Here is a 144,179-nt window from a genome sequence, read left to right on the forward strand (position 1 = left end):
TAGTATTGTTGCATGGGGCATTTCATGTTATACAGTGAACAAAACCTCTAAAAAATATTATAGGCTTTATCCACACTTCCCTCTGCGTACACACAATTCCAGTCTTGTTTAATAGGTCAGTTTTAAATTTTTTTATTGCATCCTCTTATCTTAACCGCACATAAACAGGATTTTGATGAATATCTTTCTTTTAATAGTTATCATCATAAATTGCAAAAACTGGTAAATGGTCAGATATCATTAATCCACTGGCTTTTATATAATCTATTTTGTTTATAATAATATTGTCTATGAGTGTGGCACTATTTTCTGTAACTCTACTGGGCCGAGTTATAGTTGGAAATAGGCTCATAATGTACATCCTAATATATTTACAAATTCATCTGTTACTGTATGTTTATTAGGATTCATCAAATCAATGTTATAGTCACCACAAATTAATAGTGTTTTATTTATGTTTGAAAACAGTTTCTCTATCCATTCGGTTAATATTTAAGGGGAGGGGAAGGGAACAGGGAGGAGCGTTTCAAGGTAGAGAAATGGAAGGGTGGGGAAGAGTTGATTACTGTAAAGTGAGAGTGAGATGTGAAGTTGTAGGCATGAGGCTTAACTATAATGGTGGTGGCTGTGGACAGAGGGAAGGAGTGAGTGGTAATACCTGAAACAGGTATTTGGGATCAACGTGTCTAAAGTTAAGTCCACTACGAGTTTTATCCCACAGTCCAAGGCATGCTTGTGCATCGTAGACTGATGTATGTGCAAGAAACCGCCCCTGCAAACCCAACCCAACCGGCGCATTATCATCTTGGTACTCCCCCACAGGCCCGTGCAGAGACCTACAAAGGGACAGGTGCTCAAATCAAAGGTCACATATTACCGGTACATATCATGGCATCTTGGCCAGTATCAGACACTTTCATATACAGTGGTGTGCACAGGTAGACAACAAGTGGTGCTAAAGCACCTACCCTTTGTCCGCTGGATCGAGCAAGTGCCCTTTTGAAAGTCCTTTTTTTTTTGTGGCCCATGCTGATATGATATACCGTAAGTACCCAATCGATTAAAAGCGTGTGACAATAATGCGCCAATCAGTATTCCCTCCACCCCCACCCCACCCTCACACACCTTTGTCAACGTGAACGTGCAGAGCGGACACAAACGGAGGCACATTGTAGCAGCAGACAGAACACAGTTGCTGACCAAAACACACCTCCTCTCCTGCCCACCAGCCAGCCCAGGTAACACATAAATGAATCGAGTCTAGTGTGTTGTTTGCCCCCTAAGCCTCAGTTGCCAAGCTAGAATTTGCATTTATTTGTCTCTGTTGTGAACTAGCCTGTCTCAACGCCACACAGCTGGGCATAAACTAGCCGACTGCTCACCTGCTTAACAAGCTAGATGCTACCCAAAATCAATAATAGATACGATGTGATGATAACCACTGGTAGTTTGTCATTGGTATCCTACAGCGTGTGAATCTATCAGTATACTTACTTAAGATGAATATTTAGTAGGCTATTGTGTAGGTTTGCATTAAGCTACATAATTAACACTTGCAGTAATTTATTTGCTAAATGACAAACAGGCAATTCCCAATTACCTGCAGAAAAAGTAGCCCTGTACCTTGTTGAAATATAACCAAACAGTCTTATTCATATTGTTGGTCACTTTTTTATTTACCAATTGCAGTATAATACCTGGAAAGGAGAGGATAAGAGAGTTAAAGTTGAACTGTTCCTCTAATTTTACTGAAATATCTTAAAAGTGGTCCACATTTTATTTTAACTACACAAAGTGGTTTGGCTATACTAGTTGTTATGCTGCAAAGAAGTGGACAAACGGCCAGCAGAGCTGAAGTCAGAATCCAATGTGAACATTTTTAAATCAAAGTTAAAGTTTCTCTACTGCATATGATTGAGAGAGAGATTTTTGGTCATGTTGTTGATGTAAAGTGTTTGTTGATGATTTGAATTGATTTTACTGATGATTTTAAATGTTCTTAATGATTTTAAACAATTGAATGTTTGATCATGTAAAGCACATTGAGTTGCCTTGTGTATGAAAAGCGCTACACAAATAAATTTTCCTTGCCTTGCCTAAATTAGGCATTAAGCTATTTTAGAAAATTACATTAATTTGTACCAACAAGTTATTTCTATGTTACAAAACTTGCAGTAATCTTGTATTTACCTTAATTGTCTATATTCAACCTTAAAAAACAGGCTATTATTAAAACTATTGTTATTCTATTCTAGGTAGCTACAGCAGGGAAGCAGTAGGCCATCTACCAGCAAAGAAGTTGAAAATGACACTTTGTACACTTCTTTTGTTCTGACAGGGGGAAAAGAGTACATTAACGTATCGTTGTTGCTTGTAACTTGCTTAAAACCTCTCCATGTGCGTTAATTCCAAAGAAATAAAACAATAGTGATTGACTGATCAGTGCTAGTGTGAAACTGTACCAGTTCAAAGGTCAAGTCATTTTATTAAGATATTGACATAATTATGCAATTACAATCAACATGTGCCTGTAATGTTTATTTTTAAAGTCTTACACTGCTATAATAAGGCAGCCGTCAGTTCTACATGCCGCATAAAGTGCCCTTATTTTTCACTGAGCACCTGCCCCCCAAAATGTCTGTGCACTCCACTGTTCATATATATACCAAAAGTAGTAGCCATGGAAATTGAAAGAGATTTTATAAAACAAACAACTTGTAGCACATATTTTAACCAAAATGTTTTAATTCAAAATGAACTGAGAGCTCCTTTGATTCAAAGATTATTTATGGCTTAAGATCTTACTGGCGCTGCTCGGCTGAGGAGGAGATGAGGGAAACATTGGGGACTGGGGAGGGTCATGACAAGGAAAGAAAAAACAAAAGTACATGAGCGCACTGTTGGGATTTTAGTTTACTGTAATAAACCATTAATACCAAATGCTTTGCCAGACAAACAGTGCAGGACAGTAGTACGTTCTTAATTGGCACACTAGCAGCAAACTGGAACATAATTTTAAATACTTTTGTAAGAAACCCATGGCTTATGTTGTCTGTACTCATTAATGTACGCATTAAAATAAAAAATAAAAATCTAAATAAAACTTGCACACCTCCCCCGCTTCCAGCTCTGTCAAAACTGCTGCAGTCACAGCAAACAGCTGAGAGATAACATGTCAATCAGTCTACTCTGCTCACCATAGTAGCTGCCTGAAAACAGCCCTCTTTTGGATGAAACACTTTGTCAACAATGGTTGGAGTTTATCTATGGAAGTATAGCGGCCCTCGTCCCAAATAGATCTGCTATGTTTGTTCCAGTCACTTTACAGATGATTGCTTTAAAACAAGAGCTTATTTAAAAGTGGATGAATGCTTCCATTTCCTCCAGTTTCTTCTAGAGGGTTTGTATTTATGTGCAATTTAAATTGGTATAGACTAATTACCTATGAGTGAAAAACTTGAATTGGTGGTTTTAATAGTTTATGACATTTTGATTCTCTTAATTTATTTCAGTTATGGACAAATTCAGCTTTCAGTCTCAACTCTTCACAGAGGGTGTACTTATCTGATGAACACTCCCAAAATAATCATGAAAATGCTGTTATTTGCATTGACAAGCTCACATATGTCAGACCCTTTGATAAGCAATATTCTAATGAAAGTGAGAGCATGTACATTGTTCCACATTGTTACATGTTTTAGAAATTGTTTTCTAATTGTGATGCATGTTTTGAAATAAACATATCTCATAAAATCATTGCCTCTTAAATGTTTATTTCCCATGGAATTTCTAAAAGTTAAAAACAAAATGTATATCTTTTTTTAGTATTATTTACAAATAACTCTTATATAGTTTAAAAAAAAAAAAAAAAAAAAAAAAAAAAAAAACTCTTGGAGAGTTAATATTTAGACTCTAACACTGAGTTAGTGTTACTATTCTGCCTGTACTAGTGTGTGTGAACTAGCTTTACAGATAGTGAACAGTCTCCAATAAAGGACCAGGAAGCGTCTTGCTGTTTTGGTGTGTTTTACTGGATAGACTGTAAAACTGTAACATACAGAAACAAAGATAATGCATATTACAATCTTAATGGGCAAATATTCATTGCAACATAAAATAAGTAGCTTAGAATTAACAAAAACCCTCAAAAAACAGCAGCATTAACAAGCGATTAGCACAATGCTAATTTACATGGAAACTGCCATAGGGATGCTAATGGTATTAGCGCAGAATATTTTCTTACAAATTATGAACTGTAAACATGCTAAAATGACTAATGTTGGCTACTAATAGAAGCTAAGATTACTATCAGTCAAATACTTACAGACAGATATTTTTGTAGAGCCAAAATGGGATGTTACAGGCTTAAACACTGTGAAGTGTTACTTGCTGTGAGACTGTTAGGAGCATGACTGAACTACGGAAGCTCTATGTGGACAAAAACACAAGAACTATGGTAGCCCTGTGTGGACAAAACACAAGAAACTCAAAACGTAAATAACTCTTCCCACAAGGGGCAGTACAGTTACTAAGTATTAAATTATTAACTCCAGACAGATTTAGTATTTGACACTTAATTAGACTTAAGGAACCAACTCTCCAAAAAGAGTTAAATTAACACTCTCTGGTGTGGACCCATATAGACACTTTAAAAGTGTTAAAATCAAATATGACGGTGTTAATTTGTGCATGCTGGATTTGCTGTGGAACAAACGGGGTCAGATCATGCTCTGAGGCAAAAACAGCTCCAACAATCACATATATGGACTGACGAGAAATTCGAAACCCAACAGGTGGAGTCTAAGGCTTTAGCCTAAGACAAAGAAAATAAGCCACATACTCCCATATCTCAAACAAAGGAAGGACCAGCCTGGGAACAGGAAACTTTCAAGGTTCACAAGTCAATAGACATCCCAACAGCAGAGCTACAGAAATAACTGGCTAGGATTGCAAACCCCATATTTTTAAGGCCTATACTCAGCTTTTAAGTGAAAATATATAAATATATAGCATAAATTATTATCATAATTAATATCATATTAAGCAGTCAATACACCCCACATTCACAGCGTGTTGTTGGCTGCTTGACGGCACGTTGTAACGTTGTTAATAAAGACACGAGTTACCTGGTACACGCATGAGCGCCTCCCGTCACTTACAGACATGGCGTCAGAAGTAAAAGCTTGTTGAGTGAGTTATATCTCCCGTGCTGTCGGATAAAGCCCGGAAGAGCCCAGGATGGCAAAGTTCCATATCTATAAATCTATACATTATACTAAGAAATACAACAGTATACCCACCCGCTCAGAAATGTGCAAATTTTGGGGGTGTTGTGTGCAACTCAGAGCGGCGCGTTTTTGTGCCTCCTGAAGTTTTCTTAATGCTCCCCATTTAATACTGCCTGGCTTCGACTCTGGTCTCCCGTGTGCATCATCCTCCAGCAGTGCCCGATAAGCCACTGTGTGTCTTTACGCATTGTGTGTGCATTTCTTATGTAACAGCTACAGGTGTTGCAGCCAATTGATCAGCAGTTTTGTGCAATGTGATTCTAATTATAATTATTATTATTAATATAAAACTGTATTTGTAGGCGCGCACAAGTCACCCTGGGGCGTCAGTATAATTTTTTCTTCCTTAGGCTCATTTCACCTAGAATGTTTTATAGACTTTATATAAATAACTGTACGCATTTCTTGCTTTCAGATATGTTTTAATGGATGCTCTGACACATTGGATGTATTGACACAAGTACTTACCTCATCGAATTAACATCCTTGACATTTATTTTATTTATATTATCCAGGTGACCCACACCAATGTCTTGTTCTCATGCACGTTATTTTGAAATGGTGTTCTTTAATAATAATTAAAAAAATAACCTAGTTGTATGTTTATACAGGTCTATTTATTTTTCTATTGCATGGAAGAGATGCCCCCCCCGCCCAAAAAAAAAACAAAAACTAAGGAACGTTTACTTTTACTTTTACTCAAGTAGATTTTTACACCAGTAAATTTACATCTACTTAAGTAAAATGTAATCATAGTAACAGTACTTCTACTTAAGTAGATTTTTTCTGTACTCTTCCCACCCCGAATTATTGGCCTGTCTATGTCGAAAAACAACACAAAGAAGCAGCAGCAGCTGCCAAAACTGAAAATCCGAGGCACTCTTGAGGTGTAAAAATTCCTTATTTAATACAGGGATGTCTACGCATTGAGTCAACTCATAGTCTTCGTCGGGACATGATTAAAGCAAGTAAAAACAAGTGCAATATTGGAGATATTCTGAAGACCTAAGATGGTGGCGCCGGGTGTGGCAGGTATAGCTGCAGCGCTCTTTGCTTATGCACTGCTGTCAAACACCTTTTTTTACACAGATACTGGTCAAATTCTGGATGACTCTTATAGTTCCAATAGCATCATCAAACCTATATCTGGACTTCGTGACAATCAAAGTCACCAAACATCTTGGACTTGAAAGACAAGTCCTGGCTGCTACGCTCATTCTTCTACATCAGAAAGCACACCAAATCGGCACTAAAGCCGCAACAGAGCCTCGCACTAATAATAACCATCTGCCTTCTGCTGTCCGGGGACATTCACCAATGCCCCGGTCCGACAAATGGCCCAACATCAGATAGCCCCCATATCATCGCATCAAACCACAGCAACAGCAAGAGCGTTGCAGGAAACTTACAGGTACGCACTTTTACTACAAACTACACGTTTGAGCTAAGCACTTACCTCGATTCTTCCATCTCTCCGGCGAGCTCGGCGGGACCAGTGATCGACGCGGATATGGTTACCGGTTGGACGGATCCATCAGTTTACCGAGTTTACCGGCTGCGCAGCTCTGCCCTCTCCACCACACAGGAATGGGATGCCCCCGCCAAATGGATATTTGGACGAGGACGCTTTTCGGGATGGCCGTGGAGCGCTGTTGCACTGGGGATCATCGTGCTCATTGAACTGTGCCGTGGGCTCCTCATTGAAATCAGCGCGAGGGAGCGTTGTAAACAGTCCACAAACAGCTGGTAGGTGTGGCGGCGGCGATAGTACAGCAGGGACGGCATGGTTGAAAGCTGGTACGGATCTCACCGGAGGGGGCCGGCTCGCTAACCTCCAGCTGTCAGACTCTTTCTACAACGACAAGTAAAATCCGAGCCCCATCTTCTCTTTATCTTCCTTGTAAGTTTGAGAACCGTGCAACAGGTGACAGCACAGTAAACATAAAGCTACTTGCAAATAACGTCAACACTAGAAACAGGAAACCGACAAATCCCGCAATAATAAAACACTGGAAACTCGGGGTATTTCAGACAGTTAATAACTCTAAATTAATTTGGGACTCAACCACACTAAACCAAAAGGCATTTTATGTGTTATGTAAGTCAAAAAGTGATCAAGTCCGCCACCTACTTACTGACTCCGCAATAATATCTATACCCGGTTATAAAATGTTTCGTAAAGACAGACAGGGTTCAAAGGGAGGGGGGGTCATGATTTATGCCAAGGACACTTTTATCTGTAATGAAATTCATGTTGCAGATGAGAATGATTTGGAATTTCTTGGTTTAAATGTAACGTTGTCACAGAAATTGTCCTTCACTCTTGTGGTTACAGTATGTATAGACCTCCTTCTTCCAATGCAGATTTTTATGAAAAGCTAGACATTTTATTAAAACAACTCAACCTTGCAAAGGAACTTAATTTAATTGGGAAGTCAAACAAATCAGGAAAAACTTGAAAACGGTCATGGATAAAATGGATATGGCTCAGGTGATTAAAGGCCCCACAAGCATTACAAACTCTACGAGCACTCAAATTGACATAGCTTTTACAAACAGGCCAGAAAGGATTTTGAAATCTTACAATATGCTTACTGGATTGTCTGATCACAATCTCATCATGGTCAACAGAAAATTAAATAAAAAACATTTAAAATCTTTGCCAGCCACAGAATCCTTTAGGATACCAAAGCAGGAACAACAAACCTTCATGGACTCAATCAATGATGTAAATTGGGATGAATTACTCTCTGGCATAGACTTGGACAAGGATTGTTCTCAATTCTTCAACAAAATACAGCAAATTATTACACAATTTACACGGAAAATTAAATTAAGGGCTAAAAAAAATGGTCTTCCCTGGGTAAATCAATCTATTCTGAAACTGATGAAAGAACGAGATAATTCCTTCAATCAATCAATCAATCTTTTATTTGTATAGCGCCAAATCATAACCAATGGTATCTCAAGACACTTTACAGTAGAGCAGTCTTAAGGACGGACTCTTCATTTTATGGATACACACATATGCATATATACGTATATACACATACATATGTATCCCACACCCAACATGAATTCATCATGCAAGGAAAACCTTCTGTTAAGCAGCAGGAACCTCGTGTGGATCCCATTCCTATGATGAACAGCCATCCACGTTATGCTGTGTTGGGTGTGTGCAGAGGAAAGGGTGGAGACAGAGTTGTTGAGACTCTGTAACTCCACACTCAGGATCCCACAGACCTGCAAGACAAAAGCCAGAAGGAGTACAGGAGAAAACACACAAGGGAAGAAGCAGACATAGAGGGAGTGTTTGAGAGAGGAATGGGAGCCTCTCCGGTCCCTCTCTAACCTAAATGACCTCTCTCTTAACGCCCTCTCCAACCTCTCTCCAACCGGGCATGCCAGACCCCCCCACCGGCAGTCTATGCCTATTGCATCTTAACTATGAGCTGGTTCCTAACTAAAAGCTTTACCAAAGAGGAATGTTTTGAGCCTAACCTTAAAGGTAGAGAGGGTGTCTGCCCCCCAAACCGTGGTTGGTAGATGGTTCCAGAGAAGTGGGGCCTGATAACTGAAAGCTCTTCCTCCTATACTACTTTTAGAGACAAATGGAACAACGAGTAGTCCAGCATTTTGAGAGCGTAGTGTTCTGGGGGTATTGTATGGCACTACAAGCTCCTTGAGATAGACTGGTGCCTGTCCATTTCGGGCTTTGTAAGTGAGAAGAAGAATCTTGAATTCTATTCTATATTTTATGGGAAGCCAATGCAGAGAGGCTAATACAGGAGTAATGTGATCTCTTCTCCTAGTTTTAGTCAGTACACGTGCTGCAGCATTTTGAACCAGCTGAAGTGTCTTAAGCGACTTGCTCGGGCAGCCTGCTAAAAGAGAATTACAATAATCCAGTCGAGAGGTAACAAAAGCATGGACTAGCTTTTCGGCGTCGCCCTGAGACAGGATATATCTGATTTTAGCAATGTTATGCAGATGAAAGAAGGCAGTTCTTGAAGTTTGTTTTATGTGAGAGTTGAAGGATAAGTCCTGATCAAATAGAACCCCAAAGTTTCTAACAGTTGTGCTTCGTGCCAGAGTAATGCCATCTAGGGCAGTTAGGCTAGCATAGGTTTCTCTATGGTGTCGTGGGCCCAGTACAATGACCTCAGTCTTGTCTGAGTTAAGAAGAAGAACATTTTGGTCCATCCAGGCCCTATTGTCCTTTAGACAGGCCTCAAGTTTAGATAGCTGATATGTCTCACCTGGCTTCATTGATACATACAGTTGGGTATCATCAGCATAGCAGTGAAAGTTAACAGAGTATTTTCTCATAACATTACCAAGGGGGATCATATAGATACAGAAGAGGATTGGACCTAGCACAGAGCCCTGAGGAACCCCGTAGCTTACTTTAGTGTACACAGAAGACCTATTATTCACGTGTACAAACTGGTACCTATCAGATAGGTCGGACTTAAACCAGTTTAGGGCAGTCCCTGTGATTCCAAGTAATTCCTCTAATCTCTAGTAGAATATAGTGATCTATAGTGTCAAAAGCTGCACTAAGATCTAATAAAACCAGCACTGAGAGTCGTCCTTCATCTGAAGCCCAGAGTAGATCATTAGTTACTTTAACTAAAGCAGTCTCTGTGCTGTGTTAAGCTCTAAAACCTGACTGGAAGTCCTCAAACAGGTTGTTGTTTTGAAGGAAGTCACAGAGCTGAGCCGCCACAACTTTCTCAAGAATCTTTGAAATAAAAGGAAGATTAGATATAGGCCTGTAGTTTGCTAAAGTGCTGGAATCAAGAGTAGGTTTTTTGAGAAGGGGTTTGATTACAGCTACTTTACAGGACTGTGGCACGTAGCCTATTGATAGGGATATATTTATTGTCTCCAACAAAGATGGGCAGACCAGGGGAACAACTTCTTTAAACATCTTAGTTGGGATCGGATCTGAAAGGCAGGTCGATGGTTTGGAGGATGAAATAATAGAGTTAAGTTCCTGAAGTCCTATATGTGTGAAACAGTTTAGGTTAGGCCTATTTACATTTAATGGTACAGCAGGCCCAGGTGAAGACAGGGAGTGGCTAATTTTATCTCTAATCTTATGAATTTTATCGTTAAAAAAATGTCATAAAGTCCTCACAGCTGAGGGCTAGAGGAATCATGGGCTCAATAGAGCTCTGACTTTGTGTTAGCCTGGCTACAGTGCTGAAAAGGTACCTCGGATTATTTTTATTTTCTTCAATTAGTGAGGAATAGTATGTAGATCGACTATGTCGTAAGGCTGTCATGTATTTACTATGGCTTTCTTGCCAGAGTATTCGTGACTCCTCTGTTTTATTGGAGCGCCACATTCTCTCTAATTTACGGGTTGTTTGTTTGAGTGTGTGAGTTTCAGAGCTAAACCACGGAGCTTTCCTCTGACGTTTAATAGTTTTTTCCCTCAATGGTGCAATTGAGTCCAAGGTGGATTTTAGTAGACTAGCAGAGCTATCGACAAGCAGATCCAGTTGAGAGGGGTTATAATTAATATCATAGTTATTTATTGGATGGTGCACTGAGTTTAAGGCAGCAGGAATGGCCTCTTTAAATTTAGCCACAGCACTATTGGACAGATTTCTACTCGTAACTATTTTATTGCACAGTGCGAGATCCTCTAGGATAATGTTAAAAGATATTAAAAAGTGATCTGATAGCAGAGGATTTTCAGGGTAGACTTTTAATTCATTAATATCAAGGCCATATGTTAGAACAAGACCAAGAGTATGATTTAAACGATGAGTAGCTTCATTAATAGTTTGAAAAAAGCCAACTGAGTCTATTAGGGACATAAAGGCTGAGCTCAGGCTATCACTATCTTTGTCAACATGGATATTAAAATCTCCTACTATCAGTATTTTATCAGAACTGAGGACTAAGTTTGATATAAACTCTGAGAATTCTGATAGAAATTCAGAATAAGGGCCTGGAGGACGGTAATTCCTTGAAGTTGGCTGTAAAATCAGGATATCTTCCAGCCATTTCCAAAGTTGCAGAAAAATGGGTAGCTGAGCAGATTGTCCAGTACTTAAACAGTAGCTCCCCCTCTTTACATGCAGTTTGGCTTCAGATCCAAACACTCCACTTAAATGGCTACATGCCTTTTTATTGAGAAAATCAAATCTTCTCTTGACAAGGGTGGAGTAGTAGGGGCGGTATTCTTAGATCTCAGGAAAGCTTTAGACACAGTAAACCACTCTGTTCTACTTTCTAAGCTCTCACAATTTAATTTCTCTCGTGAGAGTGTGAGCTGGTTTGAATCATACCTGCATAAACGTACTCAATCTGTATTAATTAACAACAGCAAGTCTGAGTCTCTTAGGCTAACCACCGGGGTTCCTGAGGGCTCAATATTAGGGCCCCTCTTATTTAGCCTTTATATTAATGATTTGCCGACTGTCTGCTCTAAAGTTGAATGTTTGATGTATGCAGATGACACCGTTGTATTTGTTCACCGTCGCTTCAAGGACATTGTTGCAGATAAACTTACCAAAGCAATGACTCTTGTCACATCCTGGCTGCAGGAGAACTGCCTGCAGCTAAATACTTCAAAAACTGTAGGTATGTTTTTTAGTAAAACCAATAGAGCCTCATCTACTCCTGACATACTAGTTGCTGGAGAAAAATTACAAATTGTAAATCAATACACATTCCTTGGGTTAGTAATAGATTCTCACTTCTCTTTTAAAACCCATGTTGTCAAATTATGTAAAAATATCAAGTTTAATCTAGCAAATTTCCGCTCAATCCGACATGAAATGTCAACCAAAGCTGCAATAATTTTTCGACATTCCATGATTTTCAGCCACGTTAACTTCTGCCTAACAAGTTGGTCTCAGGCAAGTCAGAGTGCAAAAAGACCTTTGAAAACATTATACAAACAAGCCATTAAAGTCTTGGATAGAAAACCAAGGCACTATCATCACTGTGCCATCCTAAAAAAGTACAACCTTTTATATTAGGACAGTCTCCATAGATATGCAGATCTGAGTCTCATATACAAAGTAACAAATGATTTGGCCCCAGCTCCTCTGGCAGAGTTCGTCAGCCAAAGAAACAGCTCTGAGCGCGTCACTCGAGGCTCTGTAAAAGGCGATTGTGTCATCCCTCTGTGCAGGGATGACACAAGTGCTTTCAGTCGCTCGGCCTGGTCAGTTAGGGGCGCTGCTGAGTGGAACTCAATACCTGAGGAGGTTAAACAGCTAACCACTTACAAGGCCTTTACAAAAAAATTGAAAATTTGTCTTATTAACATGTACGTCTGCCAATATTAAAAGTCGAGCATGTTGCGCTGCATTGTATTGTATTAGATAACGTAGCCTTTTGAACACGTGTTTTTTGTGTGTTTTGATATTGCAACAGGATTTTTGCGTGTTTTAATATTGTAACAGGTACTGTTATTGTTGTTATTGACTTGTAAATGTATTGTCATGCTTGTATTTTAATGCCTTTTTACATCTTGGCCAAGGGACTACAGATGAAAAATAGCCTTCTGGCTAATTCTGGCTTTTTTTTATTAACCATGCTTGTTCATGTGTTATATGAAATTGCACTGTCCCCTTTCAAATAAATCAACCTAAAAAAAAAAAAAAAAAAGCTCAGAAGATCATGTGACAAAAAAGAACATTTAAAATCGTCAGTAAAATCAATTAATTTAATCAACAAACGCATTACATCAACCACATGACCAAAAATCTCTCTCTCAATCATATGCAGTAGAGAAAAAAACTGCCTTTAACTTTGAATTAAAAATGTACACATTAGATGCTGACTTCAGCTCTGCTGGCAGTTTGTTCCACTTCTTTGCAGCATAACAACTAAACGCAGCATCACCATGTTTACTGTGAGCTCTGGGCTCCACTATCTGACCTGTGTTCATAGATCTGAAAGACCTGCTGGGTTCATACCTGACTAACATGTCACTGATGTAGTCTGGACCAAACCCACCCCAGATTTAAACACCAGCAGCAGAACTTTAAAGTCTATTCTGAGGCTGACTGGGAGCCAGTGTAAAGACTTTAATATTGAAGTAATGTGCTCTGACCTCTTTGTTCTGGTTAAGACCTGCTGGTTCAGCGTTCTGAACCAGCTGTAGCCGTTTGATGCTCTTTTGGGGGATTCCTGTAAGAAGACCATTACAATAGTCCAGTCTGCTGGAGATAAAAGCATGGACCAGTTTCTCCTGATCTTTCTGAGTCATTAAACCTTTCACTCTGTGAAATATACCAGCACCAATATTATTTTGAAATCTTCATCACTATAGTTGAAATTTCCCTACCAACACTAACAAATTACTTCTAGTTTTGCATTTTCGGGCAAGTGTACGATAAAAGAACATTAACCATATTTGTGATGATTGGAGGTGGTGGGTGAATATCATGAGGTAGGGAATGAGCTAGTGTCATCTCCCAGGCATCCACAAGGTGAACATTCATGCCCTGAAACACCGCTTTGAGTGCCTTGTTGCACTGAAGTGAGTACCAGTCACTGTTGAAAATTGAGATCGATAATGACAGAGCTCTTGGGTTTCCACCTCTTATCACTACCAGAGTATCTGGAGCTCTTGTTAACAATCTCAGCACTGCCCTGCGGATGCTCAATAGTCGCCGGATGTAAATTTCCAAGGGAAAATTCCCAAAGTGTGCCCAGACGCTAAGAGCTACGACAGTGTTAGAACCTCCCATTATACTATCAAGTTCGTTGGCAATGTAATGTAACTGACTAGTTGCGATAGGTGTGTATTGAAGAGGAGGTCCATGGCAGTCGTATGTGACAAGGATTCTGTTTTTAAGGTCCAGGGACAACCTTGGACCGGTCGTCTTTTGAGTCTGAGGGTTAAACTCCTCGAGACCTAGAAGAAAAAACAAGAGTTAAATATAAATACTATATGGGCAGGATTTAGAAAGGTGTAATTACCTCCTATTTTTGTGAGGTAATCAAACCACTGCCTCACAGTAGAGTCTCCATACAGGTGGACCATCTTCCTTCTCAGACATTGAATGATGGATGCAGTGTCAAATTGGTAAATTTGTTTAGTGCCAAGGGATTCCCACACACCTTTGTAATAGAAGCCAGATGGTCTGAACATGCTGTTGCTGTCGTTTTCAGTTGGTTGATCTGGTAAAGGATTTATAAAAGAAGACTGAACATCAAACCACTAAGTTTGTATTCAATTTGGCCAGCAACCCAGACAGTCTACAAAAAAAAAGATCTGAGCAAAGTTTCTCTTTAGCCTTTGGCTAAAATTATGCTACGGCCCCCTTCTAGGAGGTCAGTCACAGGTTTGAAGGGCAAAGTCAAAACATTCTGATGGATAAAAACATGTTTACAAAAACAAAGTTCCTAAAAAGTAGCATCTGAAACAACTCAAAGAAACAAAAAGGGCCTGAGACCCTGGGGAAAAAGTTAACAAAGGTAGGAAGGACACTGGGCCAACTCCATACAGTAACGTTGCACCCAGCGTCCTAGGCAGGGCTAACAAGTGAGTAGTTCGTGGACCACCAATGGGACATTGAACCCATGATCACTGCACTGAGAGATAACTCTACTAGCAAATGCACCATCTAGTGTGGTGTAATATGATGGAAGACTTGAGTAGTTCATCTTTGGCTAATAAATATCAATTTATACTCTCATGCTACTAAGTGGCACCTCAGGTTTTAAAACATGAACACAAAAAATGTTGTTTTAAAAAAAATTGTCACTGAGTCTATTCTGCCACTAATACATTAAGAGTTAATACTGTATTTGTTGTACCTTTACTTTTTTGATACACAGTGACACTTGAAGATCCAGAAGACTGAACAGGAACTTTCAAGTTGATTTTTCTGTAACAAAACACGAAAAGACATTTGTTCCACACATCACAAGCACAAATTTGGTCGTAGCTTGAAAAATTTTAAGCATGTACACCTACACCATAAAAAGTTTATCCTCCTGTGTTTTGAGGGGGAGAAGGTAATCACCCTTGGAATGTTGGATCCTGGTATCACAGCTCAGATTTTTGGGCTTCAGACAGAACCAGGGCTCACCTGTGCGGACATCAGTGAAGTTGCACACTGGCTGCACTGTAGGTTGTAAGCATATGTTGCATACTGTACTTTCAGCAACTGAGCCTAAACGAAAGACACTTTTGAAGGAAACTCTGTCAGGATTCTCCCTATTCAGCCTTTTCAGCACTGTGACAGCCTCGCTGGAATGAACCAGAATCACCTTAAAAAAGAAATATTTTGATCTGAAACAGTTTACATGGTCCAGTTTAGTATAAGATTAAAAAATTGACATTGAAACTAATAGCAGATTACATAGATGTTAAAAGAATGTCTTACTTAAAGTTGCGTATGTAGAATTGTGAGACTTGTATAGACTCAACCACGCCCCCTCCCCTCCCTGTTTCAAATTCACCGGCATCATCGTGAACGCGCACAACTATGAGGCACTTAGGAACTTTTTTCTCAAGAGACTATTGACAAATGTAGGGACGTTACCTCGAGTTATTGGAGAGTTTTCTGATGCTCTAGACATGATGATAACTGACATGAAAACACGTATCTCTCTGTAGTCGCAGCGGCTGCTGCCGTGAGCCCCTCCCCCACAACATTCTCAGCTGCAGGTCAGAACAGACCCATTCTGCATCCAGACGGCAAATGAATTGTGCATGTTCTCTCAACCTTGAATATGCTTCTCATATGTTTACACAATTTATTATGTCTGTTACCACTCTCACTCTGACACTCGTATGTACTTTGAGTCTGCGCAAACCTCCGTGGAGTCCGATCTGCCGGAGTATGTTTGGGACTTTAAACTGTTGATTCACCACGTCAGTCTCGCTTTTTCAGTTTGCTTTGCTGTGTAACCATTGTGTCTTACGCTGAGATGTGGACTTTTCCTGCTGGGACGTTTGCCATTGCACTTTTACTAGAGATACAATGTGAACGCGCATCGACTTTAGTCGGCCAGTCAATAGCAACGCCCCAAAACAGCTCATCTGTTTGTAAAACGATCTCTGATTGGCTTAAAAGAAATGTTACGCTCCTGGATTTCTAAAGCTCCAACACAGAGCCAGGAGAAGGAGCAGAGGTCCAGTGTCCTCCCAGAAATATTTAAATTACAATATGTTAAAAGGTTATTATTGATTTTTGACCAAATAACGCTGAAATAAGTACATAATGTAGCTTTGAAATATTATAAAAAACATTTAGAGAAAAAGTTTGTCAATAAATTAATTTCTCTACAATATAAAATTCCTTTGCAAACATGCTCAGAATAAAACATATTGATCAAAGGCTCATTTCAACACAAACAGCACCACAGTTAGTGCAGTAACTGATTGTATTACCTCAACATCAGCTTGTCCTTCCCAGACTAAAATGAAGACAGCGGTGTAGCTGCCATTGAGATGATCAATCACCTGCCCGCTCACACCTGCTTGCAAATCTCGGTTCTTTAGCTTAGCGACTAAAAAGTCTCCTCCTGAGGTCTTGGGATGACAGTTGTAGTCCTTCATTATGATGCTGACCTCCAGCTGATCCCCTATGTACCACTGTCCTCCCCCCATCTTTGGGAGAATAGTGAACTTGCTGCATGTTGGATTACTGCTATTTTTCAAAGAGGTTATGGATGAAGTTTTTGGCCATGCAATAGATTTAAGAATGTTTTCTTCTTCAAGAGCCTCTTCAGGAGAGATTGGTTGAAATGCACAAAAGCTCTGGTGGACGGTGGGAGCTTGTGGGATGAAGGTGGGGTCAGCAGTCCTCTGAAACTGAAAGCAGAGGGACATTATAATGAAGATATGCATATTAGAAATTTAGAAATAGTCTTAATGAGAAATTTTACCATGACTTAATTCACACAAATCTTACAGTTTCAAATTTCAACAAAATATTTTCCCAAGTTTCATAGACATCAAATTAACTGTAAATAAATCGCTATTAGCGCCCTCGAAATGGAACAGCCAAAAGAAAAATTCAGTAGTGATACTGAGGTTTATTGACTGCTTCACATGATATTAATTTAATGCAATATGCATTTTTACCTAAATTTGAGTGTTTTCCCTTCTGCATGCTTGAACACATGTTTTCACAATTAAACCCAGCCAGCACAGTTGCAAGAGTGTTATATTGAGCCGGAAACCAAGGAGGTTCCATGGTCCCACACTTGCCACAGCTGTATTCCATAAAAGTATTCGATTTCGGCTCCGGTGCTTTGACAAATGAGATTTTTACCACCTTTAGGTCCACAGTAAACATTTGTTGCTTCCTCTCTTTGTTCCAAAACTAAAGCCTTATTTTGACACCACGCGTTGGTTTCAGGTTTCTCGTCAGATCATATATGTGTTTGCTTGACTTTTTTCCCTTTGAGTAGTGGTTTGGCTTTGCTGTTCTGAGACCTTACCATGTAGGGTCTAATTCGGACACTCATCTTCACTTTGTATTAATAAAGTGTTATGTTTATATCAAGAAGGTGTCTGCGGAGAACTCTTCACATCATCACATCAACATTTAGATAGAGGGAAACCCACCACAATAAAAATGATGATAAACCCACCCAGGGACCATAACTAAAATTATTACCATCCTCACTAATGCTGGGTAATTTTACCTGTTACAATATACCCCAAAAATCGTACTGGCCATTAAAATGTTGTACTTTTTATTGGGTATATTATATCAGGTACTCTATTTTTTTATGTATAGCCATTAACATTAAGTAAAAGTAAAAAAAAAAGCAAGACAGGTTTTAAATTACAGCGCAGGCCAGACTTTATTGTTCTATAGTGTTACCATATTTCACATATTGTGCAGACGTTTGGGGAAACAATTATAAAACAAGATTGCCAGCATTATTTTAACTTAAAGGTCTCATATCATGCATTTTTCACCCATCTCCATTAGTTCTAAGAACCCCAAAAACATAGTATTTGAGGTTCATTTTCCCAAACTCGCCTGTTTTGAAAAGTGACTTTAGGGGAAATGGGCTGTTTGGTGTCTGCTTATGCATATTCATGAGTGGTCGACTTCATGCCTCGCTGAGGGAGATCAGTGATTACCAAAGCGATTTTTCTCGTGCAATCCACACACTGTTGTTGTTTTCAGCCCAAAAACTGCACATTGCAGTAAAACACATGGCCATTGTGATTGTGAGTTTGTCTCAGCATTTCAGGGTCTCACAGCAGCAGCAGTCATTCAGCTGCTTCAGTCACCAGAGCGTTAAACTGCTAAGTCACTTTCTTCTACTCCTTTCTTCTTCTAACTACACAAAAAACTGCATTTTAGGTGATAATCACTTGTTTTGTCCAACCGCTGCGTCGCATTGTGTCACAAACACGTCAGATCACGTCAAAGGAGATACAAGGCGATAGAACAGGTACTAAAAATGTGTCTGCTCCCTGGGCGCTACACAGCGATGCTGCCTACTCCTCCTCAGGGAGGGGTTAAATGCAGAGAATACATTTGTAGCTTTACATATACACTATGACAAAAAAGTACAAGATATATTCCTTTTCACTAGAACGGCAGGTTACACATATAAATGCGCCAATACGTGAAACCACAAGATGTGCTGGAAACCACATGAGCGGAGTGCACCTCCGCATGAACAAATAGTGCATACACTACAGTGTATGTTCACTGTGGAGGCGCGGCTTCGGCAGCAGGCACTTCCTGGAGGGGGCGGTTCAGACGTTGTCAGTTCGGAACAAACCACTCTTTTTTTAGAAGAGGGCGGAGATGCCGCTGTAGGGGGTTATGAATAATGGGTTATATGAATGAGAATATTAATTATGATTATTAATATTACTTTAAAAAGCTCGGGTTCTCTCTCTTCGACAGAGGAAAATATGTCTAAGTTTTAGATTAAACCCAATAATATAAACCAGGGAGGCGGATTGTAACAGCCAACTCTACACCTTAATACGCACAGTTTTAATAATTCAAAGGAATCAAAGATTGCAAATCAACTTTTTTCATAATTCAATAATAAACAAAAGCAATGTGGTAATTCAATTGCGATAAAATGCAGTTCTAAGCTAATTAAGGTGAAGATTATACGTAATAAAATGAAATAATGACACTGATCGAGACTAAATATTGGATAAAAAGGTAGAATACATATTTGAATAAAGAGATTATATAAAATAAAGAGCTCATAACAAAAGACTAAAGGGGAAGACAGACACGGGGAACGTACAAAAACAGAAGACGGACAAACATGATTTGGTGAACGTGTGAGACATACTGGAGATGTGTGTGTTTGAGTGGCTATGCAAGTTTGTATTGTAGTTATGTAGGTTAGATCGGCTGATCCATGTTTGTTTAGTACCTTTAGAGATTGATTCTTCTCTACAATATTTAATATGTTTTTTTCTTTTTTTAAAGAGCAAATTCAGCCATTTTATTATACACACATTAAATAGGTCATAAATGTATTCCTTAAAATATGTAAAAAGCCATTCAACCATTTAAAATGTAATTGTGGAACTAGGCTTCACACTCTGTGTTTCAAATTTCTGTGTTCAGGATTTAATGGCGGGTCAGAAATCATAGACGCGTTATGTAATGGAACAATCATTAGCATAATCCCGACCCTGCTGCTGAAGCACACCAAACTTCCCCGGCCTCCAGCCGGTGCAATTTCAACTTGTAAATGCATCATGCAAACAAAAACTAGGTTATAAACAGTGTTGTTCTAGTTACTGAAAAAAAGTAACTAGTTACCGTTACTAGTTACTTCATTCACAAAGTAACTCAGTTACTATTTTGATTACTTACACCAAAAAGTAATGCGTTACTGGAAAAAGTAACTTTTGAGTTACTTAGAGTTAAAGAATGTATTATTTATTTTGGGTCATTTGTGTTCATACAGCTTCATATTAGTTCTGTAATAATATAATAATCCACTGTTGATCAACTGCTATAAAACAACCATAAATGATGTGCATATAAAGCACAAAACAGCTGCTCCAAAATTAAAACAGTGATTTTTCAGCCTTAGCACAGTCATGTAAAGTAAGCTGTGCATATTCCAGGTGCACATTCTGCTGTTGAAAATGCTTATAAAAATAAATGTGGAAAAACTAATTCACAGCATTTTTCTCAGCTACGCAATGCTCAACATATCAGGCTAATGAGCTGCTGTAAGCAGTGACTCAGCAGTAGCGACAGGCTGCATATTTACAACAACATACTGTGCAATAATTTGGCTGGTCTGTCCCTGGATAACAGTCACAGTCCGTTAAAATCCAGCCGCAGCGTTAGCTTAGCTTAGCTTCACTGAAGTATCTTTTGGAGACAAAAATAATGCGCGTATTTCCACTCTGAGAAGCTCGTCCTGCTCCCGCATTGACTCGCCATGATTGGCGCACGTGATGTAAACAGAAACATGTTGACAATGCTTCTTCTACTGTTTTACTGTGTTTGGCACGGCATCCCGCAAAAATATGTAGCGCCACTGTAAACAGGAAGTACACTGCAGCTAACAAAGTAACGGACAAACACGCCATAGTGTAACGGTAATGGCGTTATTTCTTTAGAAAAAAATTGCGTTACAGTACTAGTTACTGTCAAAAGTGACGTTGGGGCGGTAACGCGTTGCAAGTAACGCGTTACCGCCAAACACTGGTTATAAATACATCATGTTACAAAAGAGATAGAAGAAAAGCCACAATTACACTAATATAATGCACCAAAAGCCATTTTTTCTTTTCCTTTCGGGACATCACTGATATTGGTGTAATAGGCAGGGAAAATTGTTGGTTTGCAACCTCCCTAATGTCTATCTACTTATTAATGTGCAGTGTTGGGCATTTTATTCTTAAAAAGTCATTAGTTACTGTTACAAATTATTTCTCCCTAAAAGCAATCGAGTTGGCTCTCATTGGCTCGACCAACTCTCCGCCCACCCAACTTTTTAGCCAATCTTCACCACCCCTGCTCTCCCATGCGCTCTCCACTGTCCTGCTGCTGTATGCAGGATGAAAATAGCTGAGATGGGCTGCCCGCTGCCTAGATGCCTGACACTGTGGCGCTTCATTAAATCGAATTGTAACATGCCACTGTACTTTCCCAGTAACGATAACGGCATTGTAACAATGGGAGAGTAATTACATAGATTACTCCGTGACAGAAAAGGTAGCTTCGTTATTCCCAACACTGTTAATGTGCAGTTAGTTACAGCTACTACATCCTATTGTCTTTAGCTAGTGCTAGGCTATGGTCTTATGTTTCTTTACCAACCAAGTCCTCCATGATCTGGTCACATGGTTTCTTGAATAGCTTAGTAGACTTTGCACATTACATTTAAAACACATGATTAATATGAGCATGGTTCTTGTGAAGTGTAATGTCACCATCAGCACCAAGGGTGTTGTATTTACAATCGTCTTCTTTATTCTTCCTATTGATGGCACATGCAGAGTGAAACCCTTTGAAATGCAGGAAAAACACCTGCTTCATATTTATATCAATGCTGTTATAAAACTGTTAGGGTCGTGTACGTTTTTGGGCTCTCACCTGCAAATTGTTCATCCATGAAAGTATGTATAACATAACACATACAGTCAATAACAGGAGCATGAAGCCACGTCTTGGAAGAAAAAGACTGTTGACTTTTGGAGTGCTTCTTGATTGGTCGTTCATAGTGAGTGGGGTCTGACTGCAGTGTATTTCAACCAATTCAACTGGTGCAGGACTGAAGTACACCTAAAAAAAATGACAATTAAATCAATTCTCGTTCATTCAGTATTACAAGTGTTGCTCTGAGGAATTATAATCTAATAACTAACAAATTACAGTCATTAAAGAAGGAACAGGAAAAACAGAGTGGTTTATTATTGCCCAGGATGGTGTTTTTCCCATTATTAAGCAGCACTTAAATGATCTGAGCCCAGAGGTGGGAACAAGTCACTGATTCTCAAGTGTCCAGTAAGTCTTAAGTCACTAAAGTCCTAAATCAAGACAGTAAAGTCTCAAGTCAAGGTGGTTCAAGTCCAAGTCAAGTCAAAAGTTTCTAACTTTAACTTACAAGTCTTAACATGTCATGAGTACATAACGTACAACAGCGAAGCTAATCCCATTTTACAGAGTATATTCAAATGGTATAAACAATGACTTCAAAATCAGACAGCATGGACAGTATAATTAAAAACTAAGACTCAAGTGCAATCTGACCCAGGGTTGTGTTAGGTTGTATTTTATTCCATTCATTTGATTGCATGCTCTTTTTATTAGGGGTTCGAGACAGCTCTTCCATGCGTATATTATTAATCATCTTCGGCCAAAACTTTGGTCGGGAATTGTGTGCTATGACTTTTCTATGCGAGTGATGAATTTTTTGCAGAATAAATTGCAAAAAACTGCGAATAAAGTCCCATTGGAATGAATGGGGAATTAAACTTTTAGACTTAGAGCTTTTCAACTCATTTCAACTTCAACACGTTCATTTTCCTATCCACATTTTCAACATTTCAAACCTTTAACTTAGAACTTCAGCCGTTCCGCCATTCTTCAACTGATTTCAACCATGTTTACTTCCAGCACAGACTTTCAACTTTTTCAAGCTTTTTCCAACCGATTTCAAGTTTTTCCAACTTTTTCAACTAATTTAAACTTTTTAAAATTCCTCGCACTGTAGTCTCCAGTTCAGTAATCTTTTGGAGAAGACTGCTGTATTCTGTTGTGGAAAGAGCCATTCTTCTGCTAGTTAGCTTGCTACTTGTAGCTATCTAGCTTGCTACTTGTAGCTAGCTTGCTTGCTACTTAGCTTTCCAGTTGAGCCAGCAAATAAAAAAGCAGTAGATGATTACCTCAGAGCCAGAGTCAGATGGTAAATGATAGAGTTTGATGTTGAGGTATCGTATCATTTCTCAGAAGAAAAAGTTCATGTTTAGTAAATAAATTCCTCTGTGAGCTCCGCTCTGCTCTTTTGCTGCTGTCAGCTCAGCTGCCGGAAGGTTAGTGCTAATGCTAAGTGAATGCTAATGCTAAGTTAATGCCAATGCTAGGCTATTGTTAATGCTGGGCTAATGCTAATGCTAGGTGAATGGTAATGTTAGGCTTATGCGATTGCTTAGGCTATTGCGATTAGTATTAATTTATACTATTATTCTTCACTCTGTTTATTCTTTAAGGACTTAACTGGGAACTTGTGGATGTTATTTCATCCTGTTCATGCACATGAAAAATATATATACCTTTTATTTTTAAAGAAAAAAGTTAAAAAAAAAAAAAATTAATGTTGCTTATTTAAAAATTTTTTTAAAAAAAATCTTGTTTAATACCTATCTAATAGTTTATTTCTTCCTTTATTAATCTAGTTTTTAAGTGAAGGCACAACACGGTTTTTATTAAAGAAACATTTTTTTATTCACATTTTTCTATCATTACAAGGTTTCAAATAGTTCTAAATTACACTTTAGCCTTGAGGTGTGGAAATTTTATGTTCAATGAGAAAACACATTTCACACAAACATTTCAGTCATTGCACACACATTCCAGAATGGACCTTCTTTGCAAACGGTCATACAGAACCTAAAAATAGCAGATGTTATAGTCTGACACTGTCCGATACCAGGGGTCACCAACGCTGTGCCCACGGGCACATGGTTGCCCGAGAGGACCACTTGAGGCGCCCGCTAGGCATGTTCTAAACAGAGGCGTTGCAACAGGGTAGGCAACACAAGCAATTGCCTAGGGCCCCGAGCTGAAGGGGCCCCCGAGGGACAGCTGATTTCAATGACAAAATAATATAACTGCTTTGAGACGCTGCAGCGACAGCGCATCGAAAATCCCCTGCACGGGGCCCTTCCTGAGTAGTCACTGGGTAGTTGCGAGGAGGAGGCCCCGACAGACGGCAGATATCAGTGACACAATTTGAACGCCCCCCGGACACATTACAGTGTTACGTCGGGAACCTCCCTAATGGGTCCCTGCATCAATCTGCTGATGTTATCAAACACAGAAAAAATGAAGCGGACATATCAGGCTGCGTGCTGGTGACGTGCTGCGTGCTGGTGACGTGCTGACGTGGTGACGTATCGATCATTTCCTGTTTACGCTCTACCGCTGCTTGCAGCGCTCTACTACTGTGTTCTGCTAACTCTAATCAAACTTGTTGTCATTGATATTTTAGCCTTGAAAACACTTGTTTTACCGTAGAGTTAAACGTACGAAAGTTAAGTAAAAAGCAATCTCGCCTCTTATAGGCAGTGTAATCTCCTTTAAACTTCCTTTTGTCCTTAGCTTAGCTTAGCTTAAATTTAGCACCTATGGATTCTCTCTCCTCCCCTCCGCTCTCCTGCCCGGTGTGTCAGATGTTTAGTTACTCCTCGTCCTCCTTTAGGGACAATGGTAGTTGCATAAAGTGTAGCGTACTGTTAGATATGGAGGTGAAGATCAACAATCTGGAGAAGCGGTTCCGCACCCCTGATACCAAAACAGAAGCTAGCAAGCAGGACCTAGCCGGTGCGGACCGTGCTAGCGCTAGCTTAGCTTCCCCCCCGGCCAGCAATGAGTGGGTTACTGTCCGTGGTAAGCATAGTCAAAGGTCAAAAAGCCGCTCGGGACACCACCACGTTCACGTCTCAAACAGGTTCTCCCCTCTCCGTGAAGACAACACACTCACCGGGGAACAAACTCTGATAATTGGCGACTCCATAGTGAGAAACATGAAGCTAGCAAAGTCAGCGGGCATCGTGAGGTGCATCCCAGGGGCCAGAGCGGGCGACATAGAATCAAATCTAAAGTTGCTGGCAAAGAGTAACCGTAAGTTTGATAGGATAGTCCTCCATGTCGGCACTAATGACTCCCGACGTCGTCAGTCGGAAGCAACCAAAGTGAACATTGAATCATTGAATTTGTGCTTATGCTAAAACAATGTCGGACTCCGTAATTTTCTCTGGTCCCTTACCAAATCTGACCAGTGATGACATGTATAGCCGCATGTCATCATTTAACCGCTGGCTATCGAGGTGGTGTCCAGAAAACGAGGTGGGCTTCATTGATAATTGGAGATCCTTCTGGGGAAAACCGAACCTGATAGGAAGAGATGGAATCCACCCTACTTTGGAGGGAGCATCTCTACTATCAGAAAACATGGCACAGTCACTGTTATGACATCTCATGAATGAGACCATGTTACAGAGGGGGAGTCCTCCACGCCCCTCTGCGCTTGCCTTAGGACAGTTTCCCTCCCATTGCTATTATGATAGCTGTGTTCATCGCCATGACAACTGTTGTGATGGTGATGAATATTATTTTATGGAGACGGTGTCAGTCCCCCGACCCATATTTCACAATGATTTTAACATAAAATCAAATAAAAGAGCTATCAATTATAAAAATTTGAAAAAAATTAAAATCTCAAATCTAGAAACACCAAAACATAAAACCATTAGATGTGCTCTATTAAATATTAGATCACTGAGATCCAAATCTCTACTAGTAAATGACCTTATCTCAGAAAATAACTTTGATTTATTCTGTTTAACTGAAACATGGCTGTATCAAGATGAATATGTTAGTTTAAATGAATCCACTCCTCCCAGTCATTTAAATACTCATATGCCACGAGACATAGGCCGTGGAGGTGGTGTAGCAGCTATTTATCATTCCTCTCTCCTAATCTATCCTAAACCAAAGGCCAATTACACTTCCTTTGAAAGCCTGGTTCTAAATTTATCTCATACCGAATCAAAAACCTGCCAGCCAGTCTTATTTGCGATAATTTACCGTCCTCCAGGCCCTTATTCTGAATTTCTATCAGAATTCTCTGAGTTTATATCAAACTTAGTCCTCAGTTCTGATAAAATACTGATAGTAGGAGATTTTAATATCCATGTGGACAAAGATAGTGATAGCCTGAGCTCAGCCTTTATGTCCCTAATAGACTCAGTTGGCTTTTTTCAAACTATTAATGAAGCTACTCATCATTTAAATCATACTCTTGATCTTGTTCTAACATATGGCCTTGATATTAATGAACTAAAAGTCTACCCTGAAAATCCTCTGCTATCAGATCACTTTTTAATATCTTTTAACATTATCCTCGAGGATCTCGCACTGTGCAATAAAATAGTTAGGAGTAGAAATCTGTCCAATAGTGCTGTGGCTAAATTTAAAGAGGCCATTCCTGCTGCCTTAAACTCAGTGCACCATCCAATAAATAACTATGACATTAATTATAACCCCTCTCAACTAGATCTGCTTGTCGATAGCTCTGCTAGTCTACTAAAATCCACCTTGGACTCAATTGCCCCATTGAGGGAAAAAACTATTAAACGTCAGAGGAAAGCTCCGTGGTTTAGCTCTGAAACTCACACACTCAAACAAACAACCCGTAAATTAGAGAGAATGTGGCGCTCCAATAAAACAGAAGAGTCACGAATACTCTGGCAAGAAAGCCATAGTAAATACATGACAGCCTTACGACATAGTCGATCTACATACTACTCCTCACTAATTGAAGAAATTAAAAATAATCCGAGGTACCTTTTCAGCACTGTAGCCAGGCTAACACAAAGTCAGAGCTCTATTGAGCCCATGATTCCTCTAGCCCTCAGCTGTGAGGACTTTATGACATTTTTTAACGATAAAATTCATAAGATTAGAGATAAAATTAGCCACTCCCTGCCTTCACCTGGGCCTGCTGTACCATTAAATGTAAATAGGCCTAACCTAAACTGTTTCACACATATAGGACTTCAGGAACTTAACTCTATTATTTCATCCTCCAAACCATCGACCTGCCTTTCAGATCCGATCCCAACTAAGCTGTTTAAAGAAGTTGTTCCCCTGGTCTGCCCATCTTTGTTGGAGACAATAAATATATCCCTATCAATAGGCTACGTGCCACAGTCCTTTAAAATAGCTGTAATCAAACCCCTTCTCAAAAAACCTACTCTTGATTCCAGCACTTTAGCAAACTACAGGCCTATATCTAATCTTCCTTTTATTTCAAAGATTCTTGAGAAAGTTGTGGCGGCTCAGCTCTGTAAATTTCTTCAAAATAACAGCCTGTTCGAGGACTTCCAGTCAGGTTTTAGAGCTCAACACAGCACAGAAACTGCTTTAGTTAAAGTAACTAATGATCTACTCTGGGCTTCAGATGAAGGTCGACTCTCAGTGCTGGTTTTATTAGATCTTAGTGCAGCTTTTGACACTATAGATCACTATATTCTACTAGAGAGATTAGAGGAATTACTTGGAATCACAGGGACTGCCCTAAACTGGTTTAAGTCCTACCTATCTGATAGGTACCAGTTTGTACACGTGAATAATAAGTCTTCTGTGTACACTAAAGTAAACTACGGGGTTCCTCAGGGCTCTGTGCTAGGTCCAATCCTCTTCTGTATCTATATGATCCCCCTTGGTAATGTTATGAGAAAATACTCTGTTAACTTTCACTGCTATGCTGATGATACCCAACTGTATGTATCAATGAAGCCAGGTGAGACAAATCAGCTATCTAAACTTGAGGCCTGTCTAAAGGACATTAGGGCCTGGATGGACCAAAATGTTCTTCTTCTCAACTCAGACAAGACTGAGGTCATTGTACTGGGCCCACGACACCTTAGAGAAACCTATGCTAGCCTAACTGCCCTAGATGGCATTACTCTGGCACAAAGCACAACTGTTAGAAACCTTGGGGTTCTATTTGATCATGACTTATCCTTCAACTCTCACATAAAACAAACTTCAAGAACTGCCTTCTTTCATCTCCGTAACATTGCTAAAATCAGATCTATCCTGTCTCAGGGCGACGCCGAAAAACTAGTCCATGCTTTTGTTACCTCTAGACTGGATTATTGTAATTCTCTTTTAGCAGGCTGCCCGAGCAAGTCGCTTAAGACACTTCAGCTCGTTCAAAATGCTGCAGCACGTGTACTGACTAAAACTAGGAGAAGAGATCACATTACTCCTGTATTAGCCTCTCTGCATTGGCCCATAAAATATAGAATAGAATTCAAGATTCTTCTTCTCACTTATAAAGCCCTAAATGGACAGGCACCAGTCTATCTCAAGGAGCTTGTAGTGCCATACAATCCCCCCAGAACACTACGCTCTCAAAATGCTGGACTACTCTTTGTTCCATTTGTCTCTAAAAGTAGTATAGGAGGAAGAGCTTTCAGTTATCAGGCCCCACTTCTCTGGAACCATCTACCAACCACGGTTCGGTGGGCAGACACCCTCTCTACCTTTAAGGTTAGGCTCAAAACATTCCTCTTTGGTAAAGCTTTTAGTTAGGAACCAGATCATAGCTCATAATTAAGATGCAATAGGCATAGACTGGCATGCTCGGTTGGAGAGAGGTTGGAGAGGGCGTTAAGAGAGAGGTCATTTAGGTTAGAGAGAGACCGGAGAGGGTCCCATTCCTCTCTCAAACACTCCCTCTATGTCTGCTTCTTCCCTTGTGTGTTTGCTCCTGTACTCCTTCTGGCTTTTGTCTTGCAGGTCCGTGGGATCCTCAGTGTGGAGTTACAGAGTCTCAACAACTCTGTCTCCACCCTTTCCTCTGCACACACCCAACACAGCATAACGTGGATGGCTGTTCATCATAGGAATGGGATCCACACAAGGTTCCTGCTGCTTAACAGAAGGTTTTCCTTGCCGCCATGATGAATTCATGTTGGGTGTGGGATACATATGTATGTGTATATACGTATATATGCATATGTGTGTATCCATAAAATGAAGAGTCCGTCCTTAAGACTGCTCTACTGTAAAGTGTCTTGAGATACCATTGGTTATGATTTGGCGCTATACAAATAAAGATTGATTGATTGATTGATATCCCACAAGGCTTATGAAAAGAAGAAAAAAACATGATAGTGGTAAGTGACAATGTGTAAGATATGTGTTAAATTATGAAAATGTTTGTCCCAGTTTGTCCAGGCACTTTGTCCCAAACTCCCAGTCATCCACCCAGCACCAGAAAAGTTCATTGCACATTTAATTCTGTGTAAAGTGAATTTAGCCATTTACTTCTAAACACATTCATAAAATGTGTTTATATGTATATATTAATCATTCAAATTTGACAGTGTGGTTAACAACCAACTTCTGTGTTATGACAAACTTAGAGCACATATTTATTCTTACTTTACACCCCTCAGATCATGAGGGGGGTCTTGAAGAAGAAGAGTAGGACATGATGGCACCTTCATAAATCAGCAGCATGGCAGCACAGCATTCCATCACCACCTCCTCACCACACCCATGACACCACATCACCAGAACAGAAGGTACTCAATTATTAGCAAATCAAATAATATCAGATGATCCTGCACTGTGAACAAAAGCTATTGATGACAATGCTCTTTGTCAAATTGTGAGAAAAGAACCACTCCCAGGGCTCTACACTAAGTATTCCAGTTATAGCACTGGAGCACAATTTGGTCGCACCCTTTTTTTGAACGGGGGGGTGGGGGGTGGTTACGGCATAGCCATGCATGCTGATGAATGACGAGATATTTGACAAATGTTTTCAGGGTTTAGTGTCAGTATTAAGTTTTGCTTTATGTTTTTATTTTGCAGAAATGCTGTACTTGAATTAAGTTAACTGTAGCATAACGAACTTAGCATCTGCATTGCTTCACCCCATGGAATTCAATTCAGAGGGTCCATCTCTTATAGTGGGGTCTCCTAACCCTCTTCCCCTGGTCAGGGGTCTGCAACCTTTACTCTACAAGGAACCATTTAACCTCATCTCACCTGGATTAAAGTCCTCCTGGAGCTGATAATACAGTGTATTAAAGTCTATACAGTTAAATTTATATAGAATAATGTTTCATTTAATTTGATTTGATTCATATTGATCATGTAAATGAAAACTTAAAAACAGTTTAAAACAAAATTAAATTGACATCAAGAAAAAAACAGTATCTTGCATCTTCAAATTCTTACACATCTCAGTTTACATGAACACAATGTTATATAAAGAAGATTTTCTTAAGTTAATGTATTTGAAAGGCTACAAAAAGTAACTTGAATTTGACAACACATGATCATGTGATCAACACACGCTAATTGCTCATTTCTTGCCACACATAAAGCATCCGTATTTAACCGGCACATTGGTGGTTAAATGAATCTGTTCCCACACAATTAAAATCTCTATTTTCTTCCAGAATAGTGTTTTTGTTGGTTTAGTTATTTACCAGGGATTTAAAACTCAAGGTTAGCCACAGGTGCAGGAAAGTTGATGGTCTGTAGATGTTACAGGAGGTGAAGTAGGAAGGTGCTGAGTCATTGCACATGGTTTATTTTAGGTTAAGAAATTGTTATATCTTGATTTTATTTGTCATTAATCACTAATAGCTTCTGTAAAAAAAAAAATAACTATTTATTTTCAATAGTTTTTTGTTTTTTTTAAGCTATAGGGAGCCATTGCATAAGAGTCAAAGGGCTACATTAGGCCCCAAAACCGCAGGTTGCAGACCACTGCTCTGGGAGAACCACAGCTGAACATCTGGCCTGGCATCATAATCCATCAGTTCTGGTCCCTCCATGCTGGTTCTGATGAGCGTGTACGCTCTATCGCATGTTTTTCCTTTTTACTGTTGCTCTCAATGTCAGCGCACTGAAGGGCTTGTTATTCCTTGCTCCGTTTGCGAACCGCGTGCGCTCCAAAGGAGCACATTGGTGCTTATACTCAGCGCATTCACCGTTGCATTACCTGCAGCCAAGTTGAGAGAGCGTGCACCGTCTCCTCACCCGCAGCGCGGAGCGAGAGAGAGAGAAGGAGAGATAAGTGCACTCTGTGGGACTTGACGAAGCACGGAGCCGCTCTGTCGAAAATAAGGTCACCCATACGCACTCGCACGGATGCGACCAGATTAAATTTTCACTCGTACACACTGAAAACATACTGGCATATGCGACCATTCTGGTCGCAGTCTCGAGCCCTGACTCCAAATAACAGACATGGACTTCCCCAAAGTTCGGAAAACCCACCTCAGGAGATTAACCAAAGAAAATTACAAAATGACAATGATGGTTAGAGATGGTTAGAAAATCCAATGAGAAATGGTTAGTGTACTCTTACTTTCCACTTCAATTCCTTGTTTTTTGTTGTTTTTTTGCTTGGTTGCAGTTTTATCATACTTAAAATTTTGCACAGATCAGTTGTGTGTGTTTTTCTGGCATTTATTGTATATATTGTGTGTAAAGTTTGCATTTAGTTTAGATAGTTATGTTATTCATTTTATATGTTAATATCATTCATCATCATTCTGGGGCCCGGGAGGCCCCATAGTCCATCTTACTTTGGGCCCCCAGGGGGTCTAGAAACGCCCCTGGTTCTAAAAAAAAATGTTGCTATATTTTTTTAATCAGAATCACTCACATTCATGCAGATTTTAAAATAACGTTATGTAACATAAAATAAATTATGTACAACAAACTCTGGCCTTTTCTGATGTCAAACGTCATCATTGCGTGACCTGTTTCCTGACACGCTGAATCAGTACAACCAGAGTGCAACGTACAACGATGATGAGGAGGAGTTAGCCTAATTATGCTTCATCCCCAAATATCATGACAGAAAAGCAAAAGAGGACATACTATTTTTTATAGTGATTACAGGGTCCTTAAAAAGTCTTAAATAATCTTTTTACAAAAAAAGGCCTTGAAAAGTCTTTAATTCAGAATAGATAGGTCTTAAATGTTCTGCGCCATGCGCTGGCTGCGTCGTGCGATTATGTGTCACTCACTGTGACACGCAGCCCTTCTATGGAAAGCCATCGAGGTCAAAAACACCTGAATTTAACGCATTTTTTACGTGTATTTCACGCGTTAAATTCGCATATATATACGCATCGACAACGTGTTAAATTCACGTGATATTGAGCCCTTTGGCCACTTGTCCAGTTTGAAAGTGTGTTCCCATTGGCTCCTGAGCAGTTGGATTCAACCTTTTTTGTAAGCCTGAGGGGGTTTCACTATTTAACAAGGAACTGTTTTCTTCCTTTATTGTGGAGCTTATAAAAATAAAACATTTGGGTTGCAGTTTTAGAACTTCATTAGTTATTATTTTTTTAGTTATTAATTATTTTTAACAGGATAAAATTTCCTCATTTTGCTCCACGATAGTGGGCATTCTAGCTTTAACACCATTCATCCGAGTTTAATTTAACATCATTAAAAACGTTAAAACATTTTTATGGCACTAGTAACTGCAATTAATATCTGTATTTGGTAACGAATAAACTTTCTGTTTTGAACACTTTGATTTAATATATGACCAGCAGGGGGCATACCAAACTATACTCCGATGCATTGATTAAATACATGAATAAAACAGGTTGATAACAATGTCCAGATTTAATCTTGGGGTGGGAATATTTTATATTGTTTTTATATTTTCTCTTCTTTTGACCATGTATATATATATATTTTTTTTTTTACACAACCGTGTCCCCTGACAAGAGGGTTAATTATTGACCGATTAATCGATTATGAAAATAATAATTTGTTGCAGCTCTAGTTGAGAGGGAGCTGGGAGACAAATCAACTGAACTCAGGCACATGCCTTGATGTCCAGTCAGGACATCTCTTTCCCTTACTTTCTCACCTACCTCTTTTTCCTCATTTCTGTTTTCACAACATTTCAAATAAAAATTGTGTTCACATTGTTATGTCTAAGGTGAACACATAATAGAAATATAAGGTTTAATTAGCCAGGACAGAATTTAAGCTGCTAATGTGGGTTGGATACATTTTCCCCACTGAGCAGACCGACGTTGAAACAACGTTGAAAAGACGTGATGGCCTGAAGTTGAGATGTCTTTTGCAGACATCGTCTGGAAGTCCGAAAACGACGTATTCTCCACATCCCAAAAAGGCGGATAAGAAAAGTGGACCACAGTGATTTCAATCACTTCCTTACCTATTGTACCTACTGCAACCACAAGAAAATTGGAGAGCTCATAGCATATGAACATTTGAACGACCAAGGTCTATTTTTCAAAGGTACATTGTCAGTTATTTGAAACGTTTACCAATTATTTTTTTGAAACACTATGACAAAATACAGCATTAAAATATATTTTAATAACTGTTTTGCACTGTAAGAGGAATACAATATCATTCATTTTGGGGCTATTGTAATGTTTATATGCAATTTTGTGTGTGCGTTTGTTAAATTAACCTGACCCGACGACGTTCGAAAAAGACTGCTTCTCAACGTTGTTTCAACATTAACTTGCTCAATGGGAGGTCGACATTAATTATTTCTTAAAAAGATCGCAGAGCATAAATGTTAGTGAAGTACACCTGGATGTATACTTAATGACTGTGGATAATACTGAATAGTGATTTTTAATAAACAGAAGCACATACACATGCATGTGTCTGTGACTGAGTGTGGGATTGCAAGGCTGTTTAAATTTCATATGTGAAATTGCTTCAAACGTTGAACGTCATATCAATGTCCAGGTGAGGACGTGGTCATGACGTCAGATGCCGACCTATTTTGGACGTCGTATAGACGTGCAGATGTGGTTCAGACCGACCGACGTGTTATGAACGTGATCTGGAGGTCCGTGGATGTCGGATGTTTAGTGGGTCTTAGAAGGCCTCATTTTAGATCAAAGCTCCACATATGGCATTGCACGGTGAAGGATTTGATAAAAGCACTTTGGCATTTGATTTGCTCACAGGTTCAAGTCAATTTTGATTTCCAGGTTATTGTCCACTGATGTTAAATGTTGTGAGAATTGTGTTACAATAAATATCATTTAGGAAAATGTCGATATTTTTGTTCTCTTTCCACATTAATAAACATATTTGAAGAATGTTCTTGAAAAACTTATTTTGATTTTTTTTTTTTTTTTTATTGTACATTATTAACTGACATCAATGCCTTTAATTGTAAAATAATATATTTTCCCTTTGGTCTATATTTACGTCATAAGTTTGGTCTTACATTTTCTTTAAGGTGGTATTAAAAAGATCTTAAAAAGTCTTAAATATAACTTTTTCCTACCTGTAGTCACCCTGGATTGGAAGGAAGAGTTCTTTTTTATGTCATTAAAAGAAAAATGTGTGCCTCTTATTTGAGGGACGACTGTTCCCAAAGCGACATAATGTGGAGAGACACTTCAGCACCTGTCACGGAAGCTTCATTGCAAACTACTCACCCGGCACCGCATTAAGGACAGAAAAAGTCAACAGGTTAAAGGCAGCTTTGGACAAACAACAGTCTTTTGTCACGAGAGTGAAAAAATCACAAAAAGCTACCGAAGCTTTGTTTAGAGCTGCACATTTTTTGATAAAGAACAAGAGAGAATTTTCAGGTGGAGAGGTTTTTAAAGGAACTATGATGATTGTTGCTAACACAGTTTTCAAAGATGAGAAATATGTCATATCTACCCTCTCCGATGTCCAACTTGGAGCAAGTACGATGGCTAGACGGGTGTGATTTGTATCCGAGAACTTAACAGAGCAACTGGACCGAGATCTCGCTTTGTGCAGGTGGTTCAGCATCCAGTGTGACGAGTCGGTGGACAATGCCAGCATCTTTGTGATTATTAATTGTGGGGAATAATTACCCATAATATACGCGTAGTCTCTTCACATAGTATTATTACTACTTCTACTACTATTTTATTATCGTTTTTATTATTAATACTAAAAAGTGATCCGTTATATTGGAAGTTTGTAGCAAACATGTTGTGTCGCCCTTGGTACTACTCAGTGCCCATGAAGTAGCCCTCAGCCTCAGAAAAGGTTGGTGACCCCTGGTCTACACTATTCTCTGATTTAAGAAGGACCTGAACAATTAAAGTTACATTACACTAACCCAGCTTTGTGACATGAATGCTCACACTGCACTATAGCACTCATTCACATTTGATGTCACAGCTTTCATCTCATGACTAACATTTCACAAAACTTTAAAGTTTTTGCAATCTTTTTCCAGTCCATTTTAAAAGATCACAAAATATCATTACAATAATAAATTATGGTTATTTTTGCAGAAAACTGTTTTTTTCATGTGTAAACGTACCTGACTTTAATGACTAAACCAACTGGTATTTAACAACTTGTATAGTCCAATGGTTAAAAAGATTAAAAAAGAATGTCTGATCTTTTCCATTAGAGTCACAATTGAAATGGAGATGAAGGACTTTTATGTCTATAAATGCTCATTCTTACCTCAGCTGAAGTTAATTCTCACAGGACAAGAACGTTCGGCACAATGTCATACTGTTTTGACAGTCAGGTTTTAATCACATCCAATGCAGTAGCTCCTCCTCCCTTTTGGAATTTCCCATGCAAAAAAAACAAACAAACACACACATGAAGCTGAAGCTGTGGATAAAACAAACCCTGCTCTTGCTATAGGCGATAGCAAAATTAAGTAATTTGAATTGTCAAGTCCCCCCCCCCCCCCCCCCCAGCATATTTCCACAACTCTGATGAAATATGTTTCATGATACAAAAAAAAAAAAAAAAAGAGGTTGTGGGGATTGCAGAGGGGCTTTAAAGTTGTTTTTGCAAAACTGAAAATATGTCATTTAAACAGAACATAATCCATAAGCTGAATAACAGAGAAGCTGGTTTTCTCTCCCTGAGTGTTTGTGTGTGTTGTGACGTTGCAACAGGGTAGGCAACACAGGCAATTGCCTAGGGCCCCAAGCTGAAGGGCCCCCCGAGGGACAGCTGATAGTCAATTTCAATGACAAAATAATGTAACTTTGAGACGCTGCAGTGACAGAGCATCAAAAATCTCACTGGCGAGTTGCTAGTAGGGGGCCCCGACAGACGGCAGATATCAATGACACAATTTGAACGCCCCCCGGATACATTACAGTGTTACGTCGGGAACCTCCCTAATGGAGCCCGATGGTCCCTGCATCAATGTGCTATGGTTATCAAACACACAGAAAAAAATTAAGCGGACATATCCCACAAGGCTCATGAAAAGAAGAAAAAAACATGATAGTGGTAAGTGAGAATGTGTAAGATATGTGTTAATTATGAAAAAAGTTTGTTCCAGTCATCCACCCAGCACCAGAAAAGTTAACTGCACATTTAAGTCTGTGTAAGTAAATTCAGCCATTTTCTGATAATTGTGACTAAGGAAGGGAAAGAAACACTTTAATAAAGGTAAAATATAAAAAGAGAGGGCAGTGTTACACCTCGGTGAGGAGGAAGGGAACAGGGTATCTGATGTTTTCCATTACAGTCACAATTGAAATGGAGATGAAGGACTTTCATATCTATAAATGCTTTTATATCTATAAATAAATGCTCAGTCTTACCTCAGCTAAAGTTAATTTTCACAGGACAAGAACATTCGGCACAATTTCAGTATTCTGTTTTGACAATCAGAGGGGGAAAGAAACAGAAGGTTAGTATCAATACCACTTGAAGACAACATAATACATAACACATTACATAATGGATCATTTTTAAGACTGTATGATAAGTTTTATTTATTCAAACAGGCAATGACTTTATTGGGGCATAAAGACATAACAATTATCAGCAATACACAATGTGACTAACTTTAAAAAGTTCTAGTATACAAATCTACTCAATTACAGTATCTAGAAAAAGTTTTTTTAAGGTATTTTTTCTTTTTACATATTGCTGCTTCACATAGTGCAAACATTACCTGAATTGTAAGAGGCATGTCTGTTTATTGCCAAATCAACAAACACTTACTTTCTAATTTAATTAAATTTTCAGATGTCGGACATTTCCAGGCATTGTACGGGAACATGCCTGGAAGATCTGCCTTTATTTGTCTGTGATGGATCAGAGAAGTTTTTTCTAAAATGTCTGGTGAGTAACTGTTTTATAAGCTTTGTGAATTCCAGGTTAAATTTACGAGTCAAATGTTCATCAGAGCGCAGCAAAAATATAGTTTCAATGTTTACTTTTTGCATTCATTTTTTTCTGCCACAGTTCATGTTTGTTTGTTTTTTCTTTGAACAAAATTATTTTGTTCTCTTCATCTCTTCTCATCTTCATCTCTTCTTCACTGCGAGAATAGCTGCATGCCAACCAACCACTGGGTTACCAGCGCCCTCTGCTGGTTGAAACCATTATCTGATGTATACACATACAGTATATATACCAGTGGCAGCTGCTGGTCTTTCATGCAGGGGAAGCTCATTTTCTGCCTACTTCAGAAAATGTATCTGTTTATTTAAATGTGAATTCTAGTAGAATTCACATTTTGTTGTCAACAACTATTTGTAGATTATCACACACGCACGCGCGTAGCTGCTGCACGCTGGAGTGTGAGTGTTTGGTCAAAAGTCTCACAACACAAGCAGTAACAGTCTCCACAAACACCAAAAACAGACACTAGGTTTGTCAGAAGTTAATTCGCTATGAGAGGATCAGCAAAGTCTCCGTGTCAACACAGAGCAACGGACTGAAATATTTGAAAACCCCGCCTGTGTGCTTACAACGTCATACTCTCTGATTGGCTCATTTCGCTGTCAATCAAAATTGAATTAGCCTGAGACAGATCATCCAATCATCATCCATTATTCCAGCGTCCGGAACAGACAGATCCAGCCCACTGCTCCATAGACCTCCTGTGAATCTCGGCGTCCGATGGGCGGGACTAAGTGCGTCATAACCGAGCATTTATCCAATGAGCGTCTAGTTTGACTGCAGTGGATCAACCACTAAATCCTCTCCCATTGAAGTCAATTGAAGCTGAACTTCACCACTGTTTATTAACACTGTGACGCTGCGGTAATGAATGAAGAACGTCACGCTGTCACTGTCAGTTTCCTGTTATAAGAAGCTGATTCTGAACTAAACATACATGTGTTCTGTCATATATTTAGTCAATGAAATGTACACACAACACGACATATTTGACCACTGAATTTAGGGGAAGCTGAGGTTCCCTTGTAGTCTTAAAGCATCCGCCACTGATATATACATATATATATACTGTATATATACATATATATATATATATATATACATTCTTTTTTTTCAGTCATCATTTGTCTTCAGTCTCATTTTGTAAAATAAATCGTGAGAGAATTGTATCGTGAAACCAGTTTCATGAATCGAATCGTATTGGGAGTTGAGTGAATCGTTACATCCCTACTAACCACTCCATATAAAGAATAATAGACCAATTAAAAGAACACGTCTCACGGTCATAAAGCTACAGAGAGCCACCGATTTGTTTATGGTCATAATGAAAGCTAAACATGTCATACGTTGTATGAAATATATATTGGCATAATAACTAATGTCACTATCAATCAATCAATCAATCAATCAATCTTTATTTGTATAGCGCCAAATCATAACCAATGGTATCTCAAGGCACTTTACAGTAGAGCAGTCTTAAGGACGGACTCTTCATTTTATGGATACACACATATGCATATATACGTATATACACATACATATGTATCCCACACCCAACATTCATTCACTATTCATTCATCCCAATTTGTGAAACGCAATATTTTAAAATTTTATTTCATCAGCAGTAAAAACACTATTGAAGTTATTTGAGCTTTTAATGTGCATTTTTTTTTTTTTTTTTAGAATTTTATTTCAAGTGAGGAAATAAATAAATTACTAACAATATCACTAATAGTAATCCACATACACAAATAATTCCATAAAATATCAGCTCATGAACTCAGGATTTATTGTAGCTTTTTTAAATGTGTCTAGTGTTGATGTATTCAGATTTGTGTTTGTAAGGAACCTGTTTACACTAAGTTGTGAATTTTTTTTAATTTTTTTTTTATTTATAGTTTTTATTTATCATGATTTTTATCATTATCGTGATACATATTATAAATTATTGCGATACATTTTTTTTTTGTCAATATTGCCCATCCCCACCTAACACACACACGTAGTTACAAATTATTGAAATTGGGGCCGGGAAAAATATCACGTTAACGATTTGCGTTAATTTTTTCTTACATGATCCCACTTCTGACACCATGTAAACAGTTTGTTGTTTGTCTTGCTGGGAGCACTTGATGAGCATGAGTCTAAAGGATGAGACGTGATGATGGTCTCACTGGAATACTTTTATTACACACCTCCGTGCACACACACCGTAGCATCACATGCAGTCACCAAACACGCAGTGAACCGAATGCCCCCTCTGCAGGCACAACATGTAACATGCACTTCCTCAGTATGGTGGCTCTGTTCGTACAAACATAATCATTTAGTAAATGATCTACAATAATCACACTTTAAATGTAATTAAACGCATTGATTAATTTCACAACCACTCCCTCCCTAGGTGCAGTAAAATGATAAACTCCATACAGAGCCGAGGCAGTAATGTGCCATAGTGTGCTGTTTTCTCACAGAAGAAGACGACACACTTCTGTTTCCTGTAGCCAATGCTGCTACAGCCTGAGCTAGCAATGGAAAACAAAGAAGCAGAGACCATCCAAAAGATGTTGAACCGCTACACATCAGAATCAAAACTTGAGATGGATGAATGCCCTCTGCAGTGGTGGCTGAAGAGAAAGGATTCCAACGGTAAACTAGCACTCCTTGCACACAAATATCAGTCTCTCACAGTGCACCACTGTGCACTGTGAGAGACTGTTCTCCCTCTCAGGACATGTGATTCAGAAAAGGAAGGGTTCTCTCTCCTCTGCTAATGTAGAGATACTGGTGTGTCTCAGCTGTAGCTCAATGTGAAAGAGGAATAGGTTTGGTTAAACTAGCAAAGTTAACAGAACAAATAAGCTAACTGCAGTGTTTGTGCAACATTTGGAAGCTGCTAAACTAATGCAGAAGGCTCTCAAGTCTCACGCATTGGGAGGAGGGGCAGAGTTACACACACAAATTTTGTCAAAAGAATCTACCTACAAATCTTCATTTGAGACTTTTCTGATACTCTGACGTGACATGAAAGCACGTATCACTTTGCCGTTAGCTTATTATATAGCTGCAGTCAGAGCACAGGAGATTTTGTGGAGCATAAGGCCTAAAAATAGGGGTTCGTTCCACCCGGGGGCACTACCTATTTGTTTTATATTTTACATCAGAAATATATAGAGATTCCTCAGGAAAAAGTTCTCCACGCACAACCTTGCAGTTTTTGAGAAAAACGATGCTAAAGGTGCCCATTTTCAAAAAAGGGAAAAGTTAGGGAACTTTCTAACCTGTTTATCAAATAAACCCAAAAATGCTGAATAACCACTTGAAGTACAAAATAAACCAGTTTAAAATGTGTGATATACCTGAAGTTGCTATCTAGAAACAGTAACTATGATAAAATTATTACGAAAAGTTCTACTGTAGCATTAACATCACAATTACTTCTCATCATGTTATTCCAATTCAAAGGTAACATTTGAGGTTAAATTTAATGTTAAGCCAAAATATAATGTATTAAAAAACTTTTGAAAGTCCAATTGTTAAGGCACAACATACATTTTCAGTTGTGCTTTTAAAAAGAAAAGGAACTATTATGCAGTTTTTCATTGTTTACTATAGAACCAGAATTTAAATTAATAGGCTTCTTCTTCATTTGTATTATTCCTTTATTTATTTCATTCAAGATTTATTTTTAGCTAAATTGTATTGTTTTGAATAGTTTATCAAGGGATTCTTTTGACAATGAAAAATAAAAGGAAAATAATACAGTATTTAAAATTTTTTTCCCGGAAAAAAATAAAGGGATATTTGTCAGCCATCATTTGTCTACAGTCCCATTTTGTAAAATAAATCGTGAGAGAATCGTATTGTGAACCCAGTATCGTGAATTGAATCGTATCGGGAGTTGAGTGAGTCATTACATCCCTAGTTTTAAGTCTTTTCAACTGTTCTGTTTTATCTTGACACTTTAGTTCACAAGTCAAGCGTTTTTTTTTTGTTTTTTTTTATCTATAAAACGCCGATAGCAGGCCGGGTGAGACCCGTAGTTTGTTGGGACATCAGAGTTGATTGGCAATAACTAGCTCCGTAGTGTCCGACGTTTTAAGTCATTCTTTTGCACACTGCTTGATTTTTTTGTCCCATCGGACTTACATGAAGGGCTGCGGACCTTCCAAACCATCTTTTCCGACATGACGAATGCACTTTACGGGTGTTAATCGCGCTTGATCGCTGCTATCAGGTGAAGCTGCGCTGCTTACTCTCCTCCATGTTTACATGTGCGTAGTGATATTGCCTTGATTTTGGCTGACCTGGCTGTGACCTACTAACATTCTCGATGCTGAAAATTGGTTGAAAATTGAGCTCAATAGTGTATTTGTCTCAATGCGCAATTACACTTTTCTCATTAACTGCAGGATAATGCGTGGAGAACTTTTTGCAAAAGAAAAAGCAGTGCCCCGTTTGGTGGAACGAAACTGAACGATACAGCTCACATACAGTGGCCTAGTTAGAAACTAAACCAAAATTAAGGAAACTTAACAAAACAACAACAACCTCACCCCCCCCCCCCAATAAAAATGAAAACTAAAAGCTAATTATAACTCTGCCAGAGTGTCTCTTATGGGTCACTTTGCCCATCCCAAGCCAGGATAAAGAAGGAGGGATGGACATTTTAGCTAGCAATTCCACCCCACATAACAGTCTTTTATTTAAAATTGGTACTTTAATTTTTAACAATACAGGATAAAATGTATTAATGTAATGTGGGTCTAAAGCAGACATAGGGACATGCGGCCCTCAGTCTAATTTTATGCGGCTCCCAAAGAAAATGTACAAAATGCAGAAAAAATACACAAAACAAGAGCAAGAATACATTTAAAAAAAATAAAACATTGCAAGAAAACACAGTATAAGACAAAAAAAAAACACTCCAAATTAGAAAAATTACTCCAAAAAACACACAAAACTCGTACAAAAATCAACAAAACGACAAGAGTAATACACAAAATTACTTAAAAATATTAAAAAATTACAGAAAATTACAACAAAAGTACACAAATAGACAAGAAAAACACAAAAAATGACTCTGCAAACCCACAGTACTAACAAACAAAGCAAAACAACAATAGAAAGACACAAAATTACCCCAAAAAAGGCAAAATGGCAGCACAAATACTCAATGTGACTACAAAAAACATATTTTATAGAGGAAATATACACAAAAGTACAACAGAAATGCACAAAATGCCTCACCAGTAAGACAACAAAAAACTAAATTGCTATAAAAACATTTTCTTCTTTCCTGTAGGGATGTAACGATACACAGATTTTTGGCATTTGTCGACAGGACCATAGGCTCGTGAGCAGTGCTTTTTAACCAGAGATGAATATGTTTTTGTAAACATTTTTTGCACGTTTTTTTTCCTGAACTTTTAGATTGTAATTAAAAATGATGATGTCAATCTATCCTGGGGCCCATGGGTGCCCAAATTCGAAGGCCAAGAAGGCAATTTAAAGTATTTAGATTGGAAGGAGAAAATGCAAGGTCTTTTAGATGCTAATAATTTAACTGAATCCCAAAAAATCTAAATTTTAATCGGTGCATTGTCAGGGCTGCCTTAACGGCAAATTATTGTGCTGGCTAAGGATGTGCGTGACAGGGCTGCAAAGATTTTTACTGTGTTGGATGGATTCTATGTAAAAGAAACTCCTTTGTCTGTTTTAAGGTCTCAATTTTTTGGCTGTGTGCAGAAACCAGGCCAGTCCATTCAAGCGTATGTTTTGCGCTTGAGGGAGGTCTATCTTAGGTTGCATCAACAGGATAAGGATGGAGCATCCACTGACCCTCATGCTTGGCCTGGAGGATGGCGCCTTGCTCCGAGCGTTAAAGAGAGCTTTGCGCTTAGACCCTGAAATTACCTTCAGTGCCCTGCAAAAGGAGGCCCTCCTGGAGGAAGGAGCGCAAAGTCCAAGGCAAAGTGAAGTAACGTGTTCTGTGGTAAGAGACCCTAATCACTCCAGATCTCATCAACAGAATGACACATGGAAGCAGGAGTTGAAAAAGGAGATTGTGGAGGAGCTGAGGGACCAAATGAAGGACTTTGCTCGTGAGCTCATCAGAGAGCTAAGACCAGCTAGCCCTACACACGTGTCAGGACACCGTGGCAGCGCCCCCGAGCCTCGCACAGAGGGATACCTGCAGCCCCACTCCGGTAATTGTTGTAATGAGGGAGGTAGGCCTATTTGTAGGAATTGCAATCAGCCAGGTCACATTGCTAGGTTTTGTAGAGCATTCTGCCTGTCTCAGCCAGCTTTAAACTAAGCCACCCTACTGTTGAGGCCCATGCAGTGGGGTCTGGTCTGAGAGAAGACCAAAGGGCCGCTACAGCGCTAGTTGGAAATTGCCCCAATGTGGATGTGTTGACATTGACAAAAAATGCATTTTTGTTCTGACCGATGAATGTTCCAGTAATCCTTTTATAATTGGCATGAATGTAATTAAGCCATGTTGGGATACAGTTTTCCATAACCCTAAGAAGCCTCTCTCTTTTGCTTGCCAAAGTTCAGGGTCCCAACAGGCGTGGGGAGAAGCCTTCGCCCTTTACCGGAGAACTGCTGTCTGTACGGAGGATGGGTTTAGAGGATATGTCTGGCCAGCTCAGAGACGAGGAGTCAGGATCCCCGCTCGAAGTGAGATTGTTGCCTGTGGACAGGCTCGAGCTGGACCGTCGGGAAGGGACTATTGTGGCCTGATTGAAGCCCTTGATGAGCTGAACACTGTCTCTGTGGACCGCGCACTTGCCGTCGTCAAGAATGGTAGGATCCCTGTCCGTCTGAGAAATTTGAGTAACTACCCCATCACTGTAGGACGCTACCAGAAGATTGGCCGACTGCACCAAGTTGATGACGCTGACGTCCATGGTGGCCGTGATGTTGACCTGACCCCCAACGATGACGGAGAGGTAGAAGTTGGGTTGGTAGAGGCAACAGATGAATATGAGGACAAACACGACTTTGATAAATAGAGACCACAGTAAACTCCACAGTTGGTGGGAGTCCGAGCCCCATGTGATTGTTGACCTTGTTGGCAAATCGGGTTTAATCTACCGCGTTCGACCAGAAAAAGGGAGTAAAGAAAAAAACTTGCACAGATATACAATTAAACCTTGCATTGCTCCGACCAACAATCTGCCTATTGAACTGCCACAAACTGAGAATGAAACACCTCAGCTGCCCACAATGTTGTATTACCCTACAGTTAATATTGAACCTGAACAATCACCCCGTTGATCCACTTGTGCCACGCTCGTTATAGAAACTGAGTTATTGGTCCAGGGACTGGCGTGGGGGGGGGGGGCATTATAATTTATTTTGATTTGTCTTCCATTCTTTATTTGCATGTGTTATATTGTTTGTCAATTGTATTAGTTTGCCGTGATTTATTGCAGTTCTGTTGCATGTTTTGTTTGCTGTGTTTTAGTTGAAAACCTTTATTTTAGTTAATTAGTGTAGGCCAACCCACTACCTTTAGGACAATTGCTGGCATTCAGAGTAGCTGTGCAGGACCGGAAGTGACTCACATGAGGGAATAAAAGAAAAACGGGGAGTGTCTGAGACGGCAGCGTTCATTGTTGTGCTGTATCCAGTAGGGCCGGGTCTACGCGGTGACGGAGGGAGTGTGAGCAACACCAGGGCCGGAACCAGGTCGGGGGTGTGGAGCACGGAGACGCGGTGGATGGTGTGATACTCAAGGCCTGTTTACTGTATACTGGGCGGTCAGGATTTGAGTGCCACCCAGACGCAGTGAGTCTCACACCTGGGGAGGGCACGCAAAACCAGAGCCACTTCTCTCCCACCGGCAGATGTGCTGTGTCCACTAGGGCCGGGTCTACGAGGCAAGGAGGGAGCAGCGGAGCCAGGACTGGGGGCTTGGAGCACGGAGCAGCGCGGTGGCGGCAGTGGTTGAGCAGCAGCGTCTCCCTGGCCGATTGGTGGACACTGGAGAGCCTCTTCCTCCCTCCTGCCCAGGCTCAGTTCTCACTCTTTTCTTCTTAGAATTAAGTTTATTTTAAGACAACTCATGTTGTTTTTTAAACATTTGTTATAATAAATCAATCAAACTATTAATCTCGGTTTCACTGCTCACCAAGGAAGTCCTTGGTATTGAACACACACACAAAAAAAAAGTTTAAGAACTCAACCAGGATTAGAACTCTGGTCCCCCACAAGGGAGGTAAGAAATCTACCACTGAGCTAAACCACTTCGTCTCTGACTCATACCTCGGCAAATGTACAACCAATGTATCAAAAATAGCGGCGACCAAACTTTGTCTAACCACGCATTCTCCTTTATCCTGGATGTATTTATCTGACGTTTCTGCACTACCCCCAGCAGTTTAGCGATGAGTAGCAGGGCATGTCTATTGTTTGGGCATGTCAGGGCAGTGAAGGCAGACTGAGCACACGTAGATCATGTGACCGACCAAGTTGAATCTAAATTCTTATTATTTTGTTTTATTTATTATTATTTTGGGCCACACAGACGAAAATTCACACACACACACACAAAAAAATAAAAATCACTTTGGGCATCAAGGGACAACGGGGAAGGTGCTCACCACCCTCCGCCCCCGTCCCTCTGCACCAGCTTGCCCTAAACCTGTCACGGTCCGGTGTGGGTGTGGACCCAAATGCAAGGAGAGATGGAGGCAGGATAGAGGTATAACATTCTTGGAACCAGTCCATGTTTATTCCTCTTAAAACAAAACTTAAATCCAAAACAGGAGGGAGCAGGAACAGAGAGCAAGACCAGACACAGCTGAACACGAAGAGGGAGACAACAAACCTGACAACATCAACGAACCAGCAACCACACTGTGACCAAACACTCAGTAAAATAGTGGAGGAGGCCTGATTAGGAATGGACCACACCTGAGTGAAAACATGAGGGAGCTAATCAATCACCAAGCACACAGACATCACTGAGGGGTGGAGCCACAAACAGGAATCCCTGCAACACAGACAAGAGTTAAGCACAAACCAAATAAACAAAGACAGAATAACTAAACTAACCAACGGAACATGACAAAACCTAACGCTAACCCTGAAAATGGTTGCGATATTGAGTTATAACCTAACCCTAACCTTAACCCTAACCCTAACACTTTAGATGCTATGTATTTGTACTTCGGTAACCGTACTAATAGCACCAGGGATTGTCCTGGTTTATAATATTCCCCCTATTAACGTCCCGGACTACCCTTCTTTAGGGAGGGCTGGTGACGGTCACCATTATGCAAAAAAATGTCACTATTTACACGTATCTTCAGTATTCATTAAATTGTATACAGAAGCATGCAAACATACCATACTCAAATAATGACAAAAGCATAGCCACAGGATAGTCAAATATTTATTTAATGGTCCTGAAACATTTTTCATTATTTACTCTGGAACCTGTTTCATCACTGCTATACTAAAGGCCTCCATAGAAACAAGTTCAAACAAGATTCACAGAATAACGTGTCAGTGGAAACTTTTACAAAAATGACTACGACCTCTGTCCTGCTCACACCAAAGGACCTCAGCTTGCTCGGCAGGTGGAGGCGACTCACCCTTCTTATAACCTCTAAAAAAAAAAACCCTTGCATTCAGTGTTCAGTGCTGAGGATTGTTTCAGTGAACACCTGGGAGCTTTCATGAGTTCACCATCTTTAAATGTGCCCTAAATGTGTAGTGGTGAGATTTGGGGTTTACTGCAGAAGCAGATCACCATCTCCTCACTTTTGCTGTTTATTTGCTTTTCATAACAAAACTGATGTTTGCTGACAAGTTTTTTTTTTGGCTTCAAACCATCACGTGATTAGCTATATGAAAATAGGGCTGCTATTTACTTTTAAGATGTTCAAAGAGTGAGGAACTGTTGTCTGAAGTTACATAAAGCAGCTACAGCTCCACTGTGACGGGTGTTCTGTTGTCCTTCTTAAACATTTTTTTTTTTTTGCTGAGGTAAGAAAACAAATCTTTATTCATTGAAATCTTCCTTGTGACATGATGTATCAAATGGATAAACATGTTTCACAATTTAACCAGACAGCATGTGTATGTAGATTAATCAGTTTGGGAACTGGTGCTCCAAGTTAATTTTGTCAGCATATAAGATGGTCTAATATTGAAGGATGCAAATACCTATCAATGATGTTAATAACGTTTGTTTTTTATGTTGTTAATTCCATTGTTTTTTCCAGAATGATGAGATAAGTTGTTTGAAATGTTATTAATGAGATGTATGCTGTGTCATAAAATGTCACAATAGAAAAGTATTATGTAGCACATAATCGTATATAGATATTTCCCTAGTATTGAAGTGTCTTTGTACACATTTTGTTGATAAGTTTTTGCTTGTCTTATAGCAGACCATAGTTATGCCAATGATTCCCAAACTTTAAAGAATGAAAAACTCTTTGTGACTATTGTTCTTCAAATATCCTAAAAATTACTTACAATTCACAAATTACATATTTTAGAACTGAAATTATGTGCAAAGATCATTCTCAAAGTTCAGCTAGACCATTCTAGCATGCCCAACAGTTTGGGAGTCACTGTATTATGCAATACAGAAATAATACTTTAAAAAAGGACATTAATGAAAGGCTCCCCTTGGGGAACTTTAATAATTGCAAGCTCTATTAAAATATTGTATATCATGCAAGCAGTGTTGGGAAAATAACATTAAAAAGTTATTAATTCTTTTACTAGTCACTTTCCCAAAAAAGCAATTAATTAGTAACTGAATAATTTTCCTCATGAATATAATTAGTTACCAGGGAAAGAAATTATTGTGACTTTGTGTCGACCTGCTTGGAACAAACAGAAGCGTATGTACAGTCAGGTGACCGTTAATGATTTATGTTTTATTTAAATTACACTGATTTATGTGGATCATTCAGTGAAGGAATATCATGGTATGTTGTCTTATATCATGATAAACTGTTGTATTAATTCAACTGATATAATACTTTATTATACTTCTTTTTTTTCCTCATTACGTAATGTGAGTGGGAGGGGCTTGGGCTATAGGAGGAGCCTTTTGTGAATGTTGAGTCAGTCTATACCTGGAATGAGGGCGACATCTACAGGCCAAACTCATGGTGGGTGTTAGACCTTGTTTACTCAGTGAATATTGAGATTTTCTTTTCCCTTCATTTTTGTAAATGGCACTGGATGTTTACTTTTTGTCACTGTTTGCACTTTTTTAATAAACTGAAACACCTGAACTTCTGGACTTTGCCAGAGTTTATTTGTCACCCCACAACACTCCCTAAAACCACTTGTCAGTGATCCTAATTTTTAAAAAAACATCTAATGGTCATGTGAAATGAAGAATCCAAATGTAATCTGTCCCAGGGTGATGGGAGCATCAGGGTAAGAAGAGTGAGGCGGTTAAAGTGCTGCACCCATCATTCCTAATGTCTACTGCTGAAGCCTGAAGGGCAGTGCTATGATCAAGCAACATTCAGCAATGTTGCTGAATGTTGATTCAGCAATGTTTTAGGTGTCCGAATAACGCAATACTGTTGGTTAATGACCTGAATGTAATAAATGACCAAATGTGTGAATCCATTCTAAAAGTATGTGCACCAGTCCATCCACGTGTCCTTGCCTGCCTAACTTTCACTAAACGTATCTATTTTCAGTAGTTAGGTGTAGTAGCAGGTGTGACGTGAGTGAAGCTGCAGTAATCAGGTGACCTTCACTATGCAGCACCATCTACGTAACATGTAAACACTTAGATCTGACTCAGAGCGTAACACTACAGTCACTACCACCCAATGGACGAGTGTCGTGACACAGACTGTAATCAGACTAAATGGTGGTCCATTATACACTCAACACTCACATACCTGCACGCATGTCACGTAGACGGTGATCGATAGTGAAACGAACCTGATCGATGTGTGTGTGTGCGAGACTCTCTACCTGGGACTCTAATCTCCTCCGTTGGTCCTCACACACACGCACCGCGAAGAAATGTGCAGCTTTCAACACAGCAGCCATTGCTGTCAATAACTTCCAGGTGAGGTCTGTCCGGTCTAAATAGCGTACGGTCAAACTAACATGAAAATAAACATGTTGAAACTATATCATCACCAAATAAGGAACAATAAAAAAGTATGTTTCCTCAAAAGAAGTCCACAGGAGCGCTTGCATGCACCGGAAGTGAGCTGTGCAGTGAAATAGATATAGATGGTGCGCTAGCGCCCCCTCACACTCTGAGGTCAAAAGCTAAATGGGTTTCATTTGCCGTGCTGTCCAGAAGTGAAATAAAACTAAAATAAACATTTGGAAATGACCAAATTACTCCAAAATAACAGGGCATTCATGTGGGAGCATAAATATAGTTGTCAATTATGGCCAAAAGATAATATGTTTGAAGGTTGGATGTGCAAAGAGGTGTACATACTCTGTAGTGTTATACTCTTAGTGTTATAAAGGGGTTTATTTGCATGTGCAAAGTGAAATAGCATGTGCGATTTCCCTGGTTTAATTTTATGGGACATGTGCATGATAAATGTGTTTGTTGTTTTTTTATACTCATTTTTATATTTTTTTTGTTTGATGTATTTTTCTGTAATGCATGTTTTTGGAGTCATTATGTATTTTTGTATGTTTCTGTTTTCTTTTTGTGCCTTTTTTGTATAATTATTGTTTTTTGTTGCCATTGTAGTGTGATTCTGGAATCATTTTGTGTATTTTTGTATCTTATTTTGGTGTAGTTTTGTGCATTTCTATTGTTATTTTGTGTATTTTGAGTCATTTTCATATATTTGTTGTTTGGTGTATTTTTCTGTAATGTATGTTTTTTGGAGTAATTTTGTGTGTTTTTGGAGCGTGTTTGTATATTTTTATGCATTTCTGTTGTCCTTTTGTGTACTTTTCGTATAAATATTGTTTAGTTTTTTGTTATATTTTACTCACATAGTATATTTTTATTATAAATACTGTGTGTGTGTGTGTGTCTACATCCTTTTCCTTTGTTAAGAAAGACACAGAAGTACCACAAAAAATAAACGTTTTCCAACACCAAAGTCGCAACTCTCTCTCTAAACGGTTCTGTGTGAGTTCAGTATTTTCATCCCGGTGTAGTGCACGCACAAGCATCAGCTGTGTGTGTGTGTGTGTTTACATTGTAGCTGCTAGCATCTTTCTTTACTCTGTCTGAAGAAGCAGAATGTTTGTGATACGGTCGGCTAATGAAAGTCAGCACAGCCACCGCCCACAGTCATGAAATGAAGGAGGAAGTGAAGTCAGTGACCCGTGATTTAAAGGAAGTTTGGAATCACGGGAATAATATTAAATAACCATGAAATATTAACTTAAAAGGGCAAAAACATTTTTAATATTGACCATTTTTTTTTTTAACCCAAACAAACTGCGATACAGTGACGTCACCCAGAACCGGAAGTAGCGCGCTCAATACTGCGCCCTTACCGAGGGAGCCGTAATTATAAAATAAACGTTTTGACCGTTTTGCTACACCAAATTACTCCAAAATAACAGATACACACACTTGGGGTATTTGGAAGCCGTTGACTAAGTTTCAGGTCGAACTCATACCACGTCGGGGAGATATTTGCTTCACACACACACACACACACACACACACACACACACACACACACACACACACACACACACACACACACACACACACACACACACACACACACACACAGGCCATCCTGAAATTATAGTACAGATAACATTTTACACATACATTTTCCATGCATTAGTCAACATGGAAAGTTAGGAAAGGGTTACCATCCATCCATCCATCCATCTTCTCCCGCTTAGCCGTTTCCGGGTCGCGGGGGCAGCATCCTCAGTAGGGAGGCCCAGACTTCCCTCTCCCCGGCCACTTCCTCCAGCTCTTCTGGGGGGACCCCGAGACGTTCCCAGGCCAGCCGAGAGACATAGTCTCTCCAGCGTGTCCTGGGTCTTCCCCGGGGCCTCCTTCCGGAGGGACGTGCCCTGAACGCCTCACTAGGGAGGCGTTCAGGGGGCATCCTAATTAGGTGCCCGAGCCACCTCATCTGGCTCTTCTCGATGCGGAGGAGCAGCAACTCTACTTTAAGCCCCTCCCGAATGACTGAGCTTCTCACCCTATCTCTAAGGGAGAGCCCAGCCATCCTACGGAGGAAACTCATTTCGGCCGCTTGTACCCGTGATCTTGTTCTTTCGGTCATGACCCAAAGTTCATGACCATAGGTGAGGGTTGGAACGTAGACCGACCTGTAAGTCGAGAGCTTTGCTTTTTGGCTCAGCTCCCTTTTCACAATGACGGACTGGTGCAGACTCTGCATCACTGCAGACGCCGCACCAATCCGCCTGTCGATCTCTCGCTCCATCCTTCCCTCACTCGTGAACAAGACCCCGAGGTACTTGAACTCCTCCACCTGGGGCAGAACCTCATCTCCAACCCGGAGAAGGCACTCCACCTTTTTCCGGTCGAGAACCATGGACTCGGATTTGGAGGTGCTGATTCTCATTCCGGCCGCTTCACACTCGGCTGCGAACCGATCCAGTGAGAGTTGAAGGTCACGGTATGTTGGAGCCAACAGGACCACATCATCTGCAAAAAGCAGTGATGCAATACTGAGGCCCCCAAACCTGACCCCCTCAACGCCCTGACTGCGCCTAGAAATTCTGTCCATAAAAGTTATGAACAGAATCGGTGACAGAGGGCAGCCCTGGCGGAGTCCAACCCTCACCGGAAACGATTTCGACTTACTGCCGGCAATGCGGACCAGACTCTGACTCCGGTCATACAGGGAACGAACAGCTCCTATCAGGAGGTTCGATACCCCATACTCCCGGAGGACCCCCCACAGGAATCCCCGAGGGACACGGTCAAATGCCTTTTCCAGGTCCACAAAACACATGTGGACTGGTTGGGCAAATTCCCATGACCCCTCAAGGACCCTGCTGAGGGTGTAGAGCTGGTCCACAGTTCCACGGCCAGGACGAAAACCACATTGCTCCTCCTGAATCCGAGGTTCAACTATCCGGCAGACCCTCCTCTCCAGTACCCCTGAATAGACCTTACCGGGGAGGCTGAGGAGTGTGATCCCTCTATAATTGGAACACACCCTCCGGTCCCTCTTCTTAAAAAGGGGGACCACCACCCCGGTCTGCCAATCCAGAGGCACTGCCCCCGATGTCCACGCGATGTTGCAGAGTCGTGTCAGCCATGACAGCCCCACAACATCCAGGGCCTTGAGGAACTCCGAGCGGATCTCATCCACCCCCGGAGCCCTGCCACCGAGGAGCTTTTTAACCACCTCGGCAACCTCAGCCCCAGAGATAGGAGAGCCCACTCTCGGGTCCCTGCTTCCTGATTGGAAGGCGTGTCGGTGGGATTGAGGAGGTCTTCGAAGTATTCCCCCCACCGATCCACAACGTCTCGAGTCGAGGTCAGCAGCGCACCAGCTGCACTATACATAGTGTTGACGGTGCACTGCTTCCCCTTCCTGAGACGCCGGATAGTGGTCCAGAATCTCTTCGAAGCCGTCCGGAAGTCGTTCTCCATGGCCTCACCAAACTCCTCCCATGTCCGGGCTTTTGCCTCGGCGACCGCCGTGGCTGCACTCCGCTTGGCACTCCGCTTGGAAAGGGTTACAAAGGGTTAAATTTGTGGGAAGTGGAAGTCTATATAGAGAACCAATGGGAAAGTTTAGAATATGCTCCGACCCCACCCACTCATTAGCATGTACTTTAACAAGTGTTTCTCGTAAACATTTTTGCTTTCACAAGTAGTATTTGTAAAACTAGTGCAAATAGTGACATTTTGGGTCGTACTAGATATCTAGTTAACCATTTTGAGCCTCACTAGTTCACTAGTAAGACTTAAAAGACATGAACTAGTGCCTACTAGTTGCCTTTTTGCTCTCAATAGTTAATGGGTGAATATTTAGAGCCTCACTAGCAAACAAGTAAACTGTGTAACTGCATTTTTAGTGATATTAGTGGACTGTGTGTGGGTCTTACGAGTTAACTAGTAAACATTTTGAGACTCACTAGTTAACGAGTAAGGTTAAAAATAGTCAAACGAGTTTAACTAGTGGACATCTTGGCTCTAACTAGTTAACTAGTAAACATTTTAAGGTTCACTAGTCAACTAGTAAACACAAAATACATGTTACTAGTTAACTAGTGGATATTTAACACCTTACTAGTTAACATGTCGGGATTTTTCTTATCTGCTAGTTTACTAATACATGTTTCAGTGTTCTTGTGGTATCATTATTCATGTAATGCTGCTGAGCTGATTAAAAGCTATACTAACCTACTAATCCTGCCACATTCTACTCGTAAACTCGAGCAGTCAAAGACCTCACTAGTACATGAAACAGAGCTTTGATATCAAAGATATCTAATATATGCTCAATCGGCTTTCCATACTGCCCTTTCTTTTTATATTCTCCCTTTAATAAAGTGTTTCTTACCCATCCTTAGGGAGGGCTGGTGATGGTCACAATTATGCAGTAAAATAAATTCATTTATTTAATTGCAATAACAAATCATGCATTGCTGTCTTAGAAAGAATGCTTCTTGTAGTGTTGACCTTTGACAGCATGTGCAGACAAAAAGAAAAAAAAATGCTAAATCCAAATATGTCCAGCAGAGGAAGCCATCCGGTTTTTAAAATGTCATATCCATACACAAACAGCAGAGGTTGCCAAAGTTTTTATTTTTTTTTATTGTTAATTTAAAATACATATAATTAAATACCTGCTAAAGGGATAGTTGAATGTAAATAATTTCATATTTAATAATAATAATAATAATAATACGTGTTTAATATTAATAATATGTTTTCAATATTAATAATACTTTTTTAATATTAATAATTTTTATAAAATGATGATGGCAGGGCTAAGTTATGATGAGGGCATAGACCAATAAAACCTTTTTTTATGTAAAGGGGAGGGGCTTAGTTATGGGGCGGGGCCGGTGGGCAAGGCTTAGGGTAATACATCAAGTTGATTGGCATTTTGACATAAAAGTATACTTGTTTTGGATGAATCACATTAAAACCCTTCAGCTAGTCACAAGCATTGCTAGGGGGTTGGATTAAAGTAATTCAAATGCACAGCCTTTGTTTCTGCCCACTCTGCTGGTTGCTCTGAAGTGACAAAAACTACAGAATGTTTGAAGACTGTTTTCTCCCTTAGTATACTTTAGAGAGTGACAACATTCAAATGGCCATATCTTCTTCAAATATTATTTGATTTTTATGTGTCTGAACCATTGGAAACATTCTTTTTAGCCTTTTGCTTTGAGGACAAAAAATAAGAATATTATCAATTATAAATGACAATTACCTTTAATAACATTACCAATAATATCAATGCCTTTTTCACATCAGATTGGATCCAGTTGAAGTGCTACACTGCAGTCAGAGACCACCCACCATGATTGAACAATCATTTCGCAGTCCGAAAGTCAAGGCCATTTTTCTTCCAAAGTGTGGTTTCATCTTCCTGTGCTTGACTGGTTGTCTTATAATCTTCATACTTTGGTGGATGAACAATGTGGAGGTGAGACCCTTTTTAATTGTAGAATAGCATTCAGACTTTTTTAATCATTGGATGCACACTCGATGCCAATATAAGGATTAAAATGTTGCATGAAAAAATATATTACAACTTAAATGATCTTCTTATGCAATGGAAATTACATGAATAACTTCATTTTAAAAGGTTCTCGTCATGAATTATATTAGCAAACTATCAAAACAACATATTTAATACTATAGGGGTAGTTTGGATAATTTATTTAAATAAGATAACAATATAAACATCTGAAATATTAGGAATGAGTCGACTCTTTGTGCTTAAAAATCTTACCTGAGGTATAGGTTATAAAAACTATATCTGCACTTAAGTATATAAGTACCAAGAATAAGTACAGTATACCATTAGCAGTAGGTTCAGACTAAAGTGTTTACAGTGATGCAGATTGTTTATGTATCAGCAGCATAAGGACATGAACAGAATAAACAGCAAGTAAAGTGACTGGTAAATTGTCTGTGAAAACATTACTACAGTATTGCACAATATTTACTACAAAGATTAGTGACATGTATCGAGTCAGCTGTGTTAATTGTTTACTGTAATAATCAATGATAATTTGCAGCTTTCACTTTTACTGAAGTTGCGGAAGTGATGTCGTTCCTTCTTCTTTTTAATGCTTTCTGGCAGGCTGTATGCTAGGTTACACAAAGCTGCCCCCTTGATGTCGTTCCCACATAACTTCCTCTGATTGGTTGATGAAAATCTAACAGGAAGGGGGCGTTCTTGAGTCAAACCGGGAACGCCCAGCTGCAGACAGACCCTTCTCGCCTAAGCTGGTAGAGTCACCTTTTTGAGCAGTCACCCTTTTTGTCACAATACCTGTCTACAGCTTGGGACATTAATGGCGGCCACTGTCTCTCATGAATTGTTCTCCTCCTGGCTGCTCTACAAGGACATAAAATAAAAGAACCCTATATATAGTATTTTATATGATCTTTTAATAGAGCTTGCAATTAAAATTCAATACTGATGTCCTATAAGGACACTTGTAACTGCATTATATTAATCAAAGCTATAGGGATGTCCAGATACAACTTTTTAATTTTCGATATGATACCGATATTGCAGCCTTGTGTATATGGCAGTTATTGATCCGATATCAGCATGATATCCGATACATACTTTTATTCAATTTTTTTTTTCTCTTTGCTTTAATAAAATAAATAATGACTTATTTTGTGGTGTGGAATGTTAGAAAAGGCTTGATCAAGTGCTCAAACAGAGAACAATAGTCAGCAAAAGTAGGTATGAGAAAAACTGACCCATTTATTATTAACCAATTGGTTATATAATTTCCAACATAATATCTATACAATCTTCTACAATTGAATAAAATAAATAAAAAATGAATTGAAAAAAAATTGAAAAAATTGAAAAATAAATAAAAAAATTGGAAAATCCGGAAATTTGAATCCGATATCCGATATTGGTTTTCAGACTAATATCGGACCAATATTCATAATCGATATCAGATCAGGACACCCCTACAAAGCTACATCAAAATCACTGCATCACCCTGTTTTCAGGTCCAGAAGACTGCGGATCCCCCATTCATCTCACAGCTTCTTCCCATCAACATGAGCTTTTGTGCATTTCGACCAATCTCTCTTGAAGAGACTCTTGAAGAAGACAAAATTCTTAAATCCATTGCTCGGCCAAAAACCCCAACCATAACATCGGATTATACTATTAAAAACACCACTGATCCAGGGTGTAGCAAGTTCGCTATCCTCCCAAAAAAGGGAGAAGAAAAGTGGAGAATAGGGGATCAGCTGGAGGTCAGAATCATAATGAATGACTTCAAATGCCTTCCCAAGACCTCAGGAGGAGACGTCTTACTAGCTCCTGTCAAGAACCGGCATTTGAAAGCAGGTGTGAGCGGGAAGGTGGTGGATCATCTAAATGGCAGCTACACTGCTGTTTTCCCTTTAGTCTGGGAAGGAAAAGCTGAGATTGAGGTAAAACAACTTATACTCACTGGTGGACTGTTTGTGTTGTTTGTTTTATCAATAGGTTTTATTCTGAGCATGTGTTATCCCATGATATTTTGACATTATACAAAGCCCACATTTTAACAAACTTTACGAGTTGTGATTGTTTTGTGAAGTTATAATTTCCAAACACAATCTCACAGGGGCACATGAAACTCACACCTTGTTAAATGTATTATTCTGTGTGTTCCAACACAATTTCCACATTCTTTTATTGCTGCTTTAATGTACTTTTTTTGTGTGCGTTTCTTCAAACAAAAACATGCTTCAGGTAGAATAGATTCATGCCAGGAACACTGCTGTCAGCAGGAAAAATGTTTACGGTTAGGGAATTAACTTCTAAATTAAAAACATCTGTGTGAAATCCTTTCCAAGCGGAACAAAAAAATGTGTTAGAGGCAAAAATCGTGTTAGCATGCAAATAACAATACTCAAAGTAAAGTCTCAAAAAACAAAATCTCTTGACAGTTCTGGAAAATTGGTTCTTTAGTTTAGTCAATCCAGTAATCCTTTACCCAATTTTCAGATGCAAGCCTGGCCCCTTTCGGGTCGGGTGAAACTTTCTGAGGGTATCTCTCCTTATTGGTGGAGTGGATGAGCTTACGGGTGTGGTGGGCCTCAAGGGCAGGGTGGGTGCTTTTAGGACCCTCGAGAGCCACTGCATGTGATCCCTCTGTCCATCTCCTTGCATCAGAGCCAGTAATAGCTAGGCCAGAACACTAATAAAGCTCCCCTGTGGGTTTGGTAGGCTTCACTAGGTCCTGGTGTGGGGGCTTGGTGTTTTTGGGGATCTGGATTGTGTGTGTTGTTCCAGAGCGTGCATTCACACCGACAGACCCTAGAGCGGTTAACATGCTCTATGATTTATTTGCTCAGATAGTCCGCCTCGTTTGGACAAAGTCTAGAGCAGATCAAACAGGCAAATACAAGAGCGATTGTTGTTGCTCGTCTTGCAGCGTTTTTAAATAAAATCGAGAGCGATTAGGTGCGCTGTGATCACAACCAAGCTTATATGAATAATTCATTCTGAATTAAAACATATTATGTAACGGTGCCATATATGAGTGGGTTAAAGGATGATAGCCAGCACATTGTTAGTCACTGTTACCTGCAAGGAATAACTGAAGGACAGTAATTTTAAATCAGGCTTTAAAGGTTAGAATTTCAGAGGTGTTTATTAACTTACCAAGGAGTCAGTGGTGTGTTCTTGCAGTATGTTACCAACACTGCTGTGCATCAGAATGAATGAATCATAAGTTGAGTTTAAACATTAAAAGCTGAGTGAAACAGGTGAGTTTTGAGAAATGATTTGAAGGATGGGAGGTCGGTGCAGTTGCGGATGTGGCTTGATAGGGAATTCCCTTAGGGTGGGGGCAGCTACAGAGAAAGCTCTGTCACCCCAGGTTCTGTGCTTGGTCCTGGGGACAGCGAGGAGGTTTGCATCTGATGAGCGGAAGCTGCGGGAGGGAGTATAGGGGTGGAGCAGATCTGTGAGGTAGGAGGGGGCCTGATTATTGAGGGCTTTGTAGGTGAGAAGGAGGAGTTTGAATTCGATGCGCTGAGGAACGGGGAGCCAATGGAGGTTTTGGAGGACAGGGGTGATGTTTTGATATCAGAAAGACAGTTTGAATGTGTGAAGTGGGTTTCATGGGTGATAGACTTGGTGGAGATGTATAATTGGACGTCGTCGACGTAACAGTGAAAACGGAGATCATGGCGACGAATAATTTACCGAGGGGGAGGAGGTAGATGGTGAAGAAGAGAGGACCAAGCACAGAGCCCTGGGGGACTCCTTGGGACAGGGGGGCAGTGGAGGAGGAGCAGTTGTTGATGAAGATAAATTGTTTTCTGTTAGTGAGGTAGGACTGTATCCTGGTGAGGGCATCGCCAGTGATATTGATGAGGGATTTTAAGCGGGAAAGTAGGATGGAGTGGTTGATGATGTCGAAAGCAGCAGTGAGATCAAGAAGAACGAGAATTGAGAGTAGGCCGGAGTCAGATGAGAGGAGGAGATCGTTAGTGACTTTGACGAGGGCTGTTTCAGTGCTGTGTTTAGTGCAGAATCCAGATTGAAATTGTTCGAAAAGGTGATTATTGTTGAGATGAGATGTGATTTGTGAGGCAACAACGCGTTCCAGAACTTTTGACAGGAAGGGGAGGTTGGAGATGTGTCGGAAGTAGCTCATGATTTCGGGGTTGAGACCAGGTTTCTTGATGACGGGGGTTACGGCAGCCAGTTTCAGTGATGAAGGGACGGAGGGAAAGGTGAGGGAGGAGTTGATGATTTTTGAGATGAGATGGGAGATGGTGGCGAAACAGTGCTTAACAAAGGTGGATGGGACAGGGTCAAGTACGCAGGTAGAGGTTTTCATGGTGGAGAGGATTTTGAACAGTTCAACTGAGTGGACAGGTGTGAATTTGGAAAGAGAACAAGTGATAAGAGGGGCGGAGGCAGGTCAGGAGTCAGCGGGAGTGAGAGAAATATTTAAGGAACTGTAGAAGGTGTTAATTTTTGATTGGAAGAATGATAGGAAGGAGTTGCATTTGTCTGTGTTAAATAAGTGGGAAATGTTGTCACAGGGTTTGAGGAGTTTGTTGTCGGTGGAGAAGAGAGGTTTCAGTGATGCAGAGGAAGTCCAGGTTATTGTCAGTTATGAATTCATGTAGGATGAGTGCTTTATTGTTCAGTGAACGAGTGTTAAGGAGAGCCAGTTTCAGTATTTTCAGCACTGAGGGTGGCTGTGAGGAACGAGGGAGTGGACAGAGAATGGGATTGGGCCGTTTTATGCGTTTAGTGTCATTTTTGTAGGGTTTAGGGGGTCTGGCTGCGATTATGGACTGAATGAGAAAGGTGTGAGCAGAAGAATTTAGTAACGGGTGGAGCCTGTAGGGGGAGCTGTGGCAGGAGCAGGCACTTTGGTGGGGCAAAGTAGAGTAAGGTGAAGGAGACGGTGTGTGTTTTGTAAATAGTCAATCATGTGGGAAATGCTGGATGGTGTGCTGAAGATTGGCTATTAAAATACTACTGCCCAGTTTATTAAGGTGAAAACCATCAGGATTAAAAAATGATGTCCGACCCCAGAAGAGATTAAAATTGTCAATGTAGCCCACATGTTGAGCTCTGCAGGTTTTTTGGAGCCAGGTATGGAGGCTGAGGATGTGGCTGAAAATTCCCATTCCGCAGTGGGGAGAGTGGGCCGCTGATGAATATGGATTTACCACAGGTGGAGAGATAGTGAAGGAGTTTGGTAAAGTGTGTTTTGGTGATTTCTGACTGCCGACGGGATGCATCAACGCAGCTGACGTGGACAATGATTCTATGGACAGACGGTGGTAGTGAGTGAAGAAGACTGGGAAGTTTATCGAGGATGACAGGGACGGTGGCGCCAGGAAAACAGTGTGTGACTGCATTGAAGAAGCGGATGTTTGTTGTAATGGAGTCGCCCACAATTAGAATGGTCGGGGGAAAAAGTGGGTGAAGTGGGGTTGCCAGGATGGGTGACGGAGGAGTGGGAAATATTGAAGGCGACGGTGAGACCGGAGGAGAAGAGCAGGCAGGGAAGTCATGTGTGCGCTGCGGGGCCGGAGTGAACTGAGGCACGGAAAGGCGGCGAGCCACAGAGGAAGAGGAATGCTCAGGATTTACTGAAGGAGGGATCGAAGGAGGGGATTCGGACTGCATAGTGGATGGCGCAGCAAGAAAAGGGAATTCCGATAGATTGAGGATATCAAATTTGTTTTCATGCTGGATTTTGTGATGCGGTGTGTGAGGCGGACGTGTGTTTCTCCTGCTGTGCGGGACCAGGGACCACGGCGGATGGTCACGTGGAGTGGAGATGAACTTGGGTTTGGCCCCGAGCCGGGTTCTGGTGTCATCGGGATTTGGAGGCGGCGGCAAGTGGACTCCAATCGTTGGACCAGGAGCGGTGGTGTCCGGAGGCGAAGCGGCCCCAGTGGCAGTGACGGCACAGAACCGGTGAAAGACGGAGACCCTGGTTGTCCGGGACCAAAGATGACTGTGTCCATTTGCTGCTCGGCTTCACGGATCCGATGCAATGTGGATGTACGATGTTCCAGCTCTGCGATCTTCTCAGCGAGGCGAGTGCAGCTATGGCAGCCAGAGGTGAGTGGAGCCATATATTGTTTGCAGTGGATGAGAGACAGAGAAAAACAGAAGGCCAGTACAGGGCTAAAAAAGTTTTAAAATGTGACATGGTGAAATGGCTGGCATGCCGTGACAATAGGTGAGCAGAGAGGGCACGGGACTTACACGCAGGGGCTCCTAACCAGAGCCCACAACGTTGAGATAGAGTTGCTTCTCAGAGTAAGCACAGGACAGGGTGAACAGCAGCTGGACTTACCGGCGAGGGCCCAACAAATGGGCCCGGTGCGGAAGTTGGGTGATACAGAAAGTGTTGGTGCTCAAAGTTGAAGTGCGTTTAAAGTGTCACACGCATCTTACAGACTCTGTTTTGTGTGTGCTCAACAAGCACACTTGAAACCAGGGTTGGGGTCAGGGGCGGATCTAGAAAAAAATCATTGAGATGGCAAGAGGAAAGGAATTTTTTAGAGGTGGCAACATATAGCAGACGTATATAAAGCATACTGAATTATAGTGCTGGGTATCGCCAGGTACCTTGCGATGCGATATATCAAAATCATTTTTTTTGCCCGCAATAATGATATTATTGCAATAATCAATATATCACAGAAAAATTAATCCACGATACATCACAATAACTGTCACTGAAGAAATTCAGAATTTATCTATGCACTGAATCCATTTCACAGGAATTACAAAACAATGTCAATCAATTTCACATGAATGACAGCCAAGTAAAACAAAGTGTATACGGCACATTGGCTCTTCTTAACACACACTGACCACAACTAGTCCAATGTCCTTGTGTTATGTTTAGGTTTTTAAGGAAAGTCTGATACAAAATATTGCTCCACCAAAATATTGTTAATGTTTGTGCAAATTAATTTAAATCATTAAAAACAAAGTCAATGCAGAAAATACTAATTTCAGTGCTAGTATCATCAACTTCTCTGTAAACAAGGACACATATCAGTGCTGCTTAACTCATTCAGTGCCAGGCATTTTCAGAATTTCTACATTCCTTAGTGCCAGCCATTTAAAAGCATTTTGACTGATTTTTAAAGACCCACTAAATATTTTGTACTATGACAATCTGAAATCTGACACCAGACTCTGAAAGATTAAAGTCTCTACTTTCATCAAAAAATTATTTCTAGCTTGTTTAGTTCTTCCGTAATTAGCAGTTGAAGAGATTTTACACAAATCGCCAGTTTCAGAGCAAAAAGCTGAGAAAACAGGCTTTTTCTAAAAAAAAAAAAGATCGGTCAGTGACATTGAAGCATTTTTTTATTTTTTTCACTTTATTGAAAACTTTAACATTGTTATCTGGCTCACAGTTTGTTTTGCTTACTGTATTTTGTATCCCTGGTTCTGCCTGAAACCCAAAAACCTGAGCTGTAATACCAGGATCGAACATTCCAAAGGTGGATATCTTCACCCTCTCACAAACCAGGAGAACAAGCTTTTTAAAAAGTGAGTATCATGTTTTCAGTTTAGTTAAAGACTACATAATTTGTGATTGTGATGTTGAGATATTTGACGCACCATGGCAAATCCACGAACAAGTCAACATGAGAGAAATGGAGAAAAGGCACATAAACCTTTATTTCCTGAAAATTGTGATTTCCTTTTATTTGCTAAATATGCTAGTTTAAGACAAAAAGAAAGCACTCCATGTTTAAACAAGAAAAGTCTTGAATGTTTTAAAACGTTAAAATGATTTGTTTTAGAGCAAGGAGACTTCCGTTTTTCAGGGGAAGGGAAGTCCACAGCTGACAAACATTCTTTGGCTATTGTTATTAGTTTCGGCCAATAAACCGGCCGTTAAAGTAAAACACGTGGCTACCTAAGCATCTATTCTGATTAGGAGTCGGACAAACTCTGCTGCAGGGAGTGTGTTTTTATCATAGCAGCAGCAGAGTTAATTCACAACTACAGTTTAGCTGGTGGAAATACTCACCAGGATTTGCTGGCTGCAGGAACACAAATAGCTTTCTTTCCCTCTTTATTTCTTTTCTGACCACAGAAATACTCAATTTCACACATATTCCATTATTTCTCTACTGCAGCAGCACATTGACTCAAACAAGATGATCACACATCAGCTCATCCGAGGAAATGCGAGAAATAGAGTTTGGCTCCTTAAAATGAAAGAGTTTTTGAATGAATGCTCCCACTGCGCTTTGATTAAACACAAATGAAGACAAAGACATTAACTGTGGATGTGAATCATATTTAAATGATTGAAACATCTATTGACGACCAATGCTGTTGGGTTAATGCAAAGTAATACAAATGTACAGCTACTGTTATTTCCCACCAGCTGGCTGCTCAGGTAGGTGAGAAACCCACAGAAACGTTGAGGCCTGATTTCTTAAAATATTTTGGAGACTGTCAACATTCAAATTGGCATATCTTCTTGAAATATTATTTGGTATCCATGTGTGTGACATTATTAGAAATATTAAACACACTTTCCAGAAACTGTAAATACTTCAAAACGCCCTCTTGCCAACTCTTGACATTGCACGTCAATGGGTTATTCAAAGCGACACAGCAATACTTCTCTAAAGTTATTGCTAAAAATTATCAACAGCTCTCAGACATTATTCTCTCTGATTGGAAAGCTCACAAACCCCCCAGATCAGATTGCTCCTTAAATACAGTCAACTGATAAATGCAATGAATTTGCAATGAATTTATTGTTGTCAACTACAATGTCAAAGTTTAATACAGTTTATTCTAAAATGACAGCAGCAAAACCATCAGTTTGATACGATGCCATCAAACTTCTTTAAAATTGTCAATTTGGACGGCTTTGTGTCAGATAAACAGTACATCTGTATCTATTACTGAACCAGATGACTATGATCTTATAAGCTGGGTTTCCATTACAGATTTTTGCACTTTTTTAAGTATATTGCTAAGAAATGTCCCCATCTCCTTTTCTGACTACACATACCGCATCATGTTTACTCGGAGAGCAGTGGTCATGTAATTGCGGAAAAGTGTTTCCATAGATCTTTTGCGACACATTTCAATATTGAAATGTCTTTTAGTTGTTATGCTGCCAGAAAGTGGAACAAACTGCAGCAGAGCTGAATTCAGCATCCATGATTATTTCAAAATCCAAGTTAAAGGCACTCATTTTCTCTACTGCTGATGACTTAGAGCAGGGGTCTAAAAGCTGCGGCTCTGGAGCATCATGTGGCTCTTTGACTCTTTTGCAATGGCTCTTTGTAGCTTTTTTTAAAAAAAAAAAAAAAAAAAAAAAAAAAAAAAAAAAAATTGTTAATTCTTACAGAGGGTGTTGATGATTAATGACATTAACGTTAAAAAGAATTATGATAAAACAATTGGTTAACCTAAAAAAAAATCACATTGTGCAATAACTCCTTCCTACTTCAACTCCTACAACCTCTACTGACCATCAACTTTCCTTGCACCTGTGGCTAACCTTAAGTTTTAAATCCTTGTAAGATAGCCAAGCTAACAAAAAGATTATTTTGGAAGAAAATAGAAATTGTATTTGTGTGGGGAAAGATGTATTTAATTGCCAACATGCCACCTTAATATGCATGCTTGATATTAGCAATTAACATGTGTTGACCAACATGATTCTGTGTTATCAAATTTAAGTTATGTTTTGTAGCCCTTCAAATCCATTAACTCATAAAATTATTCAATATTATTTTAACTGTATAGAATTTTATACACTGTATTGTCTTCATTGAGAAGGTTTTTTTTTCGGCTCCAGGTGGACTTTAATCCAGGCAAGATGAGGCAAAATAGCACCATTTAGAGTAAAGGTTGCAGACCTCTGACTTAGAGAGATATTTTTATTAATTATATTGGTCATTTTAAACTGATTATTGTTTTTATTGTTCATTTTTAGATTTTTCTAAATTGTGCACTGTTAAAAATGTGACACACGTTTAATTTACTTGTGGGAAATGCACTATACAAATAAATTTGTCTTACCTTACCATGTTTTAGGAAAATCAACTTGAGAGTCCCTGTTCAGTCTTCTGGATCTTCAAGTGTCACTGTGTATCAACAAAATAAAGGTACAGCAAGGTTGATCGAACAACCTAATGTATTAGTACCACACTAGCGCTACTGACAGGTAAAATGAACAATATTTCAAAAACTGTAACACTTTATTCAGCGTTCCGTTTCTGGAGATAAATGTATGAAACAAAACATTTGATTTGCTAATTGTGTCACTTATTGTTGTAAATCTAATATTTATTTTTTACTAAGAGTAATGATTAGGTGTGCTTTGATCAGCACCCCTAGGACAGTTGTGCAGCGGAGCTGTGATTGGCTTTGTTACTTGTTTGATCTACAGTTGGCTGTCTGCTGTCAACCTGCTAACAGCTTAGAGTCGGCGTCAGGCAGCATTAACTATGGGGGCATTAAGAAAACTGCGGGGGGCTCAAAAACACTGTTTCGAGTAGCATCTAACCCCCACCCCTGCAAAAATTGAAAAAACGGGTTGGTTTTTCGGTTTACAAACCAAACAAGCAGCGTTTTTCTGTTTTAAAATTACATCTGGTTCTGTTTGTGTGATATTTGGATATTCAAGGGAAACTAGGATGGCAGCTATATGTTTTAATCTCAACACACAAAGTAACCCACAGACTAATTTTCTTCTGCTGCGTTTGATAAAAAATTATCTTGTATCATGTTGTCCACCTCACACCAATGGCAGAGGTGTCATTTGTGTTAAAGAGTTATTGATGCTGGAAGTCTGAATCTGTGAATATCTGCCAACTTTACCAGACAGCGTTATGGTCCAAATAGCATCCAGATACTTTTGCTCCCGGTCCGGACATAAAAAGAAGCAATGCAAAAGTCACATTACTGGTGAATTGAAATGATATCAATATATAAATAAATCAAAACCAAAAAATGGATGTTATGTAAAACATGCCCATATGTGGTGTAATAAATCGGTGTAATAAATCTACTGTTGCATCTCATTTCTTATGATCAACTTCCGTGTGTGTTGACGGCTGTTCTTAGCGGTATTTATAACGTGCAAAATATATTTTTTTTACTACCCTAAAAAAAGCTCTAATTTTTTTTGCAAAAGTGTCAAATTGTAGAAATTCTAACACCTATTGTTCCTCACACCAGCCTCACAGTTAATAGCCAGACACCAGTGTATCTGGATACTCTTTGGACCATAACACCGCGTAACAAAACTACAGCGTGAGCTGATTTTTAAGAGCTAAAACATCCACAGACTGAATGAAAAACATGAGCAGGACCAGAAAACTGCTGAAATAAATCCTAAACAGTCCTATCGTGTGAGGAGACTTGGTACAGGACCTAGGGAGGGAAACGAGGTGTCGTGGACTTCAGTTCTCACTCTAATTTCTCCATAAATATCACACAAACAGAACAAGTTTAAAAAAAAAAAAAAATCTGGTTTTTGTTTTTTCTGTATTTCTGTTTTGGTTTTAAATCAGAAAAAACAAAACAACCACACTGTTTAGTTGTTATTTTGACTTGGTTTTAAAACTGAATAACCAAAGAACGAAGAGTACACGGATTCCTAATGCTATATAAACACAACCACAAAAACAAAGTTAGCTCGCTAACATACCTTATGAAGTGGTTGCTACAGCATCAGCAGACTCTGTTCCTCCCGACCACAGACGTAGGTTTAAAATCCACTTTTTACGGCGTTGTTCTGTGAGCTTTTTACATTTCTCACCCTTGTGAACGACAATCTTCAGTACCCTATAAAATCTATTTTCCTTTTCTCGGTTAGAACAATTGGAGCAGCTGTAAACTACACAAAATATGGGCATTTTGATGATTTCAGACGGCAGATTCTCAGGTTTCCTGCTCTCTGTCTGAATTTAGCGCTCTAGCTTTGTCGCAAAGCAGCAACGTGCAGGCCATAGACATATACACATTACAACAGCTCTCGGGTACGTTCAATAGCACAAACGTTAAACAATTACACCACAGTATATTATATCTATGGAGCAGACTCCCGTCCGCTGTCAGTGAATGGACACAGTCAGTTGATAGCCAATCAGATATCTTTGATTAATAAAAAGCTCCCCTGTAGTGGCCGGGAAGGGTGTGTGTGTGTGTGGGGGAGCACAGTAGGTCAGCTGGGGGGGCACTGCCCATGAATGCCCCTCCATGATGCCAACACTGACGTGATCACCAGCTCAACTCGGTTCCCACAGACAAATACATCATCACGTTAATTTATAACACACATATGGCATTACGTCACCATAATGCATAATAAAGGTGATTTACTTGAGTCACCACTAATTTCAGATTGTTTTTAAGTCTTTGTATAAAGAGAATTTAACAGGACAACAATAATGTACAGGGCTGCAGTAATGTTAGCGTCACACATTGAGATATCAATGTCACAATCTGTGAATTTTTTTTTTAAATGTAAATTATTCAATGGAAGCTTAAATATTGTGTGACAATAAAGACATCAAAGTTTGTCATTTTGAAGAATCATATTTATGATTAAAAGTTATGATTGTATTATGTGCTAAAGTTTAGAATTATCTGGCTCGTCTTCCTTTCTTTCTATTCACAGCATAACCTTATATTTAGTTCTAAAAAATGTGTTTACAGTTAATTTTACTGATTATTGTTACACATTATCCTGCATGTGCATTATATACAGTATAAATGGGTAGATTTAACCAACTGTTAGAGAAACAATTTTATTAAATACAAAGCAAATGACATGCATACAGAAAAACAAAGGTAGAAATAGTGTATTTAAATTTTGAAATTAGTGAGTTGTTGAAAAATGCTAAGCTAGCGGCTGATCTGTGCAAGTTTAAAGGCCAAAACTTCCATATGGTTACAAGATGGCTAGAATTACTGAATCTCACCAAAACCACAAGCGAAGCTGTCATAGGAAAGCTACTCAGTATATTTGCATGATTTGGGAACCTTGAATAGCTGATAACCGATTATGGCCCACATTTCAGTTCTCAACTGTTTCGAGACTTTATGTCATACAACATCGAGTCCGTACTATCCACAGGCTAATGGCATGGCAGAGCGAGCTGTGAGAACCACAAAAAGCATACTGATACAGCCAGAGCCCCAGCTCCCTCTCCTGTGCTACAGAGACACTCATGGGAAGGAGGCTGAGAACGACGGTCCCTAAGCTCAACCACCAGCTGAGGCCGGCTTGGCCGGATTTGTCAACTGTCAGGAGGAACGACGCCAGAGCCAAGCTAACCAATGAAAGCGTCTTCAACAGGAAGCACTCAGCGAAGCCACTTCCTACTCTTTACAATGGTGACAAGGTACGACTCAAGACCGATATATAGAAAAAACATGGACACAGACTGGAGTCATCCACGCTTCAAACCATACTCAACGATTGTTCATAGTGAGAACGCCACACGGAGAAGTGACGAGAAACCGTAGACACTTGCAGCTTGTCAACAACGAACAAACAGCGGCTCGGCTGGAGAAACGTTCGCCTCTGCAGGACAGCAGCGATATCACTCCTGTACCTGTCGACTCAGAGACTGCCGGTGTGACATCATCACCCAGTGTTGTGACAACACAATCAGGGCACGTTGTGAAGCCCACAGTTAAGTTAACTTTTTAGTGAGGAGAGAACGTGGTGCAACGTGAGGCAGAATAATCCCCTACCCGTTCTATCAAGGCGTGGTAGTCCACCCACTACCCTGTAGATTAGATTTTGTGAAGTTATGATCAGTTACTGATAAAGTTATGTAATGTGAAAAAGTGATAAGGCATGAGGCTAAGCTCTAGTAGCATTTTTTTCTGACATTGTTAAGTTAGTGAATCTAAAGCATGTTGTTGGCTGCTTGACGGCACGTTGTCACATTGTTAATAAAGACACGAGATGCATGAGTGCCTCCCATCTCTTATATCTATATATTATACTAAGAAATACAACAGTGAACCCACCCGCTCAGAAGTGCGCAGATTTTGGGGGGTTGCGTGCAACTCAGAGCGGAGCGTTTTTGTGCCCCCTGAAGTTTTCTTAATGCCCCTTTTTAATACTGCCTGGCGCCAACTCTGGTCTCCCGTGCGCCTGACACATTGGATGTATTGACACAAGTATTTACCTCATCGAATTGACATCCTTGATATGTATTTTATTAAAGTTATCCAGGTTAGCCACACCATGTCTTGTTCTCATGCACTTTATTTTGAAATGGTGTTCTTTAATAATAATAATTAAAAAAAAAACAAACTAGTTGTATCTTTATACAGGTTGTTATGGCAATTATTATATTCATCATCATATCATCAAATGTGTGTTCATGTGTACAATTTGTCATGTTTTAATACATGATGAATGCATTACTCTTTGCACTTTTGAACAGCTGAGTCATGTTAACACACAGATAAGAACCCCGGCCTGAACCTTCAAGGCCAAACTCAAACTCACATACAGATATACACGCACACACACTATCAAGGGCATCTGACCTTCCTTCTCCTCCCTTCAGGGTTGGGACTTTTTCCATATCTGTATAAAGCTTAAACTGTGAAACTGTTGGCCAGTCCTGTATATCCTGAGCCGAGTACATGACCTTTTGGACCATTCTGCTTAGTACCTGGCCGCCTTTCCTTCCTATATTATTATGTTTATAATAAACCCTTTTTTTTATAAAATCATCATACTTTGACTGGACTCCATCATTCAACCAGGGCTCCAATCATGTCTCCAAATGAGGTCAACCGCAAATTTGCCGTGACAAGGTCTTTTAATTTTTTTATTGTATGGAAGAGAATTCCTTATTTAATACAGTAGAAGACCCTTCTCCAGCCCAAAGCCACTCACAGACACAGTCACAGTCACACTGGCCCTATGTTCATTTTTGTCCACATAGCAAATAAGCTCGTGATTCATTCTTTGGATTGATCTCAGAGTAAATGTCATTCCACTGGCACAGTACACTCAAATCCAGTAGTAAACATATCTAAATGATTTACTAACAGCTCTTCTTATACTACTACCCCTTTCTTCTCCATTCCTTGATTTTTACTCCCTAACCTTAACTTTTCTGCCCACACAAGTGTAACACTTCTTGAATTACGTAATAAAGCGTATTACCTTAGGTGGTGGCCACTGTAACAGTTGTTTGCAAAACAAAAACATGCTTAAATATTAGTAAAAGGTCACTCTTCCTGTGGTCCAAAAGTAAGTTGACAGATGCAGACAGAAAAAACGATTCTAGCTTTTGATTTCTTAACAGAGAAAAAAAAAAAAAAAACGTTAAAAAAATGTAAAAAAAATGTTAACTTTACTACTAATACATAGTACAAAAATATACCAGCACCAATATGTTTTTAAATATTCATCACTAAAGTTGAAATTCCCTTACCAACAATAATAAATTACTTCGAGTTGTGCATTTTCAGGCAAAGAACATTAACCATATTTTTGATGATTGGAGGTGGTGGGTGAATATTATGAGGTAGGGAATGAGCTAGTGTCATCTCCCAGGCATCCACAAGGTGAACATTCATGCCCTGAAACATCGCTTTAAGTGCCTTGTTGCACTGAAGTGAGTACCAGTTACTGTTGAAAATTGAGATCGATAATGACAGAGCTCTTGGGTTTCCACCTCTTATCACTACCAGAGTATCTGGAGCTCTCGTTAACAATCTCAGCACTGCCCTGCGGATGCTCAATAGTCGCCGGATGTAAATTTCCAAGGGAAAATTCCCAAAGTGTGCCCAGACGCTAAGAGCTACGACAGTGTTGGAACCTCCCATTATACTATCAAGTTTGTTGGCATTGTAATGTAACTGACTAGTTGCGATAGATTTGTATTAAAGAGGAGGTCCATGACAGTCGTATGTGACAAGGATTCTGTTTTTAAGGTCCAGGGACAACCTTGGACCGGTTGTCTTTTGAGTCTGAGGGTTAAACTCCTCGAGACCTAGAAGCAATAAAGGGAGATAAAAAAAGAGTTAAATATAAATACTATATGAGCAGGTTTTAGAAAGGTGTAATTACCTCCTATTTTTGTGAGATAATCAAACCACTGCCTCACAGTAGAGTCTCCATACAGGTGGACCATCTTCCTTCTCAGACACTGAATGATGGATGCAGCGTCAAATTTGTAAATTTGTTTACTGCCAAGCGATTCCCACACACCTTTGTAATAGAAGCCAGATGGTCTGAAAATGCTGTTGCTGTTGTTATCAGTTGGTTGATCTGGTAAAGGATTTAAAAATGAAGACTGAACATCAAACCACTAAGTTTGTATTCAATTTGGCCGGCAACCCAGACAGTCTACAAAAAAAAAGATCTGAGCAAAGTTTCTCTTTAGCCCTCCGCTAAGATTATGTTATGTCCCCTTCGAGGAGGTCAGTCACAGGTTTGAAGGGCAAAGTCAAAACAATATGATGGATTCAAACATGTTTACTAAAACAAAGTTCCTAAAGAGTAGCATCTGAAACAACTCAAAGAAACAAAAAGGGCCTGGTGACCCTAGCCAAACTTAACAAAAGTAGGAAGGACAGTAGTTTGTGGACCACCAATGGGACATTGAACCCATGATCACTGCACTGAAAGATAACGTTACTAGCAAATGCACCATCTAGTGTGGTGTAATATGATGGAAGACTTGAGTAGTTCATCTTTGGCTAATAAATATCAACTTATACTCTCATGCTACTAATGTTTTAAAACATTTAGTTTTAAGAAAATTGTCACTGAGTCTATTCTGCCACTAGTACATTAAGAGTTAATACTGTATTTGTTGTACCTTTACTTTTTTGATACACAGTGACACTTGAAGATCCAGAAGACTGAACAGGAACTTTCAAGTTGATTTTTCTGTAACAAAACACGAAAAGACATTTGTTTCACACATCAGAAGCACAAATTTGGTCGTAGTTTGAAAAATTTTAAGCATGTACACCTACGCCATAAAAGGTTTATCCTCCTGTGTTTTGAGGGGGAGAAGGTAATCACCCTTGGAATGTTGGATCCTGGTATCACAGCTAAGATTTTTGGGCTTCAGACAGAACCAGGGCTCACCTGTGCGGACATCAGTGAAGTTGCACACTGGCTGCACTGTAGGTTGTAAGCATATGTTGCATACTGTACTTTCAGCAACTGAGCCTAAACGAAAAACACTTTTGAAGGAAACTCTGTCAGGATTCTCCCGATTCAGCCTTTTCAGCACTGTGACAGCCTCGCTGGAATGAACCAGAATCACCTTAAAAAAGAAATATTTTGATCTGAAACAGTTTACATGGTCCAGTTTAGTATAAGATTAAAAAATTGACAATGAAGCTAATAGCAGAATACATAGATGTTAAAAGAATGTCTTACTTAAAGTTGCAGTATGTAGAATTGTGAGACTTGTATTGACTCAACCAAGCTCCCCCTCCTTGTTTCAAATTCACCGGCATCCTCATGAACGCGCACAACTATGAGGCACTTAGGAACTTTTTTTCTCAAGAGACTATTGACAAATGTAGGGACTTTACCTTGAGTTATTGGAGAGTTTTCTGATGCTCTTTACATGATGATAACTGACATGAAAACACGTATCACTCTGTAGTTGCCGCGGCTGCTGCCGTGAGCCCCTCCTCCTCAACATTCCCAGCTGCAGGTCAGAAGAGACCCATTCCGCATCCAGACGGCAAATGAATTGTGCATGTTCTCTCAACCTTGAATATACTTCTCTTTTATTATGTCTGTTACCACTCTCACTCTGACACTCGTATGTACTTTGAGTCTGCGCAAACCTCCGTGGAGTCCGTTCTGCCAGAGTATGTTTGGGACTTTAAACTGTTGCTTCTCCACGTCAGTCTCGCTTTTTCAGTTTGCTTTGCTGTGTAACCATTGTGTCTTACGCTGAGATGTGGACTTTTCCTGCTGGGACATCTGCCATTGCACTTTTACTAGAGATACAATGTGAACGCGCATCGACTTTAGTCGGCCAGTCAATAGCAACGCCCCAAAACAGCTCATCTGTTTGTAAAATGATCTCTGATTGGCTGAAAAGAAATGTCATGCTCCTGGATTTCTAAAGCTCCAACACAGAGCCAGGAGAAGGAGCAGAGGTCCAGTATCCTCCCAGAAATATTTAAATTACAATATGTTAAAAGGTTATTATTGATTTTTGACCAAATAACGCTGAAATAAGTACATAATGCAGCTTTGAAACATTATAAAAAACATTTAGAGAAAAAGTTTGTCAATAAATTAATTTCTCAACAATATAAAATTCCTTTGCAAACATGCTCAGAATAAAACATATTGATCAAAGGCTCATTTCAACACAAACAGCACCACAGTTAGTGCGGTAACTGATTGTATTACCTCAACATCAGCTTGTCCTTCCCAGACTAAAAGGAAGACAGCGGTGTAGCTGCCATTGAGATGATCAATCACCTGCCCGCTCACACCTGCTTGCAGATTTTGATTCTTTAGCGAAGCGACTAAAAAGTCTCCTCCTGAGGTCTTGGGATGACAGTTGTAGTCCTTCATTATGATGCTGACCTCCAGCTGATCCCCTATGTACCACTGTCCTCCCCCCATCTTTGGGAGAATAGTGAACTTGCTGCATTTTGGATTACTGCTTTTTTTCAAAGAGGTCATGGATGAAGTTTTTGGCCATGCAATAGATTTAAGAATGTTTTCTTCTTCAAGAGCCTCTTCAGGAGAGATTGGTTGAAATACACAAAAGCTCTGGTGGACGGTGGGAACTTGTGGGATGAAGGCGGGGTCAGCAGTCCTCTGAAACTGAAAGCAGAGGGACATTATAATGAAGATATGCATATTAGAAATAGTCTTAATGACAAACTTTACCATGACTTATTCACACAAATCTTACAGTTTCAAATTTTAACAAAATATGTTCCCAAGTTTCATAGTCATCAAATTAACTGTGTAAACAAATCACTATTAGCTCCCTCAAAATGGAACAGCCAAAAGAAAAATTCAGTAGTGATAGTGAGGTGTATTGACTGCTTCACATGATATTCATTTAATGCAATATACATATTCTCTCTTCTAACTACACGAAAAGTGCATTTAAGGTGACTAGTACAGTGCCCGTCGGAAGTATGCATCCATATAGTGGGCGCTTAAGGAGAGTTGTCAATTACGGGCATAATAACAACATACTCTGTAGCATTATTAAGGGGTATATTTGCAGGTGCAAAGTAAAATAACGTGTGTGTAACAGGTACGGGGCGGCACCTGGAAACAGCTTAAATGATGTCTGTAAAAGACAAAGAAACACACTGAGCCGACTGTAGCTGTTCATCGCTCTCTTGCCTCTGCCAGACTCTTTTTATTAAACAAATGTCTAAATACCAGAACACAATAAATGTTATTTACTTAAGTGCAGTTTAAACACTTTGATACGACACAACATATTAAATCCCATCCCACTGTTCAACATCATCAATATAACCACCAGATCATTATGGTAAAATTACCTAAATTAGCATTTTTGCTACTGTGCAATATTCTCAATGGGAAAAACCCATATCAACTGACAGAAGTACTGGATAAACATATAACATGTATCTGATGCCAAAGTCTTAATTTATTACATGAACAGGATTCCTTATCTATTTCTATACTTCACACCGTTTCAGGAGTGGTTTTAACCAACTAAAATCTAAAACAAATAGTAAAACTAAAAGTTAACAGTCATACACGAGGCACTGCACTTAGCATGCTGGCACTCTTAACCTTAAGTACTTTCTCTACACGCATAAACTGAGCACAGGGTTATAAAACCAGTAAGACATGTACTATGATTACATATGAATCATATTATGAACGTTCTATGTTTTAAACTTCAGTTACTAACCTGTAAAAGACAAAGAAACACACTGAGCCGACTGTAGCTGTTCATCGCTCTCTTGCCTCTGCCAGACTGAAGCAGAGAGCAGAAGAAAAGAGAGTAGACAGTCCGCTCAGTAGGGGAGGTGCTGCCCCCTGCTGGTTAATTCAGAAACACCTTCAAACTAACTTATTTTAGAAAAATACAGATATGTTTGTATAATAGTCATTCTAAATAACAAAACACAAATACAAAATGTGACAACACATTTCGGTGTGTCACATGTGCAATTTCTCTGGTTTAATTCTATGAGACATGCGTATGATGAATGTGTTGATTTTTTTACTAATTTTTATATTTTTTGTTTTAATTATTTTTTGTTGTTGCCATTGTAGTGTTATTCTGGAGTCATTTTGTGTGTGTGTTTTTTTTTAATGTAGTTTTGTGCATTTCTGTTGACATTTTAGTGTATTTTTTGTATAAATATTTAGTTTTGTGTATACTGAGTCATTTTCATATTTTTGTTGTTTGGTGTATTTTTCTGTAATATATGTTTTTTGGAGTCATTTTGTGTGTTTTTGGAGCCTTCTGTATATTTTTGTGCATTTCTGTTGTTGTTTTGTGTACTTCCTGTATAAATATTGTTTAGTTTTTTTTTGTTTTACGTCATTTGTATATTTTTTTGTATAATTATTGTTTTTGTTGCATTTGTAGTGTGATTCTGGAGTCATTTTGTATCTTTTTTTAGTGTAGTTTTTTGAATTTCTGTTGTCTTTTGTTTATTTTTTGTTTAAATATTTAGTTTTGTGTATTTTGAGTCATTTTCATATTTTTGTTGTTTGGTGTGTGTTGGGCGGGAATCCATTCTAAATTCATACGCACCAGTCCATCCACGTGTACCTGCCTAACTTTCACTAAACTTCTCTATTGTCAGTAGTTAGATGTAGTGGCAGGTGTGTCGTGAAAGAAGCTGCAGTAATCAGGTGACCTTCACTATGTAACATGTAAACACTTAGATCTGACTCAGAGCGTAACACTACAGTCAATACCACCCTATGGACGGGTGTCTTGACACAGACTGTAACCGGACTAAATGGTGGTCCGTTATTCACTCAACACTCACATACCTGCACACATGTCACGGAGACGGTGATCGATAGTGAAGCCCAACAGATGTGTGTGTGTGTGTGTGTGTGTGTGTGTGAGAGAGACTCTCTACCTGAGACTCGAATCTACTCAATTGGTTCTCACACACACGCGCCGCGAAAAAATGTGCAGCTTTCAACACAGCAGCCATTGCCGTCAATAACTTCCGGGTGAGCTCTGTCCGGTCTAATTAGCGAACAATCAAACTAATATGAAAATAAACGTTTTGAAACATTATCACCAAATAAGAAACAGTAAAAAGTATGTTTCCTCAAAAGAGAAGTCCACGGGAGCTCACTACCACGCTACAGACGTGTGTCGTGACACAGACTGTAACCGGACTAAATGGTGGTCCGTTATACAACTTCCGGGTGAGGTTAGTCCGGTCTAAATAGCGTTAGGTCAAACTAACATGAAAATAAACGTTTCAAAATGTCATCACCAAATGAAGAACAGTAAAAAAAAGTATTTTTCCTCAAAAGAGAAAAGAGAAGTCCACGGGAATTCATGCACACACCGGAAGTGAGCTGTGCTGTGAAATAGATATAGATGGTACGCTAGCGCCCCCTCACACCCTGAGGTCAAAAGTTGAATAGGTTTCATTTCGGGGCCGTCCAGAAGTGAAATAAAATTAAAATAAACATTTTGAAATGACCAAATTACTCCAAAATAACAGATACACACACTCGGGGTATTTGGAACCCGTCAAGCGAGTTTCAGGTCGAACTGGCATCGCATCTGGGAGATATTTGCTCCACACACACACACACATCCACACACACAGACCTCCCTTGAATTATAATATAGATAATCACTTGTTTTGTCCAACCGCTGCATCGCATTGTGTCACAAACACGTCAGATCAAGTCAAAGGAGATACAAGGCAATAGAACAGGTACTAAAAATGTGTCTGCTCCCTGGGCGTTATACAGCGTTGGTGCCCACTCCTCCTCAGGGAGGGGTTAAATGCAGAGAATACATTTGTAGCTTTACATATACACTATGACAAAAAAGTATAGTTATATTCCTTTCCACTAGAACGGCAGGTTACACATATCACTGCGCCAATGCGTGGAACCACAAGATGCACTGGTAACCACATGAGCGGAGTGCACCTCCGCATGAACAAATAGTGCATACACTACAGTGTATGTTCACTGTGGAGGCGTGGCTTCGGCAGCAGGTACTTCCTGGAGGGGGCGGTTCAGATGTTGTGATGTCAGTTCGGAACAGACCACTCATTTTTTAGAAGAGGGCGGAGAAGCAGCTGTAGGTGGCTATGAATAATGGGTTATATGAATGAGAATATGAATTATGATTATTAATATGACTTTAAAAAGCCCGGGTGCTCTCTCTTCGACAGAGGAAAATATGTCTAAGTTTTAGACTAAACCCAATTATATAAACCAGGGAGGCGGATTGTAACAGCCAACTCTACACTTTAATACGCACAGTTTTAATAATTCAAAGGAATCAAAGATTGCAATTCAACTTTTTTCATAATTCTATAATAAACAAAAGCAGTGGTTATTAAATTGTGATAAAATGCAGTTCTAAGCTAGTCCGTGTATCATTCGTTCATTTGCTTTTCATTATGTAACAAAAACATGAAAAAAGAAAAAAAAAACACTCACTATTTGATATTTGTTTCCAAAACGAAAATGAAAAAAAACGAAAAAACCCTTGTTTTTCAAATTCAAGCTCTTTTGCTTCGGTACAGAAAACGAAAAATGGAAAACGAACACCTTTATTCATTTTCTCCATTACCGATTTGCCAAAGTACGTGACCCGGAAGTGAAGCGTTACATAATCCGAGATATCTTTAGCTCTGCAACACTTAGGATTCTCTAAATCCTCCAAAATGTCCGTGAGGAGGTTCTGTGCCCAACACCAGCTAAAGCGAAAAGGACACGTTTCGGATGCACTGTTGGAAGCAGCGATCTTGTCATGCCGAACTGCCATTAGCATAGCCGTTAGTGTCAGATGAGAGTACACTTCTTCAAATGACTAATCCTCCGTTAATGCTTGTCTAATCGGGCTGTAATTTAACATGGACATTCTATAAGTGGATGTCAAGAGCGCCTCAGAGACTTTTTTTCTAAATTTATTGGAACATAGTCGTGTGATATATTGTTTCAAAGGCAATCCAACATAAAATACAATTTTATGTCACACAATTTCATTTGTTTTACTCGGTGGAACCGTGTCATTTCACTGAATTCTCAGGAAGGTGGTACGCACTATTGGGCGCGGAGACGTTCCGCAGGCCCGGCCGTAGTTCATCAGAACTTCCTTGCATAGATCAATACAGTATTGTTTTCTTTTGTGATTTTCAGTCATAGTTAAAGTTTCTTTGTTTTCAGTAGAAGCTTACCACTGGGGGAGGAACGAGAGGGAGAACTGGGGTTTCTCCCAAAGTTCAGAGGACAGTTATCACCACAGGGGTCAAAGATCAAAGTTTGAAGTCTTGTGAATCTAAACATCAGAGCAAAAGTTTCGCTTTGGTCTTAGATGAGGTGAGTGATAACAGGGAACAAACTCATCTGGTTTTTTTGCTCTTTATTTATTTTTATTTTTTATTTATTTATTCAGTTTATTTCCGACATGGTTACATTTTTTTTTTTTTTTTTGTACATGCCGAAAAAGGAGACGAGAGAAGCAGTTTGCTTATCTGGGTCTGGTCCCCTGTTTTACCATCGCAAATTTACATGGGTTTACATGTCTCTCTGGTCAAACATTCTTGAGTTGTTCTGAACAGTCCTTTTTTGTGTATTCTCATCTGTAGTCAGTGTTGTCTTTTTTTTTTTTTATTCCTCCTCCTCTCTATCGTTGTTCGTGTTGGCCTTGTTCCCTGCCAGACGTTGTTAGCATTCCTCCAGTGCAAGAATAGTTCCTCTTTCGAAGGTGTTTGGAAGTTTTTTTCCCTTTTCATCCATAGTGTCACCACTCGGGAATGTCTCTTTTGGACACACAAGTTTGCAGCTTGTTTTGTCTCTACATCAAGGTTAATCCAGCTGTTGTTAGTTCTATTGGCAGTGTTGTATTTTCCACTGTTAGATTTAACTTGTATAAACACATTATTATATCTTAGTTCATAAGCAAGGTAGTAATTTCATTGTACAAGAAAACGTGTTTCTAACTGCACATATGACAATAAACACTTTGAATTTAAATTTAATGTAATCCTTAATCACCCCACCACCTAGCAATTGAAATGAATAAATGACAGACCTTTTTTACTCTTGGTTTCCACCTTTAATTCAGTCTCCGTAAAATAATCACAGTCTGAGTTTTGTTTCCAGTGTTTATATAGATCTGGGTCCATATCCATGATTACCATCAGTAATGTTGTTGTTTAGGTGGATCCTTCGTATTTTCCCAAGTCTTCCATCGTTTTGATGAGGATTGGTTTTCCGTTCTCTTCTCCCAGTGGTGTGATGTAAATTCTGCAGTTCCTTGTCCACGTCTTTAAAATCTTTCCTCCTTTTTTTATTTGGCGTGCCTTCCATGCGATGCTTGCATTTTTTTTGTCAGGTTTTCATTAATAACAACCTTCGTTTCCTTCAGCTTTCTTCCTTGCTTCAGTAGTTCTCCTTTGAATTTCATATTCGTGAAGGTTATTTTTACAGCTCTGTTATCATTTTTCTTTAGCAGGAGATGGCAGGATGTCATGTTCTGTTGGGTGTTTTGTTATTCTGTGTCTTTGTTTATTCTGAGTCTTGTCTGTGTTTCAGGTGTTCCTGCTTGTGGCTCCACCTCCCAGTGATGTCTGTGTGCTTGGTGGGTGATTCACCCAGGTGTGGCCAATTCCTAATCAGGCCTCCTCCACTATTTAGCTGAGTGCTTGGACACAGTATGACTGCGGGATCATTGTGTGTGTGTGTGATGTTGTCAGGTTCGTTGTCGCCTTCCTCGTGTCTGGTCTTGCTCCCTGTTCCTGCTCCCCTGTTTAGGATTTAAGTTTTGATTTTGGACTTTGGATGAATAAATATGGACTGGTTCCAAGAACGCTACTCATGCATCCTGCCTCCATCTCTCCTTGCATTTGGGTCCACACCAACATCGGACCGTGACACAGGAGTTGATATTGTCAGGGTTCAGGACAATGTCCTTCGACTCCAGGTAGTCAATGACCTGTTGTTTAATCGATTTTGTTTCTTCGTCACTCGCGTAACTCCTGGGTTTTATCTTTAGGCCTGTGATGATGACATCTTTCTCTCTTTCCTTTTGTCCAAGCTGTTCAACCCTGGCGTTCAACAATTTTATCTCTTCAGCATTTCTTTCATTCTTTTCTTTCAGTACCTTTGCTTCGCTTTGTAGGTTTTCCAGCGTCTTTTCCAATGACTTTATCTCGGCAGATAGGTTTCGTAGACCCTCGCGTATCATCGCCTTGACCTCTTCCAAACCCAAATTGGGTTCTGAAGGGCCTCCCTGCGGTTTTTTCACCATTTTCCTTCAGTCTTGGGCCCAATTTTTCAGGCTGTTCAGCTGTAGCCAAGGTCGTGTTATCGGAGCGAATGAAAACACGTCTGCTCTCTCCAAAGACCAGACTCTTTGTTTAGAGGGGGTAATAAAAAGGGGTTTGAAACTCAGGAATGCTCTTCAAAGTTACTGAAAACAAATCCTATAGTAGCCTGTGACAAGAAAATAGGTAGATCCTGTTTAGAAAAGGGGGTCGATGATTTAGTTTGTAAGGTGACTCAGAGAGTAGGGTTATTAAGGATTTGTCAGAGATGCAGGAAGGAACCCCAATAATACTTTGGGGGTGTTTCTGAGAAGGAATTAACATTGTATCAAGGTTAAAAGCTCAAAAAAGTTGATTTGCATGATATTGGACCTTTAAAAAATAAGCAATTTCTAATGTTCATAATGCAGGATATTACTGATCACTAAATCAAAATTACTTATATTAGCAGAAATTGTAGCTTTTCAAAGAACTCAAATAGTTATCAAAGCACAACATAAACTTCTCCCAGAAAATATCCAGAAACTATTTAGTGAAAATTACGAGACCTAAAATTTACTAGACGATTAAATTTTAGGTCGGTCTATGCACGGACAACAAAAAAAGCTTTAGTTTGTCAGCAAGTGGTACAAGGCTGTGGAACAGTTTGTGTGTGGTATATTTGTTAATATATATGTCATGTATGTACTGTATATATGTTATATAAAGCTGAAGTAAAACGACGACAGCGGAAAAGACGGTATAAACCATGTTTACCATCTGTTATCATGGGGAACGCAAGATCTCTCTCCAACAAGATGGAAGAGCTAACGGCACTAACTCGGTTGCAGAGGAATTACAGAGCCGCTGGAGCAGAGCAATACCAGAGATATTTGGAGAGGACTGAGGAACATTTCTGGTCATGGACATGGGGCGGGGAAAGACCAAGCCACTAGTGACAAGGACCGGGCAGATGAACTCAACTTAACTTAATATAGCGCAAATTACAACAAAGTCATTCAGTGCGCTTAACAAAATATACAGTCCATAGTAAGAAAAAGAACCCAACAAGATCCACAAGAACAAGTATTTAGCAACAGTGGGAAGAAAAAAATTGATTGTGACCAAAACAACGAGACCAAGTTCGTTTTAGATTGTTGCTATTATACTGGATACGCTTTAGCAAATAAGTAGGTTTTGAGTTTACTTTTGAAGGTGGAGAGAGGAGCAGCCTCCCATACTAAAACTAGGAGCTGGTTCCATAGGCGAGGTAGCTACAAGCTCTGCCTCCTGTTCTACTTCTGGACACTTTAGGAACTTCAAGAAGATCAACAGACTGAGAGCGGAGTGTTCTTCCTGGCCGATAGGGCACTAAAAAGGTTTTTAAGATATGCAGGAGCTTGATCATGTAGAGCTTTGTATGCTAACAGGATGATTTTAAACTCTATTCTAGATTTTACAAGAAGCTAATGAAGGGAAGCCAACACTGGAGAAATATGCTCTCTCCTGTTAGTATTCTTGCTGCAGCATTCTGAATTACCTGGAGACTTTTTAGTGAGTTATTAGGGCATCCTGACAGTAGGGAGTTAAAATAATCTAATCTAGATGTAACAAATGCATGGATTAGTTTTTCAGCCTCACTTTGGGCTAAAATATTCCTGATTTTGAAGATATTATGGAGGTGAAAGAAGGCTGTCCTTGTGACTTGTTTAATATGAGAGTTAAAAGATAGTCAGTAAAAAATTATTGCCTACATTTTTTACTGTGGTGCTGGGTGACAGACACGCTATTTGCGCTGATAATTTTTCTCTGAGGTGTTTTGGACTAAATAAAATCACTTCGGTTTTATCTTGGTATTTTAAGGAGAGGTTTGATTACAGTGCTTTTAAAGGCCTGTGGCACATAAACTGTTACTAGAGATTAGGGATGCACTGAAATGAAAACTTGTTGCCGAAGCCGAATAAAATGTAAACGCTTGGCCTAATACCAAATATCGAATGCGGTTGTTAAGTTTTTCACTATTTTTTTTAAATAGGCATAAATAGCCTAGAATACATTTTAGACATGTTTTTTTTAAAGAAAGTAAATGTTTATTGAATATTCTGACACTTTTTAGATATTCCAGTAGCCTTTGCTATTCAAAAAAAGCACAACAATATTTTCATTTATATTAGCCCTTCAAATAAAACAAAACATACATTCCAAAAAAAAGCTAAAGTGCATTAAAGGGGTGTGATGAAAAAAAATCACTTTATAATGGTTTTGCTACAGTGATATACATCCCTTTAGCCTCATTCAGAGGGCCAAAGGTGAAGTTCTGTTTCCTCCCTCCTTTGTTATTACACATTTTGTAAAAAATCAGCTCCAAACGGGCAAGTTGGATTTCGCCCACGTTGGCAGGTGATGTCACCTAACACGCCTCCTAGAATGTGAGCTCATCCCTCTCCAATTATCTTACAGCTAAAACAACACTGCGGTTTAATATAGAATATATATTATACTTAATTGCCATATATGTAAATGCAAACTGCACTACTGGACGCCCAAACTGCACTACTTGTTCTGATACCGATCGTGTTGGGAGTCACTGCTTGGAGCCACGGCCATTATTCACACATATCAGCTGTTAGCACTCTGTGCTAATGCTACACCAGCCTATGCAGCGAGACCCGACATCGCGTGTCAACTGAGGAGGAAATGATGGGGATGTTTAAGGATTTGTTGGTAAGAGCGCTAACAACAGACTCGGTTGTGGAATTGGATGGCGTCCAACTGTTGTGACGGACAACGGAGAGCAGTAAGCGGAAAGGAGAGTGTCTGGTTGTGTTTGAGTGCGGAAAGGAGGAGCTGCTGCTTTGCTCCTGCTGCTCTGGTTCGGCAGCAACGCGCACACAGTTTTCCGACTCAAAATCACTGCATGCTGTTTGATTGCGTCATTGCGTCACATGCTACTATTTGGCCTTGCTTTTAACTCATTAAACCGAAGGCCAAATGTGGCTTTTTTGCAATATATGGCCAAATATATTCGGCCACCGAATATTCGGTGCATCCCTACTCGAGATGTGTTCATCTATTTCACCATATTTACGCTAATTAGCGGAAAAAACATCTTTAAATAGTGGAGTTGGGATTAAATCTAAAAGACAGGTTGTTGGTTTAGAAGCACTAACTATTGAGGTCAGTTCAGATAGATCAATTAGAGTGAACTTTTGTAAATAAATGCTACATGTTGGGGTTATTTCAGGAGCTGCTTTGTTTAAAAAAAATGATTGAGCACTCCTGCAGGTCGGACATTAGCTTCGTTTCTAATTGTTAGAATTTTATCAGTAAAGAAGTTGATGAAGTCATACACTATAATAGATCACTGTCTGAAAAAGCTCTAGCTCGATTTAAAGATTAAGTCCAACACTGCTTACATCTGATCCAAATGATATCGCAACAGAGAGTAGCTATCAATATCTAACAACAAAGAAAATAGATTATCTTGTGAATGAGCGGATCTGATGAAAATTGCGCGACAACCAGTTATTTTTCCCTAAAGTGAGCCAGCAGACAAAAACAGCATGTATTACGGTACAGACTTATGGTTTTAAAGCCTCTTCCTGTTGTGGTTTCAACAATATATCCAGGTCTTTTAAAACAGAGCAGATTGCAGCTGTGGAGGTCTTCTCCTTGTCGGATGCCATGTTTGTTTTGATACTGCTTGGTGCACGGGATATGACGTTTTTTCCTGTTAGGCTCTCATTGGCTGAACCAACTCTCCGCCCACCCAACTTTTTAGCCAATCATCACCACCCCTGCTCTCCCATGCGCTCTCCACTGTCCTGCTGCTGTATGCAGGATGAAAAAGCTGAGATGGGCTGCCCGCTGCCTAGATGTCTGACACCGTGGTGCTTCATTAAAACTGAATTGCAACATGCCACTGTACTTTCCCAGTAACAATAACGGCATTGTAACAATGGGAGAGTAATTAAATAGATTACTCCGTTACAGAAAAGGCAGCTTCGTTATTCCCAACACTGTTAATGTGCAGTTAGTTACAGCTACTACATCCTAATGTTTTTAGCTAGTGCTAGGCTATGGTCTTATGTTTCTTTACCAACCAAGTCCTCCATGATATGGTCACATGGTTTCTTAAATAGCTTAGTAGACTTTGCACATTACATTTAAAACACATGATTAATATGAGTATGGTTACTGTGAAGTGTATTGTCACCATCAGCATCAATGGTGTTGTATTTACAATCGTCTTCTTTATTCTTCCTATTGATGGCACATACAGAGTGAAACCCTTTGAAATGCAGGAAAAACACCTGCTTCATATTTATATCAATGCTGTCATAAAACTGTTAGGGTCGTGTACGTTTTTGGGCTCTCACCTGCAAATTGTTCATCCATGAAAGTATGTATATCATAACACATCCAGTCAATAACAGGAGCATGAAGCCACGTCTTGGAAGAAAAAGACTGTTGACTTTTGGAGTGCTTCTTGATTGGTCGTTCATAGTGAGTGGGGTCTGACTGCAGTGTATTTCAACCAATTCAACTGGTGCAGGACTGAAGTACACCTAAAAAAAATGACAATTAAATCAATTCTCGTTCATTCAGTATTACAAGTGTTGCTCTGAGGAATTGTAATCGAATAACTAACAAATTAGTCATTAAAGAAGGAACAGGAAAAACAGAGTGGTTTATTATTGCCCAGGATGGTGTTATTCCCATTATTAAGCAGCACTTAAATGATCTGAGCCCAGAGGTGGGAACAAATCACTGATTCTCAAGTGTCCAGTAAGTCTTAAGTCACTAAAGTCCTAAATCAAGACAGTAAAGTCTCAAGTCAAGGTGGTTCCAGTCCAAGTCAAGTCAAAAGTTTCTAACTTTAACTTACAAGTCTTAACAAGTCATGAGTACATAACGTACAACAGCTAGTCCCATTTTACAGAGCAAGCATATTCAAAGCAAATCAGACAGCATGGACAGTATAATTAAAAACAAAGACTCAAGTCCAATCTGACCCAGGGTTGTGTTAGGTTGTATTTTATTCCATTTATTTGATTGCATGATCTTTTTTATTCGGGCTCGAGACAGCTCTTCCATGCATATATTATTAATCATCTTTGGCCATAACTTTGGTCGGGAATTGTGTGCTATGACTTTTCTACGTGATTTGTGAATTTTTTGCCGAATAAGTTGCAAAAAACTGCGAATAAAGTCCCATTGGAATGAATGGGGAATTAAACGTTTAGACCTAGAGCTTTTCAACCCATTTCAACTTCAACACGTTCATTTTTCCATCCACATTTTCAACATTTCAAACCTTCAACGTAGAACTTAAGCCATTCCGCCATTCTTCAACTGATTTCAACCATGTTCACTTCCAGCACAGACTTTCAACTTTTTCAAGATTTTTCCAACCGATTTTAAGTTTTTCCAACTTTTTCAACTAATTTAAACTTTTTTCCACCTAATTGCTAGAATCAAGCTATTGCTGGGTTATTACTATTGCTAGGTGAATGCTAATGAGAGGTTAGTGCTAATGTAGGTGAATGCTAATGCTAAGTCAATGCCAATGCTAGGCTATTGCTAATGCTGGGCTAATGCTAATGCTAGGTTAATAGTAATGTCAGGCTTATGCGATTGCTAAGGCTAATGCGATTAGTATTAATTTATACTATTATTCTTTACTCTGTTTATTCTTTAAGGACTTAACTGGGAACTTGGGGATGTTATTTCATCCTGTTCATGCACATGACAATTTTATTTATTTTTTTACAGAAATAAGTAAAATATTTTTTTTTTAATTTAAAAAAAAAAAAAAAACCTTGTTAAGTACCTGTCTAATAGTTTATTTCTTCCTTTATTAATCTAGTTTTTAAGTGAAGGCCCAACACGTTTTTTTTTAAAGAAAATTTATTTTGTTCACATTGTTCTATCATTACAAGGTTTCAAACAGTTTTAAATTACACTTTAGCCTTGAGGTGTAAACATTTTATGTTGAATAAGAAAACACATGAGGTGTTTTGACTGCTTCACATGTGTAGGAAATAAATCATCTAAGTTTAATTTTGACTGAGATACTAGTCTCAGCATTGGGGTCAGAAGGTCTGTCTCCCTCTGTGAAGTGCAAATGTGCACCAAGGGCCTTGGTCAAACAGAGGAACAGTAGAATCCAAGAACAGGTTCGTTCCTGTTATCACCTCTCTGTTACATTACGATCAAAAGGAAACAATCAGTCAATGTTTACACGCTAAGTTTTCAAACTTGCGGATTTTATTACCCCCAGAACCCAAACCAGAGGTCACTCAGGATGTCGGAATAATACCAGCTGTTTGTTTCCCTCTCAGATGAGAACAAAGAATATGTACTTGTTTGAAAAGTCACAAAAGAGGGATTATTTTCTGTCCTATGCCACTCTTCAGATAATTCAAGAACCAACAGAATGTTGTTTTTAATCATAATTAATATTCTCATTCATATAACCCATTATGAACTACCCTTATCCTCCTACACATGTTATTCATTCTATGCAATATACCTCTTCACTTCAAGCTGAGTATAGAACTTCAACAGTTAGCTTTAAACATATGGGGTTTACAACCCCAGCCAGTTATCTCTGTAGCTCGACTGTTGGAATGTTGATTGACTTGTGAACCCTGAAAGTTTCTTGTTCCCAGGTTGGTACGTCCTCCATTTGTTGAGGTGTGAAAGTTTGTGGCTTTCCTTCTTTGTTCTAAGGCTAAAGCCTTAGACTCCTCCCATTGGTCTCCAGTTTCCTGTCATATCATATATGCCTTTTTTGGCTGGTTTTATTCAGAGTAAATCTGACCCCGGCTGCTCTCGCAGGGTCTTTTGATTCTGCTTGTGTTAATAAACTTTGTATTATTTTGCAAGTACGTTTCAATGAAGATCCTTTTTCCACACAACATCTTTTTCATCATCCACATCACTACCTGGAGAAACCACGACACACATTTCACACAAACATTTCAGTCATTGCACACACATTCCAGAATGGACCTTCTTTGCAAACTGTCATACAGAACCTAAAAATAGCAGATGTTATAGTCTGACACTGTCAGACACCAGGGGTCACCAACACTGTGCCCGCGGGCGCATGGTTGGCCTGGAAAAAATTACGTTATGTAACATAAAATAAAATAAATTAAGTACAACAAACTCTGGCCTTTTCTGATGTCAAACGTCAGCATTGCTTGACCTCTTTCCTGACACGGTGAATCAGTGCAACCAGAGTGCAACGTGCAAAGATGATGAGAAGTTAGCCTAATTGTGCTTTATCCCCAAATATCATGGCAGAAAAGCAAAAGAGGACATACTATTTTTTATAGTGATTACAGGGTGACCGCGGATCTTTAAGAAGTCTTAAATTGTCTTAAATTCAAATTAGATAATAAATAGGTTTTAAATGGCCTAATTTTAGATCAAAGCTCCACATATGGCATTGCACGGTGAAGGATCTGATAAAAAGCACTTCGGCGTTTGGTTTGCTCACAGGTTCCAGTCAATTTTGATTTCCGGGTTATTGTTCACTGATATTAAATGTTGTGAGAATTGTGTTACAATAAATATCATTTAGGACAATGTTGATATTTTTGTTCTCTTTCCACATTAATAAACACATTTGAAGAATGTTCTTGAATGACTGATTATTTTAATTTTTCCTTCTTGTACATTATTAACTGACACCAATGCCTTTAATTGTAAAATAATATATTTTCCCTTTGGTCTGTATTTACATCGTACGTTTGGTCTCAAATTTTCTTTAAGGTGGTATTAAAAAGATCTTAAAAGTCTTAAATATGACTTCTTCCTACTTGTAGTCACCCTGGATTGGGAGGAAGAGTTCTTTTCAGGTGGGGAGGTTTTTAAAGAAGCTATGATGATTGTTGCTAACACAGTTTTCAAAGATGAGAAATATGGCCCCAATGTCATATCTACCCTCTCCGATGTCCAACTTGGAGCAAGTACAATGGCTAGACAGGTGTGATTTGTATTCGAGAACTTAACAGAGCAACTGCACCGGGATCTCGCTTTGTGCAGGTGGTTCAGCATCCAGTGTGACGAGTCGGTGGACAGTGCCAGCACAGCTCAGCTGATGGTATTTATCCGAATGGTGTTTGATGATTTCTCTACAAAAGAAGAACTGCTGGCACTTCTGCCCCTGACGACAACAACGAGGGGAATTGACATCTACAACAAGGTGAAAAGTTTATTCGTGTAGAAAAAGATGCCATTAGAGAAGCTGGCGTCGGTGACAACAGGCGGGGCCCCCGTGAAGACGGGAGCTATTAAGTGCTTTGTTCAACTGGGACGCTGGCAGGTAGAGATAGAAATCCTAATGTGGCAAAATTACCTCCACCTCAAAGCTTATCAGTCTGTGCCAAACTTTTTGTGCCTTGTGGACAAAGAAAATTACAGTTGTGTATGCACTGTGGCTATGAAAATTGCTCATTCAGCCTTTTCCAACATTAATTTTATAAAGACACAGAACAGAACACACCTGACTCATGCACATTTACAAAACTCACTCAGAGTTGCAGTGTCAAATTATTCACCAGATTACAATAAACTGGTGAGCAGAATGCGGTGCCAGGCTTCCCACTAATATACATCAACAGATAAAGCAGAGATAATATTTTAATTGTTTTCATGACAACATCAAACAAGAAATGTTGCACAAAATGTTAAAAAATGTGATTATTAATTGTGGGGAATAATTACCCATAATATAAGCATAGTCTCTTCACATAGTATTATTACTACTTCTACTACTATTTTCATTATCGTTTTTATTAGTAATACTAAGAAGTGATCTGTTATATTGGAAGTTTGTAGCAAACATGTTGTGTAGCCCTTGGTACTACTCAGTGCCCATGAAGTAGCCCTCAGCCTCAAAACGGTTGGTGACCCCTGGTCTACACTATTCTCTGATTTAAGAAGAATGCTGTTTTTTCATGTGTAAACATACCTGACTTTAATGACTAAACCAACTGGTATTTAACAACTTGTATAGTCCAATGGTTAAAAAGATTAAAAAAGAATGTCTGATCTTTTCCATTAGAGTCACAATTGAAATGGAAATGAAGGACTTTTAAATTTATAAATGCTCATTCTTACCTCAGCTGAAGTTAATTCTCACAGGACAAGAACGTTCAGCACAATGTCATACTGTTTTGACAGTCAGGTTTTAATCACATCCAATGCAGTAGCTCCTTCTCCCTTTTGGAATTTCACATGCAAAAAAAACCAAACACACACATGAAGCTGAAGCTGTGGATAAAACAAACCCTGCCCTAGCTATCGCAGAATTAAGTAATTTGATTTGTCAAGTGATTTGACTCAAATTTAAATCTAAATAAAGGCAATTTGTTACATTTATTGCCAAACAAGCTGTGTGCTCCTGAAGACGATCTGGTTCCGATCGTCTAAATTCAGTCACTTTTTAGCGACTGGCTGATAAACATCAGAACCTAATTTATACTACTTTTGTATAACATGATGTTTAAAAAAGACATCAGAGTCTAATAAAGGTATAACAATACATGTATTTGTATTAAACCGTTTTGGTTCGGTTCGGGTACAGGGTGAGATCCCGGAACGGAAAGGAAGTTGCGTGTGTTTACTTCCGCCTGCAGCTAGAAGTGTACGTCACGGCTTACGCGAGTGAGAAACCAGAGCTGGAGTTTTTTTTTTTTTTTTTTTTTTTTTTTAACAGTATTTTATGTATTTTTTGTTTGAGAATGTTATTATTACTCAACAGAGCTGTTCTAACTTATCCTCAGTTGCCATGACTACTGGTCAACATCAGTTCTTTCCACTTTAACTCAGATTCATAATTAACACCAATAATTATTAATTGTCTAGACCTGTTGATTTTATCAAGCGGCCTCAAGCCGAACATTATCTGAGGTTTTCCATTAGAGTCACAATTGAAATGGAGATGAAGGATTTTCATAATTATAAATGCTCATTCTTACCTCAGCTGAACTTAATTCTCACAGTACAAGAACGTATGGCAAAATTTCAACATTCTTTCTTGACAATCAGAGGGGAAGGGAACAGGGAGGAGTTAGTAAGGTAGGAACATGGAAGGGTGGGTAAAAGTCAACTCTTTTAAGGTGAGAGTGAAATGTCATGTAATAGTTGTGCATATTGTGTTGTGTAATCAGCTAAGCCAGTATGGTAACAAGTGTGGAGAAATTAAACCGTCTGACACAGCACACAGCTTAATTTTAATGGTGGTGGCTGAGAAAAGAGGGAAGGAGTGAGTGGATATAGCTAAAACTGGCCTTTGGGATCAATGTGTCTAAGGTTAAGCCCAGTACAAGTTTATCCCACATGCGAGTGCATCCATGACCAATGTTTTTGCAAGAACCGCTTTTGCGGTGCCGCCATGGGCTCAAAGGTGCAGCCAGGCCGGCAGCAACAACGGGAGCTAGGAGCCCAAGGCCAGCCCCCTCAGACGCCCCAGAGACCCCAGGCCGAGAGGCAGCCACCACCCCCACATACACACCCAAGTAAGCCCCAAGGTGTCTAGGACCCAGCGCACTTGCAGCGACCCATTGGCCTGTAGACAGTAAGACAGACCCATCAGGCAGGTGATCAACAGCGCCCCCGACCACAGGAAGAGGGAGTGCCACCCCCCAGCAAACAGCATCATTCCGAAGGGTCATGCAACCCCGCCCCAGTCCCTGCACAGTCTAGCATCTCCTCAGCGCATCCACTCCCGACACCGGCGCGCAAGGCCGCCATGAGCCCACACACCGTGTAGACCGCCCCCAAGACCACCAGGAGACGAGGCCCCATCCAACCTTTGTGTATATATATGTATATATCCAGCATTAGCTCTGGAGGGTAGAGGCAGTGGCCATACCTCCCTGGGGGTTGTGTGTTGAGGTGTGTTTAAAATTGGAGGGATTGACAGGGCAAACTGATGTGAGAGTGCCGTTCCCGTGTCACTACATTGTAGCCCAATGCAGACCAAAAAACGGAAGTTGTTCTGGTGCCAGGGCACTTCTCGAGCACTGTCGAGGTGCCATTGAGCAAGGCACCAAACCCCAACACTGCTCTGGTGCACTCCTTTCATTGTAAAAGCAGCCCCACTCTGACATCTCTCCATTAATGCATGTCCACAGGTCCTGTTTGTGCATGTGTGAGGCCCAGTGACGTGCCGTGACCACTAGAGCTGGGTAGGCACGTTGTAAATCGAGACCACCAATGACATTTCATATGTTTCTGCTGTCAAGTGTTAATTCAATTCAAATCAATTTTATTTGTATAAAGCAATTTCCCACAAAGTCATCTCAATGCGCTTATCAAAATATAAAATTCACAATAAGAAAGAAAAAACCCAATAAGATCCACATGAACAAGTGTTTAGCATCTAACAAAATCAACATCATAAATACCATTAAAGAAACATTAACAATTATTTATATAACCTCTCCCAACAAGATATATCTCATGACACGGCAGCACATCTGTTGTTTGTGTTGGAAACACAGAAACACAGAGAAAATGACAACAACTTAGAACAGCCTCAGTGCGGAGCATCCACAAAGCCAATCCTTCCTTTTGTACCATTCACTGTGAAAAGTATGAAACGTGTTCTGACCTTACCTCTGCTGAAGCTCTGGTAACTCAGGTGTTGGTCTCCATCTTTTAAAAGCTGTCGTTTTTCCTCAAAACAAACTTTCTCTATCATCTCTCGCCCTGTCATCCTGCCTGAAGTGTTATCCCGCCCACTAGCTAGAGAACGTAGAAGCAGCAGTCATGTGTCATCTATTCACTAATGTGCTGTGAACTTACGTATAGCATTTAGCATAGCGCAGTTACGTGCAAAGGCAGCTCTCTACGCTGCCTTTACGCGTAAATGGATGTCATATTGGGGACCTGACTGCGCATGCGCAAACACGTAAAATCACGCAATGGGAACGGAGGCAGAAGAGCAACGTGCCTTTGGGAGGCAAGGCAAGGCAAGGCAAATTTATTTGTATAGCGCATTTCATACTCAAGGCAATTCAATGTGCTTTACATGATAAAACATTCAATTGTTTAAAATCAATAAGAACATTTAAAATCATCAGTAAAATCAATTAAAATCATCAGTAAAATCAATTAAAATCATCAGTAAAATCAATTAAAATCATCAGTAAAATCATCATGACATCAACAACATGACTAAAAATCTCTCTCTCAATCATATGAAGTAGAGAAAAAAAGTGCCTTTAACTTTGATTTAAAAATGTTCACATTCGATGCTGACTTCAGCTCTGCTGGCAGTTTGTTCCACTTCTTTGCAGCCTAACAACTAAAAGCAGCATCACCATGTTTACTGTGAGCTCTGGGCTCCACTATCTGACCTGTGTCCATAGATCTGAGAGACCTGCTGGGTTCATACCTGACTAACATGTCACTGATGTATTCTGGACCAAACCCATTCACAGATTTATACACCAGCAGCAGAACTTTAAAGTCTATTCTGAGGCTGACTGGGAGCCAGTGTAAAGACTTTAAAACTGGAGTAATGTGTTCTGACCTCTTTGTTCTGGTTAAGACCCGAGCTGCAGCATTCTGAACCAGCTGTAGCTGTTTGATGCTCTTTTGGGGGATTCCTGTCAGAAGACCATTACAATAGTCCAGTCTGCTGGATATAAAAGCATGGACCAGTTTCTCCTGATCTTTCTGAGCCATTAAACCTTTCACTCTGGAGATGTTCTTTAGCTGGTAGAAGGCTGTTTTTGTGATAGATTTGATCTGACTGCTGAATGTAAGATCTGAGTCAATCAGAACACCAAGGTTTTTGACTTGGTCTTTAGCTTTTAAAGATCGAGACTCAAGATAATTGCTGACAGCAGTCCTTTTTTCCTTGTTACAAAGACAATCACCTCCATCTTGTCATGGTTTAGTTGAAGGAAGTTTTCACTCATCCAGCAGTTTACTTTTTCTAAACAGTCACACAACACCTCAATGGGACCATAGTCATCTGGGTTCAGTGATAGATATGGTTGTGTGTCATCTGTGTAGCTCTGATAATAAACCTTACAGTTCTGTAAAATTTGTCCTAAAGGAAGCATATAAAGGCTAAACAGAAGAGGTCCAAGAACAGATCCCTGAGGAACCCCACAGGACATTGGTAATCTGTCAGATTCAAAGTTCCCAATGCTTACAAAATAGCTTCGCTCCTCCAAGTATGACTTAAACCATTGCATTACTTTTCCATTTAGTCCAACCCATGTTTGCAATCTGTGCAACAAAATTGTATGATCTACAGTGTCAAATGCAGCACTTAGATCCAACAGAATGAGAACAGATACTTTTCCTAAATCAGTGTTCAACCTTATGTCATTGATCACTTTGATAAGAGCAGTTTCAGTGCTGTGGTGAGAACGAAAACCTGACTGAAATTTATCAAATATTTTGTTGAATGTTAAGAATTGACTCAGTTGGTTGAAGACCACCTTCTCAATGATCTTGGCCATGAATGGAAGGTTGCTGATTGGTCTATAGTTAGCCAGTATAGAGGCATCCAGTGTTCTCTTTTTTAACAGAGGTTTCACAGCAGCTACTTTCAGGGATTTTGGTACGGTGCCTGATTGGAATGAGCAGTTAATTATCTGACACAAATCAGTGACAATTGACTTTACAACAGTTTTAAAGAAGTTTGAGGGTATTGTGTCAAGGCAACACGTTGATGGATTCAGCTGCTGAACAGTCTCCTCTATTGTTTTTGGGTTCACTGTAATAAACTCTAACATTGTAGTTGAGTCATCCCTCAGTGGTTGAAGCTGTTCAAGCTTTTTGTGATTTTGCTGGTTTGTTCTGATGTTTGACCTTATTGATTGTATTTTTTCATTGAAATATACAGCAAATTCATTGCATTTTCCAGCTGACAATAATTCAGGGGCTATCTGATCTGGGGGGGGTTGTGAGCTTTTCAATTACAGAAAACAACGTGCGAGAGTTGATGACATTTTTGGCCATAATTTCAGAAAAGTATTGCTGCCTTGCTTTGAACAAGCCATCATTGAATTTTTGCAGACTTATTTTGTACAGTTCTAGATGAATTTGGAGTTTTGTTGATCTCCATTTACGCTCAGCTCTTCTACAGTCAGATTTCAAATTCTGCGTTATCTCAGTCCTCCTTCAAGGTGTTTTCTGTGTGTTTGGTTTTCTCTTAGATTTGATTGGAGCCACCACATCTATGACATTACAGACTTTTCTATTATACTCATCCAGAAGATCATCAACTGTCTCAGCACTCAATGTTGGTGTCATTGCTATGGCTTCCATAAACTGTGCACTTGTGTTGTCATTTATGTACCTTTTCTTTAAACACACATAACTAGGGGGAACAGATGTTACAGTCTCTAGGTCAAAAAAGACACAGAAATGATCAGATAGAGCTAAGTCTCTTACATCAACAGCAGAGATATCAACACCTTTAGAGATAACCAGATCCAAAGTGTGACCTTGAGTGTGTGTCGGACCAGTCACATGTTGTGTAAGACCAAAAGTATCCATTAAAGCATACAGTTCTTTGGCAGTATTGTCCATGTTATTGTCTACATGAATATTTAAGTCACCTGTTATTATTAAAAAGTTGTATTCAGTGCATACAACTGACAGCAGTTTAGCAAACTCATCCATGAATTCTCCAGAATATTTTGGGGGTCTATAAACGACTAAAAACAGAACTCTTGAATCACCCTTCAGTAAGAATGAACAGATATTCAAAGGAGATAAAATCCCCAAATATTATTTTTTTGCACTGAAATATTGATTTAAAAATGGCAGCAACTCCACCACCTTTCCTGCAAGTACGACACTTATTTAAATAAATAAAGTCTTGTGGTACACTTTCATTGAGAATAGTATTACTGATACCATCATTCAACCACGTTTCATTAAGAAATAAAAAGTCCAAGTGATGTGTCAAAATAATATCATTAATTAGTAGTGACTTGTTAACAAGAGATCTAACATTAAGAAGAGCTCATTTTAAAGACTTTACTGGAGACACTGGTGGACTTTTTGGATGACATGTTATAGGAGTAAAATTTTTATCTCTATAAAGCTTTTCTTTAATTTCACAATTTTACCTTTGTTACCTGTCACCACAGGAATTAAAGAAGCTGCATTAACTCCATAGGGCCCTGACTTTTTCTGGTTGTTCCTAAAAATAGAGCTATTGCAGTCCGGACCCAGCACACATCAGACCCGTGTCGCTCTAAGATGAACACAGCTGGCCTGAGGAGAAGAGTGATCATGGGCCTGGTATCGTCGAGGAGGGATGGGTGGTGCAGATTGGTTCTTTAGAGGAGATAAGATGGGACCATGGTGGGGTAAAGGGTGGGGTGTCAGTCTTGTGCCAGCCAGAACCAGCTCGTTCATCTGGGAAGTTAAATCCAAGAAGGCAGGGGTAGGAGAGAAGCTGGATGAGGTGGAAGTCGGTGAATTTTGGGGTGAAGCAGGTGGGTCCTGAGATGTGGGGGTTGGGTTGACCTCTTCATTTTGGCGATTTTTATTTCTTGCTGGAAGCTCATCGACTCCATGTTCTTTCCTTGTTGTTTTGTTCTCCGATGGTACATGTTGTCCTCTGTCTTTATCAGAACTGATAGCAGTGTGACTGGTGAAGTAAAACAAGTTGGATGTGAAGAGTTTTACTCCAGCCTTGTTTAGACACAGTCCATCTGCTCTAAAAAGATGACGACGTTCCCAAAAATAGGAAAATTTTCTTCAAAATTTAGTGAAAGGGCAGCACAAGCCGAAGACAAAAATTTATTCAAAGAGTAAATCCTTGAGAATTTCAGATCTCCTTTGCGGACTGGAGGTATCGGGCCACTGATGAACACTTTAGGCTGTAAACAGCTCACAGTTTTTAGCAGATGGGTGAAATCCTGCTTTAACACCTCAGACTCCTCCTTGGCTAAATCATTTAAGCCAAAATGAATCACAACATTTTTCAAATGTGGGTAATCTGCAACGATATGCAAGATTTTGTCAGCCAGGTCTGATACTGTGTCATTAGGTAAGCAGATCACTTTCACGTTGCTGCTAAACATCTTCTGAGCATCTTTAACAGAAACGTCTCCCACTATCAGTGTGTGAGGTTGTTGCTTTGGCCGACCATGTCGCTTTTGTTTTCCTGAAGCACTTTCAGTCTTCGCAGTTCCAGAAGGTTGTGTGTTGACCTCATTAGAGCCAGACCCTAGGTCATTCAGCAGTGGGGCGAATCGATTACCCAGTTCTGCATGAAACTGGGTTTGTGACTTGGTGATACTCCTGCCTTTAGCAGATGTCCACTTTTGTGCCTGGGCAGACAAGGGAGTTGATGTTGAAGCTGCAGTCTGCGAAGGCAGTGCAGGCCAATCCGTCTCATTATTGATATCAGGGCGCTTTGCTCGGCCCGTTAGCCTTTGAAGTGGATATGACTTTTTCTTAGGCTTAGCTCCCAGGGTATTCCAAGGAGGACTCGCACCTGTTGGCTTATCAACGGGAACAGGATCCTCCCTAGGCCTGATAGCTTTGTTAGCACGGGCTGGTAGCGAGTTAGCTTTATCCACTCCGCTGTTCTGAAACAGCGGCACAGTCGTATCATTATCATATCCACAGTGTCCATTAACCTCAATGTTTACTTATATTCCTCGCACTGTAGTCTCCAGTTCAGTAATCTTTTGGAGAAGACTGCTGTATTCTGTTGTGGAAAGAGCCATTCTTCTGCTAGGTAGCTTGCTACTTGTAGCTAGTTAGCTTGCTACTTGTAGCTAGTTAGCTTGCTACTTAGCTTTCTAGTTGAGCCAGCAAATAAAAAAGCAGTAGATGACTACCTCAGAGCCAGAGTCAGATGGTAAATGATAGTTTGATATTGAGGTATCGTATCATTTCTCAGAAGAAAAAGTTCATGTTTAGTAAATAAATTCCTCTGTGAGCTCCGCTCTGCTCTTTTGCTGGGGGCAAAAGAGCAGAGCGGAGCGAGGGAGTGTGGCGTCCCTCTGTCTTAAAGCGGAGCGGAAAAAAAAAAAAAAAAGACTGTGCAGTTGTTCCAGGAAATAGCGCTGTTTAGTAATTTGGGCCATGAAACGCACAAAATGCAGACACTTTCAAACTTCTAGGTACTGTAGGCTATTGGAAATGGAAAAATAAATAATTAAATTTAAAAAAAAAAAAAAAAAAAAAAAATTATAATTAAATAATCAAAATATCAATTCACCCTTGGGTAGGCACTGCCTACCTTGCCTACCCTGACGGCATGTCACTGGTGAGGCCTATACGTGTGAGAAGCATGTCCCTAAAAAGAACAAACTTTCAGTAATTCAAATTTAAAACTACATATCGAACTAGAATCTTGAATCATCTTAAACCAGTCCCTGTCCCAGTGCTCCCACCCATCCTGCTTAAAGTCCTCCAACATCATCCCTCTGCCAAAAAAGGACAATATCAGCAGCCTCAATGACTACCGACCAGTGGCAAACAGTATTTTTTTTAGATTAATTCATATTACATATATATGTCCTATATTACATTTATTATCATATACACATCACTAAATATCAATATCACTGTCCTCATTTTCAGATTCACATGAAACACTATCCTCAGTTGATCTCACATTGTCTCCAGTAGGTCAGTGCCCGTAGGAAGTATGTATTACTATAGAAAAGTTGGAGGTTCAGTAGCTTTTTCATGGATGGCCAAATGAGGTTGTGTTTGAAGGTGGGACGTCAGGGACATTTAGGTTTGTTGTGAAATGTGTAGAGTGATAACTATTGTGTTTTCATATGTTAAAATGAATAAATTTGGAAAAAGCAATGCACCAACATGAAGTTGTGCCTGGAGAAACACTTTGAGACACTCACCATATTTCGTCAATTTCTTTTCATCAATTAATCAAGTAATTGGAAAAATTACTTTTTTGTGTTTGTAAACAACTATATGAATAATGTGTTACAAAATATGAAAGACCTCTTAAAATGAGCAAGCAAATGTTAGTTTTTTCTCAAAATTTTATTCCAAATTTTTTTTCAACACCTAAACTAAACGGTAAACAAATGCCAGGGCAAAAAAAAAAAATAAAAAAAATATATATATATATTTATATTTGTATATGGTGTTTGGTTGAAAATCGAGCTGTATTTGTCTCACTGCACAGTCAATATAGTGTGCCAATAAATGACACTTTTCTCATTAACTGCAGAATAATTGGATACCTTCTATTAATGTTGAACATTATGAGAAAAAGAAATGGTAGTGCCCTGTTTGGTAGAACGAAACTGAACGATACAGCTCACGTACAGCAGCCTATTTAGGTAGATCCTTTCGGGAAGTCTTTTTTGCAATATTATGAGTCCGTGTGGCTCCATATTTCGAGTGAAAAATGTTTCACCTTATCGGGGCTCTGCACTTATTACAGGTTCAAAAGCTCGTAAGAGGAAAATAACATTGTGTGGGAACGCCCACATTTCAGGGCCGCTCCATCTAGAGTGCATAACTGGGATGAAGGCGCGCAGCGACTGACCTAGGTACAGGGGAGAATAGCACACAACCAAAAACAGCGCCGCTGCGTGGCTTTTCTGATTCTCGCGCATGGGAGAATAGGCCCCTGGATTAGCAAAATGTTTATGTGTTCAATATTTAAATGTATTTAATATTTTACTCAAACCTAAAGGTATTAAACTATTTGACCTTAAAATGCTGGTGTGATAAAGATATCTTATGATTAGACATTATTCTAAGGATGCCTTCTCTTTTAAAATATATAATAAACTATATAATCTAATTAGATTTTAACATGTTTTAGAGTCTAGTCTTTGTTGATGATGATGTCAGGCCGGCAACAGGGACACCGGTTTGTTCACCCATTCAACCATGGAGTAGAAGCTGTGTGTGACCACCTGGAGCTGTATGACATGGCCTTTATAACCAGGGCCGGACTAGGAAGGATTAGGCATAGAGGACAATCAGCGAGGAGTTGGTAGTAGCAGGTAAAAGTTCTCTCTGTAGTTTTGATCTTTGAAAGACGGCAATGAGCTAGGATAGCATTAGCTGCTAATCACACCGGCTTTTTTCACTGGTGGTTTCTGTTTGTGAGAGAAGAAAAAGGAGCGCAGCTCCTCGCTTCAGCAAGCAATGAAACTCACCGAGTTGGATGTGTTGCTGGTGGGCTGGTGGGTAGACTCAGCATTAGCCATTCAGGACACAGAACACAATGCGCATTCATACGCTGTAAAAAAATGCATGCAAAATTGCAGTGTAAAAAAAAATCAGTGAACCACGTTATAATGAGGGACAACTGGTCCACCAAAAAGCTGCATGATAAATTACATATGTCAAGGAAGTAATATTTTCACCACCATTTTGAACAAAATTTCAACCAAAGACGGATTTCATGCCATGGAAGATCCCATTACATTTAGGAGGAGATCTGGATCAATATACTAATTGTAAATCAATTTAAAAATAAAAAAAACGTGTGTGAAATATCTTAATTAAATATATCATAAAATATTGTATAATGTCCTCATTCTTTCCCGATACAAGGAGGTCAGAGGAGGCTCCGTCATCCTCTCCGCAGTCCAGCACGAGGACATCCTCTTTGTGTGGGTAGATAGCAGCCAGGTCAAGCTGGGAGCCCCAGCAGGAACCGTGTGCTGCCGTGGTATCCATGAGGATGCCCGCCTCTCGCTGCGGTGGGGACACCGTGAGCAGGAAGGAAGGGGTCCTGCTTGGACAGGCTCGCCTGACGAGCTAGGCTCTTGGTGTTGAACGCTGCACAGCCAATAGAGTGTGGCCCTCATCAGCCAATAGAGTGTGTGTGTGTGTGTGTGTGTGTGTGTGTGCGTGTGTGTGTGCGTGTGTGTTTGTGTGTGTGTGTGTGGGCGTGTGTGTGTGTGTTTGTGTGTGTGTGTCCGGTCACACCCGGGATAAAGGACGAGGGTTACGGGGAACAGCTACCTTCGATGAACGAGTGCGCATCTTCACTGCCTTTGCACTTTTGAAACTCGGAGGAGCCACTCGCGTTAGTTAATCTCCGGCGCCGCCTTCTTTGTTTTGGTCAGACGACGCATCGGGGCGCATATTTTGCACGTTGTCCCAGTGTCACGTACTGAGTCTACCTCCGTACTGAGATTATAACCCTAACCCTAACAATCCAATAAACAAATAAAAACACGTGTCCTTTAACTTTGCAAACAAATGTTTATCCCAATATGCAAAATATAAAAGATGATAAAAATTTTGTTTGGTTTGTTGTTTGATTTGTATTCAGTACACTTTGATAGGTTTTACTGCATATTGTTAAAAATGTGAAAGATAACAATAGATTTTGTTGTTGTGCATTTGATTCCCATTAAAAACACTTATTTTGTGTTTATTTGATTCCAATTCAAGCCATTTTATAAAATGGCTTGAATAAAAATACACAGTGGCCCACATTTAGGCCAGTGCTGGTTAATTTGGTCTGTTTATGGCTGAAACCTGGCATTGTTATGGCTTGGTTGTGGCCCAGTTCTGGCAAACGGCCGTCATTCCATGCCAAATGTGGGCCCGGATGAAACGTGTAAGCCAGAATAAAAATGCATTGTGGCCCACATTTGGGTGAGTGCTGGTATATTTGGTCGGTTTGTGGTTGACATCTGGTATTGCTATGACTGTATTATGGCCCAGATCTGGCAAACAGGTGTGGGCCACTGTAGTGCCTTCATTACACGCAGTATATGGGCCAGACCAGAACACCAAGTGTATGCCAGATGTGGGCCAGAATAACAGCGCACAGTGGCCACATGTGTGCCAGTGCTGGTGTATTTGGCCTGTTCTTGGCTGAGTTCTGGCAAATGGGTGTGGAGTGCCTGTGTGCCGTCATTCCATGCCAAAAGTGGGCCGGATGAACGTGTTAGATGTGGGTCGCATGTGGCCCAGAAAAATTTTGCTAACTGGGACAGAAACCTTTGAATCCCAGACTGGTCTGCCCCAAAAAAAACCCTTTGACCAAATAAACCCTGTGCCCGGATTTGACCTGTAACCCTTCAACTTGACTCTGTCTCATTTAATTCAAAACTGCCACAACAGGTTACATTGGTTTAATTTGTTTTTTCTCTATTTGCTGCTGTTTCCTGATGGCAGAGAACCACAGTGTGTTCTGTGTTAATGACATTCCCGCATTAAAGGTTTTTCTTCAAATACAAAACCTTAAGGTGACTCAAAGGCAGTGACGTGCCGTCAGGGTAGGCAAGGTAGGCAGTGCCTACCCAAGGTAAATGGTAAATGGACTTGATTTTATATAGCGCTTTATCACCACACTGAAGCAGTCTCAAAGCGCTTTACATATCAGCTCATTCACCCAATCAATCTCACATTCACACACCAGTGGGACAGGACTGCCATGCAAGGTGCTAGTCGACCACTGGGAGCAACTTAGGGTTCAGTGTCTTGCCCAAGGACACTTCGACACATAGTCAGGTACTGGGATCGAACCCCCAACCTCTCGATCAGAAGACGACCCTCTACCACCTGAGCCACGGTTGCCCAAGGGTGAATTTATATTTTGATTATTTAATTATATATATATATATTTTTTTTTTTTTTTTAAATCACAAAAAATTTATTTTTCCATTTCCAATAGCCTACAGTACCTATAAGTTTGAAAGTGTCCGAATTTTGTGCATTTCACAGCCCAAATTACTAAACAGCGCCATTTCCTAGAACAGCTGCACAGTCTTTTTTTTTTTTTTTGCTCCGCTGTAAGGCAGAGGGAAGCCACGCCCCCTCCCAAAGGCACGTCGCTCTTCTGCCTCCGTTCCCATTGCGTGATTTTACATGTTTGCGCATGCTCAGTCAGGTCCCCAATATGACATCCATTTATGCGTAAAGGCAGCGTAGAGAGCTGCCTTTGCACGTAACCGCGCTATGCTAAATGCTATACGTAAGTTCACAGCACATTAGTGAATAGATGACACGTGACCGCTGCTGCTACGTTCTCTAGCTAGTGGGCGGGATAACACTACAGTGTGGATGACAGCGCTAGAGATGATAGAGAAACTTTGTTTTGAGGAAAAACGACAGCTTTTAAAAGATGGAAACCAACACCTGAGTTACCAGACCTTCAGCAAAGGTAAGGTCAGAACATGTTTCATACTTTTCACAGTAAATGGTACAAAAGGAAGGATTGGCTTTGTGGATGCTCCTCACTTAGGCTGTTCTGAGTTGTTGTCATTTTTTCCGTGTTTCTGTGTTTCCAACACAAACAACAGATGTGCTGCCGTGTCATGAGATATATGTTGTTGGAGAGTATGGAGGCTATATTTAAATAGTTGTTCATGTTTCTTTAATGGTGTTTATGATGTTGATTTTGTTAGATGGCTAAACACTTGTTCATGTGGATCTTATTGGGTTTTTTTCTTTCTTATTATGAATTTTATTTTTTGATAAGCGCATTGAGATGACTTTGTTGGAAATTGCTTTATACAAATAAAATTGATCTGAACTGAATTAACACTTGACAGCAGAAACATATGAATTTGTCATTGGTGGTCTCGATTTGCAACGTACCTACCCAGCTCTAGTGGTCACGGCACGTCACTGCTCAAAGGAAACATGATCTTGTCATTGTTCTTGCTGTGTTGTGTTACCCTGACCTTGTTGCTTGCCCACCATTAAAAGTTGAGCTGCAACAGAATAACCTCTTAAAAACACCGGACGGTATTTTTTGTATACTTGCCACATGGCTGTGTTACTCTACAAGTGAACAGTGGGTTGAGGAAGTCTTCGAATAGATGTTTTGTACAAAGAGTTTATAGCTGTTCCCCATTTTCAAATCTTGTCCCTTTTTACATAAGATTTAAGCAATGCACTAAAACGTAAATGTAAAGATACTAAAACAACACCATACAACACAACACGCATACAAAAACTCAAACTATCATCACAACAGGCCTATAATTGACAAGCATACACAGTACACAAAACACATACTACAGAAATACTACAGTATATCAAGATCTACTGCAACACACTTTAGTCTTCTGAGGGCTGTTTTAAAGTACTTTATGAATATAGAAATATAAACAAAGTAAATAGGTACAGCTTTGGTTTTCTTTTAGCCAGGAATTTACCTTTATTTCAAACAGGTTCAAATTTATAACATTTTCATAAATGTTATTTTTCCTCCTGCAGGGATTTTTTAATACTTTGAAAGTGCTCAAATCAAATCAGGTCAAGCAATATTAGAATTTATTATTAATATTTCTTTTTTAAACTTTTTTCAAATTTTGTAAAGACCTTTGTGGATAAGTAAAAACTTTCACAGAAAGTTCTAACGGTGCATTTTGGTGCATGTGCGTGATAGTAAAACATTAATCATATTCTTGATGATTGGAGGTTCTGGATGGAGGCTGTGTGGGAGTTGATGAGCAAGGACCATCTCCCAGGCATCCACCAGATGAACCATCATACCTTTGAACAACGCTCTCAGAGCCTTGTCTTGCTGTAGTGAGAACCAATATAACACATGTTATAACAAGTTACCACCAAGCCAAGACATTACTGAAACATTTCACTCCAAGTGAAAAGTAAGAAAATACTCTTGATTAAACACACAACAAATAATTTTCAGATGACCTAAAAGATAGTAAAAATAAAGATGAAACAAAAAAGCTAAATGATCGCTATTCAAAAAGAGGGAAAATACCTAAAACAAATGCATTGAGGATTACTTACCACACCCCCAAATCAAAGATATAACTCAAATGAATGTTTATTGTTGTTACAGTACTGTATGTGATAACCCTCAAACATCAGTGATGTTCAGAAACTATCACAGGCAGACACAGAAAATGACACCTCAGAAACTGAGCATTTTACCAAAAGATAGAAACACAACAGAAAGATAAGTTTTCCAAAGCTGGATATGTAGCAAAGGGTTATAGACAAAGAGGAGACCTTTTCTCCAACAGCAAACATCACATCTCTGTGAGCCTTGATTCAGATATAAGTTCAGAAAAACCTTCAAATGCATGAAATTTATCGTAAAACAGCATACATGGATGCTTCCATCGAGGAAATAATTTACATAGAACAACCCGAGGGGTATAAAGAACAAACAGAAGCAGGAGAAAAGTCTGTGTACAAATTAAAGACATCCCTGTAGTTTGAAACAATCAGGAATAAATTGGTACAAACTTCAAACAACTTTCAAAGAAACCCAGCTGACCATTGTGTGTACAGAAAACAAATAATATGTCATCATTTGGGAGGATGACTTGATAAACGTTGATATTTTGAACGATTTCAAAAAAGCAATAAAAAACAAAATTCAACGCAATTTTTTATAAATCTTTTTGAGCAAAATTAAGTCAAAAGAAATACATGCTGAACATATTGGAAGATTTACGGGATGGTCTATTGCAGTCATATGTCTTCCCCATGTAAGCAAAAACTTGACTACAATGAAAATAGTGAGAATGGTGAAACGAAAGTCCTACAGACCATCATGAGATAGTATGGTAGGTGGTCTGATTTTTTCCATGACCTGCACCAGACCAAACATCAGTTGGATAGTGAGCACATTTTCCCAGACATTCACTAAACCTGTGTGTAGGAGGTCATGTCTATGACAGATACCACCACACACTTCTTGACCACTTTGGTCAGAAACAGCTTCCCCCTTTTCCCCTTTTAAACAGAGACAAAGAAGCTGAGAACAGGAATTTACGACTGTTTGTTCTTCCCCCACTGCTCCTTGAAGCACATGGCAGAATTTTTTTCCTTTGTGCTCTACTTTTTCCAAGAATTAACAATGAAACATCCTAAAAGGACACAAATTTTTGATAAAAGTTTGAAATATATTTTTCTATACTGCCACTAACTCTCTTCATTCACAGGAAATCAAGGACATCCTTAGAATAAGATCATAGAATTGTTTTTACAGTAAAAGTGTTCCTACTTTGCATAAAGTATACCATGTTTGGTGCCAGAATAACCAGGAAAATATGATTTCTGCTTTCATCTTGTTTTGAAAGTTATAATCTAACTGGTTTCTGAATTATCTTCATATTTGTTGTTCCAAAAGACTTTTCATTCATTCATCCCTTATCACACATACATGGTAGCCACAACCCACAAAACATCCTGAGGTGTATTGTCTGTGCCAATATGATATTCATTTAATGCAATATACAGTTTACTTAAAGTTGAGTATTGCCTTGTCACAGTGTTTGGACGCATTCTTTCATAATCAAACTCCGCCAGCCCTGCTTTTGGAATGTAGATTGACTTGTGAACCTTGAAAGTTGCTACTCCCCAGGCTTATCTCTCCTCCGTTGACAGCTGTATATCAAAAACAGTGGAGTTCTTTATTTGTGGCTGTCTTTCTTTATCTTAAAGCTAAAGCCTTAGACTCCACCTGTTGGTTTCAAATTTCTCATCAGTCTATATATGTGTTTATCAAGATGGATTTTCTCGAGCAAGATTTGACCTTGGCTGTTCTCACAGGGCTTCGTCTCTGCCCTGTTCTTTTGATTCTGCTTGTTTTAATAAACTTTGTATTATTATGCGAGCCAGTTTCATCGATGACCTTTTTTCCACATTACACCTTCTTTCATCATCCACATCACAACCTGGGGAGTCACTACAATCCAAAGCAATCTAATTGGCTCCCGAAAACACGTCGACCAATAGAATCGCTTAGACTGCGACAAAACCGAAGCGCAAAATTAAAATAATTGGATTTTGGTGCTAGCTGCTAAGATGCCCACTGCAGTGTTATGTACGTCTTCTTTAATCTTTTATTTTCTTTGTAACAAAGTGTTTTCTTTCATTAGACTTTTTAAACAAGCTTGCGCATCCCAGAGATAAAACCTCCTGTTCCAACTGAAGATCCTGAACACCGAACCAAGAACCAAGAACCTAGCCTGAAGGAGCTGAACAATGAACCACAAGAACAAAGCCTGCACACGCTGAATAAAGGCCAGACAGGCCTAACACAGGTCAGAACCAGTGGAAACCTGCTGACTGAACGAGCTGTGAAACGTGCTGAACAAGGAACAGAACCTTCCAGCCTAACACAGGCCAGAACCAGGTCCAGGAAAAGACCCTTTCAGACACACTCCAGTGGTCCAGAGCCACGCTTTACTGCTTCAGACTCCTCTCGCCAGTCCGCTCTGCCACAAAAGAAGGACCAACGACCACGGACCCATCAGAACCGAGGTACTCTGGATCTCAAATTCTAATCGGGCCTAAAATAATTGCAGCCACATGGTTCCAAACTGATCTTATCATAGCTCTCACACACACACACACACACACTGAAATCATGCTACTTTTCTTTCCCTCCTTCTTTCTTTCTCTACTAAGCTTTTACCTTTAAAGTGTAAATACGTTTATCCTTAGTTTAGTGAGCGTAGCGCTCTTTTAGCTTTAATGTGTTAGTAGGTTTTAACTTGTTTTGATTAATAAATGTTTATACTTTGAGAAATTGTCTGTGGTTTATGAAAATATTACAATCATAAGGTTGGTGATATGGAGAGTAGACAGTCTTGACAAGGATTCACAACCCTGGATGACATGGTATTAATAACTAATTAAGTGATCTGAAACACGTTTTTTATTTTTATTTTTATTCATTCAGTTCATTTCAATCACAAAAATTCACTTTGAGCAAAATCACATCATCGTTTTTTTTTTTTTTTTTTTTTTTTGTCTTTTTGCATGCCGGAAAGGGCGGCAGAAAAAAGCAGTTTGCTTATCTAGATCCGTCCCCTGGTTTGAACACAGATAATTTTACATCAAAGCTCGTGTCTTTCCTGGTCAAACATTCTGATCTTCTTCATACCACAATTTCCTCTTTTCATTTATGTTTTTTTTTTTTTTTCCTTTTTTGTGTGATGTGCTCTCGTCTGCAGTCATTGTTCCTGTTGTTACTCCTCCTCACTGTCCTTTTCATCCGTATCTCCTCGGGCTATCTTTTCCAGTCTTTGTTTACGTTCCTCCAACTCTGTGTTGTTCGATGAAGAGTTGACTTGGGACCTGTATGCGTGTAGGAATATCCTCCGTGTCTTCTCCTTAAATCTTGTTAGAGTTACGGATTGTTGTGTCTTTACGTCAAGGTTATTCCAGAGGTTCATGGCTCTATACACTGTACTATGTTTCCCAACGTTCGATTTGACTCTGTCTAGTCTAAACACATTATTATATCTGAAGTCGTAGGAATTTTGATTGTATGTGAAACGTTTTTGTATTTGATGTGGTAGTTTTTTAAATGAAGCCCTAAATGCGTGTATTTGTGTGTTGTAGTGTATTATTTCTTGCAGTTTTAGGTATTTTGCCTTCTCAAATAATTCGTTTGTGTGTGCGTTGTGTGGTGCTTCATGTAAAATTCTTATAGCTTTTTTTGTAGTTTAAATAATGGTTCAAGATACGTTTTGTAGTTATTTCCCCATATTTTCGGAGCAGTAATTTAAATGTAATGCTATGAGTGAAGAATGATTGTTTTCAGTGATTTGGTCTGTAGGATTTGTTGAAGCTTCCATAGGATGTAACTGCTTTTGGCAACTTTGTTTTTAACTATTTGTATATGTTTTTTCCAGGTCAGCTTGTCGTCCATCCACACTCCTAGTACCCTATATTCTTTTACTTGTTCTATTATTTCCATGTTTAGTTTCAGTCTTATACCTCCTATTATTTTTTTCTTTCCGAAATTGATGAATTTTGTTTTGTTGACGTTTAGGGCTAGTTTATTTACATCTAACCATGTCTGGATTTTGATAATTCTTCATTTGTTGACTCTATTAAAGTTTTAATGTCTTTACCTGAGCATAGGATGGTTGTATCGTCTGCAACAACGTTAGTTTGAGGCAATTTGAGATTTGAATGTCGTTTATGTATAAAATGAACAGTTTTGGCCCTAAAATTGAACCCTGTGGCACACCACATTGTATGGTTTGGCATTCTGAAGTGTGTTTTTTCAAAGTCAACATATTGTCTGACGGAATAAAGGCGTTGTGCTTTATTCCGTATTTTGAAGTTTTTCTTCTAGAATAGCATGATTAATTGTGTCAAAGGCTTTTTTTAGGTTTTTAGAAAAATTCCGAATACAATAGTTTTTTTTCTAATGCTTCTCTTATATTCTCCGTGGTGTCAATTATAGCCATTGCTGTTGAACGTCCTTTTCTAAATCCATATTGTCCTTCATGTAGTATATTATTGTCTTCTATAAATTTGTCGAGTCTTTTCATGAAGAGTTTTTCTAGAATTTTCGATAATTGTGGTAATATTGATATAGGTCGATAATTAGTGAAATTCCATTTTTCTCCACCCTTGTAAATCGGTCTGATTTTTGCAATTTTCATTTTGTCTGGGAAAACACAATTCTTAAATGAGAGATTACTTATATGTGTTATCGGGGTTATTTCAACTGTTATGGTTTTTATTAGACTCATAGTTAGATTATTAACGTCTCTGGATTTTTTTGAAGTACAGGTTGTGATTATTCTATCCACCTCTGCTTCTGTTACTTCTTCAAGTATGAATTACTTATCATGTCTTTCTTCTCATTGTCAAATGGTTCCATTTAAGTGTTGGGTGTTGTTTGATCCCTTTCTCTTTTCTAGTATTTATGAAAAAACTGTTGAGTTCTTGTGCTATTATGTTTTTATTGTATTCTTTTACGTTGTTTATTATAAGGTGGTCTGCATTTTTTTCTTTGCTTTTACGCATGGTTATGGAGTTTTATTATTTCCCACAATTTTTTGTTGTTTGTTTTTATTCTCTTTAAATTGTTTTCATAATATTCTCTTTTTTCTCTTAGTAAATTATTGACTTTGTTTCTGTATTTTTCATAACGTACTTCTGCTTTCATGTTTTTTTCTGTAATATATTTTTATATAATGTATTTTTCTTTTTGCATACGTTGGCTATTTTCTTATTAATCCATGGTACTTCGTTTGTTTTACTTTTGATTGTTATTTGTTTCAAAGGGCAGCATGTATTGTATATTGTTGATATTGTGTCTGTAAATGTGTCATATGCTACGTTCACATCTTCTTCATTGAAGTTTTCTTCCAGTCTTCTGTATGTCAATGAGTTTTGATTTTCAAGGTTCTTCTTCTTTTTAGTGTTAAGTATCGTGTAATGGTAGATTTAGTGTTACCTCTAATGGTGTTCTCCGCTGCACTGTGAAATTAATGAAACAGACATGAGTTGATGAATTAATAAAAATGGATTTATTCTACAACTAAAATAAACGAATACAATTGTTTGAGAAGAATGTTTGGCCCCCCGTCCCGAGCAAGATCATTTACTGAGAGGACAAGAGAGCGACCACCAGCTTCGGAGTTCACAGCAAGAGAGAGAGAGAAAGACCCTGAAGCAATGATATTCCTGCAGTCTCCCCCTCCCCGTTCCCCTCCACCAAAAGGGACTGTTTGCATTAAAACAAAAGGGGCAAAAGGAGATACAGGCCATCCCCGTGGATGTGTTGTGTGTGTGTGTGTGGTGTGTTGGTGTGTGTGTGTGTGTGTGTGTGGTGTTGGTGTGTGTGTGTGTGTGTGTGTTGTGTGTGTGTGTGTGTGTGTGTTTTGAGGTCTTTTGATATGTATAGAATAAGATGTGTGAAGGAGCAATGGCTACCCCCATGAAGAAGAAGAAGAAGAAGAGAAAACAGGCACAGAGTTAAAAAGCAAATTATCCCCTTAATCATACACACATGACAAACATAAATGTATCATTAACATTATTAGATAATTTTCTAACGACAATCGTAAATATTGGTAAATGATCAGAGATGTCATTTATTAATAGTACCACTCATTAGATCTGCGTTTTGTATGTTTGTGAGATGTTGTCTATCAGGTGTTGAGCTGTGTTTATTAATTCTGGTTGGTTTTGTTATGAGAGGTTTTAATCCATTTGCGTACATATCATTAGTAAAGTCTTCAATGTGTGTATTTTTTAAAGGATTTAAAATGTTTATGTTGAAGTCTCCACATATCAGTAATCTCATATTTAATTTCTTCTATCATTTTAGTTAGTTTCTCATTAAATATGTCTATTTTACAGTCAGGTGCACGATACAAAACAGATTATTATCTTATGTCCCTGTGGACTTGTAATTTTCACTGTTATACATTTCATCACTCATTTACTTCTTTCTTTCAAACATTTCCATCACACAAAAGATTTCCTCTAAAATACATCCTATAATTATTAGTGATCATGCCCCAATATCCCTCACCCTGCAGTGTGACTCTAATCAGAAATTATCATCACTATGGCACTATAACACTTCATTACTTAACGACATTGAATTTGAAAAATAATATAAGGAAAGAATAGGAGGACTTTCTATTAACAAACGACTCCTCGTATCACAGGTATACAGAAGAACTCAAATGCAACGCAGGAAGGAGTAGACAGATACTGAAATATCTAAATAAGATTGAATAAACGGGCCCCGCACAAAACCAGGAAGACAACTGAAATATTCCCCACTCGGATTTGTTGTTTAATAAAGAACTCAGATTCCACACTTAATAATCAAAAACAGGAACTCTCAATTCCCCACTTCAATAATCAAACTCAGGAACTCTCAATGCTTTCTAGGAGTTTGAAGTCTCTCTTAACAGGTTGACCATCTAGCAAGAGACTGACAGAACAGAGGGAGTATATGTAACCTCCTCCAACTTGACGAGGGAATGAGGGAGCAGCTGTGGAGAGCAGGAAAACTGGGCAGGCAGGAAAACAGTGGACAGGGAACCGCAAAATCAAGGAACAGGGAGTGAATAAGGAGGTAAACCATAACTAACTAAGCAGACTCATGACACCAGTCTGGGAAACCAGCAACGCTGTTATCAGAGGAAAAATTATTTCATACTCTTCTTATGAGAAAAAAAACAGGAGCAGATAGCAGGAAAAGGAATTGAAGAAAAAAAATATCCAGCAAAGCTGTCTGAACTTCTCCCGAAAAAACTCCAAATTACAAACTTTAATCTGGATAACATTTATCTAAAAAAAAAAAAAAAAAACTGATTTTATTTTGCAACAATTACAATACAAAAACTTTGACTACAATTTTAAATCAGGCAAATACTTAGCAAATCAGCTTAAACAAAACAAAGAAAATTCCTTTAAAGCAGCAATTTCTAATAAATCAGACAAAGCACTCAGTCCAGATGGGTTCCCTGCTGATTTCCTAAAACACTTCTGGTCAATGCTGGCTCCACTTTTTTTCAAAGTAGTAACAGAAAATAAAAATATAGGTTATGTAGGAGGTCACATAAATACAGCGAACATAAATTATTACTTAAACCAGACAAGAACACTGTTGTATTTGTATGAGGTAAACACTTAAAGAATCATTGGACAGAGGATTACGTTGGTACCTTATTTACTGTCTGCGCACATTCATGTAAACACACACTTCTCCTCCTCTCTACTTCCTGGCAGCTCTAAAGCAGCAACAGTCCCACTATGCCCCCTACTGGCCAGAGAAGGATACGCTTTCAGAACACAACAAACCCCTTGTTACCTTCTAGCTACTGTCCCATCTCAGTTATTAACAGACATAAAAATGATTTCCAAAGCACTCACTTCCAGGTTAGAGAAAGTAGTTCAGTCAATTATATAGAGTGGCTGAACAGATTACACAACACAATAAGCACAATATGCCCAACTATAACATCATATCTCACTATCACTTTAAAACAGTGGACTCCTCCCAACCCTTTCCATTTCCTACCCTGACTCCCTCTTCCCTGTTTCCTCCCCCCACACCAAGATGTAACACTGCCCACTTTCCTACCCTGACTCCCTGTTCCCTTCCCTTTCACCTCGGTGTAATAGGTGTAACACTGCCCTCTGTTTTTATATCCTTCCTATAAGAAAGTTTGTTACCATTCCATGGGAAGGGGCTGGTGATGGTAACAATTATGCAATAAAATAAATTCATTTGTTTAATTGCAATAACAAAACATGCATTTCTGTCTCTAAAAGATTGTAATTCTTGTAGTGTTGACAGCATGTGCAGACAAAGTGAAGAGAAAAAAGAAAAAGAAAATAATTGAGCTGGCAGCCATGATGCCTCGAGTTTGCACCTCTTAACCTTTCACCTCACAATCTGGACAAGATTTCTAAGAGTGTGAAATTAATTATGCACAGAAATATACGGAAAGCTCTTTTCACCGAACAAGAGTATAGCAGCACGCCTACCTGCCTGCTCTGATTAACTAAGTTATTTGAACGTCACCCTCATCAGCCAATAGAGTGCGGCAATGTGACGGAAAATTGCTAAATCCTTTGAATACAACTGTGCTTTATAGCAACAAATATATGGCACCTACTGCCACCATGCTGAGTGAACAGTACAGTGAATTGTTTTTTTTTTTAAAGATTTATATGGATCCAAAAGATTTAAACAAGGCGATAAACAGAACACTATCCACACTTAACTGTTGAAGAGGTTGTTATACCAGTTTCATGTGCACTGTTGATTTTTCTGGGATTATGGGATTACTTTGGTTATGAACTATTTAGCAAACTTGTTAAAGAGTTGCTCATTTCCTACTAAGGTGCATGGTACCCCAACATTTTAGAAGGTTATTATCCTCTCTTCCCCACTTGATCTCTGATGTTAATCAGGTGCTTTAGGTGACAGAGGAAGGACCGAGGGCAGGCTAAGAGGCCAAGGGGAACCAGCTGTAACACTCTCTAAATCAGTGGTCGCCAACCCGTTGATCGCGATCGACTGGCTGATCTGTGTATGAAAGTGTGTGATTGCTGGGACACCTCATCCACACAGTTGCTCCGGTCAGAAAGCACACAGCCACAGCATGACAACAGTGACAAACTGTTCATTAGTTCACTGATGTAAAGGACAATGTGATGAGATGGTATTTTCCTCATGAGCGGCAAACATTTGCGGGGTGTGACCCTGGATTTCTATTGAATGCGTATCTGCACCGAAACTGCTCCGCTGAGTGACTTCAGCACAATCTGCAGTCCAGCATTCCCCACTGACTCCAGTCTTGCTGCGCATCTGTTGCAGCAAGCAGAGGGCAGCAAGGACTCAGGAGATCTTGCTTATTCACATGTAATCGTGCGATACATGTCTGTGATTGAACCACGGATAAATGATAAATTTTTATGTGAAATAGGATTTTAAAAGTGCTCAGACCAAGCCAACCATGGTATCAACAGAAAGGTCTGGTTCCCCCCGAGTCGAAATATGTGGTTGCTTTTTGGGTAGAGCCCGAATTGTGTCCGCTAAAGCCAAAACACACAATTTTATTGCAGAAAAAAAAGTATCAGCGGACAGGTTTTATTCCCCTGAGTCCGAATATGTGCTCGGTTTTCGGATAGAATCCGAAATGGGCCTGTTGGATGTCGCCCTTGAACATGTAGTTTTTTTATTTTGAAAATAATCCAGATATTTTATTTTGTGTCTATGTACTGCTTCCTGCCCCGCACAGGCTTATTTTTGTTAACTTGCTGCAGCACAGCTCCAGCGTCCAGCAAAAATAGAAGTGCTGCAAATTTGTTGCTGAGGACAGCAGCATGAGTCAGCAGTGACGGTGCTGTGCTGGAGCATATTTGCATGCAGAGGAAATTGACACATTTACTTTAATGGAAACATATCAGCTGCATTGCTGTTTCGCAGCAGTTACGATGCAGTTGTGCATCCAGTGGAAATCCAGGGTAACAGAGAATATTATTCCCCGTACATTCCGCGATCAGGACACCTTAGCGGCCAAGCACAACAGTGTAAAAAACAACAGCTGCCCGTTTAGATGCCTGAACAAAACCACCGGAACACAAATGAAACATAGGAAATGTATAATAATCGCAAAAAATAAAAAATAAATACATTATGGCTGATTAAATGTTCACTTTTGCGAGCGCACTTTTCTCTCTGTTTCTGTCGATCCAGAATACAACAGTGTAAAAAACAATAGCTGCTCATTTAAATGCCAGAACAAAATCACGAATGAAAGATAGGAAATGTAAAATAATCGCAAAAAAAAAAAAAATTTAAAAAAATAACACAAATACATTATGGCTGATTAATGTTTCTGTCGATCCAGTCCTTGAATTTTTTCATCTTAACAGGGCACATTAAATTGACCAAAAGGATCACATTATAAGGCCAGTTTAATGCTAGTTACAGATATTGGGTTCATTATCTTTTAATGTTGGACCAAAGCATTTCATGTAATTCAAATAAAGTTAGCCTGCAAAAAAAAAAAACACTTCATTAGGTCAAGATGGAGGTCAGGGATCTTGGGCTTGAAAAGGTTGGAGACCACTGCTCTAAATCAAAAGGCAGATATTTGTTAGGATTCTTGATTCTTAGACTGAAAATATGCTGTTCCCCACTAAGGTGCAAATTCACTAATGGTTTAGGGGTAAATATGTCACACCGGAGTCCAGACGCACTGCTCCAATGAGCTTCTGTGTCTTTCTCTCCATGTTTTGATTGTAAAACTCTCGTGTGGCATTGATGGCAGGAGTGTCAGACCAGAATCAGCTAAGCCACATGCGTAATTTACACAGCAATGGCACAATATTCACAAATGAGAGTGCGTGACAACTCAAGAACTCAGACCTGCTAGATAATGCTCTTTAGATCATCTTCAAATGGTGCTGATCGACTGATTGACAGACTCTGTTGCTGCATTAACTCAGATCAATGGCATCAACAGATCAATAGGACAGTTTCTGTCCAAATCTGCCTGTTTTATGAGCAAAGTTACAGGACCTAGCGGAGCACCCACATTAAATTAGGGGGACCCCCTCGAAAATGAGATGATGCATTTCAAGGAGCTTATCCTCCAAATAAATACATTTGAAAATAAATTTCAAATATAGGTTTGTTATATATATATATATATAGGTTGTTTTTTGTGTTTTTTTTTCCTACATTAATAAATGTTTGTGCAGTAGACAGAGAAGTCCACCAGCCTCCAAATGAACTTCTTCATATGTTTGTTTATCATTATAGATGCTCTTAATGCTGACTGTGCACGTCCGTGACCATGCTGTTGGTGGGACTCAATACGACCAGAATCAGCGCAAGTTTGTGTCAAACTAACGAGTCCTGATGTCATTTCATTCATATATATTTGGACCAAGGACTTACTGTGTGACTGAATGGATGCCTTATTAAAATGTTTGTATCATCATCATGTTGTTCAACTTGTGTTATTAATGATCAATGACACCTTATTGACTCCAACATGTTTTATATCTATTGCTGCTGTTTGATTTCAATAAATTTTGAATTGAGGAAATCTTAATTGCATTCTATTTAATTGTCCTACTTATTAGGTGAGTATTGTATGAACTTTTCAATTCTGTAAATGTATCAAAATAAAAAAATACAAAGCTAATAGTGTGTGCTACAGCAGGGTATGTTTCTATCTTCGGGCAAAAAAGTGGATGTAAAGAGTAATTAAATTAACTGAATAGAAATAAAATACATGTGTGTGCTTACAAGTAGGCAACAAACAATGAACAAAGTCCTTGTATAATACAAAATAAGTAACTTTATTTACACAAAGTAAAAATAGATGTACAAATCAACTCAATATATATTAACATTTACATGATTGTGGGTTTTCTATTAGAAAGGGCCAAAGCCTGAGCCTAAGTTATGTTATGATTCAGTCCTGTTTATGTGGACTGTAATTCATAACCAGCTATATTATATTCTCTTCCCATTTATTGCATTAGTAAATGCGACTATTTACAGACCAGCCTATGGACGCATATGTGTAGCATAATTCATTTTAAAATGGATTAACAGAAATGCTTTTTCATTGTCAGAATATAGCTGCGTTTTTTAACTCAAAAATAAAATGAATTACAAATAATCCAAACTGCATTTTCATTTTCTTCATAAAGGTTGCTCATTTTGTAACTTCATTAAAATGACAAAGGAAATGACATTTAAGTTTTAATTTTCACAAGATGGCCCAGCAAATAGTTAACAAAATTCTATTTGAAATGGTAAGTTTGAAAATAAAAATGCATTAGTAGAAAGATTAATGCATTGAAGGTTGTAACTGCATTATTTGACTCATAAAACAAATTGTAATAAGTAATCAAAATTGTATTTTAATTTTCTTCTTCAACACTGCTCATTTTTTGACACAACTAAAGAAAGCAAAGAGGTCATTGCATTTTAGTTTTCATGCCCCATCCCCGCGCAAAGTGCAACATAATTCAATTTAACTTCGCAATCCCAGTCGGAGCAGCAGAGTGACATCAGTGGCCACTGTTCTTTGGGGTTTGTTGGGCTCACCTCAACTCACTGCCTTTTCCAGTCACCACCGCCGTGTTATAACTTTTTGCGGAGCTATACGATAGTTGTCTCTACATTGGATTGAGTCAAAGAAGTGCCAGAGTTTTATTATATTTATATTTATTTCCTTTCATGGCTGCAGCACGTGAAACAATGCCAAACGGAATCAATCACGGACAAAAGTTGTGTGTTTACTGTTATTATCGCTACTACTGCATCGTCCCTGTATCTACAGTGTATTTGTGTGTGCGTGTGTTTTGTCAACAGTAAAAAATGACTGACATGCTGTGAAGGCCAGAGGAGCAGACATGACCTGACGTTATGTTTAAAGCGAGTTTTACACCGCTGCCTCAATCCAACTCTTTGTTTCCCGGTGCCGTGGATCTGGTTACTTCACCGGCGTGACTGTTAAAAGGAGCGATCGACACACCGCTTGATACACTTTTATACTTTGTTTGCATGTTGCATATGTTTATTTGGAGCCACCATATAGCATAATTTTTGCTAAATTTTCTTGGGGGGGGGGACATTGGCTCGACCAACTCTCCGCCCACCCAACTTTTTAGCCAATCATCACCACCACTGCTCTCCCATGCTCTCTCGACTGTTCTGCTGCTGCATGCAGGATGAAAAAAGCTGAGATGGGCTGCCCGCTGCCTAGATGCCTGACAACGTGGTGCTTCATTAAACCAAATTATAACGTACCACTTTACTTTCCCAGTAACGATAAAGGCGTTGTAACAATGGGGAGAGTAATTAATTAGATTACTCTGTTAACAAAAAGGTAGCCCCGTTACTCTCAACTACTACAAACTATTGTCTTCAGCTAGTGCTAGGCTACTGTCTTATGTTTCTTTACAAACCAAGTCCTCCATGATGTGGTCACATGGTTTCTCGAATGGCCTCGTAAACTTTGCCCATTACATTTAAAACACATGATTAATATGACTATGGCTACTGTGAAGTGTAATGTCACCATCAGCATCAATGGTGTTGTATTTACAATCATTTTCTTTATTCTTCCTATTGATGGCACATGAGGAGTGAAATCCCTTTAAATACATTAAAAACACCTGCTTCATATTTATATCAATGCTGTCATAAAACTGCTAGGGCTTTTTACGTTTTTGGGCTCTCACCTGCAAGTTGTTCATCCATGAAAGTATGTATAACATAACACATACGTCTTGGAAGAAAAAGACTGTTGACTTTTGGAGTGCTTCTTGATTGGTCGTTCATAGTGAGTGGGGTCTGACTGCAGTGTATTTCAACAAATTCAACTGGTGCAGGACTGAAGTACACCTAAAAAAAATGACAACCAAAAGATGCTCATTAAATCAATTCTCGTTGATTCAGTATTACAAGTGTTGCTCTTAGGAATTATAATCTAATCACTAAGAAATTACAGTAATCAAAGAAGGAACAGGAAAAACAGAGTGGCTTATTATTGGCCAGGACAGTGTTATTCCCATTATTAAGCAGCACTTAAATGATCTGAGCCCAGAGGTGGTAACAAGTCACTGATTCTCAAGTGTCAAGTAAGTCTTAAGTGTTGTCACTAAAGTCCCAATTCAAGACAGTAAAGTCTCGAGTCAAGGCGGTTCAAGTCCAAGTCAAGTCAAAAGTTAACTTTAACTTAACAAGTCATGAGTATGTAGCCCAGTCTAAAAAAAAAGCACTTTAGACTAAGCTGACTAAAATGTTAAAAGTGGTTGTTGATAAAAGCTAATTTGCATAAGCAATGTTTTGCTTTGTTGTTTTGTTTAAATGTATACTTTAAGATAATTTTGTTATGTTCAATGCCCCTAATTTAGGTTAAGGTTTTTGATTTATTTTTATTTTTATTGAACGTGTACCTATGCCAACCAATAGGAGATAGATGGGCGGAGCCAAACTAGTCCTCCGGTCACTCAGCCTTAAGCAATGAAGTAGAGCAGATGTGAGTGAACCAGTCCGGTTAAAAAACACTATTTAATCCAGTGGATGCAGAGTCTACCAGCTTGGATTGGATTTTGTTGATGCTTTTGAAGTGAGTATTGATTGTATTTATATATTCAGACAGAAAGTGTGTGCAGAATGTGGATACTGATCACGGTGTTTCATATGCTAAAGCGGCTAACGCTAATGCTAGTTGGTGGTGCGGCCTGTATGAAGAGTATGGACGTGTTTAGTTTGTGAAAGACTAAGGAGAGTTTTTTTAATATATGCAGTGGACCAGAGATGCCCTCTTTGGACCCTACTGTGAAGTATAAAGAAGTTTGTACATCGTTGGATCTGCCCTGTTGCTCCGGTGAAGCCCTGCTGTTTCAGTGAAGGCCTGCTGCTCAGGTGAAAGCCTGTTAGCTGAACTCAACACCACCATTATCGAGGTTTGGGCCTCGTGCGGCTGCAGCCTATCTCAGCCCATATCATCACTTCTAATCCAAGGTTTTGTGAGTACACTTCGAGGCACAAGGTGCACGTGGTATTATTTTATTTTATTTTTTCAAAAGCTTGCTTGGCAAGTGAAGAGGCCATTTTTATGTTTGTAAGGCCACAACGATCACAAGCAACATCAGGCCTGCAACAAAAACTGAACTGAGATCTATTAGGTTGAACACAAAAACAATAGGGGAATATTCAAAAAGTGATTTTAAAATTGAACAAAATACATGAACCATTGTTTTATTCATGTTATCAATTTATTTATTTTTGTACTAAACTTAGATTGTTTTTGCGAGTTATTTCCCTGTGAGTGTGTGGTTTATTTTTTTGGTATTTTAGAGGTTACATTGATAGTTAAATGTGTATACTTTAATATAGATTTTTCTTAGTAAAAGTTAAAAAAGTATAGTTAACTGGGTTTTTCTTTTGCTGAGTGGAGGCACCTTTAAAACATATTTAGAAGCTGTAGGACTATTTCTTTGGTTTTTTGTATTTCCTGTTTACTATTTTATTTATTTATTACAAAGTAAGAGTACCCAGGACCCCGCCCATTGTCTACCACCAATCTAAATAGTATTAAAACAGTGGTTACCTGGGACGGATGTTACATGTAAGTTCACAGTACATTAGTGAATTGATATCACGTGACCGCTGCTGCTACGTTCTCTAGCTAGAGGGCGGGATAACACTACAGTGTGGATGACAGTGCTAGAGATGATAGAGAAACTGTGTTTTGAGGAAAAACGACAGCTTTTAAAAGATGGAGACCAACATCTGAGTTACCAGACCTTCAGCTAAGGTAAGATCAGAACATGTTTCATACTTTTCACAGTAAATGGTACAAAAGGAAGGATTGGCTTTGTGGATGCTCCTCACTGAGGCTGTTCTAAGTTGTCATTTTCTCAGTGTTTCTGTGTTTCCAACACAAACAATGGATGTGCTGCCATGTCATGAGATATATCTTGTTGGGAGAGTATGGAGGCTATATTTAATAATTGTTTGTTTCTTTAAAGGTGTTTATGAATTTGATTTTGTTTGATGGCTAAACACTTGTTCATGTGGATCTTATTGGGTTTTTTCTTTCTTATTATGAATTTTATATTTTGATAAGCGCATTGAGATGACTTTGTTGGAAATTGCTTTATACAAATAAAATTGATTTTAATTGAATTAACACTTGACAGCAGAAACATATGAAATTGTCATTGGTGGTCTCCATTTGCAACGTGCCTACCCAACCCTAGTGGTCACGGCACGTCACTGCTGAGAATGTTCATGTACGATGTAATTTAAATGTTCACCTGCACTACTCATCACTGCGCTACTATCTTATTATTATTATTATTATTATTAATAATTATTATTATTATTATTATTATTATTATTATTATCTTATCTTATATTATTTTATTTAGTTTTGCACATTAGTCTAACTACTGTTTATATTTATTGTTATTATTTAATGTTTACATTATTAGAGAGAGCACAGTTCACCAAGTTAAAATCCTTGTGTGTATTACATACAATACATGGCCAATAAAGTTGATTATATTCTATTCTAAAAAAAGATTAATTGGACACACACACAGAAACTTTTGAATCCCAGACCGGTCTGCCCCCAAAAAAACCCTTTGTCCGCATTTGACCTGTAACCCTTCAACTTGACTGTGTCTCATTTAATTCAAAACTGCCACAATAGGTTACAGTGATTTAATTTGGTTTTTTCTCCATTTGCTGCTGTTTCCTGATGGCTGAGAACCACAGTGTGTTCTGTGTTAATGACTTTCACACAATAAAGGATTTTCTTCAAATACAAAATCTTAAGGTGACTCAAAGGAAACATGAGCTTGTCATTGTTCTTGCTGTGTTGCTTTACCCTGACCTTGTTATTTGCCCACCATCAAAGTTGAACTGCAGCAGAAGAACCTCCTGAAAACATTGGTCGGTATTTTTTGTGTACAAGTGTACAGTGGGATTGAGGAGGTCTTCGAACTGATGTTTTGTACAAAGAGTTTATAGTTGTTTATCATTTTCAAATCTTGTTCCTAGTTTGGCTTTTACATACGATTTAATCAATGCAGTAAAACGTAGTAAAGATACTAAAACGACACCATACAACTCAACACACATACAAAGAACATACAGACAACATATAAAGTGTCCCACTAGGGGTGCTAACACACTGGACCACTGCTACACTGTAATAAAGGATTCATATCACCCGTGCAGCTTTGGGGCTCTCTGATCACTGTCTGATTCACCTCATCCCGACCTACAGACATAAGTTTAAATCTGCTAAACCTGGAGTAAGGACTTTAAAGAGGTGGACATAGGAGTCAAAGCAGGAGTTACAGGACTGCTTTGACTGTACTGATTGGAGTGTTTTTGAAGCTGCATCAGACAACCTAGATGAACTGACTGACACTGTGACATCTTACATCCGCTTCTGTGAGGACGTGTGTGCAGACCAGGACTTTCAGCACATACAACAACAACAAACCCTGGTTCTGTGACGATTCAGTGTTGGTGTGGACCCAAATGCAGGGAAAGAAGGAGGCAGGATCGTAGCATATCTTTCCTGGACCTCCGGCGGGCCGGGCGTAGAGGGCTCAGGCGAGACAGACGGGAAAACCTCCGGCGGGTCGGGCAAAGAGGGCTCAGGTGGGACAGACGGGAAAACCTCTGGCGGGCCGGGCAAAGAGGGCTCAGGAAAGCTGGGAGTTGGCGGCCTTGTGCGGGGAGCAGGCACTGGCGGCGACGTTGGCGGCGGCCTGGTGCGGGGAGCCGGCACTGGCGGCGGCCTGGTGCGGGGAGCTGGCACTGGCGGCGGCCTGGTGCGGGGAGCTGGCACTGGCGGCTACGTTGGCGGTGGCCTGGTGCGGGGAGCCGGCACTGGCGGCGACGTTGGCGGCGGCCTGGTTCGGGGAGCCGGCACTGGCAGCTGGGCAGGCGGCGGCCGGGTGCGTGGAGCCGGGACTGGCGGCTGGGCAGGCGGCGGCCGGGTGCGTGGAGACTCTGGAGAGCTAGCCTGGGAGCTAGGAGACTCTGGAGAGCTAGCCTGGGAGCTAGGAGACACAGGAACGCTAACCTGGGAGCTTGGAGACTGGCGGGGCTGACCCATCCTTTTAGACCGACCTCTACCTTGTTGTAGGCTCCGGGGTCCTCCAAAAGCCAGTCGAGTTCCCAAGTTGGGATCCCTAACAGGATCGTCCTCCAATCCATACAAAAGCGCCTCCCTGGCCTCCAGAAGGTAGCTCTGCCAGTAGCCAGTCCTTTCTGCCCAGTCCATCTCAGCTAAATCCTTCTCCGCTGGGTCCACTTGAGGCGAGATCATTCTTTTACGATTCGGTGTTGGTGTGGACCCAAGTGCAGGGAAAGAAGGAGGCAAGATCGTAGCATATTGTTCCTGGAACCAATCCATGTTTTTATTCCAAAATCCAAAATCAAAACTTAAATCCAAAACAGGGGAGTAGGAACAGGGAGCAAGACCAGACACGAGGAAGGAGACAACAAACCTGAAATCACACAATGATCCCGCCGTCATACTGTGTCCAAGCACTCAGCTAAATAGTGGAGGAGGCCTGATTAGGAATGGGCCACACCTGGGTGAAAACACGAGGGAGCTAATCAATCACCACCCAAGCACACAGACATCACTGAGGGGTGGAGCCACAAACAGGAAACCCTGAAACACAGACAAGAGTTAACACAAACCAAATAAACAAAGACAGAATAACAAAAAGAGGACCCAAGGGTTAAAATAAACAGAACCTAACAGGTTCACACCTCAACTTAGGATGCTGCGTCAGGCTAAAGAGGAAGCCTACACGAGTGGGGACTGGGACCTGTTTAAGCAGGCTAAGTACACACTAACCAAGGAGATCAGAGTAGCCAAGAGGTGCGACACCGAGAAGCTAAAATAAAGCTTCTCAAACAAAGATCCTTCAGAAGTGTGGAAAGGCCTGCGTGAGGTTACCAACTTCAGGAAACCCTCCCCCCACTCTGCAGGTAACAAAAGACTAGCTAAAGACCTGAATAGCTTCTACTGCAGGTTTTCACACCCACCCCCCAGCTCATTAGCATCAGCCCATCACCTGAACTCTTCCCTTCCTGCTCCCCCCACTTCCCCCCCTACCTCACCCTCTGTCCCCCCACCTGCCCTGAAGATCAATGAAAGAGATGTGTGCCAGTTATTCAAGAAACAAAAGATCAAAAAGGCTCCAGGACCAGATGGAGTATCTCCCTCCTGCCTGAAAGCCTGTGCTGAGCAGCTGGCCCCCATCTTCACAAGGATCTTAAATACATCACTGGAGCTGTGTGAAGTACCCTCCTGCTTCAAAAGCTCCAGCATCATCCCAGTCCCAAAGAAACCTGCCATCACAGGACTCAATGACTATCGACCCATTGCTCTGACGTCCGTAGTCATGAAGTCCTTTGAGAGGCTGGTACTGAACCACCTGAAGGACATCACAGGACCCCTGCTGGACCCCCTGCAGTTTGCCTATTGGGCAAACAGGTCGGTAGAGGATGCAGTCAACATGGGACTGAACTCCATCCTGCATCACCTCGACTCCCCAGGGACCTACGCTAGGATCCTGTTTGTGGATTTCAGCTCTGCGTTCAACACCATCATCCCGGACATCCTTCACCAGAAACTCACCTAGCTCACAGTGCCGGCCTCCACCTGTCAGTGGATCACCAACTTCCTGACTGACAGGAAGCAGCAAGTAAGGCTGGGAAGCATCACATCCAGCACCCGGTCACTCAGCACTGGCGCCCCTCAGGGGTGTGTTCTCTCCCCACTGCTATTCTCCCTCTACACCAATGACTGCACCTCAGGGGACCCCTCTGTGAAACTCCTGAAGTTTGCAGACGACACCACCGTCATTGTCTCATCAGGGATGGGGACAAGTCTGCCTTCAGACGGGAGGTGGAACAGCTGGCTCTCTGGTGCAGTCAGAACCATCTGGAACTGTATTATTATTATTATTATTATTATTATTATTATTATTATTATTATTATTATTATTATTATTATCTTGTTATTTTATTTAGTTTTGCACATATTAGTCTAAATACTGTTTATATTTAAGTTAATATTTATTTTTTATTTTTATATTTATTTTTTTGATCTATTTTTTACACTATTAGAGAGAGCACAGTTCACCAAGTCAAATTCCTCATGTGTATTACATACATTACTTGGTCAATAAAGTTGTTTCTTATTCTGATTCTGAATACTCAAGACAATCATCACAACAGGCCTATAAATGACAAGCATACACAGTACACCAAACACATACTACAGAAATACTACAGTATATCAAGATATATTGTAACACACTTTAGTCCCCTGAGGGCTGTTTTAAAGTACTTTATGAATATAGGAATACAAACAAAGTAAATAAATACACCTTTGGTTTTCTTTTAGCCAGGAATTTACCTTTATTTCAAACAGGTTTAAATTTATAACATTTTCATAAATGTTATTTTCCTCCTGCAGGAATTTTTTAATACATTGAAAGTGCTTAAATCAAACCAGGTTGAGCAATGTTAGAATTTATTATTGTTATTTATTTTTTCAAACTTTATTTAAATTTTGTAAAGACCTTTGTGGATAATGTTACGGCAAGATTTGTGGTTGACCTCATTTGGAGACATGATTTATTGCTCTGGTTGAATGATGGAGTCCAGTCGGAGCATTGATGATTTTATAAAAAAGTTTATTCTAAAACTAAGTAAAAAAAAAAGACAAAGATGGAACAAAAGTAGTGACCGTCCGAATTGGACGTCCGAAAGCAGAGCCGCTTCCTCTAACAGTTTCAGCTTAAGGTTTTATACAGATAAAAGAAGAGTTCCACCCTCAGGAGGAGAAGGAGGGAGTCAGTGGAAACATGTGAGGATGATGAAGATGTTATGAGGAAGGTTCGGGCGCCAGTCCTTATCTGTCCTTGATAATCGTGTGCGTACGTGTATATCTGCATGTGAGCAGAGACTCTGGCCTTGTCAGAGACTCTGTGCTGCACTGAGTACGATCTGTACTGTTTAATCATGATTCAGCTGTTCAAAAGTGTAAAGAGTAATGGAGTCATCATGTATTAAAACATGACAAATTGTACACATGAACATACATTTGACGATATGATGATGAATATAAAAATGGCCATGACATTCCCCACTTTTGGTCGCCATCAACGACCAAATCAAGAAACAAAATTATTATATTCCACCTTTGCTGTCTGTCAGGGTTAACTTTTGTGAGGCACAGATATATCAAGAAAATGTGGAAATAAACTTCTTCATCATTGGCATGAATCATCAAAAATCATCCTTTATTACATCTAGATAAGCAAAAATCATCATTTGCATCAAGGACATCACTCGTCTTCATTGGCTGAGTTCAGTTGTGACAACCATGGTTAGAATCACCGCACTTGATTGGCGGCATCATGAGTGAAGAACCTTGAGTATTTTCCTCAATCGTAGCAGAAGGGTTTATGACTGTATTCCTGCAGCTAGGTGTGAGGTTGTCCACCCTCAACCTAGCTATAAGCGTTTGGTGTGGCTTATAAACAAAGCTAGGCCCTTGTTCTAGAGTGTTTTCTCGTGTGTCGTGAAAAAGAAAATCTCAGTGGCCTTGTCGGTTCCCCCTTCATTGTTCGGTCAACCTCCGTCTCAGCATCAGCTGGTGTCGGCAATCATCTGCTTGGATCCATGTCGCCCGCTCCACGACCTTCACTGCCGTGTGGGTCGTTCATTTCCGGTCGGCGTTGTAGATGATTGGTTATTGTCTGAGGGAGGGTAGTCTCCACACACCTGGCAACCTCTCTTGGGATCGGCTGGTACCTGAACAGAAGAGGGGGAGGGGGGGGAAACCAAAACAAAACAAAACAAAACAAAACTTTTCAGATCCTAAAAGAATCACACAATGGTTAGGTGTGGGTTAGTGAGCTTTTAGCCATGCTAGCTCAATGTTATCTGTAGCCTATTCGCACGCAAGTGGGAAAATATGAGGGTGAAAGAAAAGCAGGAAGTATTAATTCGATTCTCTTTTCCTGGAGCAAGGAGAAGCATAGCTGGAGTTGCAGTGATTCTCAAACTGTGGTACGTCTACTTACCTGGTGAGAAGCAACAATTTGAGAACCACTGTTTACAAGGACATGCAAGTCGGATGGAGAAGGACATGCAAGTCGGATGGAGAAGGACATGCAAGTTGGACGGAGAAGGACATGCAAGTCGGACGGAGAAGTACATGCAAGTCGGACGGAGAAGTACATGCAAGTCGGACGGAGAAGTGTGGAGTGTGATTACATGTCTTCTCAAGATGAATACATACAATTGGGAGACATGGAGATGTGAGAAAGCTAAATAAGTTTAACTTTGCTACTGTATCTCTTATTTGTGAAGGCGAAATCTTATTCTATCCTTATATTTCTTTTATAGAGCTGAAGTTGTCAGTTCATTTATTTCATTATTGATCTTGTCTTCTCAAGATGAATACATACAATTGGGAGACATGGAGATGTGAGAAAGCTAAATAAGTTTAACTTTGCTACTGTATCTCTTATTTGTGAAGGCGAAATCTTATTCTATTCTTATATTTCTTTTATAGAGCTGAAGTTGTCAGTTCATTTATTTCATTATTTTCCCTCATAATTACTATTTGAGATGTAATTTACTTAATTTGAAGGTAAATTGGTGGCAAAAGTGTCTCCTATTCTGTGTCTGAACCAGAGTTTAGCAAGATTATTGGCCCTTTAAGGTTAGACAGGATTAAAGTTAAGTTGAGTCGAACAATCATATTGTCTTTTGCTCTCTGTATTTATCCCATTCGTAGGAGTGACGAGCCCCAGCACGGTTTGGAGAGCTTCCTTAAATGCTTGGAAGTTACTTAACTTTAAACTATCTCTTATTTCAATCAATTATCAAGAATTTCAGGAGGACCCTTTTTAAATCTCAGGCGACCCAGATTGGGCCACCAACCCAATGTTGAGAACGATTAATTTTTCCCTTAAAAGTGTCTGAACCCAGTGAAGGTGTTTTATGGTCTTGCACGCTAAGTGCTGGTGGAACAAGAAGAAAATGGTTGGAGGGTTTTGAGGTATATTTTCCTATGATAAAATATAAATCAAAAATCAGAGGGACGTTGGCCCCTCCCTTCCCTTTTTTTTTTTTTTTTTACATAAGAATGCATTTGGAATCTTAAAACCAAATGATAAATATCATTGGAAAATCACTTATCTGATCATTTTGGATGTGTCTCCGTTTTCCTCTCTCTTGTGTCCGCCTGCCTTTGTGCCCTCCAGCTTCCTCGACCTCCTCCTCCTCAGCCTTAAAAGGTCAAAGCCAGGGTCAACTGTACGCTCCCTTTGGAAATTTGAAGATCTGTCCCCACTTTTGCTATTTCAATCTATTTCCCCTTTGCTTCCCAGTTACAGTTATGGACAATACTTCCCTTTAATTCTCATCCTTCATCATAAGAAGCAGTGACCAGGCATGGCGGCGAAGGAGGTAGGATCGGAGTCGAGAAGGCGGTGGCATTGTCTGTTAGGAAACACTCAGAAACAGAAAGAGAGGAAAACATTAAGACTTAAATGAATAATTTAAAATATCTCTTTTCTTTAGTCGGATTTGATTCGTCTCCTTTGAGTATACAGCCAGCGTCCTGTATATTGGAAAAAACAACACAATAACAACAACTAAGACGAAGACATAGACAAGTGCACACACCAACGAGTATACACGTATAACAACAAAAACATGGACACTGAACATGAACAGTAAGGTCAGTCAAGGTCAAAACCAGTCATTCCACTGAAAGTGGTATCATATATAAAAAAACGTCGTTTGGTGTTTTTAAACACCCAGAAAAATAACCTTTAAAACCTGGTACACTTTTTAGAAGGCCCAAGGCCTAAAACCATAATTTTTTAACAAGCAGCAGTGTTTTCTGAACACCCCACTACATAATTGGCAAAAACAGGGAGAAGATCTAGTGCATCAAAACCCAGGAGGAAAGGAAGGTGAAACAGAGGAACATGTGTAGTCAAACAGCCATTCATCGGTCAATCACTCAATGACACGTCCACGGCACATTCGCACTCTCTCAGGCATACGTAGCGTGTCATCATTCAGTCACTCATGCACCGCACACGTTCATGCCTCAATTTTCACGTCCATGCATTCACAAGGTTTTACTGCATAGTGTCTAAGTAGAATATAGGCCTCATCTAAACCACCCGCGGCGATAGCCAGTCCACCTTCTCTCTCGGGGTCAATGAGCTCTTATTGCCCCCCTCATGCTTGGCAACCTTTTAGTGTTAATTAATTGCTTTTCACTGGTATCATCTGATGACTAAGAGGTACGCTCCTTTTTACTTCCGCCTTTGCAGAGTCTACACTTAGATTATTGCCCGTGTGGTACTGACAGTCTGCTCATCTGCTGATCAGGCAGGAATAGCACGGCCGTGCCTAACTCAACAAACTCAACCCCGGTACTCAACCGGGGGAAACTCTCAACAGCTGCAAATTCCAGAAACTTAAAACAAATATCTGAATTAGCCGGAGACCCTCTCAACCTGGCCTCATGAAAATATAAAGCTGGGAGAATTTCCAGAGGAACCTTCCAACTTCTGACTTTGTGAAAATATAAAGCTGGGAGGATTATGGGGGAAGGGTAACCTCTCAACCTGTGACTTTATTAAAATATAAAGCTGGGAGAATTTCAAACTCGACCACTCGTTACTCCGGAGATATAAAAACCCTCCGAATTAGCAGGAGAATTATAAACAACACCAACGCAGAACTGTCAGGACTTTTTGGGCGCCTCTAAGATTATTCAACATTGAACGGAGCACGCAACCTCTAATAACCCTCACTCTAAGGGAATGTAGAAATTTGTTCAGAACGGTATTCAGTTACCAAGCTGCACATTAAATCAGGTGGACCACTATCCCCCAAAGAGCGCTTTCCCTAGCACGGTTTATCCTTTTTTCTACACATTAAACCAGGACTTCTTGTTTGAAAAGTAATTGCCTATGTAGTCATAGCAACTAATGGGACAGTTTTCTCAGGAAAAATTTGGTACCCCCCCTGCTGTCGAGTGGCTTTGGGCCGGCAAGACAGTCCGACGCGGTAAGGAGGAGGCGCGCAAAATGAAAACGATGAATGTTGAACTAGGCTGTCTGTCGCAAGCAGCTTCAAAAGAGTAAGGTACAGATTGTTTACGAGGGTACCGGTCAAAAATGTCAAAATGTAAACTTGGTTGAGGCTGCAGTCCTCAATCTCTGTCTCAATTTTCCCGAAATTGAGTAAAAACAAAAGAGTAAAAGAAGAATCGTTCAGAAATAACAAAGGAGAAAAACGTGTGAGCTCAAAAAAATCATGGCCAATAAAAGAATAAAATATTTAAGCTTCAGCTCCAAAAGCTGAGGCAACAGAGGGCTCTTTCTTCAGCGGATGTAACCATATCTTGCATTGTGGGGGGCCTCCCCTCAACAAGAAAATAAAATGAAAGAAAAGCAAACAAAAACAAACCTATAAGTAACACTATTTTCTTCCCTTTTGTTTGTTCTTTTCTCATAAAGGCAAAAGCAGTGTAAATAAATGAGCAACATAATGAATAAAAGCAAAGATAAATGATGGGCACACATGGTCTCATGTGGCAAACAGAAGGGATCTGTGTGAAGTTCTGGTGGCCCTGTGTTTCAGCTCATAGTTATGAATGTGGGTGTGTGACTGTATGTCTGGTCTGTCTGCGTGTGAGAGAATAAATGAAAACAAAATAATCTAGTGCACAGTCAGAAGATAGAGGGGTTAGTATTGTCCTATCGAAGGAGAAGCTTGTTGGCTATTTGCTAGTTGTCCCCCTCCATGCCAAAGTTCAAGGCTAAGGTGATATAGCACTACCACCAAAGGCCGTGGTGGACTTCTTATGGCTTGGTATCCTCGTGGCTTTTGAAACAGTGTCTTTTTTGGTGAAGATATTCCAGCAGACCTGTGATCAGTCTGCAGTTGCTGCCCATCATTCAAGCAGTAATCGTGGCGTTTAACTCGCAACTCATTGGTGGGGGAGTGTCCAACCAACTCCGACGCCCACAGGTTCTCAGTCTTTGATGATGGGGCAGGATGTGTTAATCCCAGCATTGGCATGCGGCCCATTCATAGACGATGAAGAGTTGACTTGGGACTGAGCGAGTTATTTCAGCATTGCTTTGCTGAATGGGAGTTGAGTCCTTTGATAGTCCATTTCCTTCTGATGCTTGGTCCTTTGAATGATGTTGACATTTCATTAGCATTAGAGTTGAAGGTGATTTCATTCATTAAGAGCTTTCATTGAAGATGTCGTTTCTTCAGGGACAACCGCAAAGCCAACAGAAACTAACAATAAAATAATAAAAAATGATAATGATGATAACAATAATATTAAAATAAAATAAAATGAAATACTGTATTCATCTGTGTGTGTGTTTGAGTGTGTGTTGCTCATATTCATTTTAGAGTGGACCCCAGATATATCAAACATGAAATCAGAATAACATTTAAAATAAAAATAAAAATAGTGTGTGTGTGTAATGGCACTATTCTGTAGGCAGGGGGAGAGGTGAGAAATCACAATGTTGTGTCCTTTGAGTGTGTGTGTGTGTGTGTGTGACTTCTCCCTCTCTCTCTCTCTGTGCGTGGGTGCGTGTTTGGCTCTCTCTTTCTCTCTCTCTCTCTCTCTGTGCGTGCGTGTGTGTGTGTTTGGCTCTCTCTCTTTCTCTCTCTCTCTCTGTGTGTGTGCGTGTGCGCTCTGTGCGTGCGCGTGCTCTTTCTCTCTCTGTGCGTGGGTGTGTGTGTGTGTGTGTGTGTGTGTGAGACTCTCTCTCTGCGAGAGAAAAAAAAAAACCAAGGCGCACAGAAACACAGCAGCCGACTCTCGTCCAAATGAAAGCATTAAAGCCAAACAACCAAAGGGAGAAATCTGATTCCATTCACACGTTTAAACAAAATAAAAACAAAGATAAAAAAGAAGTCAAACTCACCGAAAGCATGATCTGAGTTCACATCATACCAAGATTGTATATGCGTATGCATATATTATTTGTTTATTGGGTTGTTCATCTGTTTGATTCCCATTATCAGTGTTTTACTCCCTGTAGTCTTCACTACAATTTAGGTTAGGTTTGGGGTTTTAATCTATTTTTATATCGGTACAGAGGTGAACTCAGTACATGGCAGCGGGGTGTTTTGGAAACTTTGGTTGCCAGCCGCACCCGATGCGCAAACAAAATATCCGAGCCCGAAGAAAAACAGAGGGAACCCACAGCATTAAAAAGCAAAGAACTTCAACCATTTAAGCCTTTCTCATGGCAGTCTATTCACTGTCAAAACACAGAACAGCTGAAGATCAAGATCAAAGCTGAAAATCAATACAATGCTTGACTGGTTACCTTTCTATCAACACAGAGCGAATATATATGTAAATGAAAATTTATATATGTGTATATATAAAGGCAGCTTTACCTTAATAGTCAAAATTGGTGTTTGAGGTTCAACCGATGGTTCGTGGTCCAGTCTCTGTCCGAGGGCCGACCACCGTGGGGCAGCCCTGGGGTTTTAAGTGTGTCCACTCAGTGCTGGTCCACGGCCGACGCCCCACAGAGCAGAAGATGGATCCAGTTCGTGATCGCCAATTGTTACGGCAAGATTTGCGGTTGACCTCATTTGGAGACATGATTTATTGCTCTGGTTGAACGATGGAGTCCAGTCGGAGCATTGATGATTTTATAAAAAAGTTTATTCTAAAACTAAGTAAAAAAAAGACAAAGAAGGAACAAAAGTAGTGACCGTCCGAATTGGACATCCGAAAGCAGAGCCGCTTCCTCTAACAGTTTCAGCTTAAGGTTTTATACAGATAAAAGAAGAGTTCCACCCTCAGGAGGAGGTGCATTTTGGGGCATGTGCGTGATAGTAAAACATTAATCATATTCTTGATGATTGGAGGTTCTGGATGGAGGCTGTGTGGGAGTTGATGAGCAAGGACCATCTCCCAGGCATCCACCAGATGAACTTTCATTCCTTTGAACAACGCTCTCAGAGCCTTGTCACCCTGTAGTGAGAACCAATATAACACGTTATAACAAGTTACCACCAAGCCAAGACATTACTGAAACATTTCACTCCAAGTGAAAAGTAAGAAAATACTCTTGATTAAACACAGAACAAACAATTTCAGATGACCTAAAAGGGAGTAAAAATTAAAATAAAACAAAAAAGCTAAATGATGGCTATCCAAAAAGAGGGAAAATACCTAAAACAAATGCATTGAGGATTACTTACCACACCCCCAAATCAAAGATATAACTTAAATGAATGTTTATTGTTGTTACAGTACTGTATGTGATAACCCTCAAACATCAGTGATGTTCAGAAGCTATCACAGGCAGACAAAGAAAATGACACCTCAGAAACTGAGCATTTTACCAAAAGATAGAAACACAACAGAAATATAAGTTTTTCAAAGCTGGATATGTAGCAAAGGGTTATAGACAAAGAGGAGACCTTTTCTCCAACAGCAAACATCACATCTCTGTGAGCCTTGATGCAGATATAAGTTCAGAAAAACCTTCAAATGCATGAAATTTATCCTAAAACAGCATACATGCATGTTCCAATCGAGGAAATAATTTACATAGAACAACCCGAGGGGTATAAAGAACAAACAGAAGCAGGAGAAAAGTCTGTGTACAAATTAAAGAAATCCCTGTAGTTTGAAACAATCAGGAATAAATTGGTACAAACTTCAAACAACTTTCAAAGAAACCCAGCTGACCATTGTGTGTACAGAAAACAAATAATATGTCATCATTTGGGAGAATGACTTGATAATTGCTCCCAACGTTGATATTTTTGACGATTTCAAAGTAGCAATAAGAACAAAATTCAACTCAATTTTTTACCAAATCTTTTTGAGCAACAATAAATCAAAAGAAATACATGCTGAACATATTGGAAGAATTACGAGATGATCTATTGCAGTCCTATGTCTTCCCCATGTAAGCAAAAACTTGACTACAATGAAACTGCACCAGACCGAACATCAGTTGAATAATGATCACATTTTCCCAGACATTCGCTAGTGAATGCAAAACATGTTTTGAAATACCTGAAAGGTACGTGTCTATAAATTAACGTAAAAAAAAAAACAATGAAGACTTGAGCCTGATAGCCTACAGTGATTTTTTTTTTTTTACTTGACTGCACATGCTGTCAAAGGTCAACACTACAAGTGTAATCTTTTTTTAGACAGCAATGCATTTTAATTTTCATTTTTTTGTTATTGCAATTAAATAAATTGCATTATTTTATTGCATAATTGTGACCATCACCAGCCCTCCCTAAGGAAGGGTAAGAAACACAAGAAAAGGGAGAATATAAAAAGAGAGGGCAGTGTTACACCTAGGTGAGGGGGTGGGGGGGAGGTGGAGGGGGAAGAGAGCAGGGAGGAGCAATTCAAGGAAGAGAAATGGAAGGGTGGGAAAGAGTTGATTACTGTAAAGTGAGATGTGAAGTTGTAGGCGTGAGGCTTAACTATAATGGTGGTGGCTGTGGGCAGAGGGAAGGAGTGAGTGGTAATACCTGAAACAGGTATTTGGGATCAACGTGTCTCAAGTTAAGCCCACTACAAGTTTTATCCCACAGTCCAAGGCATGCTAGTGCATCGTAGACCGATGTATGTGCAAGAAACTGCCACTGTAAACCCAAGCGCTGCCCCGGACTCAAGGACGCAGCCAGAATAGCAGAAAGAGCGGGGCCCAGCAAGCCCGGGCGACCCCCCACTGGCTGAGCAGCCCCCCAGACACCCCCAAGACACCAAGCCGAGAGGCAGCCACCGCCCCCCACATACACACCCGAGAAAGCACAGAGAAGCCGAGGAGCCAGCGCACTCCGCCACCGCCCCCAACCCCCAACCCCAAGGCCCCCCACCGACATACACCCCACCACCCCCACCCCCGCACCCAATCCCCCGAGGGGAGGGCCCAGGGGGCCCCCTGCCCGAGATCCCAGCAGAGAGGCCAAGGCCCACGCCTAGCAGACGGCCAGAGCCGCAACAAACGGGCAGCCGGCGGGCACCCGCCAGTGGGCCCAGAGCCAACAGGGACCAGACCCCAGGCCAGAAGGACCTGGTATAGAAGCAGCACCGGGAGCAGCACGCCCGAGGACAACGACCACACCCTCGGGCCGCCCAGGGCAACGAGGGGACGCTGCAAGCCGCACCGCTAGCCCCCAGGCGCACCGACCCAGCCCCCCAGAGCGCCCCAGGTCACCATTTTTTGACATAACCAGCGCAATGCGCCTCAGTTACTGCTAAAGCCCCCCCGCCGCCCCACCCACCCCCAGGGGCCTAGCCAGACCGCCACATCGGCATGCGGCACGCGCAAACCAGAGGCGGTTCTTTGGGAACCGCCCAAGCAGGGGCCACCCCACGCCGCACCCATTGGTATGCAAGAGCGCGGCCTGCACTACCCACCCCGGAAGACCCCCGCCAGGACCGACCAAGCCAGCCGGCCAAGCCCGCCGGCCCCCAAGAGCACCCCCCCGGGACCGGGAACCCCCAAGGGCGAGACCCCGGGTGAAGCCCCCTGGGGAGCACCACCCCCAGCCTATACCACAAACCGGCCACAGTCAAGCAGGACCGCACAGCCCCAGATGGCGCAAGGACAGCAGCCCAGGCCCCGCCGCCCACTGGACACAAGGCAATGCCACCTACCGGCGCGCGAGCGACTGGCGGCCACCACTGCAGGAAGGAGGCACCCCAACGGCACCCACCCATTGCGGAACAGCAGTCCCCAACTAAGGGCGCCCCAGATCCACTGATAGCAGGACAGACCTACCAGGCAGCCGACGGCAACCACAACCACCGGAACAGCTAGCGCCACCCCCCAGCAAACAGCATCATCTCGAAGCGCCAAGCAATCCCGCCCCAACACTGATACAGACGCCAGCAACCCCCAGCGCGCCCACCCCCCACACCGGCGGGACAGGCCGCCCCGGGCCCGCACACACCGAGGACAGCCCCCAAGGCAACCAGGAGACGAGACATGGACCAAGCCACGCCCATAGGGAAGAGGCACCCCCACTCCCCGCCGGGCCGACACTGCCCGGAGAGACCCCAGCCTACAGTGATTCTGACTGGGCATCCTCACTTGAGGACAGATGAACCAATGGGTTATTGCTTTGCCTCAGCCAAACACATGGTCCTGCCATTTATTGAAAATCCAAAAAACAATCCACGCTGGCTCTTTTTCAGTGTTGGGAGTAACAGTAATGTATTACTTTTTGCTGTAACACAGTAATGTAACGCATTACTAATAAAATTTTGCTAATATTATACTCGTTACAAATCTCAGTAATGCGCGTTACAACGCATTTTAACCTGAGATGTGAAAAACAGCACCAGTAACTTGAAGAAACATCTTGATCAGTTCCACACTAACACCAAGTTGACACAGAGAGAGGCAGGCGCGGCGAAGAGAAAGAGCGCAGATGACAAAAGTGCGGAAAAGAGTCAGACAAAGCAGCAGAAATTAAGTTTCTCTCGGTCTGCCGTGCTACTTGAACCGAGAGAAGTGAGGAGACTGGTGGCAGAGTATGTGGTGGAGGATATACAGCCTCTGTCAACAGTGAAATCGCCGGCTTTTAAAAAGCTTGTCAGCAAAATGGTCATGTTATCTCGTGACTGGTTTGTATTGAGCGCTCATATAAAATAGTGTTACAATTTTACTTGGTCACCATGTTAGCAGCAGTAAAAAACAGTGCACTAAAAAAGCCAACAGATATTGTAAATTAACATGCAACATTTAAATGTAACCAATATTTGTATTTCTGAAGATCATTGTTACTTATATTTTTTTAATTTATTTATTCAGTTCATTTCCGACATGGTTGCAATCACAGAAATTCATTTTGACATTCAGAGCAGAATCACGTTTTTTTTTTTTTTTTTTTGTCCTTTTGCATGCCGGAAAGGGCGACGGAAAAAAGCATTATGCTTATCCAGATCCGTCCCCTGATTTGAACACAGATAATTTTACATCAAACCTCGTTTCTTCCCTTGTCAAACATTCTCATCTTCTTCATAAATTTCATCATTAACGTTTTTTTTTTTTTTTTGTCCTTTTTTATGTCATGTGTTCTCGTCTGCAGTCATTGTTCCTGCTGTTACTCCTCTTCACTGTCCTTTTTCTCCGTATCTCCTCGAGCTTTCTTTTCCAGTCGTTGTTTACGTTCCTCCAACTCTCCAAACGAAAAGTTCTTCTTCTTTCGGAGAACCTTCATATACTCTGAGAGTCGCCTCAGCTTACGATCCATCAGAAAGGCACATGCACATACACATACCCACGTTATTAGCAGGCCAAAGATCATTACCCCTAGCAGATAGATGTCCTCCACATCTTCCACTATCAACTGGGAGAGACAGAGCATCAGGCTTCTCCCTCGTGCATCCGTGGCATATCCACTTGGGTATGTGTCCTTTGGACACGCTGATTCGTGCTGTAGCAGTTGTCTCGTCGTGAAGATTTTGTCAATGGCGCTCAATGACCAGCTGATGAGTTCCATGTCGTTGCTGTAGAGTTCGATGAAGAGTTGACTTGAGATCTGTATGTGTGTAGTAATGTCCTCCGTGTTTTCTCCTTAAATCCTTTCAGATTTACGGATTGTTGTGTCTCTGCGTCAAGGCTATTCCAGAGGTTCATGGCTCTATACACAGTACTATGTTTGCCAACGTTAGATTTAACCCTGTCTGGTCTAAACACATTATTATGTCTGAAGTCGTAGGAATTTTGATTGGATGTGAAACGTTTTTGTATTTGATGTGGTAGTTTTTTAGATGAAGCCCTAAATGCGTGTATTTGTGTGTTGTAGTGTATTATTTCTTGCAGTTTTAGGTATTTTGCCTCCACAAATAATTCGTTTGTGTGTGCGTTGTGTGGTGCTTTATGTAAAATTCTTATAGCTTTTTTTTGTAGTTTAAATAGTGGTTCAAGATACGTTTTGTAGTTATTACCCCATATTTCGGAGCAGTAATTTAAGTGCTATGCTATGAGTGAAGAATAGATTGTTTTAAGTGATTTGGTATGTAGGATTTGTTGAAGCTTCCATAGGATGTAACTGCTTTTTGCAACTTTGTTTTTAACTATTTGTATATGTTTTTTCCAGGTCAGCTTCTCGTCCATCCACACTCCTAGTGCTCTATATTCTTTTACTTGTTCTATTATTTTCATGTTCATTTTCAGTGTTATATTTCCTGTTATTTTTCTCTTTCCAAATTTGATGAATTTTGTTTTACTGACGTTTAGGGCTAGTTTATTTACATCTAACCATGTTTGAATTTTTGATAGTTCTTCATTTGTTGACTCTATTAGAGTTTTAATGTCTTTGCCTGAGCATAGAATGGTTGTCATCTGCAAACAACGTTAGTTTGAGGCAATTTGTGACTTTGAAAATGTCGTTTATATATAAAATGAACAGTTTTGGCCCTAAAATTGAACCCTGTGGCACACCACATTGTATGGTTTGGCATTTTGATGTGTGTTCTTCAAAGTCAACATATTGTCTCCTGTTTGTCATATAGCTTTTAATCCATTTTAGGGCGTTGTACTTTATTCCGTAATTTTTAAGTTTTTCTTCTAGAATATCATGATTAATTGTGTCAAAGGCTTTTTTTAGGTCCAGAAAAATTCCGAATACAAATTGTTTTTTTTCTAATGCTTCTCTTATATTCTCCGTGATGTCAATCATAGCCATTGCTGTTGAACGTCCTTTTCTAAATCCATATTGTCCTTCATGTAGTATATTATTGTCTTCTATAAATTTGTCAAGTCTGTTCATAAACAGTTTTTCCAGAATTTTTGATAATTGTGGTAATATTGATATAGGTCAATAATTAGTAAAATTACATTTTTCTCCACCCTTGTAAATCGGTCTGATTTTTGAAATTTTCATTTTTTCTGGGAAAACGCCATTCTTGAATGATAGATTGCTTATATGTGTTAATGGCGGGGTTATTTCAGCTGTTATGGTTTTTATTAAAGTCATAGTTAGAATATTAACGTCTCTGGATTTTTTTGAGGTACTGGTTGTGATTATTCTGTCCACCTCTGCTTCTGTTACTTCTTCAAGTACAAGGTACTTATCAATGTCTTTCTTCTCATTGTCAAAATGGTTCCATTTAAGTGTTGGGTGTTTATTTATCCCTTTCTCTATGTCTTTTCCAGTATTTTTGAAAAAACTGTTGAGTTCTTGTGCTATTATGTTTTTATTGTATTCTTTTACATTGTTTATTATAAAATGGTCTGCATTTTTTTCTGTGCTTTTGCGCATGGTTATGTTGTTTATAATTTCCCACAATTTTTTGTTTTTGTTTTTATTCTCTTTTAATTGTTTTTCATAGTATTCTCTTTTAATTGTTTTTCATAGTATTCTCTTTTTTTTTTCTCTTAGTAAATTATTGACTTTGTTTCTGTATTTTTTATAACGTATTTCTGCTTTTAATTTTTTTTCTGTTATATATTTTTTATATAGTATGTTTTTCTTTTTGCATATGTTGGCTATTTTCTTATTAATCCATGGTACTTTGTTAGTTCTACTTTTGAATGTTATTTGTTTCAAAGGGCAGCATTTATCGTAAATTGTCGTTATTGTGTCTGTAAATGTGTCATATGCTACGTTCACATCTTCTTCATTGAAAACACTCTCCCACGTCTGTCTTTTTATCTGTTGTTTAAAGTTTTCTAGTTGTTTTTCTCCTTCCAGTCTTCTGTATGTCTGTGTGTTATAATTTTCAAGGTTTTCTTCTCTTTTGTGTTTAGTATCATAAATATTGGTAAATGTGTGGGCGCCGCAAATGGCTGCTCCGGTGTGTTGATGTGTCTCCTTTCACTGCAACTACCTAGTCAAATTCCTCGTATTGTTCTAAACTGTACCTGGTCAATAAAAGATTCTGATTCTGATTCTGAAATGATCCGAGATGTCATTTATTAATATACCACTCTTTAGATCTGTGTTTTGTATGTTTGTGAAGATGTTGTCTATCAGTGTTGAGCTGTGTTTATTAATTCTGGTTGGTTTCGTTATGATAGGTTTTAATCCATTTGTGTACATGTGATTAGTAAAGTCTTCAATGTGTGTATTTTTTAAAGGATTTAAAATGTTTATATTGAAGTCTCCCCATATCAGTAATCTCTTGTTTTTAATTTCTTCTATCATTTTAGTTAGTTTCTCATTAAATATGTCTATTTTACAGTCAGGTGCACGATACAAACAACAGATTAATATCTTACGTCCCTCTGGACTTGTAATTTTCACTGTTATACATTCCATCACTTCTTCCACTGTTAAACTCATCGATTCCATAATTTCTATCTCTATATTTTCTTTTATGAATAGTGCTACCCCTCCTCCTGGCTTATGTAATCTGTTCTTATAGACAAAGTTATATCCTTTTATCATAAACTCATTGCCTTTTTTTTCTTTCAGCCAAGTTTCTGACAGTGCTATTATGTCAAATTTATACAATGTGGAGATGTAATCCTTAATGTCTTCAAAATTTGCATACATACTCTGACAATTACAGTGAATAAGTGACAGACCTTTTTCCTTCTTTGTTTCCACTTTGAATTCAGTCTCTGTGTAGTAATGGCAGTTTGTGTCTTGTTTCCAGTGTGAAAAGTTGTTTGGGTCCACTTCATCTACTTGATTATTTTCCCGTTGTTGATGATGATGTTGCAGATGATTTTTAGTGATTCTTTCCATATCCATGATTTCTATCAGTGTTCTTGTCTTTTAGGTACCTCATTCGTATTTTTCCAGGTCTTCCATCCTTTCGACTTGAACGGGTTTTCCATTTTCTCCTCCTGGGGGTGTGATGTAGATCATGCAGCCTCTGGTCCAAGTTTTCACAATTTTTCCTCCTTTCTTCAGTTGGCGTGCCTTCCATGCGATACTTGCATTCTGCTTCGTCAGGTTCTCGTTCATAAACACCATCGTTCCCATAAGTTTTCTTCCTTGTTTCATTATTTCAGCTTTAAATTTCACGTTGGTGAATGTAATTTTCACATCTCTGGTATCTTTGCGTTTTGGCAGCAGCTGGCAGTGGTTGATGTTGTCAGGGTTCACTTCAATGCCTTTTGAGTCCAGGTAATCAATCACCTGTTCTTCAATCGATTTTGTGTCTTCGATGGTCGGTTCCTCTGCTTGTCTTGTCGCGCTGGCGTAGCTCCGTGGCCTGATCTTTAGGCCAGTGATGATGACATCCTTTTCTTTTTCTTTTCTTTCCAGATCTTCAACCCTCGCATCCAGCGTTTTTATCTTTTCAGCATTCTTCACATTTTCTTCTTTCAGTACCTTGACGTCATTCTCCACGGTTTTCAATGATTTCTCCAGGGCATTCCTTATGGACTCCATCTGCGTAGTTAGATCCTGTCTCATGTCCTTAATCATTTCTTTAAGCTCTTCCATAGCCGGATCAGGTTCTGGTTCCGGTGGTGGCATTAGACTTCCTTTTTTTGATGAAGGCATGATCTGGGCCCAGTTTTCCAGGCTCAGGTTGTGTTTGGCCCCCTTCAGATGCAGCTGTTCGCTGCTCGCTGTTAGTCAAGGTCGTGTTATCAGACGGGAGTATTGCACTCCCGGAGAGCCTCTGACAAACACGTCCGCACTCTTCCAGACACAGGAAGAAACTTTTTTATTGCGCCATGAGCCTGTGACTGTTATATTAAGTTGTTAGTAGGCTACACAGCCATTATGCTATACCACATTACCCTCAACTGGATATATAATCAGCTGCAATAAACTATGTTTTAGCATTTTAGAATGCTAGTCATACTTCTGCGGTTATTTTGGTGACAATACTGAGACAGTAATTTTGTAATGTAACTAATTACTTTTAAATGGCGGTAACTGCTAATATGTAATGTATTACATTTCAAAAGTAACTTGCCCAACACTGCTCTTTACACTTTTGAGGCTGAATACATCGATTTAACAACGACGAGAGAAGAAAGAATATAGTTTAATCAACTGTTAAATGGCTTTGACAACAAGAGCTTCAGGTGTACAAAACTCCATGATGATAACCAGGAGGCTATTGCATTGTGCAGGAAACCTGTAAGCAGAAAGAGATCAAAACACATTGATGTGACACAATCATTTTATATGTGAGGCATTTATAGAAGGAAAAATCAATGTTGTGTACTGTTCATCTGAAAACATGTTTGTTGACATCAATACCAAACCAGCACCCAAAGCAAAGTTCACACACTCATACCTACTATTCCCCAGCCTTCCTCAATTTTAATTGCACCTCATACATTCACTCACAACACACACCCACAAGTTATGGTAAGTGGTGTGTACATAGGGCTACACAAAAGATTGGCCCCATAGCGTGTGACTGGCTGTTGATGTTGATGGGTGTGTCTTGGTGCTAAAAAAAAAAATCTTTCGACTTTGTAAAAAGAAAATAATTACAATGAGTGAGGAAATAATTATTTAAATTGACTGTAATGTGATTTTCCACTGTGATTTAGAATGTTTCATTATTTAAGGCATGCTAACCTTTGAAAAAGCATGTTTGGTACCATTAAAAATATTTTGCTATTATAATTTGTCAATCATGAGCTAAGGGCTTTCTTTTAAGAGTGACATTTGTAGAAGTTAAGTATTGTGAACACATATCAAACGTCAACACTGAGCTGAATGTCAAACAGACGTAAACTAACACTTCCAGACACCCAAGTGTAGCATTTATGTCGTAATATGTGGTGTAAGTTTAATTACCAGTCGGAATTTTTTTGTAGACGTTTAGTAGTATTGGACTAGGGTTTCAGGAGATAGATTCAACTCAAGGAGGGAATGGACAATAAATAAGGCAATATTGGACAGTGGTTTAGTTCATAATATATATTGACAATATTTACACACCCAGAAAACCAACAATTACACACAATATTTACAGCTGCAGTATTTTAAGTGCACTTTTAATGAGTATGGTGCCGTTGTGGTTCCACTGCCAATGCTTGGAACTTTCCATGAGTTTGTCAAAGCAGCCGGTGGTATCTCACCACCAGAAGAGAGTTTCTACAGTCTCAAAGTAGTCCATGAGAGCCAACAGCTTTTAGTTCGCTCCTAATACGCTTCCACATGTCCGAAAGCAGCGTGAATGAGGGGGGAAGAACAAGGCTCCAACAGCCTCCTACCAGATCACTTGAGTTGTGGACTGGATCCTTCAGTTCGGGGCAGTAATCTTTTAAGCTCACCATCAGTTAGTACCCATACCAGGGAAACCTGGCCAATTCCTTTTCAAACCTCAAGCGCAGCAGGATTAAATGGCTCCTATCCCTGAGGTGGGTGAAGTCTGTTGCAGTAGCTTCGTGTTCATCCCCTCACTCTCTGACGGGGAACAAACGTGGCTGCTTGCAATAGGTGACTGAGCTATGTGATTGGCTGAACGTATTCTCGCGAGAGTAACGTGGAGTGGAGGAAGGGACGTCACACGCTTAAAAAAAAAAAAAGAGTTTTAGCAACGGAGAATCCCCTTCAAAACCACCCAACTGAACTTAAAGCTTAAATACTTTACACAACTTGTTTATTATTATATTTAATAAATATAATTCTGTATAAGTATAAATAACACTGTCAATCCTATATAAATATGTTGATCAATATATGTATCAGGGCTACACAATCACCTGGTTTTCATTCACCAGCACAAAGTATAAGACAAAGCAGTAACAGATTAAAAAAAAAAAAAAATTAGCTTTACCTTTCCCAATTGGATTTGAAAAGCAACTGAAGGTCCGAAGTCCAGTCTCCGTCCAGCAACAGTCCAACGAGTCGGGCCGGAACCCTCCGCCATAAATGGCTAGCTTTCAGGAGGATGGTTTAATCTAGGCATATCCGCCTTTCGTCCCGATCCCGGTGGAAATCCATGGGAAGGATAATGGAACCTCTTTGTGACGCCAATTGTCACGGCAGATTTTCAGTTCTTCTTGTTTTAGACCAAATATTTACATTCCGTGATGATGAAATCCAGACGAAAGCAATGTGAGTCAAAGTAACAAAAGTTTATTAAAACAAAATAAATCAAAACAAGTGAGCTTGGAATTCTCTGAGCAGAGAGGTACGAAAGCTTGTGCCAATAATCTAAAAACATACTATGTCATTTATAATGTTCTAAGCTAGAGGGAGGAGAGGAGAAAAAAAAAAGAAAGAGTGAGGAGGATGAAAAATGAGGATGGCAAGGGATGAGGATGGGCTATCTTGTCTGTGTGTGTGTGTGTGTGTGTGTGTGTGTGTGTGTGTGTGTGTGTGTGTGTGTGTGTGTGTGTGTGTGTGTGTGTGTGTGTGTGTGTGTGTGTGTGTGTGTGTGTGTGTGTGTGTGTGTGTGTGTGTGTGTGTGTGTGTGTGTGTGTGTGTGTGTGTGCGCGCGCGCGCGCGCGCTTGAGGCGTCTTTCTATTTTAACTATTTTGGCTATGTATGTGTACAACCTTGGAGTCCGGTACCAAACTGGAACAGTATCTCCATGTGAGGGTGTGCTATCTATGTGACTCACCAGGCAGAGAGACATGGGACAGGTCATCAGGAGAACATAGGAGAAAAACTTACAATTTGATAATACACAGGCACACAACCTTAATGAATCACTACACATTAGGACACAATTGTAAAAACAATGGAGAATCCCTATAAAGACCTTCTTGAATAAGTAAAAACCTTCACAGATTGTTTTCACTGTGCATTTTGGGGCATGTGTATGATAGAAAAACATTAATCATATTCTTGATGATTGGAGGTTGTGGGTGGAGGTTGTGTGGGAGTTGATGAGCAAGGACCATCTCCCAGGCATCCATCAGATGAACATTCATACCTTTGAACAACGCTCTCAGAACCTTGTCATGCTGTCGTGAGAACCATTCACTTTTGGTTACTGCATCAAATAATGATATCAGTGCTTGGGGGGTTCCAGTTTTTATCACCACTATAGTGTCAGGAGCTCTTGCTAACAATCTCCTTACTGCACTGCGAATGCTCATCAGCCGCCGGATGTAGATTTTTAGAGGAAAAGTGCTGAAGTGCATCCAGACACTAATACCTACAACAGTA

The 144,179-nt window shown here is 39.8% G+C and overlaps 3 protein-coding genes and 1 long non-coding RNA gene across 10 annotated transcripts; 1 reads left to right on the forward strand and 3 right to left on the reverse strand.

Moving 5' to 3' along the window:
• Positions 1–13,431: 13,431 nt before the first annotated feature.
• On the reverse strand, positions 13,432–35,532 carry LOC114465946 (NXPE family member 3-like). Of its 2 annotated transcripts, XM_028451336.1 has the most exons (8): positions 35,477–35,532; positions 21,836–22,024; positions 16,666–17,088; positions 15,244–15,539; positions 15,084–15,154; positions 14,385–14,444; positions 14,244–14,311; positions 14,079–14,178 (listed from the first exon to the last, which is right to left on the reverse strand). In XM_028451336.1, the coding sequence occupies exons 2-7, from the start codon at positions 21,959–21,961 to the stop codon at positions 14,277–14,279; spliced, it is 1,011 nt and encodes a 336-aa protein (XP_028307137.1). In that variant the 5' UTR covers positions 21,962–22,024; positions 35,477–35,532; the 3' UTR covers positions 14,079–14,178; positions 14,244–14,276. The 2 variants fall into 2 exon arrangements, with proteins under 2 accessions (XP_028307136.1, XP_028307137.1); XM_028451335.1 differs by having other exon boundaries at positions 13,432–14,178; positions 14,244–14,444.
• Positions 35,533–36,513: 981 nt separating this feature from the next.
• LOC114465949 (NXPE family member 3-like) lies at positions 36,514–69,088 on the forward strand. Of its 6 annotated transcripts, none has more exons than XM_028451341.1 (13): positions 36,514–36,674; positions 37,016–37,111; positions 39,579–39,823; positions 42,898–43,383; positions 43,734–43,987; positions 44,818–44,974; positions 45,052–46,770; positions 54,600–54,771; positions 56,334–56,765; positions 60,604–60,921; positions 62,261–62,373; positions 64,897–64,967; positions 67,890–69,088. In XM_028451341.1, exons 7-13 carry the CDS (start codon positions 46,718–46,720, stop codon positions 68,069–68,071), a joined length of 1,341 nt encoding a protein of 446 aa, XP_028307142.1. In that variant the 5' UTR covers positions 36,514–36,674; positions 37,016–37,111; positions 39,579–39,823; positions 42,898–43,383; positions 43,734–43,987; positions 44,818–44,974; positions 45,052–46,717; the 3' UTR covers positions 68,072–69,088. The 6 variants fall into 6 exon arrangements, with proteins under 6 accessions (XP_028307142.1, XP_028307147.1, XP_028307144.1 ...); XM_028451346.1 differs by having other exon boundaries at positions 67,946–69,088; XM_028451343.1 differs by lacking the exons at positions 44,818–44,974; positions 45,052–46,770.
• A 1,746-nt stretch (positions 69,089–70,834) lies between these two features.
• Positions 70,835–74,786, reverse strand: LOC114465826 (NXPE family member 3-like). The gene is made up of 6 exons (XM_028451090.1): positions 74,742–74,786; positions 73,238–73,660; positions 71,830–72,125; positions 71,670–71,740; positions 71,057–71,116; positions 70,835–70,994 (listed from the first exon to the last, which is right to left on the reverse strand). The coding sequence occupies exons 1-6, from the start codon at positions 74,784–74,786 to the stop codon at positions 70,936–70,938; spliced, it is 954 nt and encodes a 317-aa protein (XP_028306891.1). The 3' UTR covers positions 70,835–70,935.
• Positions 74,787–141,961: 67,175 nt separating this feature from the next.
• Positions 141,962–143,058, reverse strand: LOC114465884 (uncharacterized). The gene is made up of 2 exons (XR_003674354.1): positions 142,839–143,058; positions 141,962–142,465 (listed from the first exon to the last, which is right to left on the reverse strand). It is a non-coding gene; the product is annotated as an uncharacterized LOC114465884 (long non-coding RNA).
• Between the last annotated feature and the right edge of the window lie 1,121 nt (positions 143,059–144,179).

The sequence above is a fragment of the Gouania willdenowi genome, chromosome 6 (genome assembly GCF_900634775.1).
Source record: "Gouania willdenowi chromosome 6, fGouWil2.1, whole genome shotgun sequence".
Taxonomy (NCBI): Eukaryota; Metazoa; Chordata; class Actinopteri; order Blenniiformes; family Gobiesocidae; genus Gouania; species Gouania willdenowi.

What these genes read in the sequence shown, in the direction of transcription:
- LOC114465946 (XM_028451335.1), bottom strand. Translation starts at nt 21,961, where the DNA reads ATGAACGACCAATCAAGAAGCACTCCAAAAGTCAACAGTCTTTTTCTT. An exon ending in AAGGACAAGCTGATGTTGAG is followed by an intron (nt 15,540 to 16,665) that starts GTAATACAATCA and finishes TTCTTTTTTAAG; the next exon opens with GTGATTCTGGTTCATTCCAG. An exon ending in GAGGATAAACTTTTTATGGT is followed by an intron (nt 15,155 to 15,243) that starts GTAGGTGTACAT and finishes GTTTTGTTACAG; the next exon opens with AAAAATCAACTTGAAAGTTC.
- LOC114465826 (XM_028451090.1), bottom strand. Translation starts at nt 74,786, where the DNA reads ATGAACAGCTACAGTCGGCTCAGTGTGTTTCTTTGTCTTTTACAG. An exon ending in TGTTTCTTTGTCTTTTACAG is followed by an intron (nt 73,661 to 74,741) that starts GTTAGTAACTGA and finishes CTCTGCTTTCAG; the next exon opens with TTTCAGAGGACTGCTGACCC. An exon ending in GAGGATAAACCTTTTATGGC is followed by an intron (nt 71,741 to 71,829) that starts GTAGGTGTACAT and finishes GTTTTGTTACAG; the next exon opens with AAAAATCAACTTGAAAGTTC.
- LOC114465949 (XM_028451341.1), top strand. Translation starts at nt 46,718, where the DNA reads ATGACTACGACCTCTGTCCTGCTCACACCAAAGGACCTCAGCTTGCTC. An exon ending in GACCTCAGCTTGCTCGGCAG is followed by an intron (nt 46,771 to 54,599) that starts GTGGAGGCGACT and finishes TTTTCACATCAG; the next exon opens with ATTGGATCCAGTTGAAGTGC. An exon ending in AAGGAAAAGCTGAGATTGAG is followed by an intron (nt 56,766 to 60,603) that starts GTAAAACAACTT and finishes GTGCGGGACCAG; the next exon opens with GGACCACGGCGGATGGTCAC.